Source organism: Rutidosis leptorrhynchoides, chromosome 9, assembly GCF_046630445.1.
Source record: "Rutidosis leptorrhynchoides isolate AG116_Rl617_1_P2 chromosome 9, CSIRO_AGI_Rlap_v1, whole genome shotgun sequence".
NCBI classification, from domain to species: Eukaryota; Viridiplantae; Streptophyta; class Magnoliopsida; order Asterales; family Asteraceae; genus Rutidosis; species Rutidosis leptorrhynchoides.
Window position 1 is genome coordinate 339,016,191 of NC_092341.1, and position 144,179 is coordinate 339,160,369.

A 144,179-nucleotide genomic window follows, 5' to 3' on the forward strand; every position below is an offset into this window, starting at 1 on the left:
CTGGGTTAATTATCCTTTGTCCTGGATTATTTGAAACCTATCTGGTTTTTGCCCATAATAGTCCATCGGTCATAATTATAAAATGCTCGTCAAATTAACCTTATTCCCGAAGTCAAATATTCCAACTAATTAGGGATTTAAACTGTAACAAGGTTTTAATACTTTGTTAATAATTACACTAGGTTATCGACTGCGTGTAATCCAAGGTTTTAATACTTTGTTAACAATTACATCAATTACCCTTGTATGTAATCCACCCCTGTTTTAATGAGATATGAACATTAATTTACCCACTTGATCAGTTTGAATAATCAATTACCCAACCCGAATAATTAATTAAATGATCGTAAAAGATGTCGTATAAACGTCACTAAATAGGACATGCATAATCATTTAATAATTATTAGATTAACTAATTTGAAGATAGGTTCGACAGATTCCAATGAGTTGTCATTCGATTAGACAATACCCCCCATCTATTAATAGTCCATAGTCCAATGTCCACAAGTGTCGGTCTTTTGTCCAAACCCGAATTATGGTACAAAATCCAATAACCCCGTCTTAATATTTAGTCCAACATCAAAATTACTTCAGCTCAAATAAGCATAATAATAACTTAGTTACGATACATTAATTGAAAAAGGAAGAACATAGCTTACAGTGATTATTTATCGCGTAGCGTTATCCGGATAGAGTTTCGACTTAAAACCCGTAAAACATTTCTGACAATAACTCAACTAAACCATAACTTTATTATTAAAATTAACTTAAATTAAAATTATAATATATATATATATATATATATATATATATATATATATATATATATATATATATATATATATATATATATATATATATATATATATATATATATATATATATATATATATATATTAAGTTTACAGAGGAAGAAATAAAAAATGGTGTACAATTCGGCTGAATTCGTTGCAATTTATAGGACTTGGCCAGGATTCCCGGCTCATGCGATCGCATGAGATTTGTGCTTCCAGGACATGCGATCGCATGGCCAGCTGGACAGATATTTTTGCTTTTCAAAACGTGGGCTGCTCGATTTTAATAATATATAATATAATATATATAATTTTATATAATTATATATATTATATTATATTCTTGTGCATAGTTGACTCGTAATTTTAGGTCCGTTGACTCGCGCGTTGATGCTCGGTTTATGTCTTGGTTCTGGATAATCGAACGTCCTTTGGTACGCTTAGATATCCTGTACTTTGCGTTTCGCGACTTGTACTCTGGTCATTTTTGGACGTTTCTCATCAATAAATTGAACCACTTGAATTATATCTGGTACATTTGAGCTTTTTGGTCATTTGCGTCTTCAAATCGTCGTTTTCTTCTTTTGTCTTCGCACTTATTTATTTAAATGATTATTACTTGAAAATAGAACAATATTAACTAAAAGCTTTACATATTGAAAGGATATTGAGCCTAAATATATGTTCATTTAGAGCACTATCAATGTTGTACAATCTCGCCCAAACTTCGTTACTATCATGCAAGTCACTCGAATGATCTGTTGTTACCGGGCGCCCATGATTCTTGACCAGAATCTAAGTCATGGCATTTAAAATCCACAAGTTGTTCCCATAAGGCAACAAGGACCACCCTAGGCCACAAGTAGCGGTGATGTTTGTAGACTTTGTACGTTATCTTTAATTATAACCTTCACGTTATAGGTATATACACATAATAAATTATTAATGTACTTATTAATTATATGTATAAGTGATAATATACTTAGTGTAATTAAAGTGTTACCATATAGATAAGTTCATAATATACTGCGTGTTTCCCTTTTTCTCCTGATGAAAATTAAACGCGAAACATTTATGCACTAAGAAGATGATGAAAAGAATAGAATATGCCTGAAGTTTTACAACTTGGTCTAGTAATATAGATGGCATTTTAACAAAAAGCAATTGGGACTAGTAACCTTCATGGCGGACATTTGTTTTTGCTGTTAAATCATTTCACTTTAGTGGTGGGACAAAGGAAAACCCACCCATTTGTTTTCCTTAAAACCGTGAGAATTGAAAACAATAATTACATACGCGTTATTTTTTTTATGAAATCACAAAAAGTTTTTATGGTGGAGATAATGAGTGGGTCTAGAGTGGTACCCATCTAGAGTGAATGGGTACCAGCTAATCAACGATTATTTAAAACTGATTTTTTTTGCTGGCAAAAATGTTTACGCATGCTACCTTATTCCATCACCTTTTCATTATTTGGTTGGGCCACCATACTTTCTTTTGAACCATGAGCACATTTCTTTTTCTGTTTCAATGGAGCAGATCACAACAAACCAACACAACCAACCTGCTGCCACGTATATTTTTTTTTCTCTTTGTTCGGTTCAGTTTTCACAGACACCACTTCACTTTTTTACACGTGTTCTTCTACTCCTGCTACTCGTGTTCTACTTCCTATTATTTTGCTTTATCTATTTTTTTTGTAGACAATAACCCACTTCCATCTTGTTTATTCTTTTAAACGAAAACACAACCTTTATTCAATATCTTATTGCTACTACTGCTTTTGCGAAACTATTTCCTCCTTTGTGGCTAACCAACGAGAACCCCACAGACCCTATTTAAATTGATATATGACCGAGTAAATGTTTATGGGATCATGACTTGATTAATGGGCATGACACAATGTTTGGTAAGACTGTAACAAGAATGATGAGCGATGTGCATGATAACAATAGAGGAGAGATATAAATATTGAGGACAACCTGATAATTTTCTTTTGCTCCGTGTTTTATGATTCCTTTAGTGGGATTGTCGACACTTTCAAGTGGTAGGGAAAAAAGGAATTCACTTTCTGCAATACAACATAGAATTAGTATTATTTTCTTTATTAGATGTAAGTACAATTGATGAAGAAAAGGAAGGATGATACGGAAATGATGACAACGATGATATGGTGATCAGGATACTATGATGATGATGTACGAAGATGTTCGAGGGTGATTAATATTATGGTTAATGGTAAAAACTTTGTTACAGTAATGAACCTATATCAGTTAAGGATTCATGGACTAACTAAATGTTGGGCTTATAAATCTATAAAGCATGATACATGATACTCTTTGTTGGGCCAAAATGAAACTGGGCCAGGAAATAAAAATAACGAGTTAAATAAATATTGGGTCGATTTAAATTCAGAAAAACTGAATTGGCCGAATGATTGGATGTGTTTGTGGGTTAGCGAGAAGTTGCGGGTTCGAGTCATGGCAGAAACAGTTTTATTTTTGGAGCTTATACTCTTAAGGTAGTAATTTATTATTATTATTATTTTTATTTTCATTATTAGTATTATTATTAGTAAAAGTATTATTATTATTAATATCATTAAACTTATTATTATTATCACAAGTATTATTAATATCAATTTTATTATTATTATTATTATTATTATTATTATTATTATTATTATTATTATTATTATTATTATTATTATTATTATTATTATTATTAACATTATAATTATTATTACTATTTTATTAGTATCATTATTATTGTATCATTTTTTTATTACAACTATCATATAACATTAATATTAAAGTTATTATCCTTATTAAAAACTATCATTTTAGAATTAACATTTTTATTATTACTATTTTTACTCTCACTATTATCATTATCCTTAAGCTAGTATTACTACAAATTATTAATTTTACAAATGAAAGATATTTATATAAAAATATATGAAGTATACTAATATTACATAAAATTTTGTTTTAACTAATATTATTGATGAAACATTAATTAAATATCAAATAAGTATCATAACGTCTTTTAAATATTATTGAAATTATATATAAGAATATTAATCTTAATACATAACAAAATATATATAAACTTAGTTGATTTATAATGTGTTAATATATATACATGATATAGGTTCGTGAATCCGAGGCCAACCTTGCATTGTTAGTTCCGTTATATGCATATTTTTACTACAAAATATCGTATTGTGAGTTCGTTTGATTCCATTTTACTCTTTATATTTTTGGGACTGAGAATACATTAGCTGTTTTTATAACTGCTTTATTAAATGCTTTTGAAATATATTTTGAACTTAGAATACATGAAATGCTTTTATAAATGTTTGACGAGATAGACACAAGCAAAACATTCCTCGAATGAATTATTATGCAGACAGAAGTTCTGTGGATTATTATTGAATTAGTTGGACGTTATAATTGTCACTAATTATTGTAAATATTTTCCCCTGATTATTTTTGCTTGGTAACCTAAGAATTAGAAACGGGTATGGCCCTAATTCACGCGAATCCTAAAGGTAGCTACCGGGTTTAATACCCCCACCCAGAATGTTCATTAGACGGAAGGGCTAGTGGGCGTGGTGTTTATTACTTTGAAGTTTATATATATATATATATATATATATATATATATATATATATATATATATATATATATATATATATATATATATATACAGACGAGATGTTCTGTTTTGGGGATATTATTGATGGGCATTATATGTTAAGGTCGGTTACCAAGCCAAGCATTGAATGCAAAGTGAATGTTATGTATAGAGAGAATGATTTTATACACAGGTTATGTGCATGTTATTTTTGTGCACGAGATATGTGTACGGTTATAAAAAAAATCGCGAGGCAACCTACGGGAGAGAAAAGGATACGAACCTACTCTGCCAAGCATTATGAAAAATGGTTTCGTACACGAGATAGGTGTACTGTATTTAAATCTTGTGGTCTATCAAAAATGATGAATTTTATTGTTTACGATAAACTTATGAACTCACCAACCTTTTGGTTGACACTTTTAAGCATGTTTATTCTCGGGTATGAAAGAAAACTTCCGCTGTGCATTTGCTCATTTTAGAGATTTTACATGGAGTCGTTCATGGCATATAGAGGTTTGTACCTCGCAATGGGACCAGCTATTGAAGACTTCATCCAGGTGGATTAGGACGAGTCACTACAGGTGGTATCAGAGCGGTAGTCTTAGCAAACCAGGTATTGCATTAGTGTGTCTAACTGGTAGTTGTTAAGATGCATTAGTAAGTCTGGACTTCGACCAAGTAGTTGTTAGGATACATTAATGAGTCTAGACTTGAACCTGGTCTGCATGTCAAAAGTTTTGCATATCATTCCTTGTCGAAAAATATCTACTTATCATTTTCAGTCTCGACACGTCTTATTGCAATTATTGCATAGATGGTGTACAGACTAATTCATATCCCATCACATTAAATCTTGTCTGACACGTTTCCTTAATTCCTTCCATAATTTACGGGATCTTCTGTACTATATATAGGTATTAGGTATTCTATGTAATTAGAATATCATCCGATATCCGAAAATCATTTCATATCGAAAATCCTTTATCTAACCGTGCAAGATGAATTCTGCAACCAGTTCAAGTCCCTCGGATTCTGACAGCTATTCCGATATGGATTTCAACTCAAGCTCCGAAAGCAGTGTAACCAGAATGGATCAACCAATCAGCCATCATCAATTCTGGATGAACTGAGGATGGGTTTGTAGTCAACTTAATCAATGGAGACGAGAAGAAGGTGATCCTTTCCACCAATCAAATTTACCTCTTGACGAAGAACCTGAAGCACTTACCAGCGAACTAGTCCGAAACACCATTTTCACTCTCATTTCCAGGATATCTCGCAACAATTATATAACATCTACAATTCTAAATCTTATTCATCCCCTCGTTTCAACCGACAATCATCCTGGAGTAATGGAAGAAGTCAACGAGCTTCGCGCTCGAGTAATCAATTTGGAAAACATGATGCAAAACCTATCAGCTTCAGCAACATCATCGGCACCAATAGTACCACCAACATTATCCCCGACAGCACCAGTACCACCAACATCAACATCCGCATTACAAGCCTCAACATCACACGCCTCAATATCACCATCTGTACTTCGAGTATGATTATCGTTCTACATATCGTTCTACATCGATTATCTTCGTTCTATGTATCGTTCTACATCATTTATCTTCATTCGACATGGAGATTATGTAATATCTAATGCTTTAAAGATTATGTACACTACTTCTAACTGTAAAACAGATGAGTTTAATATCATATTAACTCATTAAATCCATGATTACATCTAAAGAAAATATATATGTATATATATTTTCATAAAGATTGTAATTAAAAGTTCTTTTGTACAAACTGTTAATGGTAAAAATATTTTAACGGGTAGGTAATACCCGAGGAATATTTAGTTTTTACATTAATAAGTTACACCGTACGTTCTTCAATTCAGATTCAGCAGTCATTAACAATTCTGTTCAAATTCACACATATACGTATCTGTTCACTGAAGAACAACTATTTTTATTCAAATTTAGTTTCATATTCGGATTTTGACCGATCAGAATCCAAGTCAAGATTTAACAAGTGGCATAATGAAGAAAATAATGGACAAAATAAAATTGATTAGTAACCAATTAATTAACTACGTAAAATTTTAAATCTATATACTAACGATTGGACTACTAACATTGGACTACTAACCTTGGAAAATTTAAAAGTATTAAAAGAGTAGAAAATATTAATTACAACACATTTTGGTTTAAAAAATCGTTAATAAATTACATCTTCTATAGTTAAACATTTCCTCAAGTTTGCCACTTGATTTCATCTTAAGCATCATTTGTATCTTTACGATTACAATCTGCGTTCAAACCCTTCAAAATTCTTGAAAACACCTCAAATTGGTAACCAATGATTCAGATATTAGAATACTGATGAAGCAGTATAAACGGCTGAGAGTATTAGAAGACAAGAGTTTGATAACAAAAGAATGCTACGTTGGAAAAGATTGGAAAAATATCGAAATCTTCTTTCTTCATTATAATATTTTCAGTATTTCTATGATATCATTATATCTTCCTTAGTCGTAAATATCCTCAACATTTTTGAAGGTATCTTTATATCGTTTTCATTCGTAATTATCTTCGTTGTCATTCTATCCTTAGTACATCGTATCAAAAATTATTTTGATTTCTAAATTCTAGTGAAACCCTAGAAATTTTAAATCCTTGGATATTCTTGAGTAATATTGGAATGAAAACATGAGTTAATGTAATATAATGACACTTGATCAACGTGATTATATTATGGTAAGTCATGCGGAAGTTCTAATGGATTGTGATGATGGTAATATTTGATCAACATTACCATCACCACGAACCGTGTTACTTGACTTGTATTCATCATGAACCATGTTACTTGACTCTTATTCATCATGAAACCGAACTCGACATGAGATGGGATTCATAAAACTATCTGCGCATTAATCTCGAAGAAAATCTCTAATCTTATCATTTTCTTCCTCGATGAAACATTCTTAGACGATTAAAATCTTTCCTATTAAGAATCTGAGTTCAAATCTGGTACTAAAACATTATCAATTTCAATTCCAACTGTCACCACTCAAATTTCGGGACGAAATTTCTTTAACGGGTAGGTATTGTGACGACCCGGAAATTTTTGACTAATTTTAAACCAAAATCTCGATACGATTTAATATTATTGACACGATAAGAAAAGTCTGTTAGGTTGAGTCTCAAAAATTTTGAACTGTTTCATATATTCATTCATATATTCATTTGACCTTCGACTGTTCCCGACAATTCACGAACAATTACTTGTAAATAAATATATATAGATATATATGTACAAATATAAAAGTATATAATGATAAAAATACAATCTAATCATTCGAATTAAAATGAATCTATATATACATGTATATGATTTCTATATGTAGTTAATATTATATGTATATTGTAATATATATATATATATATATATATATATATATATATATATATATATATATATATATATATATAACATATATGAATATTAAATGTTCAGTATATGTTAATTATATAAATATCAACTATTACATAATTAATATTATGTAATATTATTATAATAAATTTAATTACAAGAAAAATATAATTGTTATACTTAGTACTTTCATTATTATTGTTAACATCAATATTATTAATATGATTATTATATTTAATATTATTATTATTAATAGACAATAATACAAATTATTATCATTATCATTAATAATATTATTATTACCATTATTTTTATTACTCTTATTATTCTTAGTATTATTTTGATATTATTATTATTATTATTATTATTATTTCTATTATTATTATTATTATTACTAAATTATTAACAGTATTTTATTTATAAACTAGTAGTAATACGGATCTATAAATACAGATATATATGCAAATATATATATATATATATATATATATATATATATATATATATATATATATATATATATATATATATATATATATATATATATATATTGATATATACAAATATATTGTATGAATCGGTATCATCATAGTAATAATATAATTATTAATTTAGATTAATAAATAAGGATTACAATATCAGCTTCAATTATACAGAATTAAAATCTGTTCCCTCTCAAAATCAAACTTTAGTGAATTACATTCCTGTTTGATCGAATCTTTTACTACATTCATTTAATTGTACAAATCAATTGAAATTAAACAATCTGTATCTGTTTTATTCTTCTTCTTTTGTTCTGTCCTTCTTTTTCTTCTGACACAAATTGATTCTCTGTCTACCACTTCTTCGCTGAAAAACAATCAAGATCAAAATTTGTTAGCTGTCAATAACAGTTAAAGTGTACGAATCCGTTGGAAGTCTCTATCTAATTCTGTTTCCTTATTTCCTTCCCCTGCTCAAGATTCTTGGAAGACTTCAATTAAACACTACAAAACAACTTCAATCGAATCTGTTAGCCATCACTTTCTACTTTCTACTTTCTACTTTCTATTTTCTTTTTTTTCTTGATTGATTCCTCTGGTCGACTGCTTCCAAGCTATATAACAAAATCTGTTAGAAATAAATATCAAATAAGTGTACGAATTTGTTACATGTCACTATCTGTTTTGTTTTTCTTTCCTGACTTCTTCTGCTGGAATATCATGTCGACGCCTTCTTGAATATAGAACAATCGATCGTACATTTTAGTTCTATTACAATCATTCAAATGCACAATATATATATCCGCTACTTGCAATTGTAAAAATAAAAGAGAGATATTAAGATACATATACATATATTACTTACACCTATATAAAAACCCGCATTGGGTATCACCACCCTACCAAAACCGCCACGTACCAATTAACAAACCTATTATTTAAGTAACTTCAAGACCATAAACTGCCATCTATCTTTCTCTTCTCTATATCCTATTAATCTTCGTAAACCATTACCACTCCACCATTAAACAACTATCACCATCCTTGGTTTATTAAAGGAACGAAATCCATCACCCTTCTTATCTGTTCCTTTCTTCAGTCTTGAATGACCTCATAAAGTGCTCTGCAACTGCTTGTTTCCCTTTTCTCCTGATGAAAATTAAACGCGAAACATTTATGCACTAAGAAGATGATGAAAAGAATAGAATATGCCTAAAGTTTTACAACTTGGTCGAGTAATATAGATGGCGTTTTAACAAAAAGCAATTGGGACTAGTAACCTTCATGGCGGACATTAGTTTTTGCTGTTTAATCATTTCACTTTAGTGGTGGGACAAAGGAAAACCCACCCATTTGTTTTCCTTAAAACCGTGAGAATTGAAAACAATAATTACATACGTGTTATTTTTTTTATGAAATCACAAAAAGTTTTTATGCTGGAGATAATGAGTGAGTCTAGAGTGGTACCCGTCTATAGTGAATGGGTACCAGCTAATTAACGATTATTTAAAACTGATTTTTTTATGGCCAAAATGTTTACGCATGCAACCTTATTCCATCACCTTTTCATTATTTGGTTGGGCCACCATACTTTCTTTTGAACCATGAGCACATTTCTTTTTCTGTTTCAATGGAGCAGATCACAACAATCCAACACAACCAACCTACTGCCACGTATATTTTTTTTTTCTCTTTGTTCGGTTCAGTTTTCACAGACACCACTTCACTTTTATACACGTGTTCTTCTACTCCTGCTACTCGTGTTTCTACTTCCTATTATTTCCTTTATCTATTTTTTTTTGTAGACAATAACCCACTTCCATCTTGTTTATTCTTTTAAATGAGAACACAACCTTTATTCAATATCTTATTGCTACTACTGCTTTTGCAAAACTATTTCCTCTTTTGTGGCCGACCAACGAGAACCCCACAGACCCAATTTAAATTGATATATGACCAAGTAAATGTTTATGGGATCATGACTTGATTAATGTGCATGACACAATGTTTGGTAAGACTGTAACAAGAATGATGAGCGATGTGCATGATAGCAATAAAGGAGAGATATAAATATTGAGGACAACCTGATAATTTCTTTTGCTCCGTGTTTTATGATTCCTTTAGTGGGATTGTCTACACTTACAAGTGGTAGGGAAAAAAGGAATTCACTTTCTGCAATACAACATAGAATTAGTATTATTTTCTTTATTAGATGTAAGTGCTATTGATGAAGAAACGGAAGGATGATACGAAAATGATGACAACGATGATATGGTGATCAGGATACTATCATGATGATGATGTACGAAGATGTTCGAGGGTGACTAATATTAGGGTTAATGGCGAAAACTTTGTTACAGTAATGAACCTAAATCAGTTAAGGATTCATGGACTAATTAAATGTTGGGCTTATAAATCCATAAAGCATGATACATGATACTCTTTGTTGGGCCAAAATGAAACTGGGCCAGGAAATAAAAATAACGAGTTAAATAAATATTGGGTCGGTTTAAATTCAGAAAAACTGAATTGGCCGAATGATTGGATGTGTTTGTCACAAGTATTATCATTAAACTTATTATTATTATCACAAGTATTATTAATATCATTATTATTATTATTATTATTATTATTATTATTATTATTATTATTATTATTATTATTATTATTATTATTATTATTATTATTATTATTATTATTATTATTAACATTGTAATTATTATTACTATTTTATTAGTATCATTATTATTGTATCATTTTTTTTTAAAACTATCATATAACATTAATATTAAAGTTATTAACCTTATTAAAAACTATCATTTTAGAATTAAGATTTTTATTATTACTATTATTACTATCACTATTATCATTATCCTTAACCTAGTATTACTACAAATTATTAATTTTGCAAACGAAAGATATTTATATAAAAATATATGAAGTATACTAATATTACATAAAATTTTGTTTTAACTAATATTATTGATGAAACATTAATTAAATATCAAATAAGTATCATAACGTCTTATAAATATTATTGAAATTATATATAAGAATATTAATCTTAATACATAACAAAATATATATAAACTTAGTTGATTTATAATGTGTTAATATATATACATGATATAGGTTCGTGAATCCAAGGCCAACCTTGCATTGTTCAGTTCCGTCATATGCATATTTTTACTACAAAATATCGTATTGTGAGTTCATTTGATTCCCTTTTACTCTTTATATTTTTGGGACTGAGAATACATGCGCTGTTTTTATAACTGCTTTATTAAATGCTTTTGAAATATATTTTGAACTGAGAATACATGAAATGCTTTTATAAATGTTTGACGAGATAGACACAAGCAAAACATTCCTCTAATGAATTATTATGCAGACATTGAATTAGTTGGACGTTACAATTGTCACTAATTGTTGTGAATATTTTTCCCTGATTATTATTGCTTGGTAACCTAAGAATTAGAAACGGGTATGGCCCTAATTCACGTGAATCCTAAAGCTAGCTACCGGGTTTAACACCCCACCTAGAATGTTCACTAAACGGAAGGGCTAGTGGGCGTGGTGTTTAGTACTTCGAAGTTTATATATTTATACAGACGAGATGTTCTGTTTTGGGGATATTATTGATGCGCATTATATGTTAAGTTCAGTTACCAAGCCAAGCAATGAATGCAAAGTGAATGTTATGTATCGAGAGAATGATTTTATACACAGGTTATGTGTATGTTATTTTTGTGCACGAGATATGTGTACGGTTATAAAAAAAATCGTGAGGCAACCTACGGGGGAGAAAATGATACGAACCTACTCTGCCAAGCATTATGAAAAATGGTTTCGTACACGAGATATGTGTACTGTATTTAAATCTTGTGGCCTATCAAAAATGATGAATTTTATTGTTTACGATAAACTTATGAACTCACCAACCTTTTGGTTGACACTTTTAAGCATGTTTATTCTCAGGTATGAAAGAAAACTTTCGCTGTGCATTTGCACATTTTAGAGATATTACATGGAGTCGTTCATGGCATATAGAGGTCTGTACCTCGCAATGGGACCAGCTGTTGAAGACTTCGTCCAGGTGGATTAGGACGGGTCACTACAAACGAACCCTCGACCCGTTTAATCACTCCCGCATATAAAATAATGGGATTTTTGACCATATGAGAGATTATTGATTAACCAACACCTACTCGGTGAGGGGGGGGGGGCAACATAAAATGAATGATTGATTAACCATTAATGTCATTCAATAGTTTTTTTTTTAGATCTTTTGGATATTCAACTAAAGCTTTGGGATTGGATCTCAGATAAAATTGTTGCGGGGATCCATTCTTTTTTGGAAAAGACTTTCAAATTTCTATATTTCCAAATTGTATAGCAAATGATCCATTTGGTTGCTTGCCACAGGGAGGATACAACGGTGTTGTGTGCGAATGATTGGTTTGTTGTGATGGCGTCTTCAATACATGAGATCGAGCAAGTATTTTGGTTCCACCAATCAAATACGAGTGCCCATATTTGCGATGCTTTTGGGCATTGTACAAGGATGTGCTCGATAGATTCGATAACCGATTACAAAGTGGACAAAATGTAGTGTCAAGATCAATTCCTCTTTTATCAAGTTCGACCCTAACCGGTATTTTCTTTTGAGCAACCCTCCATGCGAAAATATTAAATTTTTGTGGTGTGAATTTGTTGCGTGGGATGGAGATGTTAGATGCATTTGTGCCAAGTTTCAAGTTGTTTATACGAGTGCCTATATATATATATATATATATATATATATATATATATATATATATATATATATATATATATATATATATATATATATATATATATATATATATATATATAGTGGTATATATATATATATATATAGTGGTAGGATCAAGGGGGAAGTAATCAATCGGGAGGAAGCGGGGGGAAGCAAATTTTTTTTTTTTTCGTTTTTTTGAAAAAACTTTGTTCACGAACATTATAGATTGGATGAAAATATGAACATTTAATAAAGACACTTTGTGATAAATGTTTTTATTTTGGCGAGAAAACGCTAGAAGAAGTAATATATAACAATTATCGTGTTTTTCGGGCGTATTTTGAGGTTTTAGATATTAGGATTTACAGGGTTTAGATATTAGGGTTTAGAAATTTAGGGTTTAGGGTTTAGATTTGGGGTTTAGATTTAGGATTTAGATTGAGTTTTTAACAAGAACGGTTTAGCGTTTAGGGTTTAGGGTTTAGGGTTTGGTGTTTTGGGTTTATTCCATAAATCCAAAATGCCAAACCCTAAACCCTAAACTCTAAATCGGACTAAATTTTACTTCACAAAACATGAAGAAAAAAAAACGTTCACATTCTTCACGAACAATATTATCTTGAATGTTATTTTTGTCGATCGTTTTCCCGCCTAAGTAATAACATTCATCACGAAGTGTCTTTTCTAAATGTTCATATTTTCGTGTGATCTTGATGCCGGAAAAAAAGTTCAAAAAAAACGAAAAAAAAAGAATTTTTTTTTTGCTTGCTCCCGCTTCCCCCCGATTCGTTACTTCCCCATTGATCATGCCCATATATATATATATATATATATATATATATATATATATATATATATATATATATATATATATATATATATATATATATATATATATATATATATATATTGAGAGAGAGAGAGAGAGGATTCAGTGAGAACTCCATTGTTGTAGGAACTCTGAGAACTTCAAAATACACTAAAATTCGAGAGAAAAAAAATTCGAACAAAAAAAGGGCAGGCGAACAAATTTTTTTTGTTCGACTCTACATTTTTTGTTCGAATTTCAAACATGTAGAACACAAAATTGTTCGAATTTCATATTTTTTTGTTCGAATTTCACCTGTTCTACAATTTTTTGTTCGAATCTACAATTTTTTTTATTCGAATTTCAAAAATGTAGAACATAAATTGTTCGAATTTCACCATTTTTGTTCGAATTTCACATTTTTGTTCGTCCGCCCTTTTATTTTTGTTCGAATTTCAGTGTATTTTGGAGTTCTCAGGGTTAAAACTTCTCATATATATATATATATATATATATATATATATATATATATATATATGAATTTGGATGAACTACGACTTATTTTCAAATACGGGTGACCTATAAACACGAATAGTTAAACTTGGATGACCTAAAAAATTATTTTTAAATACGAGTGACCTATAAAAACAAAACAATAAATTTTAGTGAACTCTCACTATATAATCCCTAAAATTTAAATGGCATCTCCGATATGGCGATATGTAAATTCAATAAGGTGTCACGTAAATTACGGAGTATTAATCTCTCTTTTATTTAAGGGTCCAACTGCCCGAGCATCGTATTTCAAATTTAGCCCAACTTCACTCTCCTTCATTGAATCATCGTAAGCCCAAACCCATGAAATTTATTCAGAACTCAACCAACATATGTTACTCATAACGTAGAAATATAATCTTTTTGATAGTTTAAAGAATCATTTTCATATCATTTGAGATCAACTTAGAGAGAAAATGTATACGTGAGGAGTTAAGGTGTTTTTAACATCTACCAATTAGAGGTGAGTAAAACTATCTCACAATAATATAGTGGATGGTATATCTTCAAAAAAAAGTAAAATATTTTGGATTGTTAGGAAAATATTTGAGAACAATCACAGAAAACACGGTTGGAATGCGTATAATTGAGTAAAACACCTTTTTCTTCGGATAATCGTAAAAGGAGATACCCTTATCCGCTAATCCATTTTGCCCTAACGAGTGAAAAAACGGGCTCGCGCGTTGGTGGGAGAAATGAATTCGCTCTATACCTTAAACATTTCATTAATTGAGGTGAGCCGTGTTTTGTGACTAAAAATCGTTTGCAACAACACATGATTTTAGGAATACATTATTCTGTTATATAAATTGAACAATGTTTTAATAGTTTATAATTACAGTATTTATTTTGAGGATTGGTAAAAACTTTTATCAAATGAGAAGTAAGAAATATCAAAATAAATATAGACATTTTTTAATAAATTAAGAATGAAATTTGAGTGAGAATTAAATGAAAACAACTTCGGAGAAGAAAGTTAGATTTTTTACGCGATTTGTTTTACTGTTTGGTTATATCTTTATAGATGTATTTTTCTAGAGCTAAGCGTACTAACTTGCCATAGTCGCGAGCCTGTTTATAGTCACGAGTATTGTCATAATCAACAAGGTTAAAACTTTCAGAAAAAACTTCGAATTGGAAGGGTGACCTTTCCGGTGAACTTGTTATCCCATATCGACACAAGTGAACAAGTAGAGTAAACTAGGGCGCTTGAGAGAACCATGTCGAAGGAACTCGGCAAAATGACCCCGTAACTTCGGGAGAAGGGATGCTCTCCTATTTTTTTATTAGGAAAAAAGCATATACCAGGGGGGTAGCAAACTACGTCGTTGACCTTTGAAATAACATACTGGTTAACCAAAACGGCTAATGTTTAGGCTACATGTATATAGTATTTTAATTATTATTTTGTTTAAATACTCTGTGTGCTTTGGACATGTTACGCAAAGGGTGCCTCTTCTAAGGCTCTAACTAGCGCTTGTTATTAGTATTGATAATAAACTATCAATGTAATGGATCTGTACGTTTTTGATATGGAAGAATCAGAACAACATGGTGTTCCAAGCCAAAAACTGGAACACACCGGTGGCGATTAACGAGATTCAAACCATAACTTTCGAGTGGATCACTTCAAGAGCAAATGAAAGAAAGTTCGATTGGTTGACAAGTGTAACATCCTCAGATCGGGCATAGATGTAAGGTGACCTTTTTGCCCTTAGGCATAATTGTATGGCTAATTATGCTTTTATTTTAATTGAATATTTTATGTTATTTTATTATTTGGTTAAGACCAGTTTGTGACAAGGGTCACAGAACAAGTTTGTTTATTTAATTTGGACTTCGATAGGGTTGTCAAATTAACTACGAAAGTTATCAGATAACAGGTATATACCCGTGTGTGATAGGTATTGTGTTTAACACTAGTATATAAGCAGAATATCAGCTATTTCTCTCATTTTTCTTGAATCTTCTAATGAACACCGTACCTAAATTCTCACCACTTGAAACCCTAAATCTCAATCTTGTTTTTGAATTTGAAATTGTGTTATAAAGCTTGTTACTATTTATTTCGTGATCATTTCGAGGTAACAACTCGTGATTTTCAGTTCCAAATTGATGGATTTATGTGGTTTTAAGTTAGGTTTTTGTCAAAAGTGGATTTTGAGTCTAATATAGCTAAATTGGTGTTGTTAATGCTTGAAACTAGAGGCTTTAAGTTCCTAAATATTTTCCTAACATGTTGTGTGTGAATTTTGGGTCAAAAACATGTCTGGAAACGAGATTGAGTGATTTTGGTTCGAAACCCGTCAGTTTCTGCTGCTGTTGCTCGATGAACACAACCGTACGGTTGCAGCCTGCAATCGCATGGGTACATTGTGCAACCGTACGGGTACATATGCAACCGTACAGATGCAGCGGTGTTGGTGGAACTGGGCAGAGAGTGTGCGATCGTACGGATACATGATGTAACCGTACAGATGGGCTTATAACCGTACGGATGCATGTGCAACCATACAGATGTAGATTAGTAGTGCCTTGTTGTTTAATTTGGCTGTTTTCTAGCCGTTATGCTGCACGCGTGTCTTATGATTATCAGAATGTGAATTCTGAAAATGCATAAGTGTTAAGTGAACTTTTAGTGGCATTTTTGATACTGATTTGTTGTATTGCGCTGTCTCGTGTTAACGGACTGAAACTAACTTGAGTTGCCTTATGTTCAGGTAATAAGGATAAGGAAGCAGCTCAGTGATAGATTATCTAGAGCTAGTTGCTGGTATTCGGTGAGCAGGTCTTTCTCCGGATAGAGTATTAAGTAGCTGACACGCTACTTGTTCAAAATCTTTATTACTATGTTTATGCTCAGTATGAATACCATTTGTAGTTATATATTGTCATGCTAGTTAGGATGATTGCATGACTGATTATATGTGATCTTATGTGCGCACTGTTAGTTGGACACCAACCGAGGCGGCAAGGTTGGAAACCCACCGAGGCGGCAAGGTAGGGTTTGTGTGAGGTCGACCGTGGTAGCCTGGTCGGGTCATGATGTTACTAATTGTTCAGTATAGCATTGAAGGACGCATGTGTTGCGTCTGGACGGTTATGCAGTGGATTCAGTAAAGCGGACTATCGGTAGACAGTAGCCTGATCAGCTAAGTCGTGTGCTCGTACAAGCCACCGATCCTCATATTGTTAGTTGTTGTTATATGCTAGTTCAGGACGTTAGCATATTTGTGAGCCTTGCATATTCAGTTGCTTATGCTTGATCTGTTAGATAATATCCATTCACTTAGCAGTTGTGCTAATTCCCCCACATTTCCACCCATTGCAGGTTTAGGTACTGCTGGTTAGAAGGGTGTTACGGACGGCTTGAAGACATGTTTGACTATGAGCTGAACTCTGATGTTTTCATATTTTGTACTGTTTGTATGTAACACCGTTGTATAAAGTTGGATTGTAAACTATGATATCTAAACATTAACTACAGTTGATTTGGTAATTAAGTATTTACTTCCGCTGTGTTTAAAAAAAAAAAAAAAATCAAGGTGTTACACATGGTTATCTAATCTTCGTGTTTATTGTCACATCTCGTGATGTCATGATTTGTATAGCTTGATTTTGTGTTTGGTTCGTGTTTGTATAGCTCAGAGATGTTACCTTTACATCTCCTTAGCCATGTCCTATTTCGTGTTCTTGTATGGGTGATTCGATCATTTAAGAATCCCATTAATTGTGTAACTTTTTTGTTTTAATAATAACTAGTCCGGACCGGCCCGAGCGATGCGGCGGGTGCTTTCGGCCTACGTATTCATATTTAACGCAGTTTTATTTACAGAAGTGAAAACGGGTCATGTGTTATGCGTCGTTAGTGGTGTCGTCGTCTTTAGTGTTTTTAAAATCTTTCCGGTTCGAACGTAGTTAGTTTCATTTTGTTGATAAAATTATTTCGAGCCTAATTGTGCTGGCGAAAAAATTTAACTCGCGGCGAGCAGGAAGATACGGGCTGTCGTTGTGTTTAGCGTTTTTTTAAAAAGTGTCCGTTTCGAACGTAGTTAGTATCATTTTGTTCATAAAATTATTTCGAGTCTGACGCTGCCGTCGAAAAAATTTAACTCGTGCCGAGCGGAAAGATACGGGTTGTCGTTGTGTTTAGCATTTTTTGAGAAGTGTCCATTTCGCGTACAGTTAGTTCCGTTGGGTTCGTAAGATTTTTCCGAGTTGAATGGTGGTCTCTGAAAAATTTAACTCGCACCCAGCGATAAGATAGGTCCGTTATAAATTCGGGTGAAATTAGTTTCCTATTTTAATTAAGTTATATATTTACACTTGTTAAACTTGAGGGACCGTTGTCGAAATATAGATGAACTTGAGGGACCGTTTGTAATATGAATATAAACTCAAAACTACAATAAGCTAAAACTAAATCTACACAATTTCTCACCACTTCTATTATTTAAGGTTAATTAATTCTTGCCTTTAAAAAAATAAAAATAAAAAATCAGTCTACACATTAGTAAGAAGGACCAGCGTAACATGTGTAAACTATATGTAGTGTTCATATCAAGGTTGTAAAAGTCGCGAGACAGGGACGCATCGGTCGAGACCTAAAAAGGACGCGTCGGTCAAGTCGGGGGACGCGTCGTGGACGCATCGGTCGTTGACCAACGTTGACTTTATTAATAATTTCTTAAATATATTTTTATAAATATATTAAATAGTTGATTATGTACCATAACTTTTTAAAAAAGAATTTGAATTTAAAAACAATCAAACTTAAAACTCAATTAATGATACCGAGTACATAATCAGTAAGGACACAGAGAAACGAGCGGCTCAAAAAAATGAAAACAAACCCTAATTTTAAAATATATCAGATCTTGACGAAAATTTGATTGACTTTGACCGTTTTTGACCAATTTTGACCGTTTTTGACAGATTTTGACCGAACCTTTAGCTTTGACCATCTTTTGAGTCGTTTTCAGAAAAAACGGGACGGATAACCCAAAAAAAGGACGCATCGGCCGACGCATCGGTCAAGTCGGCCGACTTTTACAACACTGGTTCATATACATAAAAGTTTAGCGACGTAGCCAGTATTTTAGCACACACCAACACATGATCTCTGTAAATTTTCTATTCTAAACAATATTTCAAAAAAAATCTTTTTAAGACGTACTTTCAATGACTTTTTTAATTCAAAAAGCTTAGTTTTGTTATAGGGGGATGATTCTCACACACTGTTTTTTGATCCTCACACATCAATTTACTTGAACTCCTCCCTAATAATAGGGTAAAAGGGTGTGTGAGGATCAAAAAACAGTGTGTGAGAATCATCCCCCTTTGTTATATTATCAAACAAAACTTGTGGACTAGATTTCATACGAAACTTATGGACCGGATGTTACTATGTCAAAATGCCTAATCATGATTGTAGGCGGTTTTCTTTTTGTGGCCTAGTTAATTATGGCTTGTACTTGTATCTTTCATACCCTTCACCTGTTTAATAAACTCAAAACTTTTAAATACTTAGAATAACCTTTTGAACACGCCGTTAAGTTGAAACAAAACAAAGGAGCTTGTTTAATTAGCATCGGTTTCATATTAGTCGATTTCATATCCAACAATTTGAATTTATTTTTCAACAGTGCATTATTGGTTATATCATTCGGTTGAAAACATACAATTTTTCACAACACAAACGAATTTAATATTTGTTTTGATTACATTCCGGATTCAAAATCACAAGTCATAACACAAAAAATTGTTTTATAATTTACTTTCATCAAATGTTTCTTTCCTCTTCTTCCACTTATAGTCTTTTTTTTTTCCTTTTTCTTTTTTTATTTGGCTTGAGAACGTTGTTTTAAGGTAAACTTGTTTGAATCTTGAAAGTCAGTATATCATTCTAAAGTTGCAGTTTGATTCCTACAAACTTATGTAAGTAGTCAAAAGTTGAATTTTCAAGATCTATTGCATATGAACTATGAAAACACGAAGATGAATATGAATCTTAGGCATGTCTCAGTTGCATCCCTAAAAATGTACCACCATTGGTCCACTTTTTCAGTGATCTTTATTCTTGCTAATTCATTTGTGGATGTTTTATTAACCTAATAAATCACTTATAATTGTTTTAGTGAACACACCCTTAGAAGTATCGGTAACATTTATAAAATTGTTGTATACAGAAGTTGATTACAGAGTATTAATTTTGGAGTGACTGATTATCTAAGTGTACAATAGTTTTTGCCTGTTAATGGTAGCATTGCTGATTATATTAAGAAAATTAAAAAAAAAAAAAAAAAAACTCATTCATCGGTAATTAGATAAAATAGTACAATAACATCAGGAAAAAATGGGGGAGTGTGTGAGAGAGAAAGAGTGGAGAGAGAAAGTTAGGAGTGAGAAACAAGATTTTCAGGCGAGCACGAGGGAAAATAGGGATCGATACAAAGGTAGACTACAAGATCGTTTAACAAGATTATTCGAAATCAAATTGACTTCATTCATGTTCTTCAACTTCCCGGAAAGTTGGAATGTCAGTGATTTGTGGAGATCGTTCAAACCATATGGTGATATTCGAGATGTTTACTTGGCGAATAAAAGATTAAAAGGTGGTGAACGATTCGCTTTTGTCCGTTCGGTAACGTTAGGGATGCTTCTGCACTTTTTTCATCCTTGACAAAGATTAAGTTTGTCGAACAACCTATTCGTGTTTTCAAGGCACATGAGAGAAAAGAAGATGTTAACAACAAAGAAAAGAAAATTTCCAACTTTTCTGGGAAGGATTCTTTTAATCGTGGTGGTCACGGCAATGCATATAGAGACCGTCATTGCTATAGTGCGGTTGCCGGATATAAAACTGGAGCTGCAAATGGCTCCAATTCTGCTGATCTTAGGGAAAAACTGTCAAAGCCGGATCTTAGGGATATTCTTAATGAGAAGGCAGGAATAAGTAATCACTCCAATCAATTGAACCCAACATCCAAAAAGGTGTTCATTCATGATTCAGATTGTATTACTCACCTGTCTAAGAGATCTATTCTAGGTGTTCTAAAAGATTGGAGGTTTATCTCACAAATTCGTGACTTGAGTAGGGCAGAAGGGCTGTTGAATTGTGATATAAAGTATCTTGGTGGGTTGGAAGTTGTATGGGTCTTTTACTCTACTGTGGAGGCTGAGAGGATCTTGAGTAATAAGGAGCACACAATTCACAAATGGTGTAGCAAGACACAAATTTTAGGGAAGTATCATACCACCATGAATCGATTAGTGTGGTTAAAGATTACCGGGGTACCCATCACCAGCTGGAATGAATCGGTTTTCACTAGGGTTGCAATTGTTTGGGGCAAGGTCCTTGACCTGGTTAATTGCAAAATTGATCAGGACCATCAAAATCTTGTCTATGAAAGTGTTCTCATCCTGACTCGAGATATGTCCTTCATAGATGGAAAAATTAGTCTAATTCATGGTAGCAGTACAATCCTAACCCACGTAGTTGAGGATCGAACCAGGGTAGTTGCCATGGATTTAGATACTACCTCAAAAGTAGATACCGAATTTGAAGCAGCCTCTCATAAGTGTGAAGATGAAGATAACGATGACTTCATTGATGATACTTATGGTAGTTCAGAAGATGATAAGGAAGATGATAGCTTTGGGTCATATGAAACTGATAATGATGTCTGTAACGACCCGACTTTTTCGACTTGCTTTCGTGCCTTGTATTTTTGCGAAACTGCGTAATTGTGCGTACTGTGTTGCTTTATTACTCCGGAACCTTGGCACACATGTTTTATATTCATATATACTTTAAAATGTGCCTTGGTGTATGTAGAATGCTTAACTTGTCCACCGGATGCTTTATAACCGTTAGTGTTACTTGCCGTTACGAATAAACCGCGTACTGCGCGCACGTTTGACTTTTGTCGGAATCGGAATATTTCGACAGCGAAATATTAATTATTATTTTATAATAATAATTACTTGGGGCTTTGAATGCTAAATTTTATTTATTTAATTGCTAGAGCCCAATAATTAGTCTTGTTGGACTTTCTACCTTGATGAGCTCAAGCCCACCTACTCTAGCTAGTGACCCAATTAATTAGCCCAAGTATTATTACTAGTGACCCATAATAATAAATAAATAAATAAAAAAATTAATTAATGAGTCATACTAGCCATTTGAATAAGGATTATCCATATTGTCACTTAGGATTCTAGCATAAGTATACACTTTAGACAACCATTATCCATAAAGCAAAATGGTGTCCCCCCCCCCCCCCCCCCCCAATGAAAACCTACGGCCCTAGGGGCCTCCATGTCATCAATCCATGTCAATTTTTTCTTATAAATACTAGCCAATTTCCCTCATTCAAACACTAGCACTCATTTGGTTTTCACACACAATTATTCTTTCTTTCTTTTCTTTCTAGTATTACTTGTAAGTTTTCTCTTTTTCTTCTTCTTTTCCCTTCCAATTTCGTGAATCATCATCATTCTTTCATGGAGATCAAGTTCCTTTAACTTGATCTTGATTATATCTTGTTGATTCAAGCATGAATCCTTCAAGAACATGGAAGATTCAAGCTTTCTAGCTTTGAATCTTTACCAACTTTGTAGATCTACTTCTTTTATGCTTTAATCTTGTTATTTTATGATAAAGATTCAAACTTTTGTTTGTAATCTTCATGTATCTTCAAGATCCAAGCTTTATGCTTCAAGATCTTCAAGAACAACCAAGATGCAAGCTTTCTAGCTTGAATCTTCATATCTTATTAATGGATCTAAGTTTTCTAACTTATGATCTTGTTATTTTGTTAAAAAGATTCAAACTTATGTTTGTTATCTTCATATATCTTAAAGATCCAAGCTTTATGCTTCAAGATCTTCAAGAACAATAAAGGTTCAAGCTTTCTAGCTTTGCAACCTTGTAACTTGTGTGAATAGGATTCAAGCTCTCTAGCTTAGGGTTCCATCACCTCATTTGACTTAGATCATATTCATACTTGTTTGATTGATGTAAAGTTTGTAACTTTGTTGTAAATAGGACTTATAATTGTGTTAAGACTAAGGATATGATGTAACCTTGGTTCATCATCCATCTAAGACTCTTAAATGAGTTGAGTTACCACTTGGTCTTAACATATTGTGTATTGATGGTATAATCTTGGTCAAAAGTGATGCTAAACCATCAACGAGTTGTACACTTGAAGCTACAAGCATCAAGGACGAGAACCGTGATGAGCATCAAGCGCCAAGAACCCCACCGGAGCACTTTTCCACTGATTTTAGTATCTGATCAGGCCACCTGGGCTACTGGAAAGTTGATTTCCAGTTAGTTCGTTTCGAGTAGATGATTTTCCGTTTAGACCTCATCTTAAACCGAGTTACGGTTTAGGATTTATGGCCTTCCGAAAGTCAATACTCCTTTGTAACGTTGTGCTGAAAATTCGGACCTACTCGCACTTAGACCGCCGCCACGGTCAAACTAAGACGAGTCTGAGTCTAGAAAATGGTCAGCAACTAGAGGACTCCCATACGGAGCCATGGCCGCTGATTTTGTGTCTTTTCGATTTACGTAGACGTCGTAGCAGCTGATCCAAGTCAGCCAATTGTTTTGACCTCTATACTTGATTACCTTACTTAGCTTTTATGATGATGATGATGATACTTAAACTTATTTTATTCACTATTAGAATTTATAAAGACAACCTACTGAACTAGTAACCCTTGATTTAGGTTGACGACCTTTCGGACCGACTTACTACTTACGTACTTTCATTACCGACTTTACCGCTTCTATCACTGTGAGTTATAGCATCCCTTTTTTACTTTAACTATTTTGGGACTGAGAATACATGCGCTTTTTACGTTTTACATACTAGGCACGAGTACTTAAACTTTATATGTGTGTGGGTTATACAACGGCATAAACATTCCCCTTAGCACGGTAATGTTTAGTCATTGGTTTTTGAACCGGTGAACGCGAATCTTAGATATGGATCCATAGGGTTTGACATCCCCACTCGGGCTAGTCGCGCTAGCATTTAACGGGTGTTTAATACTTCGTGAACATACGCACTCACCAAGTGTACTTAAGGGGGTTATAAACGTTAAGTCTAGTTACCGGGTGCCCACGGTTATACATATACTTTTCATACTATTTTGTTATACGGAAATCTCGTGGCCTACCTTACGTTACTGTTACAACTTAAACTATAGCTCACCGACATTCGTGTTGACTTTTAAGCGTGTATTTCTCAGGTGCCTAGAGGTTTCTTGCTTCCGCTGTTAGATTTGCTGTCTTGCTGTTAAGGACCTGCTGTATTAGTTATCCGCTGCATTACTAGAGATGTCTCATTCATGGAACTTTTCTGTTGCATTCATAGTTTATGTTAATTTCAAACAATGGCTTTGTAACGACCTTAAGGTCAAGTACTTATGTTTATGCTCCTATTCGTAGGATGCACGTTATGTTTTGTAAAACGCTATCTTTTTATGAATGCAATCTGGTTTTCAAACAGCATGCAGTACTTGACCGTGTAAAGATCCTGTTGTTGACAAATAATACACGATGGTATTGTACGGGGCGTCACATTTGGTATCAGAGCATTGGTTGTAGGGAATTAGGTTGCATTAGTGAGTCTAGACTGGACCGAGTAGGATTCACTAATAGAACTAATCTACAACTTGCTGGTTTACTTGTTTCTGCGAAACTTACTGCATGCTTTTGTCTACTTTTTCAGCTGTATGATCTTACTGCATGCTATTGCTTATCTTCACTGCCATGCGAACTTGTCGTATGCTTATTTCCGCTATTGCATGATTACTATCTGCTTTCACATGTTATTTCTGTTTAGCACTGTTATTATTACTGCCATGCTAGGTTGTTGTAGTGCCTAATACGTGCTTGCTCTATGACTTACTGACACGGAAAATTTATTTTTCCTTGTTCAGATGTCGAATATTTCACCTGTCATCATTTTGGGCAGCGATTCAGACTCGTCAGCCACCTCACCTACTGCTGCTACTGACACACAGGTCCCGTTAACCAGTGACCCTGGCGCTTCATCCTCCAGAACCAGCAGCCATACACCTGCCCCAGTGGTTACCTCAGACGGAGCCCAGGACCCCCCGGAGATTCCAGCTCTACTTGCCCCAGGACCCTCGGAGCCACAACCTCGCTCCGGTGGTGTTGTAATTCTCGGGGAATACGGGGACGTTTTGTTCTGTAATGAGCATAACCATTGGTGCCGACGCCTTCCTGATGGACGTGTCATACCGATCCCACCTTTCAGATACCGGATCATGACTACCGGTCGCCGATCGCCGCCACCTCCAGCTGTTTTCGACGATTCATCATCTGACGACTCATCCACAGACGACTCTAGTGACGATGACTCCGACAGGAGGACCCTGATGATGCACCTGTACAGCCACCCTCCACCCCGCCGAAAAAGCGGTACCGTTTCGATGGCACCGTTATTCCGGGGATAAACGGAGGTCGAGCGTTCACTAACGCACATGGTCAGCGTCGTAGGGTTACCGCCCGTAAGCGGGTTGTGCCTTACCCTGCTGATCCTTTCGTGCGTAAGCCTTACCGCTTTGCAGCCTCTACTTCTGGAGCCGGATCATCTGCACCACCGGCACCACCTGCACCGACTGCACCGCCTGCCCCACCATCTCCCTCAGTCGAGGAACTGGCAAGGGAGGTGGAGATCCTCCATGCTCGGGTAACTGAGCTCGAGGAACAGATGTCCCACGTAATGGACATCCTTTACCCACCGTCACCATAGGGCATTTGTAGTAGATTTCATTATGTAATCTCATTTGTAGTTCATGTTTTACTTATGTATTGTACGAACCTATGCGAATGTATGCAACTTATTATTAATGAATGGAACTTTGTATTGTTTAATTCTTGCACAGTGTTCTATTTACGTTACTGTATGTTGGTTTTGCGATATTTATACCTGGTTGCGTTACTTAATTGGCATGCGTTGTGTTGTTCCCCTGTCTACTATATACTGTATGATTATATATTAAATGCTGGATTTTGACTTAAGTCAAAATTTCTGTCTAGAATAGCAATGGCAAACGGACGAGCAGCACCCACAGCAGCACAGATTGAGGAAATGATCGCCGAGAGAGTAGCCGCAGCCATGGAAAATGTCATTCCCCCAGCCCCACCGATTAACCAGAACGTTCAGAACGGTTGACCTTACAAAGAGTTCCAAAGCTGCAAGCCCCACAACTTTAGCGGCACTGAGGGGCCAGTTGGTTTGACTAGGTGGTTTGAGAAATTAGAAGCTGTGTTCCGCGTCAGCAACTGCTCAGAGGCGAACAAAACCAAGTATGCCTTATGTACGCTGTCAGACGGCGCCCTAACCTGGTGGAACACACTGGCTCAAGCTAAGGGTATTGATGAGGCTTATGCCATCCCGTCGGAAGAATTCAAGGGGGCCATGATCGAAGAATACTGCCCCAGGATGGAGATACAGAAAATGGAGGCTGAGTTCTGGGAGTTAAAGGTTGTGGGCAACGATCTTGATGGTTACAACCGTAGGTATCTGGAATTAGCAATGATGTGTCCCACGATGGTCACCCCGGAATTTAAGAGAATGGAACGCTACTTATGGGGACTTCCCAAGTCCATTCAAGGAAATGTCACCTCTTCTAATCCACCCAACGTCCCAGCAGCTATGCGCATGGCGCATACCCTTATGAACCAAATTATCAGCAAAGAACCGGAGAAGGGTAAATCCGAATCGGGAGCCAGTGGTGAGAAGCGTAAGTGGGACTACAACAACAAGGGGAGAACATATGATCAAACCCCCGCTAAGAGGCCTAACGATGGAAGGAACCCCAACTCGAATACCAGCTCGAACCCCAACTACAAGGGTACTCTACCGCAGTGCAAGAGGTGCTACAAGCACCATACCGGGTACTGTAATGTGGTCTGTGAAAAATGCAACAGAATCGGGCACGTTGGCAAGAACTGCAAGATTCCCATTCTAGCTGTGAGGACAAACCAAAATGGGCTAAGGAAATGCTATAAGTGTGGACAGCAGGGCCACTTTAGGAATGATTGCCCCAATAAAAAGAAGGACGGCGGACCACCACGTGGTAGAGCTTTCAACATTAATGCAAGGGATGCACGTGAGAACCCCGACTTGGTTACAGGTATATTCACTATCAACAATCTATTAGCCTCTGTCCTATTTGATACTGGTGCCGATAGAAGCTATGTCTGTAGAAACTTTTGCTCTAAGATAGATTGGTCATTAGTGCCTTTAGAAGAGAATATGCTAGTTGAGGTAGCCAATGGGAAATTGAGAAAGTTGATCAGATTGGCCGAGGAGCTATTATTAACATAGCTGGCGTGGATTTCGAAATTGACTTGATACCCATCAAATTGGGGAGTTTTGATGTGATTGTCGGTATGGACTGGTTGACTAAAGTAAGGGCCGATATTATCTGTGGAGATAAAGCTCTTTGTATACCACAAGGAGACGGTGAGCCACTGAATATTTACGGAGAAAGATGTAACTCGAAGCTGAACCTCATTAGCTGTATGAAAGCACAGAAGATCATGAAAAAAGGACGACTTGCTGTTTTAGCGCACGTGAAGGCTTTAGAATCAGAGGAGAAGAGTGTGAATGACGTGCGAATCGTGAATGAATTCCCTAACATCTTTCCAGAAGAGTTGCCTGGATTACCGCCACCAAGAGCAGTGGAATTCTAGATTGATCTAGTGCCGGGAGCTGCACCCGTAGCTCGCGCACCTTATCGACTAGCACCTTCCGAACTGCAAGAGTTGCAGAGTCAACTGCAGAAATTGCTCGACCGAGGGTTTATCCAACCAAGCTAGTCGACCTGGGGAGCGCCCATTTTATTCGTGAAGAAAAAGGACGGATCCTTCCGCATGTGTATCGACTACCGCGATCTCAACAAATTGACGATCAAGAATCGATATCCTCTTCCCCGAATTGGCGATCTTTTTGATCAACTACAAGGATCGAGCGTGTACTCTAAGATCGATTTGCGATCCGGTTATCACCAGTTGAGGGTAAAAGAGAGTGATGTGATGAAGACTGCGTTTAGAACCCGCTATGGTCATTACGAGTTTCTCGTGATGCCGTTCGGATTAACCAACGCACCAGCCGTGTTCATGGACCTCATGAATCATGTCTGCAAGCCTTATCTAGATAAATTCGTTATCGTCTTCATAGATGATATCCTTATCTACTCCAAGAGCGAAGAAGAACATGAGCAACATCTTCGGTTAGTGCTTGAACTCTTGAGATGAGAGCAGCTTTATGCCAAATTCTTCAAGTGTGAATTTTGGCTGAAGGAAGTCCAATTTCTGGGTCATATCGTGAGTGATCAAGGTATCAAAGTTGACCCGCCAAGATTGAAGCTATCAGTAAGTGGGAGACACCCACTACTCCGACTCACATCCGCCAATTTCTAGGTCTTGCCGGTTACTACAGAAGGTTTATTAAAGGTTTTTCGTTGATTTCGCGTCCTTTGACCGCACTGACTCACAAAGGAAAGAAGTTTGTTTGGGAAACCGAACAAGAAGCAATATTTCAAACCCTGAAGCAGAAGTTAACCACCGCACCTATCTTATCTCTTCCTGAAGGCAGTGACGACTTCGTTGTGTACTGTGATGCTTCAAAGAATGGTTTTGGTTGCGTATTGATGCAAAGAACGATGGTCATTGCTTATGCTTCTCGTCAACTGAAGATTCATGAGCAAAACTACACTACCCATGATCTCGAACTTGGAGCCGTTTTCTTCGCTTTGAAGTTGTGGAGACACTATCTTTATGGGACAAAGATTACCATATTCACCGACCACAAAAGCCCCCAGCACATCTTTGATCAGAAATAGCTGAATATGAGACAACGTCGATGGAACGAGATGCTGAACGACTATGATTGTGAACTGCGTTACCATCCTGGCAAAGCCAATGTTGTAGCCGACGCTTTAAGTCGAAAGGAGAGAACGGTACCTCTTCATGTTCGGGCTCTGAACATCACCATCCATTCGAACCTCCATAGCCAGATCAGAGTATCCCAAGAAGAGGCTCTCAAGGAGGAGAACATATCTCGTGAATACCTGAACATCCTGGTCTCTAAATTCGAGGTTAAGGAGTCTGGACTCCGATGTTATGCCGGAAGAATTTGTGTACCTCGTTATGGAGATTTACTAAGCCTTTTACTTGATGAGGCCCACAAGTCAAGATATTCGATTCATCCAGGAGCCGGCAAAATGTACCACGATCTCAAGGAACAGTATTGGTGGCCAAATCTTAAGAAGGATGTTGCAACTTATGTTGGGAGGTGTTTGACTTGTTCGAAGGTTAAAGCCGAACATCAGAGGCCATCTGGATTACTTCAACAACCAGAAATCCCACAATGGAAATGGGAAGAAATTACGATGGATTTCATCACGAAGCTACCAAAGACGGTGGGCGGATACGATACAATCTGGGTTATCGTTGACTGTCTTACCAAATCTGCTCATTTTCTAGCGATGAAAGAAACAGATACAATGGAGAGACTTGCTTAACTGTACATCAAAGAGGTTGTATCTCATCATGGCGTGCCACTATCAATTATCTCAGATTGCGAATCCCCGTTTTGCTTCCAGATTCTGGCGTTCCTTGCAAGAAGCCTTGGGAACTCGTCTCGACATGAGCACCGCTTATCACCCACAGACCGACGGTTAGAGTGAACGAATGATTCAGACATTGGAGGACATGTTGCGTGCTTGTGTTATTGACTTTGAAAAGTCTTGGGAAAGGCATCTGCCGCTAGCCGAATTCTCTTACACCAAGAGTTATCATTCGAGTATTAAAGCCGCGCCTTTTGAAGCGTTGTATGGTCGCAAGTGCCGTTCTCCTATTTGTTGGGCCGAGCTAGGTGAAGTGCAAATCATCGGACCCGAGATAGTCCATGAAACGACAGAGAAGATTTCTCAGATTCAAGCGAGACTTAAGACGGCCCGCGATCGCCAAAAGAGTTATGCTGATCTTAAACGTAAAGACTTCGAATTTAACGTAGGTGACCGTGTGATGTTGAAGGTCGCACCTTGGAAGGGTGTAATTCGCTTTGGAAAGCACGGAAAGTTAAACCCGCGATATATTGGTCCTTTTGAAATTTTGGAACGTGTTGGACCCGTTGCTTATCGGCTGAATCTTCTGACTCAGTTGAGTGCGGTTCATCCTACCTTCCATGTATCAAATTTGAAGAAATGCCTTGCTCCACCGGAACTTGTCATACCATTAGAAGAACTTACGATTGATGACAAACTCCACTTCGTGGAAGAGCCTGTCGAAATTATGGACCGTGAGGTTAAAACCTTGAAACGCAATAAAATTCCAATTGTCCGAGTTCGATGGAATGCCAAGCGTGGACCTGAGTTTACCTGGGAACGAGAGGATCAAATGATGCAGAAGTATCCTCACCTTTTCCAGACTCCATCACCATCAGCTTAAATTTCGGGACGAAATTTCCATTAACAGGTGGGTAATGTAACGACCCGACTTTTTCGACTTGCTTTCGTGCCTTGTATTTTTGTGAAACTGCGTATTTGTGCGTACTGTGTTACTTTATTACTCCGGAACCTTGGCACACGTGTTTTATATTCATATATACTTTAAAACGTGCCTTGGTGTATGTAGAATGCTTAACTTGTCCACCGGATGCTTTATAACCATTAGTGTTACTTGCCGTTACGAATAAACCGCGTACTGCGCGCACGTTTGACTTTTGTCGGAACCGGAATATTTGGACAGCGAAATATTAATTATTATTTTATAATAATAATTACTTGGGCCTTTGAATGCTTAATTTTGTTTATTTAATTGCTAGAGCCCAATAATTAGTCTTGTTGGACTTTCTACCTTGATGGGCTCAAGCCCACCTACTCTAGCTAGTGACCCAATTAATTAGTCCAAGTATTATTACTAGTGACCCATAATAATAAATAAATAAATAAAGAAATTAATTAATGAGTCATACTAGCCATTTGGATAAGGATTATCCATATTGTCACTTAGAATTCTAGCATAAGTACACACTTTAGACAACCATTATCCATAAAGCAAAATGGTGTCTCCCCTCACCCGCCCTCCCCCCCCCCCCCCCCCCCCCCCCCGGCCCCCCATGAAAACCTACGGCCCTAGGGGCCTCCATGTCATCAATCCATGTCAATTTTTGCTTATAAATACTAGCGAATTTCCCTCATTCAAACACTAGCTCTCATTTGGTTTTCACACACAATTGTTCTTTCTTTCTTTCCTTTCTAGTATTACTTGTAAGTTTTCTCTTTTTCTTCTTCTTTCCCTTCCAATTTCATGAATCATCATCATTCTTTCATGGAGATCAAGTTCCTTTAACTTGATCTTGATTATATCTTGTTAATTCAAGCATGAATCCTTCAAGAACATGGAAGATTCAAGCTTTCTAGCTTTGAATCTTCACCAACTTTGTAGATCTACTTCTTTTATGCTTTAATCTTGTTATATTATGATAAAGATTCAAACTTTTGTTTGTAATCTTCATGTATCTTCAAGATCCAAGCTTTATGCTTCAAGATCTTCAAGAACAACCAAGATGCAAGCTTTTTAGCTTGAATCTTCATATCTTATTAATGGATCTAAGTTTTCTAACTTATGATCTTGTTATTTTGTTAAAAAGATTCAAACTTGTGTTTGTTATCTTCATATATCTTAAAGATCCAAGCTTTATGCTTCAAGATCTTCAAGAACAATAAAGGTTCAAGCTTTCTAGCTTTGCAACCTTGTAACTTGTGTGAATAGGATCCAAGCTCTCTAGCTTAGGGTTCCATCACCTCATTTGACTTATATCATGTTCATACTTATTTGATTGATGTAAAGTTTGTAACTTTGTGTAATAACCCGACTTTTTTCGTTAACATTTTGTTGAAAACTTAACAACCGGTACTTAAAATCTACAATTTTGTATGTTTTTTTAAATATACAATTATTAATATTGATTAGATTTTAAAAAAAAAAAAACACTAAGGTTAGTGAAAACGAGAAAAATATATTTTAAGACAACAAAAAGTGTGATTATTAATTTTAATAATTATTATGTTATATAATAATTAAGTTTTAAAAAAATCGAATTATTTAATTGGGATATTTTTAAATTAAACCCGAGAAAATTAGTTTAAACATTCATGTTTCAATAAAGGACAAATATTTATTTAATGTAAAATATTATAAATAAGTATTTTATGAAAAACACAAACCAGGTATGACGTCAAGAGTTTAAAAGGTTTCAAACAATATGGATATATATAATTTTTTTAAATATAAAATTAACCAGTCATTGAATCATATTAAGATAAAATACATTGGATCTTAGCTACAGGATAAAAATTTAATTATAACATGTGACTTTACAGTAATACCCGTGTTTACCAAATTATTACACCCGTGATATATTCATACCCGTGACTACACTGTATTATCCGTGATGTCTATTATTAAGATAGATATATCCCGTGACTATACAGTTAACACCCGTATTTTATAGATGTGATATATATATATATATATATATATATATATATATATATATATATATATATATATATATATATATATATATATATATATATATATATATATATATATATATATATATATATATATATATATATTAATCTATAACCCTAATTTATTCATACCCGTTCATTTTTCTTCTTCTCCTCAAGAACACCCACATTCTTCTTCACTTCTAACCTCAAATTCTCCTTCAATATTTGCTTGATCACTAAATCGTTTACATATTCGGATTCCTCTCGAAGAGCTCTACTTATCCATACCAACAATTTCTTGATTTGAGTAAGTTTTAAAAACTCTAATTTTTGAGTTTTCATGTTTTTGTTACATTTTAGGGTAGATATAGTGTCTAGTGCTCAAGTCCTTGTATGTATGCATGATAGTATTCGTTAATTTGATTGTTTGATGACTTTTTGATGAATCACGAATTTGTTTTGTGTGAGGTCAGAAACTTGAACTTGTTAAATATATAATATTATGAGATAATCAGAATCCTCTTGAAAAACTAATAATTTTGTACTTTGGAATTTCGAATTTTCGTTACCGTATGCTCATGTTATGCTTAATTGAAGTTTTAACTCGTTTTTATGAATGATCACGTTTTTGATTAATATGCTACTGATATGAACATGATATTTTTAGTTTATGAAATAATTATAAATGAAATCCTTGTGAAAAATTTATAAGTTTGCTCTTTTGAATCGCATATTTTCGTTATGTATAGCTCAAGATATGATCAATTGAATTATCGTTGTATTTTATGCATTAATCTGAAAACTGGTATTGATTGGTGACGAATTGGTTTATGTATGTTACATGGTTGAAAAGACAAGTGAAAAACACTCGAGATAGACTCGTATATCATGTTAATTGGATTTTTAAAACTCCCGTTATGCTTAATTGATTATTAGACCCGACTTTTGTTGATCAACGTTTTAAACAGATGAAAAACGCCATTTAAATTGATTTTTGGATTATGAGCTGAGGATTTTTGAAAATTATATGATTAGTACTTCACTTTTTATGTAGATTATGCATGCTAATTGTTCCTAGATGTCCGGCTATATGCGTTCGAATATGACCTCCTGAAACGAATTGAATCTGTTCAAAAATTTGCAGCGAATGACATAATTTGATTTGTAGATGGACTTAGGACTTGTGCTTCTGGTATGTGGTTATTTACATATTGGTGCATATATGTCATTTGTATGTTAGCTTCTGAAACCGTTGTTTGCTATGCGTTATATGTGTTACAAAACAACATGTCTAAATTCTATCCAAATCAGGAAGTCCGTAGTATTTTGTAAAACTGTACGAATTGGCTATATGAATTGCTTAGATTTATTTACCAGTGATTATTTGAGATGTTTGTGGCCATCTTCAATTGGCCGTTCGTCGTTTTCATTCTTCTAGAATAAATGTCAGAATTTACAAAACTGGCGCGCGCTGAAAATTTTCTGAAAAATTGTCGGGCGCATTTGAGACTGCTGCGATTTTTCTATTAGGACTTAGAGTCTGAACTCCAGATATATTTTAGGACTTTGAGTTATGGAGATTTTGACACATATTTCAAGTCAAACGGACCTGTACTTATTTTTATAAAAATTCTGGAAGTTGACTACATTATTTAAGCTAAATATTATGTGCAATTGACTTTGTTTGACCAAATGAGTTTAATGGGTCAAAATGAGTAACGATCAGTGTAGAAAAGTCCCAAACGTCGATTTAAGTAAATTTAATGGTTGTGGTGTTTAAAAAAAATAAGTTGTGACATGTTTTGGTCAAAATGGGTGTTTATGACCCATTTGGGTCATACGAGCCTACTTTGACCCATATGCGAAATTTTGAGAACCAAAGGTATGTAACACATCCCGTATATTGATTTAAGTATGTTTGCAAGTTTTGGTGCTTTAAAAATGAGTTTGGGTCAAATTTGGTTTAAAGAAAGTTTTATGACTCATTCGGGTCAAACGTGCATAAATTGACCCATATGCATAATTTTGGAAAAAGAAAGTCACCAACACATCTAAAATGTCATTTTTGAGCTGTGATAAAAATTTGGTTAAGTCAGGTCAGCCGGATTCAAATTTGGATCGTCAACCGAAAATTTTAGTATTTTAACAAAATTGTCAAAATGACTCTCGGATCTACTTTGAGGACTCGCAAGTTGAAATCAGTTAAGTTTAGATAAAAAATATTATTTGGTATTGAAAGTATTTGCGACAAGCTTTAAAATGATATATTATTTGTATAATTTTGTTGAGTCTAAACAGGTATAAAACAAGCGAGAAAATGGGCAATCGTTGCTGATTTTGAACACAACAAATTTTATCAGCATTTTATGTTTCGGGAGACTGTTTTCGCGAGGTCATAACTTTAAAAGCGTAACTCTGTTTTTGTCAAATAAACTGTCTATAGAAAGGTGGGATGACATACTTTCCAATGGTCACGACCTAAGGTATTATATCAAATTTTGTGGGACCTGGAATCAGTTGCAAAATACTAAAAAATACATGTATGTAAATAATATAAATTTTTCTAAGTAAAAATGAATAACTTAAGTTTGACCTATGTTTGACTACTTGACCAACTTGTGTAATTTTATGCGGTTGTTGACTTGTGTTAACCATGTTGACTTGCGTTTGACTTGCGTTTGACTTACATTTGACTTACTTTGACTTGCGTTGACTTTTGCTAAATTTTGCTAAATTTATGAGTCGGACTTGAGCAATAGGACTATACGAACCCTATGACCTGACCTAGCTTGTTAGACATTTATTAACCAACATATATTCTTTAAGATGAGGTCTACGGTTACTTGCATTCTGAGTATTGGTTACATCTACGTGAATTGTTTATTGGGCTACAAAGGTGAGTTTCATTTACCCCTTTTTACTCATTACATTTTTGGGCTGAGAATACATGCAAATGCTTTATTAACTGTTTTACAATATTTATATGCGTGAGTTTCATTTGCTCCCTTTTTAAATGTTTTTGCAATATATATTTTTGGGACTGAGAATACATGCACTGCTTTTATAAATGCTTTACGAAATAGACACAAGTGATCGAAACTACATTCTATGGTTGAATTATTAAACCGAATATGCCCCTTTTTAGTCTGGTAATCTAAGAATTAGGGAACATACACCCTAATTGACGCGAATCCTAAAGATAGATCTATCGGGCCTGACAACCCCAACCGGACTGGACGACCAGTATTCAACGGTTGCACAGTACTTCGTTTCGGTAACTACACTTGGTACGGTGTAGTGAGATTTCATAATAAAGGGAATATGCGACGTTGATTAAATGTTAAGTATGGTTACCAAGTGCTCAACCACTTAGAATGCTTTACATACACTTGCGAGTGTATTATGTTTATGATTATGAAATCTTGTGGTCTATTGAAACTATTGATAACTGTTGTTATGATAAATCTATGAACTCACCAACCTTTTGGTTGACACTTTTAGCATGTTTATTCTCAGGTTTTTCAAAAGTGCTTCCGCTGTCTGCTTGCTATTTGCTCAAGGTGCTGCATGGAGTCTTTTATGCCATATTTTCAAAAAGACATTGCATTCAAATATTATTGTTATAATCTGTTATTAAATAAATTGATGATTTAGTCATTTTGTATAAGTTGTCATATATATTTGGGATATGTCTATATTTTGGTAAACTTTCTATGTATAGAAAGTATTTAAAAAAAAAAAAAATGAATGCAATGTTTTATCAAAACGTATCATATAGAGGTCGAAACCTCGCTGTGGGACCGTAGATAACGTACCGCGTCAATAGTGATTTTGGCGGGTCGTTAGAGATGGTATCAGAGCATTGGTTCTAGGGAATTAGGTGCATTAATGTGTCTGACATGGACCGTTAGGATACATTAGTGATCTAGTCTAGAACCTTGTCGTTACACTTATATGTGATTATGTGTATATTCTGATATTAATATAATATTATTATTACTATCGGTGAGAAAGTATTTCTCCCTTTGATTACAAGCCTTCTCATGCTCAAACGAGTTCATTTTCAACACCCCGGTCATTGAAAAACCAGGAAGCGTCATTCAGGACTTTCGAAATTCCCGACATTCCTACGTGAGTTATTACTTATATAAAATTTTTAGATATCATTTGTGTTATAACATGTGCTTATGTGCTTCGATTAAGAAATTCCGGACGTCTCAAATTGTGAATCGGAAGAAGTCTTTTCCGACTCACGAAGATTCTCAGTAGTTTCAAAGACATTCTTACGACATTCCCTTTCAATATTATTAATTATAATATTATATTCCCATACTATTTTTAGTACAACTCTTTTTGAAATCATTTTGATTCATAAATTTTGGAAAACGACACTTGTTTCATATCCAAAAATATTTTGGAGTAGTGTTGGAATGGAAGTATGACTTAGTGTAATATAATTACGCTTGATCAACGTGGTTATATTACGGTAAGTCATGCAGAAGTTCTAATGGAACGTGATGGTGGTAATGCTTGATCAACCTTATCTTCACCACGTACCATGTTACATGACTCTGTTTTCTGTGCTGATATCTGAATATACCAAGACTCTATATGTGACATCATTTGAGTCACGTGTGGTTCCTTCTCATCTTTGTCATATCACACTTGCACTCCGAGCAGTTTATTCAAAGGTATTCGTATCAAAGGACTATGATCTCGTTTTACCTAACTTTCATATTTAACTACAAGATGCTCGATCTTTCTACGTCAAGACGAACATTCTATCCTCACTTGTTTCTTAAACGCCGTTTAATTACACCAACCAAAATTTCGGGACGAAATTTTCTTTAAGGGGTAGGTAATGTAATAACCCGACTTTTTTCGTTAACATTTCGTTGAAAACTTAACAACCGGTACTTAAAATCTACAATTTTGTATGTTTTTTTAAATATACAATTATTAATATTGATTAGATTTTTTAAAAAAAAAAAAAACACTAAGGTTAGTGAAAACGAGAAAAATATATTTTAAGACAACAAAAAGTATGATTATTAATTTTAATAATTATTATGTTATATAATAATTAAGTTTTAAAAAAATCGAATTATTTAATTGGGATATTTTTAAATTAAACCCGAGAAAATTAGTTTAAACATTCATGTTTCAATAAAGGACAAATATTTATTTAATGTAAAATATTATAAATAAGTATTTTATGAAAAACACAAACCAGGTATGACGTCAAGAGTTTAAAAGGTTTCAAACAATATGGATATATATAATTTTTTTAAATATAAAATTAACCAGTCATTGAATCATATTAAGATAAAATACATTGGATCTTAGCTAAAGGATAAAAATTTAATTATAACATGTGACTTTACAGTAATACCCGTGTTTACCAAATTATTACACCCGTGATATATTCATACCCGTGACTACACTGTATTATCCGTGATGTCTATTATTAAGATAGATATATCCTGTGACTATACAGTTAACACCCGTGTTTTATAGATGTGATATATATATATATATATATATATATATATATATATATATATATATATATATATATATATATATATATATATATATAATCTATAACCCTAATTTATTCATACCCGTTCATTTTTCTTCTTCACCTCAAGAACACCCACATTCTTCTTCACTTCTAACCTCAAATTCTCCTTCAATATTTTCTTGATCACAAAATCGTTTACATATTCGGATTCCTCTCGAAGAGCTCTACTTATCCATACCAACAATTTCTTGATTTGAGTAAGTTTTAAAAACTCTAATTTTTGGGTTTTCATGTTTTTGTTACATTTTAGGGTAGATATAGTGTCTAGTGCTCAAGTCCTTGTATGTATGCATGATAGTATTCGTTAATTTGATTGTTTGATGACTTTTTGATGAATCACGAATTTGTTTTGTGTGAGGTCAGAAACTTGAACTTGTTAAATGTATAATATTATGAGATAATCAGAATCCTCTTGAAAAACTAATAATTTTGGACTTTGGAATTTCGAATTTTCGTTACCGTATGCTCATGTTATGCTTAATTGAAGTTTTAACTCGTTTTTATGAATGATCACGTTTTTGATTAATATGCTACTGATATGAACATGATATTTTCAGTTTATGAAATAATTATAAATGAAATCCTTGTGAAAAATTAATAAGTTTGCTCTTTTGAATCGCATATTTTCGTTATGTATAGCTCAAGATATGATCAATTGAATTATCGTTGTATTTTATGCATTAATCTGAAAACTGGTATTGATTGGTGACGAATTGGTTTATGTATGTTACATGGTTGGAAAGACAAGTGAAAAACACTCGAGATAGACTCGTATATCATGTTAATTGGATTTTTAAAACTCCCGTTATGCTTAATTGATTATTAGACCCGACTTTTGTTGATCAACGTTTTAAACAGATGAAAAACGCCATTTAAATTGATTTATGGATTATGAGCTGAGGATTTTTGAAAAGTATATGATTAGTACTTCACTTTTTATGTAGATTATGCATGCTAATTGTTCCTAGATGTCCGGCTATATGCGTTCGAATATGACCTCCTGAAACGAATTGAATCTGTTCAAAAATTTGCAGCGAATGACATAACTTGATTTGTAGATGGACTTAGGACTTGTGCTTCTGGTATGTGGTTATTTACATGTTGGCGCACATATGTCATTTGTATGTTAGCTTCTGAAACCGTTTTTTGCTATGCGTTATATGTGTTACAAAACAACATGTCTAAATTCTATCCAAATCAGGAAGTCCGTAGTATTTTGTAAAACTGTACGAATTGGCTATATGAATTGCTTAGATTTATTTACCAGTGATTATTTGAGATGTTTGTGGCCATCTTCAATTGGCCGTTCGTCGTTTTCATTCTTCTAGAATAAATGGCAGAATTTACAAAACTGGCGCGCGCTGAAAATTTTCTGAAAAACTGTCGGGCGCATTTGAGACTGCTGCGATTTTTCTATTAGGACTTAGAGTTTGAACTCCAGATATATTTTAGGACTTTGAGTTATGGAGATTTTGACGCGTATTTCAAGTCAAACGGACCTGTACTTATTTTTATAAAAATTCTGGAAGTTGACTACATTATTTAAGCTAAATATTATGTGCAATTGACTTTGTTTGACCAAATGGGTTTAATGGGTCAAAATGAGTAACGATCAGTGTAGAAAAGTCCCAAATGTCGATTTAAGTAAATTTAATGGTTTTGGTGTTTAAAAAAAAATAAGTTGTGACATGTTTTGGTCAAAATGGGTGTTTATGACCCATTTGGGTCATACGAGCCTACTTTGACCCATATGCGAAATTTTGAGAACCAAAGGTATGTAACACATCCCGTATATTGATTTAAGTATGTTTACAAGTTTTGGTGCTTTAAAAATGAGTTTGGGTCAAATTTGGTTTAAAGAAAGTTTTATGACTCATTCGGGTCAAACGTGCATAAATTGACCCATATGCATAATTTTGGAAAAACGAAAGTCACCAACACATCTAAAATGTCATTTTTGAGCTGTGATAAAAATTTGGTTAAGTCAGGTCAGCCGGATTCAAATTTGGATCGTCAACCGAAAATTTTAGTATTTTAACAAAATTGTCAAAATGACTCTCGGACCTACTTTGAGGACTCGCAAGTTGAAATCAGTTAAGTTTAGATAAAAAATATTATTTGGTAATGAAAGTATTTGCGACAAGCTTTAAAATGATATATTATTTGTATAATTTTGTTGAGTCTAAACAGGTATAAAACAAGCGAGAAAATGGGCAATCGTTGCTGATTTTGAACACAACAAATTTTATCAGCATTTTATATTTCGGGAGACTGTTTTCGCGAGGTCATAACTTTAAAACCGTAACTCCGTTTTTGTCAAATAAACTTTCTATAGGAAGGTGGGATGACATACTTTCCAATGGTCATGACCTAAGGTATTATATCAAATTTGGTGAGACCTGGAATCAGTTGCAAAATAGTAAAAAATACATATATGTAAATAATATAAATTTTTCTAAGTAAAAATGAATAACTTAAGTTTGACCTATGTTTGACTACTTGACCAACTTGTGTAATTTTATGCGGTTGTTGACTTGTGTTAACCATGTTGACTTGCGTTTGACTTGCGTTTGACTTACATTTGACTTACATTTGACTTACTTTGACTTGCGTTGACTTTTGTTGACTTTTGCTAAATTTTGCTAAATTTATGAGTCGGACTTGAGCAATAGGACTATACGAACCCTATGACCTGACCTAGCTTGTTAGACATTTATTAACCAACCTATATTCTTTAGGATGAAGTATACGGTTACTTGCATTCCGAGTATTGGTTACATCTACGTGAATTGTTTATTGGGCTACAAAGGTAAGTTTCATTTACCCCTTTTTACTCATTACATTTTTGGGCTGAGAATACATGCAAATGCTTTATTAACTGTTTTACAATATTTATATGCGTGAGTTTCATTTGCTCCCTTTTTAAATGTTTTTGCAATATATATTTTTGGGACTGAGAATACATGCACTGCTTTTATAAATGCTTTACGAAATAGATACAAGTGACCGAAACTACATTCTATGGTTGGATTATTAAACCGAATATGCCCCTTTTTAGTCTGGTAATCTAAGAATTAGGGAACAGACACCCTAATTGACGCGAATCCTAAAGATAGATCTATCGGGCCTGACAACCCCAACCGGACTGGACGACCAGTATTCAACGGTTGTACAGTACTTCGTTTCGGTAACTACACTTGGTACGGTGTAGTGAGATTTCATAATAAAGGGAATATGCGACGTTGATTAAATGTTAAGTATGGTTACCAAGTGCTCAACCACTTAGAATGCTTTACATACACTTGCGAGTGTATTATGTTTATGATTATGAAATCTTGTGGTCTATTGAAACTATTGATAACTGTTGTTATGATAAACCTATGAACTCACCAACCTTTTGGTTGACACTTTTAGCATGTTTATTCTCAGGTTTTTCAAAAGTGCTTCCGCTGTCTGCTTGCTATTTGCTCAAGGTGCTGCATGGAGTCTTTTATGCCATATTTTCAAAAAGACATTGCATTCAAATATTATTGTTATAATCTGTTATTAAATAAATTGATGATTTAGTCATTTTGTATAAGTTGTCATATATATTTGGGATATGTCTATATTTTGGTAAACTTTCTATGTATAGAAAGTATTTAAAAAAAAAAAAAATGAATGCAATGTTTTATCAAAACGTATCATATAGAGGTCGAAACCTCGCTGTGGGACCGTAGATAACGTACCGCGTCAATAGCGATTTTGGCGGGTCGTTAGACTTTGTTGTAAATAGGACTTGTAATTGTGTTAAGACTAAGGATATGATGTAACCTTGGTTCATCATCCATCTAAGACTCTTAAATGAGTTGAGTTACCACTTAGTCTTAACATATTGTGTATTGATGGTAGAATCTTGGTCGAAAGTGATGCTAAACCATCAACGAGTTGTACACTTGAAGCTACAAGCATCAAGGATGAGAACCGTGATGAGCATCAAGCGCCAAGAACCCCACCGGAGCACTTTTCCACTGATTTTAGTATCTGATCAGGCCACCTGGGCTACTGGAAATTTGATTTCCAGTTAGTTCGTTTCGAGTAGATGATTTTCCGTTTAGACCTCATCTTAAACCGAGTTACGTTTTAGGATTTATGGCCTTCCGAAAGTCAATACTCCTTTGTAACGTTGTGCTGAAAATTCGGACCTACTCGCACTTAGACCGTCGCCACAGTCAAACTAAGACGAGTTTGAGTTTAGAAATTGGTCAGCAACTAGAGGACTCCCATACGGAGCCATGGCCACTGATTTTGTGTCTTTTTGATTTACGTAGACATCGTAGCTGCTGATCCAAGTCAGCCAATTGTTTTGACCTCTATACTTGATTACCTTACTTAGCTTTTATGATGATGATGATGACACTTAAACTTATTTTATGCACTATTAGAATTTATAAAGACAACCTACTGACCTAGTAACCCTTGATTTAGGTTGACGACCTTTCGGACCGACTTACTACTTGCGTACTTTCATTACCGACTTTACCGCTTCTATCACTGTGAGTTATAGCATCCCTTTTTACTTTAACTATTTTGGGACTGAGAATACATGCGCTTTTTACGTTTTACATACTAGGCACGAGTACTTAAACTTTATATGTGTGTGGGTTATACAACGGCATAAACATTCCCCTTATCACGGTAACGTTTAGTCATTGGTTTTTGAACCGGTGAGCGCGAATCTTAGATATGGATCCATAGGGTTTGACATCCCCACTCGGGCTAGTCGCGCTTGCATTTAACGGGTGTTTAATACTTCGTGAATATACGCATTCGCCAAGTGTACTTTTAGGGGGTTATAAACGTTAAGTCTAGTTACCGGGTGCCCACGGTTATACATATACTTTTCATACTATTTTGTTATACGAAAATCTCGTGGCCTACCTTACGTTACTGTTACAACTTAAACTATAGCTCACCAACATTCGTGTTGACTTTTAAGCGTGTATTTCTCAGGTTCCTAGAGGTTTCTTGCTTCCACTGTTAGATTTGTTGTCTTGCTATTAAGGACCTGCTGTATTAGTTATCCGCTGCATTACTAGCGATGTCTCATTCATGGAACTTTTCTGTTGCATTCATAGTTTATGTTAATTTCAAACAATGGCTTTGTAACGACCTTAGGGTCAAGTACTTATGTTTATGCTCCTATTCGTAGGATGCACGTTATCTTTTGTAAAACGCTATCTTTTTATGAATGCAATCTGGTTTTCAAACAGCATGTAGTACTTGACCGTGTAAAGATCCTATTGTTGACAAATCGTACACGATGGTTTTGTACGGGGCGTCACAATGTCATCATTGGAGAAACCCAGATTATTGATGAAGATGAAGGGGATAATATTATCGAAGAGGAAAATAGTCCGGTGGCCAATGATTTTTCCGGAAACAAAAAAGCTCCGGCTGCAGTCGTGGAAGATGGTGAGTCAGGTTGTTTTGGGATCCATGATCTTTTTCAAGAAAAGAACATTAATGATTATGCAAAAGCAAGTGGCGACGGTTGTGTTCCCAATAACCCTAACCCTAATATTCACACGTCTCTATGTCCCACGCCTAATTCAAACAATAATGAGAGTCCAAATCACGAGGAAAATTTATTAGATAGCAGATCGAAAGGGTTTACAGAATAAATTGGGCCAGATAGTCCAATAAACAATGTTGTTGATACTGGGCCGGTTACTGATGAAAATAAAGTTGATGGGCCATTTCCAAATAGGCCCGATGGAACTACAAATCTTTCTAATTCTCCTGTCCATGGCCTGTCTATTAATACTTGCCATAATAACAACAATGGCCCAGCCCATGAGAATGTTGGTCTTGGACTAAACAATAAGTCCAAAAAGCAGTTAAAAAACCCAAAGGCCAATTATTGTGATACTACTTGTGAAAGAAGATCAAAAAAGCCTACTAAAGATTCAAAAAATAATAGCAGAAGATGCTGTTAGCTTTATCTCAGACGCTGGAATTCTTCATCAAGAGTTTTAAAGGTCAAAGAATCCGCAAGAAATAGCAATCCTAAGGAGCTTCTTCAATCGAAATGCTCCTCATGTGCTAATAAACAACCCCAAAACTCTTCTAAATCAGGTAACAAGTCAGATGATCCCTCTGTCAAAATGAATGACGAACCATCTACTAGTTCGTCTGGATCGACCAATGTGATGGGTTCGTGAATTTGGCACCAAATTAGGGTTGAAATGGAAGGAGAAAGACATCTCCATGTAAGTTTCAAATGTCCTTTTGTCGTATTAAATTGCTTTTAATTATGAAGATAATTTCTTTCAACATCAGAGGGTTTTGTATCAGGACTAAGCATGATAAAACGGGTTGGGTTAGGAATCTAATTTTGATAGAAAAGCCTTGTTTTCTAGCATTACAGGAGACGAGGTTAAATGATGTTGATGATAGTTGGGTCCAGTCGATTTGGGGGTCTTCTGAGTGTGATTTCATTCAAAAAGAAAAGGTCAGAAATTCGGGTGGTCAATTATTGATTTGGGATAAGGGTTGTTTTGATGCTAGTAGTGTCATTAGGTTTGATTGTGTAATAGGTATTAATGGGGTGTGGAAAGATAACTTGACAATAATAAACGTTCTCAATGTGTATGGATCCCATGACGATCAAGGAAAAGTCTGTTTATGGAATGCGTTAATGAATGTTATTGAACGAAGTGATGATGCGTTTGTCGTTTGTGGCGATTTCAATGAAGTTAGAGTTAAAGAGGATAGGTTCAACTGTGAGTTCGTAGAGTATAGGGCTAGAAGGTTTAACGATTTTATTGAAAGTAATAGTTTGATTGAAATACCGATGGGTGGCCAAAACTTTACTAGAGTAAGTGATGACGGGGTGAAATATAGCAAGCTAGATTGTTTTTTCGACAATGAAAAATTCTACCTTATGTGGAGTGATCTTACCGCATTGGCTTTGGAAAGAAAGAACTCGGATAAATGTCCAATCGTGTTGAAAGATGAAGAAATGAATTTTGGGGCAAAGCCATTTAAGATTTTTGATATGTGGCTAAACGAAGATGATGTTGAGCAAGTAATACATGATGCATGGTCTCTTCCGATTACACAGAATTGCCGAAAGCATTGTTGCTTCCGAAATAGATTAAAAAGTGTGAAACAAGCTTTAAAAGAGTGGAGTAACAAGAAGTTCAACAATATTGTTACTGAGATCGAAAGTTTAAAAGAAGCAGCCTTCGAGATTGAATTGAAAGCCGAGACTCAGACTTTGAATGATGAAGAATTGTTACTTTGAAAAAACCACTGAAAAATTGGCTCAAAAAAGAAAAATGCAAATGTGATATGCTTAGGCAAAAGGCGAGAATTAAATGGATTCTTGAGGGCGATGAGAATACAAGGTTCTTCCATTCTTTTATCTGAAGAAAAAATAATAAGAACAAAATTACAGGATTAAGAATCAATGATATTTGGATCGACTCACCAAAGGACATCAAAGAAGAAATTTTCAAACATTATCAAAGTATGTTCCAGGAACCGAATGTCAATAGGCAGAGCATGGAAGATTTGGTGTATCCACAGTTGACTGCCGAAAATGTGGTTGAACTAGAAGCACCTTTCGATGAGCATGAAATACGAGCTGCGGTTTTCGATTGCGGTAGCACAAAGGCACCCGGACCGGATGGTTTCAACATGAGATTCTACAAGAAATTTTGGGATGTTATCAAGGGGGATTTAATCGAAGCAATTAATTGGTTTTAGGGAAAAAATGAATTTTCAAAGGGTTGCAACGCCTCCTTTATTACTCTTATTCCTAAAAAAACCGACCCATGTGGACTTAGAGATTTTCACCCAATTAGTTTGATCGGAAGTTACTACAAAGTCATTGCAAAATTACTTTCAAACCGTCTTAGGAAGGTAATCCATAGTCTCATTGGTTCGGAACAAAGCGCCTTCATAAAAGGAAGGTTTATTTTAGACGGGGCATTGATAGTCAACGAATGTATAGACTATTTGAAAACAAATAAGAAAAAAGGTGTTCTCTTAAAAGTTGACTTTGAAAAGGCGTTCGATTTCCTCAATTGGAACTTCTTAATGAATGTTATGAAAAGTATGGGATTCAGGAACAAATGGAGGGATTGGATCTTATCGTGTTTAAAATCTGCAAGCATTTCGGTTCTTGTTAACGGGTCGCCTACAAAGGAATTTTCTCTTGAAAGAGGGATCTGGCAAGGTGACCCATTATCACCCTTCTTATTCATTCTTGCGGCGGAGGGCCTAAATATTCTCACCAAAGCGGCTACCGAAAGAGGCCTCTTCAAAGGAATCGAAGTAGGGTGTAACAAGGTGTTGGTTTCACATCTACAATATGCGGATGATACCATTTTTCTTGGTGAATGGAACCGTTCGAATATTCGTAACCTACAAAACCTCCTTAAGTGTTTTGAGTTAGCATCGGGCCTAAAAGTAAATTTCAATAAAAGCTTTCTCTATGGAATTGGGATTAACCATGGGGAGACTCAACTCATGTCTTCGATCTTGGGTTGTCAAGTTGGTGCGTTTCCATTTACATACTTATGGCTCCCTATTGGTGCAAAAATGAATAAACTATCTAGTTGGAGTCCGGTTATTGAAAAAATTAAAGAAAGATTATCGGGTTGGAGAATGCGTACGTTATCAAGTGGTGGAAGATTAACTCTTATTAAATCGATCTTGAGTATTCTACCTTTGTATTATTTCTCAATCTTTCGTGCCCCGCCTTGTGTGATTAAAATACTTGAGTGTGCGAGACGTGAGTTCTTTTGGGGCGGGGACTTGAGTGTGCGAGACGTGAGTTCTTTTGGGGCGGGGCGGGATCGGGGAAAAACATATCGTGGGTTAAATGGGAGAAAGTTATCTCTTCTTACGATAACGGGGGATTGAATATTGGGTTCTTAAAAAGTAAAAATTTAGCTCTCATTGGGAAATGGTGGTGGAGGTTAAAAACCGAAACCAACTCTCTTTGGGATAATGTCATTCGTAGTATTTACGGCCCATGTGGTGGTTTGGATTTAGGGTTTGAAGCAATTCATGCCTTAAAACCGACAACTTGGCGTGCAATTTTGTTAACATGTCATGACATCGAGGCACTGAGAGTCCAGTTTCTTGGCTCGTTTTTGAAGCAAATCAGCATCAACTCCTCAGCTATCTTCTGGGACGAAAGATGGGGCATCAGCAACAAACTAAAAGAGCAATTTGGTAGACTTTATCGACTTGAATAAAAAAAGGACGCAACGGTTAAAGACAGAGTGGAAGTCATCGATGGGAATCTGACTTGGAAGTGGGATTGGACGAGACAACCGACAGGAAGGACCGACGGCAAGTTTTCTAATCTTCGTGATTTCCTTGCCGGTTATACGTTTACTAATGGACCTTCGGATAAATGGCATTGTAACTTCACACATGATGGTATCTTTCCGGCCAGTATGTTAGCAGCAACAATCGAGGAAGATTCATCTGCAGGTATGTGTAGTGACCCGAACTTTTCCATGTTTATATATATTAAATGAAATTGATATTTACATGATTAAGTGTTTCCAACATGTTAAGCAATCAAAATTGTTAAGACTTGATTAATTGAAATAGGTTTCATATAGACAATTGACCACCCAAGTTGACCGGTGATTCACGAACGTTAAAACTTGTAAAAACTATATGATGACATATATATGATTATATATATAGTTAACATGATATTATGATAAGTAAGTATCTCATTAGGTATTTTAACAATGAGTTATATACATAAAATTGAGTTTATTGAATTAAGAAACTCGAAACGATATATATAACGATTATCGTTATAACAACGTCTTACTAAATACATATGAATCATATTAAGATATTGATACACTATGTTTAATCATGATAAATGATAAGTAAACATGTCATTATGTATATTAACAATGAACTACATATGTAAAAACATGACTACTAACTTAAGGATTTCGAAACGAGACATATATGTAACGATTATCGTTGTAACGACATTTAAATGTATATATATCATATTAATATATAGTAATATATCATAATATCATGATAATATAATAATTTAACATTTCATTAGATATAATAAACATTGGGTTAACAACATTTAACAAGATCGTTAAGGTTTCAAATCAACATTTACATGTAACGACTAACGATGACTTAACGACTCAGTTAAAATGTATATAAATGTAGTGTTTTAATATATATTCATACACTTTTGAAAGACTTCAAGACACTTATCAAAATAATTCTACTTAACAAAAATGCTTACAATTACATCCTCGTTCAGTTTCATCAACAATTCTACTCGTATGCACCCGTATTCGTACTCGTACAATACACAGCTTTTAGATGTATGTACTATTGGTATATACACTCCAATGATCAGCTCTTAGCAGCCCATGTGAGTCACCTAACACATGTGGGAACCATCATTTGGCAACTAGCATGAAATATCTCATAAAATTACAAAAATATGAGTAATCATTCATGACTTATTTACATGAAAACAAAATTACACATCCTTTATATCTAATCCATATACCAACGACCAAAAACACCTACAGACACTTTCATTCTTCAATTTTCTTCATCTAAGTGATCTCTCTCAAGTTCTATCTTCAAGTTCTAAGTGTTCTTCATAAATTCTATAAGTTCTAGTATCATAAAATAAAGAATACTTCCAAGTTTGCTAGCTTACTTCCAATATTGTAAAGTGATCATCCAACTTCAAGAAATCTTTCTTATTTACAGTAAGATATCTTTCTAATACAAGGTAATACTCATATTCAATCTTTAATTCAATTTCTATAACTATAACAATCTTATTTCGAGTGGAAATCTTACTTGAACTTGTTTTCGTGTCATGATTCTGCTTCAAGAACTTTCAAGCCATCCAAGGATCCTTTGAAGCTAGATCTATTTTTCTAATTTCCAGTAGGTCTATCCACAAAACCTGAGGTAGTAATGATGTTCATAACATCATTCGATTCATATATATAAAACTACCTTATTCGAAGGTTTAAACTTGAAATCACTAGAACCTAGTTTAGTTAATTCTAAACTTATTCGCAAACAAAAGTTAATCCTTCTAACTTGACTTTTAAAATCAACTAAACACATGTTCTATATCTATATTATATGCTAATTTAATGATTTAAAATCGGAAAACACCGTAAAACCGGATATACGCCGTTGTAGTAACACCGCGGGCTGTTTTGGGTTAGTTAAATAAAAACTATGATAAACTTTGATTTAAAAGTTGTTCTTCTGGGAAAATAATTTTTCTTATGAACATGAAACTATATCCAAAAATCATGGTTAAACTCAAAGTGAAAGTATGTTTTCCAAAATGGTCATCTAGACGTCGTTCTTTCGACTGAAATGACTACCTTTACAAAAATGACTTGTAACCTGTATTTATGACTATAAAATTATACTTTTTCTGTTTATATTCATAAACTTAAGTTCAATATGAAACCATAGCAACTTGAAACACTCAAAACGGATTTAAAATGAAGAAGTTATGGGTAAAACAAGATTGGATAATTTTTCTTGTTGTAGCTACGTGAAAATTTGTAACAAATCTATATTAATCATATCCTAGCTAACTTCTATTGTATTATACATGTATTCTAATATATTATGTAATCTTGGGATACCATAGACACGTATGCAAATGTTTTGACATATCATATCGACCCATCTATATATATTATTTGGAACAACCATATACACTCTATATGCAGTAATGTTGGAGTTAGCTATACAGGGTTGAGGTTGATTCCAAAAATATATATAGTTTGAGTTGTGATCTAGCCTGAGATGTGTATACACTGGGTCGTGGATTGATTCAAGATAATATATATCAATTTATTTCTGTACATCTAATTATGGACAACTAGTTGTAGGTTACTAACAAGGACAGCTGACTTAATAAACTTAAAACAGTAAAACGTATTAAAAATGTTGTAAATATATTTTGAACATACTTTGATATATATGTACATATTTGTTATAGGTTCGTGAATCGACCAGTGGCCAAGTCTTACTTCCCGACGAAGTAAAAATCTGTGAAAGTGAGTTATTGTCCCACTTTTAAAAATCTAATATTTTGGGATGAGAATACATGCAGTTTTATAAATGTTTTACGAAATAGACACAAGTAATTGAAACTACATTATATGGGTGAATGATCGAAGCCGAATATGCCCCTTTTGCTTGGTAACCTAAGAATTAGTAAACCGATCTACTAATTGACGCGAATCCTAAAGATAGATCTATTGGGCCTAACGAACCCCATCCAAAGTACCGGATGCTTTAGTACTTCGAATTCGTTTTTATCATGTCCGAAGGATTTCCCGGAATGATAGGGGATATTCTTATATGCATCTTGTTAATGTCGGTTACCAGGTGTTCACCATATGAATGATTTTTATCTCTATGTATGGGATGTATATTGAAATATGAAATCTTGTGGTCTATTATTATGATTTGATAATATATAGGTTAAACCTATAACTCACCAACATTTTTGTTGACGTTTTAAGCATGTTTATTCTCAGGTGATTATTAAGAGCTTCCGCTGTTGCATACTAAAATAAGGACAAGATTTGGAGTCCATGCTTGTATGATATTATGTAAAAACTGCATTCAAGAAACTTATTTTTGATGTAATATATTCTTATTGTAAACCATTATGTAATGGTCGTGTGTAAACGGTATATTTTAGATTATCATTATTTGATAATCTACGTAATGCTTTTTAAACCTTTATAGATAAAATAAAGGTTATGGTTGTTTTAAAAATGAATGCAGTCTTTGAAAAACGTCTCATATAGAGGTCAAAACCTCGCGACGAAATCAATTAATATGGAACGTTTATAATCAATATGAACGGGACATTTCAGTATGGGCATCAACACGCGTACTATGCGCAACTACCTCGTTCCAAAAAAAGTTGAAGTTTTCGTTTGGGGGGCTACTCAAAAACGTCTTCCAACGAGAACCGAACTCGATAAGCGAGGTATTGATTTGCATAGTATTAGGTGTCCGATTTGTGACGATGGTCTTGAATCCGTAGATCATACGCTTTTGTTTTGTAAATTTGCGTTTGATTTATGGGAGCAAGTATACTCATGGTGGGGCTTTCGGAATGTTACAAACTTAAGTCTAAATGAGATATTACGCGGTAATGGATCGGTCCCTATGTCATCCCTAGGAAAGATGGTTTGGCAAGCGGTCGAATGGATAGGCGCGTATCACAATTGGAAGAATAGAAACAACAAAGTCTTTCGTGGTTCGAGTTGGAATATCCCCTTTGCTTTGAACGAGATACAAATTCGATCCTTCGAGTGGATTTCCCATCGTTTAAAAAAGAAATGTAAATTAGATTGGCTTTCTTGGATCAATGCGATTGTATATCTTAGAATAGTATAGTCGTTTTGTAAAAGTCGTGTAAGTTTGCCTTCTTGCAAACTTTAGTTTGTTAGTGAGGGTTTCCCTCAAACTCTTGTATATGTTGTGGTTTGATCAATCATATATTTGCTTGCCTTTCAAAAAAAAAAAATATTAAGAAAATTCTAATTCTAATTCTAATTGATTCTAATGCAAGTTGTTATTGAATAGGTGATACCAATTATAGATACGGGGACCAAGTTAACATTGGTGTTTAACCTTACTATTTTATTTATTTAATGGATTGGTAAAGTTGACTCTTTTGCAAAAAGATTACAAGTTAAAATTCAACGTCTTGAGTTATTACCTTGTTTATTTCAAAACGTTTTATAATGGAGGACCAAAACTGATAGGCAATCGAAATAGTAACAGGTTCACAAATATTATGAAACCTCATAAGCCTACGGCTCATTTATTTTAATAAACCTAATCTCAAAATACACTGAATCAAAACAATCTTCACGGAAGGTTTAAGTACTAGCAACAAAATAAATTAAATAAGAAAATAAGATAATTAAAACTGTAAACAAAGTCTTGTAGCTTCCTTCACAAGTCATGGCTTGTTATCCCAGACCCAACCATTAACCTATTTCCATTCGTTCGGCCTACTCGAAGGTAGAAACTATTTCGGCCCTAGTTGTACCGATTGGACCTCTTGGATCAAACACATATGAATTACCAAACGCATATGCATCATCCTCCCCTTCTTCATAAAGACTCATACCCGAGTTTAAAACAACGCGCTTTTTTTTACCAGCAAAGTTGAATTTTATTAAAAACCCCTCTAGTAAGGCACTAGAGGGTAAAACAAACAAACGAAGCGATTACAATTACAATGTGTTTATAAGCCAATCATCCCAACGGATGTTACATTTTCCTCTACTACAAAGCCAATTATAAGAAAAATTACGGATGGAGTCAAATAAATGATCCTTATTTAACGAACGAGAACCGAACAAGATGTTGTTGCGATATCTCCATGAATGCCATGAATGCCATAGGAAGGATGCCATGATAGTATATAACCTGACTTTAGAATCCAAGTTTGTGTGCCAACCTTCGAACCAAACGAACCAGTCTTCTCAACTCACAAAATCAGGAACGTTACCAATATTAATCCAAGTCTTAATCTTCTGCCAAACTTGACGCGCCAATTCGCACCCGAAGAGAACATGAGATAATGATTCGACCCGATAATCGCATAAATTACACCCAATCTCGTTAATTTATAATCCCCGCGCCGATAGATTTAGATGAGTAGGAAGTCTATCCCACATGACTCTTCAAATAAAAATATTAATCTTCCGAGGCAATTGTTTGTACCATAACATATTTAGATCTGCACTAGGCAATATTGTATCATCGATGTAGTAACGTGTTTCGTTGACCCTGAATGAACCATCTGAAGCTATCGACCAAGACCAAGAATCTTCTTCAGTTGATGAAACAATTGGACTAATGTCCGAACATAGCTGCACCAGCATAGCTTCATTACCAGGCCCGATATGTTGTCTACACCAACTCCAATACCAATTACCAGCCACAAATCTATCACCTAGTGAGCAATCTGCATTAGTATCAAGGTGGAACAATCTATTATATTTCGAACATAAGGCACCATCACCTTTCCAATTGTCCTTCCAAAAGATAACTGACCTTCCATTACCCACCTTAGATTTAAGAACTGTTTCGCTTTCATGAACAATTTTACAATAGATGACCAGCAACTTGAATTAGAACCAAGAGATCCATCTAAACCTCCTTGGACTCCATGTATTGCACAAACAACAGTACACCACATTGCTTTGGGAGTATATACAAAACGCCATATCCACTTGAAAAGAAGAGTGTAATTAAAAGCCCGTAAACTACCGATACTTAAACCTCCATGATCGAATGATGATAACACTTGATCTCATCTAATCCAATGCATCTTTTTATTATCGGAAGTTTATCCCCAAAAAAACTAAAACGTAATCCTTCTAATTCTTTTAAAACATGCTTCGGACATTTAAATAACGAAAGGAAGTATATTCCTAAAGAACCCAATACCGAACGAATCAACGTTAGTCGATCACCTATCGATAAAAGATTCGCCTTCCATCCCGAAAGTTTCTTTTTAAAACGTTCAACCAAAACTTTCCAATAAGAGATCTTTTGCATCGAGACATATAACGACCCTCATTTTTTTCATTTTATATTTCTTCCAATATTAAATGCCCAAACAATATAATTAAATGATTAAAGTACACCACATTGCTTTGGGAGTATATACAAAACGCCATATCTACTTGAAAAGAAGAGCGTAATTAAAAGCCCGTAAACTACCGATATTTAAACCCCCATGATCGAATGATGCTAACACTTGATCCCATCTAATCCAATGCATCTTTTTATTATCAAAAGTTTATCCCAAAAAAAAAAAAAAAAACTAAAACGTAATCCTTCTGATTCATTTAAAACATGCTTCGGACATTTAAATAACGAAAGGAAGTATATTCCTAAAGAACCCAATACCGAACGAATCAACGTTAGTCGACCACCTATCGATAAAAGATTCGCCTTCCATCCCGAAAGTATCTTTTTAAAACGTTCAACCAAAACTTTCCAATAAGAGATCTTTTGCATCGAGTAATATAACGACCCTCATTTTTTCATTTTATATTTCTTCCAATATTAAATGCCCAAACAATATAATTAAATGATTAAACTTTAACCAATAATTGTTAAGTATTAAGAATTATAAAACATATTAATTAACCTTGTGCAATAATTGACAAGTTAATAAAAGATGAAAATAAAAGCTTATTAACTTCCGTGAATAAAATGTAATAACTCAAAACTTAAAGCTTTTAAACATGTAAACTGGAACTTATAAGGAACCATTTTAACCAAACCAAACTACAAAGTCAAAAAGGAAAAAGATCCACATCCTTCCTCCTAACCCTAGCCGTGATCTAGGAAGGGCAAAAAGACCCTTTTGCCCTTGGTAAAAATCGGCCAAAACAACCATCATAAACCTAACCCTAAAGCTTGACTTTTGCACCAAGTTTTCCCATTTTGTCCCTAGGTCTAGATCCTTCCAATTACAACTATAAAAGGAGGTGAAGGCTAGCTCATTTTCATCATTCATCACATCTACAATCATCTCTAAAACCCTCTCCCTCTCCTTTGTGGTTTTCGGCCAAGGAACACACCACACACACCACTTTGAAGTTTTGGTTAATTACTTCTTGTTTCCGGGCTTGTTCATCATGTTCATCAAGATCTTCAAGCGTGTTCTTCGTTATTCGAGTGCTTTAATCTTCATCTTCAAGTGATACTCATCTTTTCTTTGTTAATCTTCATCCATCTTCAAGGTATAAAAACTATAAACCTAACTATTTAATTTGTTCATTCAATTCTTGTTTTCATTCATGTTTTGTTCTTGATCCATATTAATCATGTTTAATTAACCTAAACATTATATATATACATATGCAATCGACATACATATATACATATATATATGTATCGACTAAAAAAAATATATAATATAATGTTTGATCTTTAAACCCTAATTAGTTGGAACACTATTATGTATGTAATCTTGTTAAAAATATACAATATATATATATATATATATATATATATATATATATATATATATATATATATATATATATACACACATATACCACGTATACATATACATATAAAAAAATAATATAAACATATACATACACATACATATACGGCTAAAAAAAATGTTTAGATCTTCAAAATCCTAAAACCTAATCATGTTTATGTTATTTCTCATGTTTATTAATTGTAAAAAAAAAAAATATAATACATATACATATACCTACGGCTACATATACATATATATATATATAAATAAAAAATAAAACACTATATATACATACATATATACACGACATATACATGCTACATATACATAAACATTAAATAATATAAAACCCTAATACTACTTAAACCCTAAACATTAATTATATAACCTTAATTATATAATAATCATTATTAAACCCTAATTTAACATAAATCATTACCTAATCATTTCTTAATTATTAATCATTAATTACTTAAACTCTAATCATATAATAATAATTACTAAATCTAATCATTTAATCATTAAATCTAATCATTACTTTACTAAACCCTAAACCTAATTGATAACGCCATTTTCATACATATATTTTGGGCGTTATCTTGGTCCATTTGTTGATATTTTAAAGACTTTGAGGGAGATATCGAGTTATTTAAGCTTAATATGAAGAAAGTGTCAAGTTATGGTTCGTTGGCTCATTAACGATGATTTTTATTGAAGATATAGCCAAAACGGAGTTAAAGTTGAAGATAAACGCGTCTCGGGTGAAAAAGTCAGTTTCCATCGCTTCAGGATGATGTTTATCGTGTTTTGGTCATCGTGATATGTGACAAAGTGCATTAGAACACGACATGGAAAAAAAGGGTGTTCTAACCAATCTATCGCGTTTAAAAAACCTTTGTCGCGTCATGGTCATCGCGGAACGCGATGAGGTGGTCGCGGATCGCGATGGTGTGTCGCGGAACGCGACCTGAGTCAGTTTCAGCTGTTTTCCAGATTCTATAAATAGACGAATTTTACCCCAATTTAGGGGATCCAGTTTTATTTTACGAATTTTCTTCCACAGCAATTTTAGTTACGAATTTCTTTGTCTTTCTTCATTGTTTTACAAGGGTTTAAGCTACAATATCATTCTTGGTTAGTTTAATCTTTGTATTAACTTCTATTACTTTTATTAATTTGTTCTTCATTCAATTCAATTATTATGTTTAATTCTTTTTCTTATTTATTTGTTCTTTGTTTTGCCATGAGTAGCTAAATATTTAGTATTCACTTAGATGCATGAACCTAGGTGATGGATTGCGATCTTTTGGTTAATAACAATTAATTAAAATTACACAAGTTTATGTCTAGCTAAGATCCACCGTTATTAAAGCTTATTGATTGTTAAATCACGGAAGTTATTGATTAACTAACGACAGTTAAATTGATTAATAGCTTTTACTAGATTATTGAACGTGAATAATTTAGGAATACGTGAGATTTTATGAGGGACACCGATAATAAAATTAATCGTATAGTGGTTGAACTTGAAATTAGTTGCAATAATTGTGAGGTTGTAAGGGACACCAAACCAACCTAAGTTAGATTATAATCTTGAGTAATATCATTGTGAATTGGTTAGTAACTCTAGGTTAACGACAGTTATACTTAGGTTATTAGTCTTAAACTGTAGGAATCGACAGATAAATACAGTGTCACATCTTTGTAATTGTTTACTTAACGAAGTTTAAACGAGCAATCCTAGCCTAGGGAATTGTAGCTAAGTGGATACCTTTGCATCTTATTGAATTAAGTTTAATTTACTTTCGCGTTTAATCAGTTTTACAACAAAACCCCCTTTTAAATCTTAGAATAATTAATAGTTCAAGTTTTCAATTACCTGCTCTCTGTGGAACGAATTGGTCAAATACTTGTTTAATTACTACACGAACTGGTTATAGTTGCCTGTATTGTGTGATAATCGATAGGTATTTAGCTAATAATTTAGAGTACGAAATTACACATCAACTTTTTGGCGCCGCTGCCGGGGAGCGGTGTATTTATTGGAAATTTGGTTAAGCTTTTGATTATTCGATCCTTTTGTGAGAAGCAATTCTTGCAAAAGTTATTTTTCTGTTTTATTATTTTTGTTTGGATTTACGCGCAGTTTTTGTTGTGGTGTGATCGCAGGTTAGGTACCAATAACTCTGGAACCGTCTAGAGTTTACTACACACGCAGCAAAGCTAAAGAAGAACAGGAAATCGCCGAGGATTTCGCTGAGTTACCTTTTTATATTCCAGATTTTGAGTATATTAAGGAAGAAGTTAACATGGCTGAAGGAGCAGCAGGACAGACTATGGAAGCGTTGATGAAAGTCACAAGGGCTGGTAACGGACACGCCATCAGGCAACCACCAGTCACTACAAATTTTGAAGTCAAGGGACAGATTCTTAATATGATAACTCATCAATGTCAGTTCAGGGGTACACCGAAAGAGGATGCATTCGAGCATCTTCGGAACTTTAAAAGCATTTGCAACTTGTTCAAGATTGCAAATATCGTGAAAACAGTTATCTATTTGAGGGTTTTTCCTTGGTCTTTGAAAGATGACGCCAAGGATTGGTTAGACTCATTGCCTGAAGGTGAAATTGATAGTTGGGCTACAATGGAAGATAAATTTTTGCAACGTTTCTTCCCAGCTGCAAAGGCCGCTCAACTGCAGAGCGAAATTAATCACTTTCTTCAGAAGCCACATGAGACACTTTATGATGCTTGGACACGATTCGGAAAAATGTTACGAAATTGTCCTCAACATGGGTTGAACAACTTCAATAAGGTCCAAATTTTCTACAAAGGTGTTAATGTGCCGACGAGGAAAGAACTTGATATTGCTGCAGGCGGTTCTTTGATGAAAAAGACTCCGGATGACGCTTACGAAATCATCTCAGATACTGCCACGCATTCGTATGATTGGCATCAAGAATTAGATGTTTCTCGCTCTTCTCATGTTGCTAGTACCGAAACTAGTGATGAGCTCGCATCGGTTAGAGCACAACTAGCAACTGTTAAAAGACAAATGGAATCGATGACTAAAGAGATGCATGCTATGAAGGTGGGTTGTGAATTATGCCAAGGACCGCATCTTACCAAAGATTGAGATCAAGCGTCAATGGAGGAACATGCTAATTATCTGGGTTATGTTAAGAAGGGTGATTTTGCCCTTGGTGAATTTCCGGGTGGAAGACAGTTTTTCAATCAGGCGAGCAATACGGGTGGTAACAATTATCAGAGTGGTAATCAAGTTTATCAAGGTAATCAGGGTTATCAGGGCAATCAGAAGGTATATCCGTACAGGCCGCCTGGGTTTAATAATAGAAATCCGCAAGCACCACCTAGGAATTTCCAGAAGCCTATGCCACCAGTTCAGCAGCTAGAAAATAAGATGCCTCCTTTGGAGGAATTGCTAAGGGGTTTTATTATGAAAACAGATGAGAGTATCACTGCTTTGAGGCAAGATGGGGAATCTGTGATGCCCCGTACAAAACCATCGTGTACGAATCATCAACAATAGGATCGTTACAAGGTTGTTGCATTCATTAATAAAGTGATGTCTAAACCAACATCGAATGTTTTACAATCCAAAAGCATGCTTCACTAAGTAGAAGCAAATAATAAGTGTATGTGACCACAATGGTCGTTACAAGTCATAGTTCAAAAGTACTAATGTTTGAATGCAAAATAAAGTAGTTCAGGCGATAGCAATTCTAAGCAGCGGGTGTCTACATCACGACTAGTACACAGCGGAAGCTAACCTCAAGCACCTGAGAAAAACATGCTTAAAAATGTCAACACAAAGGTTGGTGAGCTATAGTTTAAGTATAACAGTAAGTAAGGTAGTCCACGAGATTTCAGTGCTACAAAGAGCGTTTCAAAACAGTATGATAAAGTATATGTTAACCGTGGGCACTTGGTAACTAACTTAACGTTTATACCCCCTGAAAGTACACTTGGAAAGTGCGTATGTATACAAAGTATTAAACACTCATTAAATGCTAGTGCGACTAGCCCGAGTGGGGATGTTAAACCATATGGATCCATATCTAAGATTCGCGTTCACGGTTCAAAAACCAATGATTAAACGTTACCGAGCTAAAGGGAATGTTTATGCCGTTGTATAACCCACACATATATAAGTTTAAGTACTCGTGCCTAGTATGTAAAATATAAAATCCGCATGTATTCTCAGTTCTTAAAATAAGTTAAAGTAAAAAGGGAATGCTATAACTCACAATGATAATGTAGTCGTAAAGTCGGTTCGGAAAAGGTGTGCAAGTAATCGGTCCGAAGGTCCTCAACCTAAGTCAAATAGTACTAAGTCAGTAAATCGTCCGAAAAGGTTTAAAAGTATGTAAATAAGGTCTTAAGGGTCATCATCATTCATCATTTAACAAAAGGTGTAAAGTAGGTTTCGTTCATGAAAGTAGTTTAAAACAAAAGCTGACTTTGATTAGTAACCACGGCCTCTACCCTTACTGAATTAAGGTGAGACCAGTTACCATGGCTCCGTATATGAGTCCGTTAAGTGTGGTAAAATTTACAGAAGCAAACTCGTCTTCGTTTAACCGTGGTGACGGTTTAAGTGCGAGTAGGTCTGAAATTTCTGCACAACGTTAAAAGACATAGTGACGATCGGAGGGCCATAAATCCTATATGAAAAGTTATCTACTCGAAAAGTTATATCTAAAAATCATGGTCTCAGTAGCCCAGGTCTACTGGTCTGTTACAGAAATAGCAGGTCAGTAGGGTTTGGACAGAAACAGTAAGTTTAAGTGAGTTCCGGTGATCTTGGTGCTTGATGTTCATCATGGTTCTCATCCTTGATGCATATAGCTTCAAGTGTACAACTCATTGATGTGTTTACATCATATTTACCAAGTTTTGACCATCATAACCCTTGTGCAAGTCCAAGACATGTAGCACAACTCACTTAAGAGTTGTATGAAGTTTGATGAACCATAGTTACATCAAAGTCTTAGATCTAACACATACATGAATTTAAAGCTAATAACAAGTTACAAACTTGAAAGTAAACTAACTAATCAAGATCTTAAGATGTAGAACATAGTTCTTAGTTAGATCTTGAAGATCCAAGACTCAAAATTCTAGATCAAGCATAAGTATACAAAGTTATATTTAAAGAAAACTTATTTACATGTTCTTGAACTTTTAAGTTAACTTTAAGTTCAAGATTAATGAGATCAAAGTTAACTAGTAACATTTGACCGATAACAACCAACAAACATAAATTAAAGTGCATAACATGAAGTAAATAAACTAAGTAACAAGTAATTAGTTCATGGTTGTTCATACTTTAAAGATTCAAACCAAAGTTTGATCTTTAAGAAAGTAAACTTTAAAGTTTACTTCATGAATCACAAGTATGATTTTAATCAACACATGAACTTGCAATCTTTAAAGAAAGATATGTAGAACCTAAACTAGAGAGTTTAGTTCTTGAATGTTCTTGTTAATACAAGATAAAGTGATGAACAAACTAGTGAGTTTGATTCATAACAACATGTAAATAACTAACTAACAAAGACAAGTAACTAACAACAATGAACAACAAGTATCAAACAACAAATGATGATGATGATTAGAGGGTGAAAGGCCACGGTTTTAGCAAGAAAAAGAAAGGGAGAAATGCTTCAAGTTACTTACAAGAATGTAGAAGAATTGAGAGAGAAATGAAGCAAGTATGTGTGTGTGTTTTTGAGAGAGAATTCTAGTAAGTAAGTAATGAATAAATTGAAACCAAAACCTCCCTCTAATGGCTCTAAGGCCACGGTTTCTGCAGCAAATAGGGAGGGGGGGTTGTTTTTTGGTTATTAGTGTGTTAAAGCTTCAAAAGTTGGACAAAAGATGGGGTTTCATGGGGATAACAAGTTAACTAGATTCCAATTGATGTAACTAACTAGTTTCCATGTTCAAGTAATACTTACTAGTGGAAGAGTGGGCTAATTAGTCCACTTAAAGTGTAGGGTGGGCTTGTAAGCCCAAAGTTATAAGTCCATTTCACTACTAAAGCCCAAGTTCACTTAATTAACAAATTAATCCATTTAAAACCCAAGTAATTAACCAACAACCTTAGTTAATTAAAATGATTAATAAAACTAATCATGAATGTAAATAATACTTGAAAATATTATTCGTGCAAGTTTCATGTGTCACAAAGACGTTTCGGGCACTTAAAAGTCAAGTTCGGGCAATCATGGCAACATGTAAATGTAATGACATACATTCGTTTTATCACACGTATTAATAATAATAATTATTAATAAATAAACGTTGGAAATTCCAAGGTCGTTACATTACCCACCTGTTAAAGAAAATTTCGTCCCGAAATTTAAGCTGAGGTAGATGGAGGAGTCGGGAAAAGGTGAGGATACTTTCGCATCATTTGATCCTCTCGCTCCCAAGTAAACTCAGGTCCTCGTTTGGCATTCCATTATACTTGTACAATCAGAATCTTGTTGCATTTCAAAGTTTTGATCTCACGATCCATAATCTCAACTGGTTCTTCCACAAAGTAGAGTTTGTCGTCAATCGTAAGTTCCTCAAGTGGTATGATAAGTTCAGGTGCAGCAAGACACTTCTTCAAGTTCGACACGTGGAAGGTAGGATGAACTGAGCTCAATTGTGCTGGTAGATCCAAACGGTATGCAACGGGTCCAACACGTTCCAAGATTTCAAAAGGACCAATGTATCGTGGGTTTAACTTTCCACGTTTTCCAAAATGGATCACACCTTTCCAAGGTGCAACCTTCAACATTACACGATCACCAACATTGAATTCAAAGTCCTTACATTTGAGATCGGCATAACTCTTTTGGCGATCACGGGCAGTCTTAAGTCTAGCTTGAATCTGGGCAATCTTCTCCGTTGTTTCATGGACTACCTCGGGTCCAGTAATTTGCTTTTCGCCTACTACGGCCCAACAAATAGGAGATCAGCACTTACGGCCATACAATGCTTCAAAAGGTGCAGCATTAATGCTCGAGTGATAACTGTTGTTGTAAGAAAATTCGGCCAGTGGCAAATGTCTTTCCCAGGCCTTTCCGAAATCAATGACACATGCACGCAACATGTCTTCCAATGTCTGAATCGTTCGTTCACTTTGTCCGTCAGTCTGAGGGTGGTAAGCAGTACTCATGTCAAGACGAGTTCCCATGGCTTCTTGCAAAGAACGCCAAAATCTAGAGGCAAAACGGGGATCGCTATCTGAGATGATCGATAAAGGTACACCATGACGAGATATAACCTCCTTGATGTATAATTGAGCAAGTCTTTCCATTGTATCAGTTTCCTTCATTGCTAGGAAGTGCGCAGATTTGGTAAGGCGGTCGAAAATAACCCCAATGGTATCGTATCCGCCCACCGTCTTCGGCAGCTTAGTAATGAAATCTATTGTTATCCGTTCCCACTTCCATTGTGGGATTTCTGGTTGTTGAAGTAAACCAGAAGGTCTCTGATGCTCGGCTTTAACCTTCGAGCAAGTCAAACACTTACCAACATAAGTCGCAACGTCCTTCTTAAGATTCGGCCACCAATACTGTTCTTTAAGGTCGTGGTACATTTTGCCCGCTCCAGGATGAATCAAATATCTCGATTTGTGTGCTTCATCAAGTATAAGGTTCCGTAGATTTCCATAAAGAGGTACCCAAATTCTTCCGGCATAACATTGGAGTCCAGACTCCCTAACCTCGAATCGAGAGACAAGTATGTTTAAATGTTCGTGAGATATGTTCTCCTCCTTGAGAGCCTCATCTTGGGCTACTCTGATCTGGCTGTTGAGGTTCGAATGGATGGTGATGTTCAGAGCCCTAACACGAAGAGGTTCCGTCCTCTCCTTTCGGCTTAAAGCGTCAGCTACAACATTGGCCTTGCCAGGGTGATAACGGAGTTCACAATCGTAGTCGTTGAGTGTCTCGATCCATCGACGCTGTCTCATATTTAGTTGCTTCTGATCGAAGATGTGTTGGAGGCTTTTGTAATCGGTGAAGATAGTGCCCTTAGTTCCATACAAATAGTGTCTCCACAATTTAAGTGCAAAGACAACGGCTCCAAGTTCAAGATCGTGAGTAGTGTAGTTCCGCTCGTGAATCTTCAATTGGCGGGAGGCATAGGAAATAACTTTTTATCGTTGCATCAGTACACAACCAAAACCACTCTTCGATGCATCACAATAAACAACAAAGTCGTCACTGCCCTCAGGAAGTGATAGGATAGGTGTGGTGGTTAACTTCTTCTTCAAAGTTTGGAATGCTGATTCGTGTGCGGGTTCCTAAGTGAACTTCTTGCCCTTGTGAGTCAGCGCGGTCAAAGGACGCGCAATCAGAGAGAAACCTTCGATAAACCTTCAGTAATACCCGGCGAGACCTAGGAATTGGAGAATATGCGTTGGAGTAGTGGGGGTCTCCCACTTGCTGATCACTTCAATCTTGGCGGGATCAACTTTGATACCCTGGTCGCTCACAACATGACCCAGAAACTGGACTTCCTTCAACCAAAATTCACACTTGGGGAATTTGGCATAAAATTGCTCTTGTCTCAAGAGTTCAAGTACTAGTTGGAGGTGTTGCTCATGCTCTTCTTCGCTCTTAGAGTAGATGAGGATATCATTTATGAAGACGATAACAAACTTATCCAAGTACGGCTTGCAGACACGATTCATGAGATCCATGAACATGGCAGGTGCATTGATTAATCCGAATGGCATCACGAGAAACTCATAATGACCATAATGAGTTCTAAATGCAGTTTTCATCACGTCACTTTCCTTCACCCTCAAATGGTGATAACCAGATCGCAAATCGATCTTTGAGTAAACACTCGATCCTTGTAGTTGATCAAAAAGATCGTCAATTCTAGGAAGAGGATATCGATTCTTGATAGTCAATTTGTTGAGTTCACGGTAGTCGATACACATACGGAAGGATCCATCCTTCTTCTTCACAAAAAACACAGGTGCGCCCCAAGGCGAGAAGCTTGGTTGGATAAATCCTCGATCAAGTAGTTCTTGTAGTTGACTCTGTAATTCTTGCATCTTGGAAGGTGCAAGTCTATAAGGTGCGCAAGCTACAGGTGCAGCTCCTGGCACTAAATCAATCTGAAACTCGACTGCTCTCTGCGGCGGCAATCCATGCAATTCCTCTGGGAAGACATCGGAAAATTCGTTCACAATTCGAATGTCGTTCACGCTTTTCACCTCAGTTTATACCGCTTTCACATGTGCTAGGACAGCAAAACGTCCCTTCTTCATAATCTTTTGCGCTTTCACGCAACTAATGAGGTTCAACTTCGAGGTATATCTCTCTCCATAGATAACCAGTGGTTCGCCATCTCCTTGTGGTATACGCAGTGCTTTATCTCCACAGATAATATCGGCCTTTATCTTGCTCAACCAATCCATACCAACGATCACGTCAAAACTCCCCAATTTGATAGGTATCAAATCAATTTTGAAATCTGCACCAGCTATGTTGATAATAGCTCCTCGACTAATATGGTCAACTTTTTCAAGTTTACCGTTGGCGACCTCGACAAGCATACTCTCTTTTAACAGGACTAATGACCAATTAATCTTATCGCAAAAATGTCTACATACATAACTTCTATCCGCACCAGTATCAAACAAGACAGAAGCTAAAAGATTGTTGATTTTGAATATACCTGTCACCAAGTCGGGGTTTTCGCGTGCGTCCCTTACATTAATATTAAAATCTCTACCACGGGGTGGTCCTCCGTCTTTTCGCTTGTTTGGGCACGCATTTCTAAAATGGTCCGTCTGCCCGCATTCGTAGCACTTCTTCGGTCCATTGGTATTTGGCTTCCCATTCAAAGTGGTGACCTTGCAGTCTTTTCCGATATGCCCAGCCCGTTGACACTTCTCGCAGACAACATTGCAATACCCAGTGTGGTGTTTGTAACACCTCTTGCATTGTGGTAAGGTTCCCTTGTAGTTCGGGTTGGAGTTGGTGTTGTTGTTGGGGTTGGGGTTTCCACCGTTGTTGTTTCCTCTAAAACCCTCATGTCGTTTCGCCGGGTTCTGATCATAGTTTCTTCCCCTGTTGTTGTTGTTGTTGTTGTGGTTATCCCATTTGCGCTTTTCGCTACTACCAGCTTCAAACTTAGCCTTCTCCGGCTCATCAATGGTGATTTGATTCATCAAAGTATGTGCCATGCGCATCGCTTCGAGAACATTCGGTGGTTTGGATGAGGTGACGTTTCCTTTGATGGACTTAGGGAGTCCCCAGAAGTATCTCTCCATTCGTTTGAATTCCGAGGTGACCATTGTCGAACACATAAGAGCTAGTTCCAAAAATCTCCTGTTGTAACCATCAAGGTTGTTCCCAACGGCCTTTACCTGCATGAATTCCATCTCCATCTTTTGTATTTCGGTTCTCGGACAATACTCATCAATCAATGCTGCTTTGAATTCCTCCCATGGCGTAGCATACGCCTCATCAATGCCTTTCGCTTGAGCTAACGTGTTCCACCACGTTAGCGCGCCGTCAGATAGCGTGCACGAAGCAAACTTGGTCTTGTTGTCCTCCGAATAGTTGCTAACTCGGAATACTGATTCAAGTTTCTCGAACCATCTGGTGAGACCAACCGGTCCCTCGGTTCCACTGAAGTTATGCGGTTTGCAGCCCTGGAATTCCTTGTAAGTACACCCATTTCGAACGGGTGGGATAACCGGTGGTGGTGGCGGTGGAGCTTGGAGGTTTCTTTCTGCTAGGGCTGCGGCTACACGTTCTTGGATCATCTCTTCAATTTGAGCAGCAGTAGGTGTGGATCGACCGTTAGCCATGATGTTCTAAACAAAAATTTTGACTCAAGTCAAAACCCAGTATGCAAGTAGTAATAATACAGTATATAGTAACCAACATGGAATCAAAACATCACATGTTATTAAAGAACTCATCTAGGTACAAATACTACAGAATCATCGTACAGTAATGTAAATAGAACATTGTGCAAAAATTAAATAACGCAAAGTTCCATTCATTAATAATAATAAGTTTCATACATTCGCATAAGTTCTTACAATACATAAATAATACAAGAAGCTACTACTAGATTACATCATGAAATCTAATACAAAAGTCCTACGGTGAAGGTGGGTGTAGGATGTCTAAAACCTGAGCCAACTGCTCCTCGAGCTCAGTAACCTGAGCTCGGAGAATCTGTACCTCCCTTGTCAATTCCTCGACAGTGGGAGCTGGTGGGGCAGGCAGTGCCGGCGGTGCAGGTGGTGCCGGTGATGCAGGTGGTGCAGCCCTCACGAAACGAGGTGCAGATGTCCCGGCTCCAGAAATAGTCAGCATGTAACGAGGTGCCTTACGTATCTGTGGGTCGGCAGGGTACGGAACAAGCCGCTTACGGGCAGTAACCCTCCGACGCCGACCAAAAGCGTCAGTGAAATCACGACCTCCATTCACCCCTGGAATGGCGGTGCCGTCAGGACGGTTCCGCTTCTTCGGCGGGGTGGAGGGTGCCTGTATAGGTACGTCATCAAGGTTCTCTTCGTCGGAGTCACTGGAGTCATCTGTAGGGAAGTCATCGGATGAAGGATCATCAGAATCATGTGGTGGTGACACGGGTGGCTGAACTGGTAGTCCGAAGGCGGCCAACATCTCTCTGTGTCTGCCTGGCGGAATCGGCACTAAACGTCCGTCGGGAGTGCGTCGGCAAGGCGTGCGCATATAGTTACGAAATGGCCCTTCCCCGAACTCCACGGGAATCTCAATCCCACCGATGCGGGGCTGTGACCCCGAGGGTCCGGGAGCAGAAGGAGCTGGAATCTTCGTAGGGCCTACGTGTCCATCGGAAGCAGCCACTGGGGCAGGTGTACTACTACTGGCTCCGGAAGTAGAAGCGCCGGGATCACTAATGGGTAGCGGGACCGGTGTCTCGGCAGCAGCAGCAGGTGGGGCGACGGGGTCTGAGTCTGAACTGCCCAAAATGCTAGCAGGTGGTACATCCGACATCTGAACAAGGAAAAATAAATTTTCCATGTCAGTAAGTCAATAAGCAAGCACGTATTAGGCCAACAGTTTAAATCATGTATAACAATAAGTAGCATGGCAATAACAGCAAATCGTACGAAGGTAGCATGCAATCGAAAGCAAGTAATAGCATGCAGTAGTGAAATCATGTAGTAGCATACGACATATAGCAGTAACAGTAAGCAGCAGCATGCAGTAAGTTCAACGAAAACAAGTAAACTAGCAAGTTGTAGATTAGTCCTATTAGTGAATCCTACTCGGGTCGGTCTTAGACTCACTAATGCAACCTAATTCCCTACAACCAATGCTCTGATACCAAATGTGATGCCCCATACAAAACCATCGTGTACGAATCATCAACAACAGGATTGTTACAAGGTTAAGTACTATATGCATTTTTAAAAAGAGTTTGCATTCATTAATAAAGTGATGTCTAAACCAACATTGAATGTTTTACAATCCAAAAGCATGCTTCACTAAGTAGAAGCAAATAATAAGTGTATGTGACCACAATGGTCGTTACAAGTCATAGTTCAAAAGTACTAATGTTTGAATGCAAAATAAAGTAGTTCATGCGATAGCAACTCTAAGCAGCGGGTGTCTACAGCACGACTAGTACACAGCGGAAGCTAACTTCAAGCACCTGAGAAAAACATGCTTAAAAACATCAACACAAAGGTTGGTGAGCTATAGTGTAAGTATAACAGTAAGTAAGGTAGGCCACGAGATTTCAGTGCTACAAAGAGCGTTTCAAAACAGTATGATAAAGTATATGTTAACCGTGGGCACTTGGTAACTAACTTAATATTTATACCCCCTGAAAGTACACTTGGCAAGTGCGTATGTATACCAAGTATTAAACACTCATTAAATGCTAGTGCGACTAGCCCGAGTGGGGATGTCAAACCCTATGGATCCATATCTAAGATTCGCGTTCACGGTTCAAAAACCAATGATTAAACGTTACCGAGCTAAAGGGAATGTTTATGCCGTTGTATAACCCACACATATACAAGTTTAAGTACTCGTGCCTAGTATGTAAAACATAAAATCCGCATGTATTCTCAGTTCCCAAAATAAGTTAAAGTAAAAAGGGAATGCTATAACTCACAATGATAATGTAGTCTTAAAGTCGGTTCGGAAAAGGTGTGCAAGTAATCGGTCCGAAGGTGCTCAACCTAAGTAAAATAGTACTAAGTCAGTAAATCATCCGAAAAGGTTTAAAAGTATGTAAATAAGGTCTTAAGGGTCATCATCATTCATCATTTAACAAAAGGTGTAAAGTAGGTTTCGTTCATGAAAGTAGTTTAAAACAAAAGCTGACTTTGATCAGTCACCACGGCCTCTACCCTTACTGAATTAAGGTGAGACTAGTAGCCATGGCTCCGTATATGAGTCCCTTAAGTTTGGAAAATTTATAGAAGCAAACTCGTCTTCGTTTAACCGTGGTGACGGTTTAAGTGCGAGTAGGTCTGAAATTTCTGCACAACGTTAAAAGACATAGTGACGATCGGAGGGCCATAAATCCTAAACCGTAACTCGGATTAAGACGAGTCCTATATGAAAAGTTATCTACTCAAAAAGTTCTATCTAAAAATCATAGTCTCAGTAGCCCAGGTTGTAGTGACCCGAACTTTTCCATGTTTATATATATTAATTGAGATTGATATTTACATGATTAAATGTTTCCAACATGTTAAGCAATCAAACTTGTTAAGACTTGATTAATTGAAATATGTTTCATATAGACAATTGACCACCCAAGTTGACCGGTGATTCACGAACGTTAAAACTTGTAAAAACTATACGATGACATATATATGGTTATATATATAGTTAACATGTTTTTATTATAAGTATGTATCTCATTAGGTATTTTAACAATGAGTTATATACATAAAAATGAGACTATTAATTTAAGAAACTCGAAAACGATATATATAACGATTATCGTTATAACAACGTCTTACTAGGTACATATGAATCATATTAAGATATTGATACACTTGGTTAATTATGTTAAATGATAAGTAAATATATTATTAAGTGTATTAACAATGAAATACATATGTAAAAATAAGACTACTAACTTAATGATTTCGAAACGAGACATATATGTAACGATTATCGTTGTAACGACATTTAACTGTATATACATCATACTAAGATATATTATATATCATAATATCATGATAATATAATAATTTAACATCTCATTTGTTATAATAAACAATGGGTTAACAACATTCAACAAGATCGTTAACCTAAAGGTTTCAAAACAACATTTACATGTAACGACTAACGATGACTTAACGACTCAGTTAAAATGTATATACATGTAGTGTTTTAATATGTATTCATACACTTTTGAAAGACTTCAAGACACTTATCAAAATACTTCTACTTAACAAAAATGCTTACAATTACATCCTCGTTCAGTTTCATCAACAATTCTACTCGTATGCACCCGTATTCGTACTCGTACAATACACAGCTTTTAGATGTATGTACTATTGGTATATACACTCCAATGATCAGCTCTTAGCAGCCCATGTGAGTCACCTAACACATGTGGGAACCATCATTTGGCAACTAGCATGAAATATCTCATAAAATTATAAAAATATGAGTAATCATTCATGACTTATTTACATGAAAACAAAATTACATATCCTTTATATCTAATCCATACACCAATGACCAAAAACACCTACAAACACTTTCATTCTTCAATTTTCTTCATCTAATTGATCTCTCTCAAGTTCTATCTTCAAGTTCTAAGTGTTCTTCATATATTTTACAAATTCTAGTTACATAAAATCAAGAATACTTTCAAGTTTGCTAGCTCACTTCCAATCTTGTAAGGTGATCATCCAACCTCAAGAAATCTTTGTTTCTTACAGTAGGTTATCATTCTAATACAAGGTAATAATCATATTCAAACTTTGGTTCAATTTCTATAACTATAACAATCTTATTTCAAGTGATGATCTTACTTGAACTTGTTTTCGTGTCATGATTCTGCTTCAAGAACTTCGAGCCATCCAAGGATCCATTGAAGCTAGATCCATTTTTCTCTTTTCCAGTAGGTTTATCCAAGGAAATTAAGGTAGTAATGATGTTCATAACATCATTCGATTCATACATATAAAGCTATCTTATTCGAAGGTTTAAACTTGTAATCACTAGAACATAGTTTAGTTAATTCTAAACTTGTTCGCAAACAAAAGTTAATCCTTCTAACTTGACTTTTAAAATCAACTAAACACATGTTCTATATCTATATGATATGCTAACTTAATGATTTAAAACCCGGAAACACGAAAAACACCGTAAAACCGGATTTACGCCGTCGTAGTAACACCGCGGGCTGTTTTGGGTTAGTTAATTAAAAACTATGATAAACTTTGATTTAAAAGTTGTTATTCTGAGAAAATGATTTTTATTATGAACATGAAACTATATCCAAAAATTATGGTTAAACTCAAAGTGGAAGTATGTTTTCTAAAATGGTCATCTAGACGTCGTTCTTTCGACTGAAATGACTACCTTTACAAAAACGACTTGTAACTTATTTTTCTGACTATAAACCTATACTTTTTCTGTTTAGATTCATAAAATAGAGTTCAATATGAAACCATAGCAATCTGATTCACTCAAAACGGATTTAAAATGAAGAAGTTATGGGTAAAACAAGATTGGATAATTTTTCTCATTTTAGCTACGTGAAAATTGGTAACAAATCTATTCCAATCATAACTTAATCAACTTGTATTGTATATTATGTAATCTTGAGATACCATAGACACGTATACAATGTTTCGACCTATCATGTCGACACATCTATATATATTTCGGAACAACCATAGACACTCTATATGTGAATGTTGGAGTTAGCTATACAGGGTTGAGGTTGATTCCAAAATATATATAGTTTGAGTTGTGATCAATACTGAGATACGTATACACTGGGTCGTGGATTGATTCAAGATAATATTTATCGATTTATTTCTGTACATCTAACTGTGGACAACTAGTTATAGGTTACTAACGAGGACAGCTGACTTAATAAACTTAAAACATCAAAATATATTAAAAGTGTTGTAAATATATTTTGAACATACTTTAATATATATGTATATATTGTTATAGGTTCGTGAATCAACAGTGGCCAAGTCTTACTTCCCGACGAAGTAAAAATCTGTGAAAGTGAGTTATAGTCCCACTTTTAAAATCTAATATTTTTGGGATGAGAATACATGCAGGTTTTATAAATGATTTACAAAATAGACACAAGTACGTGAAACTACATTCTATGGTTGAATTATCGAAATCGAATATGCCCCTTTTTATTAAGTCTGGTAATCTAAGAATTAGGGAACAGACACCCTAATTGACGCGAATCCTAAAGATAGATCTATTGGGCCTAACAAACCCCATCCAAAGTACCGGATGCTTTAGTACTTCGAAATTTATATCATATCCGAAGGGTGTCCCGGAATGATGGGGATATTCTTATATATGCATCTTGTTATTGTCGGTTACCAGGTGTTCACCATATGAATGATTTTTATCTCTATGTATGGGATGTGTATTGAAATATGAAATCTTGTGGTCTATTGTTACGATTTGATATATATAGGTTAAACCTATAACTCACCAACATTTTTGTTGACGTTTAAAGCATGTTTATTCTCAGGTGAATATTAAGAGCTTCCGCTGTTGCATACTAAAATAAGGACAAGATTTGGAGTCCATGTTTGTATGATATTGTGTAAAAACTGCATTCAAGAAACTGATTTCGATGTAACATATTTGTATTGTAAACCATTATGTAATGGTCGTGTGTAAACAGGATATTTTAGATTATCATTATTTGATAATCTACGTAAAGCTTTTTAAACCTTTATTTATGAAATAAAGGTTATGGTTTGTTTTAAAAATGAATGCAGTCTTTGAAAAACGTCTCATATAGAGGTCAAAACCTCGCAACGAAATCAATTAATATGGAACGTTTTTAATCAATAAGAACGGGACATTTCAGTTGGTATCCGAGCGTTGGTCTTAGAGAACCAGAATTTTGCATTAGTGTGTCTTATCGAGTTTGTTAGGATGCATTAGTGAGTCTGGACTTCGATCGTGTTTACTTGAAAAATGATTGCTTAACAAATTTTGTTGGAAACTATATATTTTTAACATGTGAATATTATGTGATATATTAATCTCTTAACGCGTTTGATATTATGTGATAGATGTCTACCTCTAGAACAAGTCCCATTGACTCACCTAATAATAATGAAGAGTCAAATGTAAATTGGAATGATTCGTGAACTGATTCACAAGTTCCCGAAGAGGAACCGGAAGAAGAGTCGGAACCGGAAGAAGAATCGGAACCGGAAGAAGAATCGGAACCGGATGAAGAAATAGAACTGGTGGGGGAAATAATAAAACGGTTAAGTAAAAGAAAATCCTCAACCAACCGACCAAGGTTAATTATGGTCAATGGTGTTTCCGCCAAGGAAGCAAAATATTGGGAGGATTACCAATTCTCCGATGAATCGGATTCCGACGAGAATTCTGATGATGTTATAGAAATTACCCCAACTGAATTTAAAAAGGCAAAAGAAAATAATAAGGGAAAGGGCATAAAAATAGAGAAATCTAATTTCAACCCCGATGAACTTTATATGTATCGTCAACCCCCGAAGTCCTTAAGTTGTAACAATGACCCGGGAACCTCTAAACCACCAGGTTTTTCTAAACCAATGTGGATTACGACGGCTCGTATTAGGGGAACATCATATATCCCTAGAAACTTGGCAAAACGAACCAAAACCGAAGAAGAAGAACAAGCGAGTCGGAATAAGAAAGTTGTATTCGTGTGGTGTAATATATGTAATATAGTGTGCTTATGCTTTATGATATATGTAAAAATTGCTTGTATTAATAAATATTTTTTTTTATGAATCTAACTCTTGTCTATTTTACAGTATAAAAACACAAAATGGATAGACAACCCAATATTTTAAGAGACCTACCCGGAGACATGATTGATGAAATCTTGTCTAGAGTCGGTCAGAATTCTTCGGCACAACTATTTAAGGTGAGATCAGTTTGTAAGACATTCGAAGAACGTTCCAAGAATGCCTTGGTTTATAAAAGGCTTTCGTTCGAAAGATGGGGGATATCACATTGTTAAATCCATAAGTTACGATGTGTTTACTTTGACGCATATATTGCGGGGAACCCAAATGCTATTTTACGCAATGGGTTATGAAATTATTTTGACTCAATATATCCGAATATTGGACTTCGTGATTTAGAAAAAGCGACTAACATGCAACATAAAGAAGCATGTTATGCTTACGGATTAGTAATGTTCGCTTCTCACCAAAGTGAGAACAAGAACATCGGGCTACAACTATTAAACAAAACGTTTCCACAAGTGACGGAGTCAGTAATTGGGGTAAGAAATGAGGTTTTTAGATTGTTACGGGACTGTTGGACATTACGTAACCCTCGTCCCTTTGACGACGTTACAACACGCTGTCTTATCAACGGCCATAACGGTTATGTTGCACAAGACCAAGGATGGGAAGTAGTCCTAGTAAAACCAGAATGCATGACTTGTTTCTGGACGTATGAATTACGTGTCTTTATTGCCTTTGCTGAACGACTTGTGTACTAGCTAGAATTATCTTCACAACTATCTTGTATCAAAGTTATTATGTGCTATATTTCATGCTTTATGTAAAATAAGCGGTATTGTAAGTTTGTAAAATATTGTATAAAAGTTTGAACGCGAAATATTATTATAATCAGTTTTTCATATAGAATTGTAGTAGTTGAATTGTATATTAGCTACTAAGTATGAACTTAACGGGTAGGTACTACCCGAATTTAAACTTATAAAACGCTAATATGAAGAAAAAGCTTTTATAAATGAGTTCATATTATGCTACAAAATACTATTAACTACTCTTAATATTCTGTATGATTAACTTGTTCCATTTGACTATTTTGAAGGAAATGGCACCGACTACTCGACACACCGTGAATATGAATGAAGAGGAATTTCGTACTTTTCTAGCTTCAAACATAGCCGCAGTACAGGCTGCGCTACATACCAACAATAACCTTGGATCTAGCAGTACAGGAAATCGTGTAGGATGCACCTACAAAGAATTCACTGCCTGCAAACCTTTGGAATTTGATGGAACCGAAGGACCGATCGGATTGAAATGGTGGACCGAGAAGGTCGAATCGGTGTTTGCCATAAGTAAGTGTACTGAAGAGGACAAAGTGAAGTACGCTACGCATACCTTCACAGGTTCTGCGTTAACATGGTGGAATACCTATCTAGAGCAAGTGGGACAAGACGATGCGTACGCACTACCGTGGTCAGCATTCAAGCACTTGATGAACGAGAAGTACCGTCCCAGAACCGAGGTCAGTAAGCTCAAGACAGAACTTAGAGGGTTACGAACCCAAGGATTTGATATTACCACGTACAAAAGACGATTCACAGAATTGTGCCTATTGTGTCTGGGAGCATTCGAAGATGAGGAAGAGAAGATCGACGCGTTTGTGAAAGGATTACCGGAAAGAATCCAAGAAGATATAAGTTCACACGAGCCCGCCTCCATACAACAGGCATGTAGAATGGCTCACAAACTAGTGAACCAGATTGAAGAAAGAACTAAAGAACAGACTGCTGAAGAGGCCAATGTGAAGCAAGTCAAAAGAAAGTGGGAGGAAAACGGTGATAAGAATCACCAATACAACAACAACAGCAATTACAACAATAATCGCAACAATTATCCCAACAATCGCAACATCAATCGCAACTACAACAAACGGCCCAACAACAACAACAGCAACTACAACAATCATCCCAACAACAATAATAACCGCAACAACAACAACAATCAGAAGCAGCTATGCCAAAGGTGTGAAAAGAATCACTCGGGGTTCTGCACCAAATTTTGCAACAAGTGTAAAAGAAATGGTCATAGCGCGGCGAAGTGTGAGGTCTATGGACCAGGGGTTAATAGAACGAAAGGAACAAATGGTGTCGGAACGAGTAATGGCGGAGCAAGTAGTGTCGGAGCAAGTTATGCCAATGTAGTTTGTTATAAATGTGGAAAACCGGGCCACATTATTAGAAATTGCCCGAACCAGGAGAACACGAATGGACAAGGCCGCGGAAGAGTTTTCAATATTAATGCGGCAGAGGCACAGGAAGACCCGGAGCTTGTTACGGGTACGTTTCTTATTGACAATAAATCTGCTTACGTTTTATTTGATTCGGGTGCGGATAGAAGCTATATGAGTAGAGATTTTTGTGCTAAATTAAGTTGTCCATTGACGCCTTTGGATAGTAAATTTTTACTCGAATTAGCAAATGGTAAATTAATTTCAGCAGATAATATATGTCGGAATCGAGAAATTAAACTGGTTAGCGAAACATTTAAGATTGATTTGATACCAGTAGAGTTAGGGAGTTTTGATGTGATAATCGGTATGGACTGGTTGAAAGAAGTAAAAGCAGAGATTGTTTGTTACAAAAATGCAATTCGCATTATACGAGAAAAAGGAAAACCCTTAATGGTGTACGGAGAAAAGGGCAACACGAAGCTACATCTTATTAGTAATTTGAAGGCACAAAAACTAATAAGAAAAGGTTGCTATGCTGTTCTAGCACACGTCGAGAAAGTACAAACTGAAGAAAAGAGCATCAATGATGTTCCCATTGCAAAAAAATTTCCTGATGTATTTCCGAAAGAATTACCGGGATTACCCCCACATCGATCCGTTGAATTTCAAATAGATCTTGTACCAGGAGCTGCACCAATAGCTCGTGCTCCTTACAGACTCGCACCCAGTGAGATGAAAGAACTGCAAAGCCAATTACAAGAACTTTTAGAGCGTGGTTTCATTCGACCAAGCACATCACCGTGGGGAGCTCCTGTTTTGTTTGTCAAGAAGAAAGATGGTACATTCAGGTTGTGTATCGACTACCGAGAGTTGAACAAACTTACCATCAAGAACCGCTACCCACTACCGAGAATCGACGACTTATTTGATCAACTACAAGGCTCGTCTGTTTATTCAAAGATTGACTTACGTTCCGGGTATCATCAAATGCGGGTGAAAGAAGATGATATTCCAAAGACTGCTTTCAGAACACGTTACGGTCATTACGAGTTTATGGTCATGCCGTTTGGTTTAACTAATGCACCAGCTGTGTTCATGGACCTTATGAACCGAGTGTGTGGACCATACCTTGACAAGTTTGTCATTGTTTTCATTGATGACATACTTATTTACTCAAAGAATGACCAAGAACACGGTGAACATTTGAGAAAGGTTTTAGAAGTATTGAGGAAGGAAGAATTGTACGCTAAGTTTTCAAAGTGTGCATTTTGGTTGGAAGAAGTTCAATTCCTCGGTCACATAGTGAACAAAGAAGGTATTAAGGTGGATCCGGCAAAGATAGAAACTGTTGAAAAGTGGGAAACTCCGAAAACTCCGAAACACATACGCCAGTTTTTAGGACTAGCTGGTTACTATAAAAGGTTCATTCAAGACTTTTCCAAAATAGCAAAACCCTTGACTGCATTAACGCATAAAGGGAAGAAATTTGAATGGAATGATGAACAAGAGAAAGCGTTTCAGTTATTGAAGAAAAAGCTAACTACGGCACTATATTGTCATTGCCTGAAGGGAATGATGATTTTGTGATTTATTGTGATGCATCAAAGCAAGGTCTCGGTTGTGTATTAATGCAACGAACGAAGGTGATTGCTTATGCGTCTAGACAATTGAAGATTCACGAACAAAATTATACGACGCATGATTTGGAATTAGGCGCGGTTGTTTTTGCATTAAAGACTTGGAGGCACTACTTATATGGGGTCAAAAGTATGATATATACCGATCACAAAAGTCTTCAACACATATTTAATCAGAAACAACTGAATATGAGGCAGCGTAGGTGGATTGAATTATTGAATGATTACGACTTTGAGATTCGTTACCACCCGGGGAAGGCAAATGTGGTAGCCGATGCCTTGAGCAGGAAGGACAGAGAACCCATTCGAGTAAAATCTATGAATATAATGATTCATAATAACATTACTACTCAAATAAAGGAGGCGCAACAAGGAGTTTTAAAAGAGGGAAATTTAAAGGATGAAATACCCAATGGATCGGAGAAGCATCTTAATATTCGGGAAGACGGAACCCGGTATAGGGCTGAAAGAATTTGGGTACCAAAATTTGGAGATATGAGAGAAATGGTACTTAGAGAAGCTCATAAAACCAGATACTCAATACATCCTGGAACGGGGAAGATGTACAAGGATCTCAAGAAACATTTTTGGTGGCCGGGTATGAAAGCCGATGTTGCTAAATACGTAGGAGAATGTTTAACGTGTTCTAAGGTCAAAGCTGAGCATCAGAAATCATCAGGTCTACTTCAACAACCCGAAATCCCGGAATGGAAATGGGAAAACATTACCATGGATTTCATCACTAAATTGCCAAGGACTGCAAGTGGTTTTGATACTATTTGGGTAATAGTTGATCGTCTCACCAAATTAGCACACTTCCTGCCAATAAGGGAAGATGACAAGATGGAGAAGTTAGCACGACTGTATTTGAAGGAATTCGTCTCCAGACATGGAATACCAATCTCTATTATCTCTGATAGGGATGGCAGATTTATTTCAAGATTCTGGCAGACATTACAGCAAGCATTAGGAACTCGTCTAGACATGAGTACTGCCTATCATCCACAAACTGATGGGCAGAGCGAAAGGACGATACAAACGCTTGAAGACATGCTACGAGCATGTGTTATTGATTTCGGAAACAGTTGGGATCGACATCTACCGTTAGCAGAATTTTCCTACAACAACAGCTACCATTCAAGCATTGAGATGGCGCCGTTTGAAGCACTTTATGGTAGAAAGTGCAGGTCTCCGATTTGTTGGAGTGAAGTGGGGGATAGACAGATTACAGGTCCGGAGATTATACAAGAAACTACCGAGAAGATCATCCAAATTCAACAACGGTTGAAAACCGCCCAAAGTCGACAAAAGAGCTACGCTGACATTAAAAGAAAAGATATAGAATTTGAAATTGGAGAGATGGTCATGCTTAAAGATGCACCTTGGAAAGGCGTTGTTCGATTTGGTAAACGAGGGAAATTAAATCCAAGGTATATTGGATCATTCAAGATTATTGATCGTGTCGGACCAGTAGCTTACCGATTAGAGTTACCTCAACAACTCGCGGCTGTACATAACACTTTCCACGTCTTGAATTTGAAGAAATGTTTTGCTAAAGAATATCTCACTATTCTGTTAGATGAAATCCAAATCAACGAAAAACTTCAATTCATCGAAGAACCCGTCGAAATAATGGATCGTGAGGTTAAAAGACTTAAGCAAAACAAGATACCAATTGTTAAGGTTCGATGGAATGCTCGTAGAGGACCCGAGTTCACCTGGGAGCGTGAAGATCAGATGAAGAAGAAATACCCGCATCTATTTCCAGAAGATTCGTCAACACCTTCAACAGCTTAAAATTTCGGGACGAAATTTATTTAACGGGTAGGTACTGTAGTGACCCGAACTTTTCCATGTTTATATATATTAATTGAGATTGATATTTACATGATTAAATGTTTCCAACATGTTAAGCAATCAAACTTGTTAAGACTTGATTAATTGAAATATGTTTCATATAGACAATTGACCACCCAAGTTGACCGGTGATTCACGAACGTTAAAACTTGTAAAAACTATACGATGACATATATATGGTTATATATATAGTTAACATGTTTTTATTATAAGTATGTATCTCATTAGGTATTTTAACAATGAGTTATATACATAAAAATGAGACTATTAATTTAAGAAACTCGAAAACGATATATATAACGATTATCGTTATAACAACGTCTTACTAGGTACATATGAATCATATTAAGATATTGATACACTTGGTTAATTATGTTAAATGATAAGTAAATATATTATTAAGTGTATTAACAATGAAATACATATGTAAAAATAAGACTACTAACTTAATGATTTCGAAACGAGACATATATGTAACGATTATCGTTGTAACGACATTTAACTGTATATACATCATACTAAGATATATTATATATCATAATATCATGATAATATAATAATTTAACATCTCATTTGTTATAATAAACAATGGGTTAACAACATTCAACAAGATCGTTAACCTAAAGGTTTCAAAACAACATTTACATGTAACGACTAACGATGACTTAACGACTCAGTTAAAATGTATATACATGTAGTGTTTTAATATGTATTCATACACTTTTGAAAGACTTCAAGACACTTATCAAAATACTTCTACTTAACAAAAATGCTTACAATTACATCCTCGTTCAGTTTCATCAACAATTCTACTCGTATGCACCCGTATTCGTACTCGTACAATACACAGCTTTTAGATGTATGTACTATTGGTATATACACTCCAATGATCAGCTCTTAGCAGCCCATGTGAGTCACCTAACACATGTGGGAACCATCATTTGGCAACTAGCATGAAATATCTCATAAAATTATAAAAATATGAGTAATCATTCATGACTTATTTACATGAAAACAAAATTACATATCCTTTATATCTAATCCATACACCAATGACCAAAAACACCTACAAACACTTTCATTCTTCAATTTTCTTCATCTAATTGATCTCTCTCAAGTTCTATCTTCAAGTTCTAAGTGTTCTTCATATATTTTACAAATTCTAGTTACATAAAATCAAGAATACTTTCAAGTTTGCTAGCTCACTTCCAATCTTGTAAGGTGATCATCCAACCTCAAGAAATCTTTGTTTCTTACAGTAGGTTATCATTCTAATACAAGGTAATAATCATATTCAAACTTTGGTTCAATTTCTATAACTATAACAATCTTATTTCAAGTGATGATCTTACTTGAACTTGTTTTCGTGTCATGATTCTGCTTCAAGAACTTCGAGCCATCCAAGGATCCATTGAAGCTAGATCCATTTTTCTCTTTTCCAGTAGGTTTATCCAAGGAAATTAAGGTATTAATGATGTTCATAACATCATTCGATTCATACATATAAAGCTATCTTATTCGAAGGTTTAAACTTGTAATCACTAGAACATAGTTTAGTTAATTCTAAACTTCTTCGCAAACAAAAGTTAATCCTTCTAACTTGACTTTTAAAATCAACTAAACACATGTTCTATATCTATATGATATGCTAACTTAATGATTTAAAACCTGGAAACACGAAAAACACCGTAAAACCGGATTTACGCCGTCGTAGTAACACCGCGGGCTGTTTTGGGTTAGTTAATTAAAAACTATGATAAACTTTGATTTAAAAGTTGTTATTCTGAGAAAATGATTTTTATTATGAACATGAAACTATATCCAAAAATTATGGTTAAACTCAAAGTGGAAGTATGTTTTCTAAAATGGTCATCTAGACGTCGTTCTTTCGACTGAAATGACTACCTTTACAAAAACGACTTGTAACTTATTTTTCCGACTATAAACCTATACTTTTTCTGTTTAGATTCATAAAATAGAGTTCAATATGAAACCATAGCAATCTGATTCACTCAAAATGGATTTAAAATGAAGAAGTTATGGGTAAAACAAGATTGGATAATTTTTCTCATTTTAGCTACGTGAAAATTGGTAACAAATCTATTCCAACCATAACTTAATCAACTTGTATTGTATATTATGTAATCTTGAGATACCATAGACACGTATACAATGTTTCGACCTATCATGTCGACACATCTATATATATTTCGGAACAACCATAGACACTCTATATGTGAATGTTGGAGTTAGCTATACAGGGTTGAGGTTGATTCCAAAATATATATAGTTTGAGTTGTGATCAATACTGAGATACGTATACACTGGGTCGTGGATTGATTCAAGATAATATTTATCGATTTATTTCTGTACATCTAACTGTGGACAACTAGTTATAGGTTACTAACGAGGACAACTGACTTAATAAACTTAAAACATCAAAATATATTAAAAGTGTTGTAAATATATTTTGAACATACTTTAATATATATGTATATATTGTTATAGGTTCGTGAATCAACAGTGGCCAAGTCTTACTTCCCGACGAAGTAAAAATCTGTGAAAGTGAGTTATAGTCCCACTTTTAAAATCTAATATTTTTGGGATGAGAATACATGCAGGTTTTATAAATGATTTACAAAATAGACACAAGTACGTGAAACTACATTCTATGGTTGAATTATCGAAATCGAATATGCCCCTTTTTATTAAGTCTGGTAATCTAAGAATTAGGGAACAGACACCCTAATTGACGCGAATCCTAAAGATAGATCTATTGGGCCTAACAAACCCCATCCAAAGTACCGGATGCTTTAGTACTTCGAAATTTATATCATATCCGAAGGGTGTCCCGGAATGATGGGGATATTCTTATATATGCATCTTGTTATTGTCGGTTACCAGGTGTTCACCATATGAATGATTTTTATCTCTATGTATGGGATGTGTATTGAAATATGAAATCTTGTGGTCTATTGTTACGATTTGATATATATAGGTTAAACCTATAACTCACCAACATTTTTGTTGACGTTTAAAGCATGTTTATTCTCAGGTGAATATTAAGAGCTTCCGCTGTTGCATACTAAAATAAGGACAAGATTTGGAGTCCATGTTTGTATGATATTGTGTAAAAACTGCATTCAAGAAACTGATTTCGATGTAACATATTTGTATTGTAAACCATTATGTAATGGTCGTGTGTAAACAGGATATTTTAGATTATCATTATTTGATAATCTACGTAAAGCTTTTTAAACCTTTATTTATGAAATAAAGGTTATGGTTTGTTTTAAAAATGAATGCAGTCTTTGAAAAACGTCTCATATAGAGGTCAAAACCTCGCAACGAAATCAATTAATATGGAACGTTTTTAATCAATAAGAACGGGACATTTCACAGGTCTACTGGTCTGTTACAGAAACAGCAGGTCAGTAGGGTTTGGACAGAAACAGTAAGTTTAAGTGAGTTCCGGTGATCTTGGTGCTTGATGTTCATCATGGTTCTCATCCTTGATGCATATAGCTTCAAGTGTACAACTCATTGATGTGTTTAAATCATATTTACCAAGTTTTGACCATCATAACCCTTGTGCAAGTCCAAGACATGTAGCACAACTCACTTAAGAGTTGTATGAAGTTTGATGAACCATAGTTACATCAAAGTCTTAGATCTAACACATACATGAACATTAAAGCTAATAACAAGTTACAAACTTGAAAGTAAACTAACTAATCAAGATCTTAAGATGTAGAACATAGTTCTTAGTTAGATCTTGATGATCCAAGACTCAAAAGTCTAGATCAAGCATAAGTATACAAAGTTATATTTAAAGAAAACTTATTTACATGTTCTTGAACTTTTAAGTTAACTTTAAGTTCAAGATTAATGAGATCAAAGTTAACTAGTAACATTTGACCAATAACAACCAACAAACATAAATTAAAGTGCATAACATGAAGTAAATAAACTAAGTAACAAGTAATTAGTTCATGGTTGTTCATACTTTAAAGATTCAAACCAAAGTTTGATCTTTAAGAAAGTAAACTTTAAAGTTTACTTCATGAATCACAAGTATGATTTTAATCAACACATGAACTTGCAATCTTTAAAGAAAGTATATGTAGAACCTAAACCAGAGAGTTTAGTTCTTGAATGTTCTTGTTAATACAAGATAAAGTGATGAACAAACTAGTGAGTTTGATTCATAACAACATGTAAATAACTAACTAACAAAGACAAGTAACTAACAACAATGAACAACAAGTATCAAACAACAAATGATGATGATGATTAGAGGGTGAAAGGCCACGGTTTTAGCAAGAAAAAGAAAGGGAGAAATGCTTCAAGTTACTTACAAGAATGTAGAAGAATTGAGAGAGAAATGAAGCAAGTATGTGTGTGTGTTTTTGAGAGAGAATTCTAGTAAGTAAGTAATGAATAAATTGAAACCAAAACCTCCCTCTAATGGCTCTAAGGCCACGGTTTCTGCAACAAATAGGGAGGGGGGGAGTTGTTCTTTGGTTATTAGTGTGTTAAAGCTTCAAAAGTTGGACAAAAGATGGGGTTTCATGGGGATAACAAGTTAACTAGATTCCAATTGATGTAACTAACTAGTTTCCATGTTCAAGTAATACTTACTAGTGGAAGAGTGGGCTAATTAGTCCACTTAAAGTGTAGGGTGGGCTTGTAAGCCCAAAGTCATAAGTCCATTTCACTTCTAAAGCTCAAGTTCACTTAATTAACAAATTAATCTATTTAAAGCCCAAGTAATTAACCAACAACCTTAGTTAATTAAAATGATTAATAAAACTAATCATGAATGTAAATAATACTTGAAAATATTATTCGTGCAAGTTTCGTGTGTCACAAAGACGTTTCGGGCACTTAAAAGTCAAGTTCGGACAATCATGGCAACATGTAAATGTAATGACATACATTCATTTTATCACACGTATTAATAATAATAATTATTAATAAATAAACATTGGAAATTCCAAGGTCGTTACAGAATCTACAAAACAGCAAGTTAGAAATCAGCAGGCTTCTATTCAGAACTTGGAACGGGATGTGGGACGTATTGCTCAATCGTTATCGGAGAGACCACCGGGTGCTCTCCCAGCTAATACACAATCCAATCCCAACAACAAGGTGCCGGCTAGGAATGAGCACGTGAATGCTATAACCACTCGAAGTGGTTTGGTTACTAACAAGGAGACTCTGAAGTCTTCTCCTATTGTTTCTTCTAATGTTTTGCAGGTACCTATTAATGAGGAGAAAAAGGAGGAAGAGCCCAAGTTAGAAAAGTCGCTTGACGAAGAGAAAAAAGAAGATGATCCACCGGAGATCATAACTAAATCACCGCCGTTGAAGGAATATAAAGCACCAATTCCTTACCCGAAAGCGTTGAAAAAGGATAAGCTCACTAGTCAATATCAGAAATTTACAAACATGATTAAGAAGATTAGCGTGAACATGCCACTCGCAGAAGTGCTTCAAGGGATGCCTAACTATGGGAAGTTTCTCAAAGATCTTATCTCCAAGAAAGGTAAATACCATGAGGTATCCGCCGCATTCCTCCATAAGGAATGTTCGGCCATCTTGAAAAAGAGCAAGATGCCTCCAAAATTGGGCGACCCGGGTAGTTTTCTTATCCCTTGTGCTATGGGTAATTCGGAAGTGTATGATGCACTCACCGACTTAGGTGCTAGTGTTAACCTTATGCCATATTCGTTATATCTTAAACTCGGCTTAGGTGACTTGAAACCTACGAGGATGGGGATTCGCTTAGCGAACCACTCTTTTGATACCCCCATTGGAATAGCCAAGGACATATTGGTAAAGGTTGAGTCACTTGTATTTCCAGTTGATTTCGTGATCTTAGAGATGAGAGAGGACACTAAGGTGCCCATTATTCTAGGTCGACCATTCCTTAACACCACGGATGCTATCATCCACGTTCAAAAAGAACAACTTAGCTTAGGTGTTGGGAATGAGAGGGTGATTTGTCACATTAATAAAGCCATGAGACACCCTATTTCAACCGATGATGAATGTTTTGCTATTGATGTTATTGACGATTGTGTTGAGCATGATTTGCAGGAATTATTAAGTGTAGACACGTCGGATGTAATCATGATGGGTGAGGTCAACGGTGACTTCAACCCGGAAGTAGAGTTGGAGGAATTGCTTAAAGAGGATGAGCTTAAAGAATCGGAATCATTTGAAACAATCCGGTTGAAAAATGAATTCCGTATCAAAACATCTCTCGAAGAACCGCCCACCTTAGAGCTTAAGGAGCTTCCACCTCACATGGAATATGCTTATCTTCAAGGTACGTCCCAATTGCCGGTTATTATTTCTTCGACACTTACCAGCGACCAAAAGGGTCGGTTGGTTTCCATTCTCAAATCCCACAAAAGGGCAATAGCTTGGAAAACCTCGGACATACCAGGCATCAATCCGGCCTTTTGTACTCATCTAATCCTAATGGAAGATGATTTTAAACCAGTGGTACAAAGGCAACGTCGTCTAAACCCGAATATGAAAGAGGTGGTTAAAAAAGAGGTGGTTAAATTGCTCGATGCCGGGTTAATTTATCCCATCTCGGATAGCCCGTGAGTAAGCCCTGTTCAAGTTGTGCCCAAAAAGGTAGGCACGACTGTTGTTCTCAACGAGAAGGACGAACTTGTTCCTACTCGTACCGTCACTGGATGGAGAGTTTGTATCGATTATCATCGTTTGAACGACGCCACTAGGAAGGACCACTTCCCGCTTCCATTTATTGATTAAATGCTTGAGCGTTTAGCGGGAAGGGAGTTCTATTGTTTCCTAGATGGATTTTCAGGCTACTTCCAAATCTCCATTGATCCGAAGGACCAAGATAAAACCACATTTACTTGTCCTTTCGGTACCTTTGCTTATCGGCGAATGCCATTCGGGCTATGCAATGCCCCGAGCACCTTCTAAAGGTGTATGGTCGCCATATTTCATGACATGATCGAGGACTTCATGGAAGTTTTCATGGATGATTTTTCTGTCTTTGGAGACTCTTTCGATTCGTGTCTTGCTAATCTTGAAAAAGTGCTTAAAAGGTGCGAGGAATCAAACCTTATTCTTAATTGGGAAAATGCCACTTCATGGTGAAGGAAGGCATTGTCTTATGGCTCAAAATCTCTCGTGCAGGTATTGAGGTTGATAAGGCCAAAATTGATGTTATTTCGGGCCTTCCCAAACCTACAAACGTTAAAGCCATTCGTAGTTTTCTTGGTCATGCGGGATTCTATAGACGGTTCATTAAGGACTTCTCTAAGATTGCCCGACCATTGACCAAACTCCTTGAGAAGGACGTTCCTTTTGACTTTAATATCGAATGTGAGAACGCTTTCAACTTCTTAAAAGAGAAGCTCACACACGCTCCTATCATGGTATCTCCCGATTGGTCTCAACCTTTCGAACTCATGTGTGATGCTAGTGATTTCGCGCTAGGCGCGGTTTTAGGTCAATGCCACGTTAATCACTTTAAACCTATTTATTACGCGAGTAAGACACTTACGGGGGCTCAATTAAATTATACCACCACGGAAAAAGAGCTTCTTGCGGTTGTCTTTGCGTTTGATAAATTTAGGTCCTATTTGGTGTTGTCTAAAATGGTCGTCTACACCGATCATTCGGCCCTTAAGTACTTGTTCTCCAAACAAGATGCTAAGCCTAGACTCATTCGTTGGATTCTTCTTCTCCAAGAATTTGACATTGAGATCAAGGATAAAAAGGGTGCCGAAAATTTAGCCGCGGATCATTTATCTCGTCTTGAAAACCCAAACCTAGAGGAACTCAATGAATCAGACATTCATGATACATTCCCCGATGAGTCCCTTATGGGTATCGAAATTGAATCCGAAACTCCTTGGTTCGCCGATATTGCTAATTATCTAGCCGCGAGCATTCTTTCCAAAGGTTTAACTTACCAACAAAAGAAGAAATTCTTTGCGGATATTAAGTTCTACTTTTGGGATGCCCCACATCTTTTTCGAATTGGGGCGAATCAAGTGATTCGTCGTTGTGTTTATGGGAAGGAAGCTCGACAAATTCTAGAGCATTGTCACCAAGGACCCACAGGTGGGCATCTTGGAGCTAATTATACGGCTAAGAAAATCTTCGATTCGGGATTCTATTGGCCTACCATTTTCAAAGATGCTAGTGCCTTTATCAAAACTTGTGATGCTTGCCAAAGGGCGGGAAACATCTCCGAAAGAGATGAGATGCCCCAAACGAGTATTCAAGTTTGTGAGATATTTGACATTTGGGGGATAGACTTCATGGGACCCTTTCCCGCATCTAATAAATGCAAATACATCCTTGTGGCGGTTGACTACGTGTCAAAGTGGGCCGAGGCCAAAGCTTTGCCTACTAATGATGCAAGAGTGGTCGTTGACTTCCTTAAAAATCTCTTTTCACGTTTCGGGCTTCCAAAAGCCTTGATTAGTGATCGCGGTACGCACTTTGCAAATCAACTACTCGAGAAGGTGCTTAAGAAGTATGGAGTAACCCACCGTTTCTCTACGGCTTACCACCCTCAAACGAGTGGCCAAGTTGAGAATACTAACCGCGCACTAAAACGCATTCTTGAAAGAACGGTGAAAAACAATCCTAAGATTTGGAACCGAAAGTTGAATGACGCGCTATGGGCATTTCGAACTGCGTATAAAATGCCCATTGGTACTACACCATTCCATCTCATTTATGGAAAAGCATGTCATTTGCCGGTTGAGGTGGCGCATAAGGCGTATTGGGCACTTAAACGGTGTAATACGGACCTTAAGGAAGCGGGAGAACATCGGTTTTTGCAAATTCATGAACTTGAGGAATTGCGAAACCATGCTTATGAGAATTCGCGCATTTATAAGGAGAAGACGATGTTATGGCATGATGCGCGTTTGAAGATGAGAAAAGAATTTGAACCGGGTGATAAAGTTTTGTTATTTCAATCTAAGTTCAAATTCTCCGCCGGAAAGCTTAGGTCACGATGGTCCGGTCCATTCGTGGTGAAAAAGGCTTTTCCGGCCGGGCACGTGGAATTGATAGATAATGAGGGTGGAAGCTTTAAGGTGAATGGTCATAGGTTAAAATTATATCACGAGGCATTCGATAACTCCGAGAGGGAGGACCTCACCCTCTACCCGAGAGACACTTGGGCATGGGGTTGAGTCGAGAAAACGACTCGTTAAAAAATCAAATTGTGTAGAGTTTTGTATCTTTGTTAGGTAAATTGTGTGTATTTTTGCTTTAATTAGAAAACCTTGAAAAATCCAAAAACAATATAAAAGCTAAAAAAAAAAAAAAAGTCACCAAAACGCGACCAACCCAATCAAAACGCGACAGAATGGTCAGAATGGACCCCATAGGCTGTCGCGTTTGGGCCTCACTTATCGCGTTTGAATCCAGTTTGTCGCGTAACGCGACAGCTTGTCGCGAAACGCGACGCGTTCAGACAGACGGGTTGGTTTAAATGTTTCCAGCCTGTTTTTAACACCACCACTCCCATTCTCTTTATCCCTCTCGTTTTCTGCTCTCAACACCCTAATAACCCATCAACTAAATCTTCAATTTGCTCACGAATCTTCATTTAATCAACACTAACATCATGGCTAGGGTATGATTTAACCTCTTCTTGCTTGTTTTTCTTTCCTTCTCATGCTTAATTCGAATTACATTAGGGTTTAAGTGCAACAACAAGTGTGGGGGTGTGTTTATGTGTTATTGTTTGATTTTTATTGGAGATTATGTATGCTTAACATGTTATTACTTCGATTTCATGCCTTGTTCTATAATTTCATTCTTTGATTTCTAGGGTTCTTAGGTATGAATAATTGTGGGTTTTGAATTTGTGAGTTAAATTGATATGTTTTGCATGTTGTACGATTGTTAGTTGAGTATAAATACCATGAATGCATGTTTAAATTGTCTAGATTTTGATTTTGAGTTCTAGGGTTCATGTGTAATTTGGGTATTTTGACTTGGTTGACTGGGTTTGACTCAGTTTGACTTTTGGATTGTGTTTAACAAGTGCTGATGATATGTATGCTTTGATTACGTGTTTGGATTGTTGATTTACTTAGTTAAAGTTGCATATGTTACTAAGAGGACGATGTTAGTAGATTGATTTGTGTTGATTTAATTTGACATCCATGCTTTGTATTGTTTATAACTGTGAGGATTTGTATGATGATTAAGGATGATACTTGGGAATTTGTTATAAGTGCATGACAGTTGTTGGAGTCTTATATGATCTATGCTTTTGACATGTTTTTACGTGACCATTGAAATTGTGTGCCTTAAGTTTACTTTTGAAGGAATGCAGGGTATATCTAACGCTAACATGTCCTTTGGGATATATCTTTTTGGTTTGTTATTATGTTTGTTTTTCAGACAGGAGGACGTGCTAGTGCTAGGGGTGCTTCAAGTTCCGGTACTGCGGCCGGTGCAGCTCAGGAAGTTGAACCGCAACCTCCAATTGCTCAATCAGAGTTGCATGTTAACTTAAGGTTTAATGGTCGATCCGAGGTAATTAAACAGAGAAAGGCGGATGTGCAAGAATTGATTCGGAAAGAATTTGAACCACACCGGGTGGTTGATTGGAATGTTTTGCAAAGGGGAGGTTTACATGCTACGGTTATGGAGTATTTGCAGTTGGAATGGCACGGTAATGTGTATAATGATTGGGTTGTTTCTTTAGTATCTATGAAATAGTTTACCGAGAGTTGGTTATCGAGTTTTACGCTACATATGTGATGAATCTTCACCCTAAAAACGCTGATGATCCAACGTTTATGACTTTTTGATTGGGTGGGGTTAACCGCTCTATGTCATTATTTCAATTGGCTATTTGTTTGGGAATTTATACCGATGAAGAATGCACACGAGTTAGTTTTCGAGATTATCTTTGGAGTGCTGAAAGAGTTATTGATATGATTTATCCTCGTGAATTTGATGCAGCTAGAGTTTGGGGGGATATTTCTTCTGAGTCTGAATGGAACCCGAGTAACTGCCCTTGTGTTCATATCATGGATTTCGCTCTTCGTGCAATTCAACGAATGGTTGCGCATACTATTACACATAGAAGAAGTGGGAACGAGAAGGTCTCTTTACCGGACCTTTGGTATGTGAACCAATTCCGAACCAAAACACCTACTTCGGTTGCTTATGGAGTGGCTTATTTTCTTAAACATCAGGGTAGTGGACTTCGTTCTACGAGAAGTCCGATTCGAGGTGGTCATTTTATTACGAGGATTGCATCGGTTTTTGAGATTGATAGATCGGATATGGAGCGAATTATTACTGAGGCAGTTGTGTTAGGAGAAAATGTTTTTAGAGGAGCAAGAGTGATATCTATTGAGCACGGTCAGGTTATTCCGTATAGGGTTCGTCGTCGCCGTCCCCGAGATGCGCAAGGGGCACAGGAGGAGGATGAAGAGATGACCGAGGGTGGTCAAGATGCAGGTCATGGTGTCGGGGGTCAGCGGTTTACCAACCGAGATTTGATGGAACAGATGCGTACTATGCAGCTCTATAATGAGGAAACCCGAGCACGCTCGAAAAGTCAGATTGCATATGGCATTAGTGAGGTTACGTATCATCACGATTGGCATCGACACAACATGGAGCTTGTTTCTCCTAATACCATCTTTACTCCTTATGGCACTCGTGTTCCATGGACTCCGGAGTCGACGGGTCCTTATCGGGTTTATGATCGCACAGCAGCTCAGGAGGTTTGGGAGGATATGGTTCGACGAAGAGAAGCAGGTTCTAGTTCTCAGTATGATGAAGGTAACCAGGGAGGTCAGTCAGGTGGTGGAGGTCCTTATGGTGGGCAATATGATGGCTCTTATGGAGGGTATAACCCTTGGTGATTGGATGCGGTGGTGGCAAGCAAAACAAACATTTTTTAATATCGTTTATTTGTTTTTATTTTGGATGACTGTAATCTTAATTAGGATGATGGTAGTTGTAAGTATTTAAACTTAATACTTTGGATTTTTATATGGGGCGTTTCGGTACCGTGGTGGTACCACCCCATTAATTGTGGTTGTGGTATGTATGTTTTCGTTTCAGGTTTCACGGTGGTTGTGCTTTATTATTTTTCAAAGTCTGGCAGTAAGTTCAGCACCTTACTTGATTATGATGTTTTGGTGATCGAGTGGATGCCGATGTTCTTATACTGGCAGTAAGTTCAGCGCCATCGTGCACCGTCTTTCCGCGATCTACGGATCTAAAAATCCGGGTTTCTCTTTTCTTTTCTTTTCCCTTTTTCACTATTTTATCCACTCGAATTTATTTTTGATTTTCTGATTTCATGTAAATGAGGGCATTACATGATCTTAAGTGTGGGGGGAGAGATATAAATTCTCGCGGATGTAATACACTTGGCTTGAGTCTTATTTTTGATTAAATTATTGAAAAATTTGAGAAATTTTAAAATTTTTGACTCATTCAAAAAGCCAAGTGTAGTTGTTTTATGAAAGCAAATGTTATCACTTTTGTAAGTTAAAATTGTAGGATGATTCAAGTGCATCCATGAAGGAAGTCAAGTCTTCCGAATGCCCGTCTTACTTGGTGTAGGAGACTTCCTAATCTACATCATTTCATACTGACATTGGTTAATACTTCATTTCATGATGTGTTACACCGATGTATCGTACTGTGGGAAGAGGAGCCTTGAGCTTCAACCATGCCGTCTTTTTATGTAAGGGCAATGGCTTCGTGCTAGCGTTTGCTTAGACAACGCACACCATGGCCAAAAGCCATGGTAACCTTTAAAATACGGGAATGTAGTATCTGCTTCCTACATTTTCTTAAAATTAGCATAAAAGCTAAGATGCGTGGGAAGTGGGGTCCAAGGACCTTAAATAAAATTAACCAAGTGTTTAAACACTTCCGGGAGAATCGAGTCCTCCCATGTTGTTCTTAGGAAGTAAAGTCTTCCGAACTTATAAGTAAAGTCTTACAAGTAAAGTTTGTTTCAAAAGACCATTGCTTGAAAGTAAAGTCTTTCAGGTTTTGTGCAATAGACCCTCTGAAAAATTTACACCCAAGGTAGTTCGCTTCAGTGCAACTACCCGTGCGGCTGTCCCATAATTGGGAAGGCTTGTATGCACACCGGCTTTTAAGCCAAATCATGGAATTGATGGACCTCTTAATTAGCCACGTGGGGCACTAATTCCACGAACCTCCGTCAATGCTTGATGAGTGTAGGGGTAACCAGTCCCCTACGCTTTGGCGCACCCACCTTAACCTAATTTTTAGAATTGACGATTTTATATGGAATTGACGAATCATTGGTGTTTTGGGGGCATGGAGGTGAAAAAGGGATAGCCATAGCGGGTTGATGTAAGAAGCATGCTTTTTGAAGGTATATACTTTGTGCATGATAGATTCCTTGGTGAACGGTAATTTTTTGTGATATTTATAGCCTTGTTCATTTTGGGGGTTTACATTGTGATTTTCATGGTGATTGGAGCTTATGATTTATATCTTGTTGATAATTTTGAGTTAATTTTGGTAAATTGATGGCTATCCCTTGAATCCTACATAATTGGTCAAAGTCAAGGAGGTCAAAAGTTCGAGTTTGTGAAAAAATTGTATACTTGATGATTAATGATTGATGACTTTTTAGAAGATGGAGTTGACTTTGGCCGGGGAAATGGTAGTGATGGGTAGATTTAGGCTTGAATTGTGGTTAATTTGATGGTTGATTGAAGGCTTGAACCTTGCGATTGCTTGTTGAAGATCACCACACATTGGTTTTATTTGCTCATGAAGATAGTATTGGTGTATCTTGCTTCCTATTATCGTTGAAGACGCTTCGGGTATGTTTGCTCTTACATTGGATTTTACTATTTTGAAGATAAGCTTACTTGAGGACAAGCAAGGTTCAAGTGTGGGGGATTTTGATAACGCCATTTTCATACATATATTTTGGGCGTTATCTTGGTCCATTTGTTGATATTTTAAAGACTTTGATGGAGATATCGAGTTATTTAAGCTTAATATGAAGAAAGTGTCAAGTTATGGTTCGTTGGCTCATTAACGATGATTTTTATTGAAGATATAGCCAAAACGGAGTTAGAGTTGAAGATAAATGCGTCTCGGGTGAAAAAGTCAGTTTCCATCGCTTCAGGGTGATGTTTATCGCGTTTTGGTCATCGTGATATGTGACAAAGTGCATCAGAACACGACATGGAAAAAAGGTTGTTCTGACCAATCTATCGCGTTTAAACAACCTTTGTCGCGTCCTGGTCATTGCGGAACGCGATGAGGTGGTCGCGGATGGCGATGGTGTGTCGCGGAACGCGACCTGAGTCGGTTTCAGCTGTTTTCCAGATTCTATAAATAGACGAATTTTACCCCAATTTAGGGGATCCAGTTTTATTTTACGAATTTTCTTCCACAGCAATTTTAGTTACGAATTTCTTTGTCTTTCTTCATTGTTTTACAAGGGTTTAAGCTACAATATCATTCTTGGTTAGTTTAATCTTTGTATTAACTTCTATTACTTTTATTAATTTGTTCTTCATTCAATTCAATGATTATGTTTAATTCTTTTTCTTATTTATTTGTTCTTTGTTTTGCCATGAGTAGCTAAATATTTAGTATTCACTTAGATGCATGAACCTAGGTGATGGATTGCGATCTTTTGATTAATAACAATTAATTAAAATTACACAAGTTTATGTCTAGCTAAGATCCACCGTTATTAAAGCTTATTGATTGTTAAATCACGGAAGTTATTGATTAACTAACGACAGTTAAATTGATTAATAGCTTTTACTAGATTATTGAACGTGAATAATTTAGGAATACGTGAGATTTTATGAGGGACACCGATAATAAAATTAATCGTATAGTGGTTGAACTTGAAATTAGTTGCAATAATTGTGAGGTTGTAAGGGACACCAAACCAACCTAAGTTAGATTATAATCTTGAGTAATATCATTGTGAATTGGTTAGTAACTCTAGGTTAACGACAATTATACTTAGGTTATTAGTCTTAAACTGTAGGAATCGACAGATAAATTCAGTGTCACATCTTTGTAATTGTTTACTTAACGAGTTTAAACGAGCAATCCTAGCCTAGAGAATTGTAGCTAAGTGGATACCTTTGCATCTTATTGAATTAAGTTTAATTTACTTTCGCGTTTAATCAGTTTTACAACAAAACCCCCTTTTAAATCTTAGAATAATTAATAGTTCAAGTTTTCAATTACCTGCTCTCTGTGGAACGAATTGGTCAAATACTTGTTTAATTACTACACGAACTGGTTATAGTTGCCTGTATTGTATGATAATCGATAGGTATTTAGCTAATAATTTAGAGTACGAAATTACACATCACTAATACTACTTAAATACTATTTAAAACATTTAATACTACTAAACCCTAATACTACTACTTATATTACATACTACTACCTAACACTTATACACTTATACTACTACTAACACTTATAATGTACATATATTATAATGCTTATATTATAAGATTATAGCATACGATTACAATAGTTATTCACGATAACGTGAGATTACTTGAACGTCTACGCTACCTACGGCCTAGGTTGATCCTTGTTATCTGAAGGGAATAGCTTGTGGTTCACGAATGCCAAAATGGTCAAGTAACCTGGGTCCTGATAACAACAGACTTTCAGAGTGACTCGTCGGTGGCATAGATGTTTGGGTATGGTGCACCATATCAAACCTGACTATAGTGATCATACACTCACTAAGTGAACAACACTTAGTCACTTGCACACTAGTCACGAATGCCAAAGTGGTGGACTTATTAAGAACAACTCACTAGTGTTCAACACTAACTTACTAAAAATGGAAACTTACTAAAAATGAAAACTTACTAAAAATGGAAACTTACTAAAGATGGGAACTTAGTAAAACGAACTTAGACACTTGCATACGTAACTTAAACTTGGGCAAACATTTAATTACTCTTAAATGTCATTAGGTTGACTTTCTGCTCATATTCATCCAACTCTTCTTATCCGAGGAATAACAAATTCTTCTCCCACTTTCTAAGGTGAACTTCATAGCCCCAGTTACTATTGCGCAATTTATTTAAACTTACTGGGGTGAGACATGTAGTGACCCGAACTTTTTCATGATTATATATTAAATGAAATTGATATTTACACGATTAAATGTTTTCAACATGTTTACCAATCAAACTTGTTAAGACTTGATTATTTGAAATGAGTTTCATGTAGACAATTGACCACCCAGTTTGCCTGATGATTCACGAACGTCATAACTTGTGATAATTATATAATCGTTTTATTTTTTTATGATGTAAGTTTTTATTATATATATATATATATATAAGAAGAAATATAATTAAATCAAAGATGTACAAGTAAAACACTATTTACTACAGTAAATTTTCGCTTTGCTACAGTAAAATACTATTTGCTACAGTAAAAACTATTTGCTACCGTAAACTATTTGCTACAGTAAACACAATTTACTCGTATTCAATCCGTATTCGTACTGGTACAATACCCAGCCTCTAGATGTATATACTATTGGTATATACACTTCAATGATCAGCTCTTAGCAGCCTTAATGAGTCACCTAAACATGTGGGAACCATCATTTGGCAACTAGCATGAAATATCTAACAAAAATACAAACTAATGGAACCTTATATTCAAGGGTAGGATCACGTTTTTCTTCACCAACCATAACACTTTCATTTTTCAACTTTCATGCATCAAACTCATCTCTCTATTGTTCTCTCTTCATGTTCTAAGTGTTCTTCATCACCTTCATCAAAATCTAGCTCAATCTAGCTCATAAATCCTAACCTAGATTAACTTACAAAACAACTACTCAAGAACACACAAAAAACACTTTCATGTTTACTAGCTTACTTCCAATCTTGCAAATCCATTTCAAGTGATCATCTAATCTCAAGAAATCTTTCTTATTTACAGTAAGATATCTTTCTAATTCAAGGTAATACTCATATTCAAACTTTAATTCAATTTCTATAACTATAACAATCTTATTACTTGAACTTGTTTTCGTGTCATGATTCTGCTTCAAGAACTTTCAAGCCATCCAAGGATCCTTTGAAGCTAGATCTATATTTCTCATTTCCACTAGGTTTACCTACTAAAATTAAGGTAGTAATGATGTTCATAACATCATTCGATTCATACATATAAAACCATCTTATTCGAAGATTTAAACTTGTAATCACTAGAACATAGTTTAGTTAATTCTAAACTTGTTCGCAAATAAAGTTAATCCCTCTAACTTGACTTTTAAAATTAACTAAACACATGTTCTATATCTATATGATATGCTAACTTAATGATTTAAAATCTGGAAACACGATGAACACCGTAAAACCGGACATACGTCGTCGTAGTGAAACCGGAGGCTGTTTTGGGTTAGAAAAATAAAAACTATCTTAATCATTGAATTGGAAGTTTGTTTTCTAGAAAAATGATATTTCATATGAACACGATACTATATCCAAAAATCATGGTTAAACTCAAAGTGGAAGTATGTTTTTCAAAATGGTCATCAAGATGTCGTTCTTTCGACGGAAATGACTTCCTCTTTAGTAAATGACTTGTAACATGTATTTCTGACTATAAACTTATACTTTTTCTGTTTAGTTTCGTAAATTATAGTTTATTATGAAACCTTAGCAACTTGAATCACTCAAAACGGATTTAAAACGAAGAAATTATGGGTAAAACAAAATTGGAAAATTTTACTTGTTGTAGCTACAAAAATTTTACAACAAATCTACACTAATCATATCCTAGCTAACTTATATTGTATTATACATGTATTCTAACATATATTATGTAATCTTTGGATACCATAGACTCGTATATAATGTTTTGACATATCATATCGACCCATCTATATATATTATTTGGAACAACCATAGACACTCTATATGCTGTAATGTTCGAGTTCGCTATACAGGGTTGAGGTTGATTTCAAAAACATATATACTTTGAGTTGTGATCTAGCCTGAGACGTGTATACACTGGGTCGTGGATTGATTCAAGATAATATATATTGATTTATTTCTGTACATCTAACTGTGGATAACTAGTTGTAGGTTACTAACGAGGACTGCTAACTTAAATCATAAAAACGTAATAAAAAATGTTGTGAATATATTTCAATCATACTTTGATATATATGTTCACATTTGTTATAGGTTCGTGAATCTACCAGTGGCCAAGTCTTATTTCCAACAAAGGAAAAAATCTGTGAAAGTGAGTTATAGTCCCATTTTTTACTATCTAATATTTTGGGAATGAGAATACATGCAGTTTTATAAATGTTTTACAAAATAGACACAAGTACTTGAAACTACATTCTATGTTGGATTATGAATACCGAATATCGCCCTTTTTAGCTTGGTAACCTAAGAATTAGGGAACAGTACCCCTAATTGACGCGAATCCTAAAGATAGATCTATAGGCCTATCAAATCCCATCCGAGGTACGGATGCTTTAATACTTCTATTTTTATACAGACGAGAGGATCCTGTTATACAGACGAGAGGATTCTGTTTTGGAGATATTCTATATGCATCTTGTTAATGTTGGTTACCAGGTGTTCATCATATGAATGGTTTTACCTTAATGCAGACTAGAGAATTCTGCTTGAGGATTATGTTTATAAAATGAAATCTTGTGGTCTATTATTATTACAATTTGATATATATAAATTAAACCTATAACTCACCAACATTTAGTTGACGTTTTAAGCATGTTTATTCTCACGTGATTATTAAGAGCTTCCGCTGTTGCATGCTAAATTAAGGACAAGAATTGGAGTCAGCATGCTTGTATTATATTGTTTAAAAATTGCATTCGAAGACTTAAGTTATTATGTAATATTATTGTAAACCATTACGTAATGGTTGAGTGAAAACGCTATATTTTAGATTATCATTATTTGATAATCTTCGTAATGTTTTAAGCCTTTATCGATAAAATAAAGGTTATGGTTTGTTTTAAAAACGAATGCAGTCTTTGAAAAATGTCTCATATAGAGGTCAAAACCTCGCAACGAAACCAATTAATATGAAACGTTTATAATTGATATAAAGAGACATTTCAGTTGGTATCCGAGCATTGGTCTTAGAGAACCAGAAATTTGCATTAATGTGTCTTATCGAGTTCGTTAGGATGCATTAGTGAGTCTGGACTTCGACCGTGTTTACTTGAAAAACGATTGCTTAACATTTTTTTTTGTTGGAAACTATATATTGTTAACATGTAAATATTATGTGATATATTAATCTCTTAACGTGTTTGATATTGTGTGATAGATGTCTACCTCTAGTACAAATCCCATCGACTCACCTAATAATAATGAAGAGTCGAATATATATTGGGAAGATTCACAAATTCCCGAAGAGGAACCGGGAGAGGAGGAACCGGAAGAAGAGGAACCGGAAGAAGAGATTCCGGAGGGGGAAATATTAGGAACCACAGAAAAACAGATAAATAAAAGGAAATCCTCAACCAATGGACCAAAGTTAATAATAGTCAATGGTGTTTCCGCCAAGGAAGCAAAATATTGGGAAAATTACCAATTTTCCGATGAATCGGATTCCGATGAGGATTCTGATGATGTTATAGAAATTACCTCGACCCAATTTGAAAAAGCAAAAGAAAATAATAAGGGAAAGGGCATCAAAATAGAGAAACCTGATTCCAACCCCGATGAATTTTATATGTATCGTCAATACCCATATTTTTTAAGTTGTAACAATAACCCGGGAACCTCTAAGCCACAAAGTTTTTCTAAACCATTTGTGAAAACAACGGCTCGTATTAGAGGAACGTCATATATCCCTAGGAAATTAGCGAAACGAACCAAGTCCGAATAGGAAGAAACGAGTGAGTCGGAATAAAGAGTTGTAATTATGTTGTGTAATATATGTATTGTAGTGTGCTTGTATTTTCATGTTATATGTAAAAATTGCTTGTATTGTTTGTTAATTATCTTTTACGAATCTAATCCTCGTCTATTTTACAGTATAAAAACACACAATAGACGTTAAGGATAGACAACCGAATATTTTAGAAGACCTACCCGGGGACATGATTGATGAAATCTTGTCTAAAGTCGGTCAGAATTCTTCGGCACAATTATTTACGGCAAAATTAGTTTGTAGAACATTTGAAGAACGTTCCAGGCATGCCTTAGTTTATAAAAGGCTTTCATTTGAAAGATGGGGTATATCACATTGGGGACACCGTAAGTTACGCCGTGTTTTCTTTAAAGCATTAAATGCGGGGAACCCAAATGCAATTTTACGCTACGGGTTAAGAACCTATTTTGACTCAACATATCCCAACGTAGGACTTCGTGAGTTAGAAAGAGCTTCTTACATGCAACATAAAGAAGCATGTTATGCTTACGGGTTAGTGATGTTCGCTTCTCACCAAAGTGAGAAAAAGAACATCGGATTACAACTTTTAAATAAAACCTTCCCACAAGTGACGGATTTAGTAGTTGGGGTGAGAAACAAGGTTTTTAGATTATTACGGGGCTGTTAGACATTACGAAACCCTCGTCCCTTTGACGACGTTACAACATGCTGTCTTGTCAACGGCCACAACGGTTATGTTCCACAAGACCAAGGATGAGAAGTAGTCTTAGTAAAACCAGAATGCATGACTTGTTTCTGGACTTATGAATTACGTGTTTTTATTGCCTTTGCTGAACGACTTGCGTATTAACTAGGATTATGGTCAAAACTATTTTGTATCAAATTTATTATGTGCTATATTTCATGCTATATGTATAATAGCGGTATTGTAAGTTTGTAAAATATTGTATAAAAGTTTGAACGCGAAATATTATTATAATCAGTTTTTCATATATAATTGTAGTAGTTGAATTGTATGTTAGCTACTATGTATGAACTTAACGGGTAGGTACTACCTGAATTAAAAATTATAAAACACTAATATGAAGAAAAAGCTTTTATAAATAAGTTCATATTATGCTATGAAATAGTATTGACTACTCTTAAAATTCTATATGATTAACTCAATTCTTTTGGCTATTTTTAAAGGAAATGGCACCGACTACTCGTCAGAATTTGAATATGAGTGAGGAAGATTTCCGTGCATTCCTTGCCGCAAACATAGCCGCAGTTCAGGCTGTGATGCAAAACAACAACAATAACTCTGGGTCTATCAGTGGAGTTAACTCCACTGGAAACCGTGTAGGATGCTCCTACAAGGCTTTCACTGCCTATAAACCTCTAGAATTTGATGGAACTAAAGGACCAGTCGGACTGAAACGATGGACCGAGAAGGACGAATCTGTGTTTGCTATAAGCAAATGTGCCGAAGAAGACAGGGTTAAGTACGCCACGCATACTTTCACAGGTACTGCGTTAACATGGTGGAACACCTACCTCGAACAGGTGGGATAAGATGCTGCTTACGCACTATCGTGGCCATCATTCAAACACTTGATGAATGAGCAGTATCGTCTCAGAAACGAAGTCAATAAGCTCAAGACAGAGCTTAGAGAATTACGAGCGCAAGGATTCGATATTACCACATACAAACGACGATTCACAGAGTTGTGTTTATTGTGTACAAGAGTGTTCGAAGATGAAGAAGAGCAGATCGATGCGTTTGTAAAAGGGTTACCAGAGAGAATTCAGGAGGATGTGAGTGCGAGCGCGCCTATCTCAATGTAAAAGGCAAGTCGAATGGCTCACAAACTTATTAATCAGATCGAGGGGAGGATTAAAGAACAGGCAGCCGAGGAGGCTAAAATGAAACAAGTCAAGAGGAAGTGGGAAGAAAACAGTGACAAGGGTCACCAACACAACAACAGTAACTATTGCTTCAACAGTCAGCCCAACAATCACAACTACAATCGCACCATTTTTCGCAAAAACAAACGCAACAACAACCATCTCAACAACAACAACTACAACAACCGTTCCAACAACAATAACAACCACAACAACAACAATCTTAGCAATATCAACAAGGGGCAGAAACCGTGCCAGAGGTGTGAAGGATACCATCCGGATGGGTTCTGCATGACATTTTGCACCAAGTGTAAGAGAAATAATCATAGTGCGATGAAGTATGAAGTCTACGGACCAATGACCAACAGAATTAAAACAACAAATAATGTCGGAACAAATAATGCCGCCATTATTTGTTATGAATGTGGGAAACCGGGCCACTTCAGGACTAACTGCCCGAACTAAGGGAATACTAATGGGCAAGGCCACGGAAGAGTCTTCAATATTAATACGGGAGAAGTACAGGAAGACCCGGAGTTTGTTACGGGTACGTTTCTTATTGATGAAAAACCTGCTTATGTTTTATTTGATTCGGGTGCGGATAGAAACTATATGAGTAGAGATTTTTGTGCTAAATTGAATTGTCCATTAACGCCTTTGGATAATAAGTTTTTACTCGAATTAGCAAACGGTAAATTTATTGCAGCGGATAAAATATGTCAGAACCGAGAAATTAATTTAGTTGGCGAAACGTTTAAGATTAATTTGATACAAGTAGAGTTAGGGAGTTTCGATGTGATAATTGGCATGGATTGGTTGAAAAAGGAGAGAGCAGAGGTTGTATGTTACAAAAACACAATTCGCATTGTACGCGAAAAAGGAAAACCCATAATGGTGTACGGAAAAAAGAGCAACGCGAAGTTAAATCTTATTAGTAGCTTGAAGGCGCAAAAACTAATAAGAAAAGGTTGCTATGTCATTTTAGCACACATCGAGGAAGTCAAAACCGAAGAAAAGAACATCATTGATATTTCCGTCGCAAAAGAATTTCCCGATGTGTTTTCGAAAGAATTACCGGGACTACCTCCACATCGATCCGTTGAATTTCAAATAGATCTTGTACCCGGAGCTGCACCAATAGCTCGTGCTGAATAAAGACTCGTAAACAGTGAAATGAAGGAATTACAAAGACAATTATAATAACTTTTGGAACGTGGTTTCATTCGACCAAGCACATCACCATGTGGAGCTCCTGTTTTGTTTGCAAGAAGAAAGATAGTACATTTAGATTGTGTACCGACTACCGAGAGTTGAACAAAGTTACCATCAAGAATCGTTATCTACTACCAAGAATCGACGACATATTCGATCAACTGCAAGGTTCGTCAGTTTATTCGAAGATCGATTTACGTTCTGGGTATCATCAAATGCGTGTGAAGGAGGATGATATTCCAAAGATTGCATTTAGAACACGTTATGGTCATTATGAGTTTATGGTAATGCTGTTTGGTTTAACTAACGCACTAATCGTGTTCATGGACCTCATGAACCGAGTGTGTGGACCATACCTTGACAAGTTTGTCATTGTTTTCATCGATGACATACTCATTTACTCAAAGAATGATCAAGATCACGAAGAACATTTGAGAAAAGTGCTAGAGATGCTGAGGAAAAAAAAACTGTACGCTAAGTTTTCAAAGTGTGCATTTTGGTTGGAAGAAGTTCAATTCCTCGGTCACATAGTGAACAAAGAAGGTATTCAGGTGGATCCGGCAAAGATTAAAACCGTTGAAAAATGGGAAATCCCAAAAACTCCGAAGCATATACGTCAATTTTTAGGATTGGCTGGTTACTACAGAAGATTCATCCAAGATTTTTCTAAAATAGTAAAACCCTTGACTGCATTAACGCATAAAGGGAAGAAATTTGAATGGAAGGATGAGCAGGAGAAAGCGTTTCAATTGTTGAAGAAAAAGCTAACTACGGCACCTATATTGTCATTGCCTGAAGGGAATGATGATTTTGTGATATATTGTGATGCCTCAAAGCAAGGCCTCGGTTGTGTATTAATGCAACGAACAAAGGTAATTGCTTATGCATCTAGACAATTGAAGATTCACGAGCAGAATTATACGACGCATGATTTGGAATTAGGCGCGGTTGTTTTTGCATTAAAAACTTAGAGGCACTACTTATATGGGGTCAAAAGTATTATATATACCAATCACAAAAGTCTCCAACATATATTTAATCAGAAACAACTAAACATGAGGCAGCGTAGGTGGATTGATTTGTTAAATGATTACGATTTTGAGATTCATTACCACCCGGGAAAGGCGAATGTGGTAGCCGACGCTTTGAGTACAAAAGACAGAGAACCTATGCGGGTAAAAGCTATGAATATAATTATTCATACTAACGTTACTACTCAAATAAAGGAGGCGCAAAAGGGAGTTTTAAAAGAGGGAAATTTGAAGAATGAAATACCCAAATGATCGAAAAAACATCTTAATATTCGGGAAGACGGAACCCGGTATAGGGTTGAAAGAATTTGGGTACCAAAATTTGGAGATGTGAGAGAAATGGTACATAAGGAAGCACATAAAACCAGATATTCGATACATCCCGGAGCGGGGAAGATGTACAAAGATCTCAAGAAACACTTTTGGTGGCCGGGTATGAAAGCCGATATTGCTAAATACGTAGGAGAATTTTTGACGTGTTCTAAGGTCAAAGCTGAACATCAGAAACCATCAGGTCTACTTCAACAACCTGAAATCCCAGAATGGAAATGGGAAAACATTACCATGGATTTCATTACTAAATTACCAAGGATTGCAAGTGGTTATGATACTATTTGGGTAATAGTCGATCGTCTCACCAAGTCTGCACACTTTCTGCCAATGAGAGAAGATGATAAAATGGAGAAGTTAGCACGACTATACTTGAAGGAAGTTGTCTCTAGACATGGAATACCAATCTCTATTATCTCTGATAGGGATGGCAGATTTGTCTCAAAGTTTTGGCAAACGTTACAACAAGCATTGGGGACTCGTCTAGATATGAGTACTACCTATCATCCACAAACTGATGGGCAAAGTGAAAGGACGATACAGACTCTTGAAGACATGCTACGAGCATGTGTTATTGATTTTGAAAACAGTGGGGATCGACATCTACCATTAGAAGAATTTTCCTAGAACAACAGTTACCACTCGAGTATTGAGATGGCACCGTTTGAGAGACTTGATGGCAGAAAGTGCAGGTCTCCGATTTGTTGGAGTGAAGTGGGGGATAGACTAATTACGGGTCTAAAAATTATCCAAGAAACTACCGAGAAAATCATTCAAATTCAACAACGGTTGAAAACCGCTCAAAGTCGACAAAAGAGCTACGCGTGAAACGACCCGTCCTAATCCATCCGGACGAAGTCCATCTCGATTATAAACTATTCATAATAGTTGATTACATCGCGAGGTATTTGAACTCTATATGATATATTTTACAAACATTGCATTCATTTTTAAAAGACAAACTTGCTTTACATTGTAAGTTGACGACATGCATACCATTTCATAATATATCCAGCTATAATTGACTTAATAATAATCTTAATGAACTCAATGACTCGAATGCAACGTCTTTTGAAATATATCATGAACGACTCCAAGTAATATCTCTAAAATGAGCAAATGCACAGCGGAAGATTTCTTTCATACCTGAGAATAAACATGCTTTAAAGTGTCAACCAAAAGGTTGGTGAGTTCATTAGTTTATCACAAACGATCATTTTCATCATTTTAATAGACCACAAGATTTTCATTTCCATTTCTCATAAATATACGTCCCATGCATAGAGACAAAAATAATCATTCATATGGATTGAACACCTGGTAACCGACATTAACAAGATGCATATAAGAATATCCCCTATCATTCCGGGAAATCCTTCGAACATGATAAAAAAACTCGAAGTACTAAAGCATCCGCTACAACGGATGGGGTTTGTTGAGTCCAATAGATCTATCTTTAGGATTCGCGTCAATTAGTAGACTGGTTTACTAATTCTTAGGTTACCAAGTAAAAAGGGGCATATTCGGCTTCGATCATTCAACCATATAATGTAGTTTTGATTACTTGTGTCTATTTCATAAAACATTTATAAAAATTGCGCATGTTTTCTCAGCCCAAAAATATAATGGGTAAAAAGGCAAATGAAACTCACCATACTGCATTTCGTAGTAAAAATACATATAACATCATTGAACAAGTGTAAGGTTGACCTCGGATTCACGAACCTATTATTCAATCATGTATATTAATACATGTAATGGTAATCAAACAAATATATATTTTATTAGTGTTTTTATTTATTATTTTATATCATGTGTTTTATTAATAACTTAATTAGATATATTTATCTTTATATAGATAATTAACATTTATTACAAAAGTATTAATATGACTAGGTTTTATGTCATAAATGTATTTTTATATAGAAAATCTTCATTTGATATATTAATAGTAATAATCATAATGATAAAAATAATACTAATTATGATAAAAGTTATGATAATTCTAATAATAATAATAATGATAATTTTAATATTAATGATAAAGATAGTACTAATAATAAAAATTGTTTGTAATGATAATACTAATATCGTTTAATGATATTACTAATAAATAATAATAATAATAATAATAATAATAATAATAATAATAATAATAATAATAATAATAATATAATGAGTAATAAGTAAACTACCTTAATGAAGTAGCCCTAAAAAAAATGTCCAAGTCCGGGTTTGAACCCGCGACGTCCCGCTAACCCAAAAACAACCTTAACCATTTGATCTATCGCGCCTTTCTGTTTTATTTCCAAATAAAAATCTAAATAATCCATTTCTGTTTTCCTTCTTGCTTCTTCTTCATGTAATCTATCGAATAATTATCATCATTATTCTTATACTTTGTATACCGTATATCATGATCATTATCTATTCTAATCCCAATTAACATTATAATTATACGCCATCTATATCATAAAGTCAAGGTTTCATCATAAAATTATATCAACCTCATCATCCTTAACACCATCATTAACGTGATCATAATCATCATCGTACACATCCTATCGTCATCCTAATACCCATGACTGTCATCATTTTATGATTATCATCACAGAACCCATCGACTCATCATCATCCTTTCTATCGTTTCTGTTTAATGTCACCAACATATATCATGTATAATTTAACATCACCTCTCCTTTGTGTTTTAAACTTAATCAGGAAAACAAGCAGTGTAATACCTTCAGTCCAACAACAGAATTATGTGGCCCAACAACCCAAGTCAGGCACAAAAACAAATAGTCTATTACTTCGTTTAAGGAAGCCCAACACAACCCCGTACCCATTTTTCATTCGCTGTATATGTTTTCTAATTCCTCACAGCCTTATTAAATAGAAATCCCCTTCTGGCCCGAAAACCCTTCTACATAATTCGCTGGAAAGGGAACAAGGATCGTGTATACAATTCAATTATTTAACAAGTGGGATTAGGATGATTTAGGTGAGGTTATTCTAATTGAAAGTTTGTCGGCCAATAATAAGAAAAGAAATATGCTTATCATAACATTACCATTCTTTTATAAATAAAAGGTTTGTTTTTCTTTTTCGGTTTGGAGAGACGGAAAACAGAAATACTATAACCTCAGAAGTTTGGGTTCGATTGTTCATAAAAAAAAATGGAAAGAGAGAAGAGAGAGATATATAGAGAGAGGAAGAAGAGGAAAATGGTGATTGGTGACGGTTATTAATGAAACAGATACGAAAGCTGCTGCACTAGCAGCTGTTTTGATAGCTTGTAGGTTGGTCTTAAGATGATGATGAAGAAGAATAGAGAGAGAGACGTAGAGAGAAAGATTGAGGGTGGTGGTTTGGGTCTTGTGGTTGTATTCAGGATGTGTGATTTAGGATGGTGGTTGATCAATAATCGACCTTGATGTGTGATTATACAAAGGGTGATGGGTTGATTACGAAATAGCAACTATTCAGGAATTTGAGGTGATAAGGGTGTGCGTATCTTTCTTTTAACTCGTGTGTATATGTATATATAAATATATGATAGTAATAAGGATCGACATGTATTAATCATGCAATCAAGAACAGAAGAAAAGAAGTTGATTGCTAACAGAATTTGTGTTTACTCTATTGGCTTTTTGTAGTGAAGATTCGATGGATAACAAATTGCAGACAGGAAGTACCAACAATCTGTATCAGATGAATAAAAAATATAAAGCAGATAGCTATGTCCAACTAATTTTGGATGCTATCTGTGAATTCATTTGATGATTGTACTGGATTAGAGACATAAACAAATTTTAATACAGTAAGATGGTGATGCAAAACAGAATACATAATTATCTTGTATATATACGTGTATATTTATATTATATTTAAATATCTCTATAAGTATTGATATATAATCGTATTTTATAGATTTATATATGTATTCCTGTAAAATCTAATTTATATATATATCTATTTATATATCTGTTTTATTTAATTTAATCTGTATTCTGCATATTAAATAATCATACTATTATTAATAATACTACTTTAATATTTAACATTCTTATTAATATTAATAATAATAAAACTAATATTAACAATAATATAAATAATATTATTATCATAATAAAAATAATGATAATAATAACTTTAAATAGAATGGAAATCTTAGTAATCGAATTAATACTAATACTTTTAATAATCATAATAATAACTAGGATTACTAAGAATAATGATACTAATAATAATACTAATTATAATAATATTAGTAATTAATATTACAATATATATATATATATATATATATATATATATATATATATATATATATATATATATACATATTTATTTACACACAATTGTTCGTGAATCATTAGGCACAGTCAAAGGGTAAATGATTATATGAACACAGTTCAAAGTTTTTGAGATTTCAACAATACAGACTTTGCTTATCATGTCGGAATTATATAAAGATTAAGTTTAAATTTGATCGAAAATTTCCGGGTCACTACAGTACCTACCCGTTAAAGAAATTTCGTTCTGAAATTTGATCGAGGTCGTCATGGCTAACAATAAGAATGTTTTCATGACGAATATGAGTTGATAAATAGAGTTTTATCACCATTTAGTAATAAGGATAAAACAATTCGATTATTCGAAGAGTACGAATGAAGCTATCACCAAAAGGTGAAATGAGTAGGTATAGATTCGTCATATCTTTTGACGTAGATATGATTGATTTCTAAGTTCAAGAGATTTGGAGAAAATCTTCGTAATAAGATTTGATTCATCGGTAATCAAGGAGATTAGGATCCGCTTTAAATACGATCATCTGTTTTAATTGCTCTGTCGGATATTTTACTATAAATCCACCCCCGTCGTTTCCTTAAAACTCACACCTTCTATTCTTCCTCCCTCAACTCATACTTTAAATCATTCATTAATATGCTCCATCCAGTACTGATTCTTGATATACTCCTAACTTTCATATCTGTCATTCTTCTTTTTCATTTACCACCAGAGGATTTTATTTATTCTTACTATTACCTTGGGGTTATAATGTTTTTAATTCTCCCGTGTCTTTATGTTGCGATAAACATTGATATACACGGTTTGTAATTTATGTGTTATTATCGGGCTTTATATCCTCCCTTATATTTCGGAGCTCTTTGCCTTTTTATTCTCTTCTTGACTCTAAGTCAAGTGAATAATGGTCCAAAATTTGTAGATATGAAATTCGGAATGAACATAGTTAATGTTCTAAGAAGGAAATCGTAATGGCACGATCTTGATTTGTCAAATTACCAGAATATCCCGGAAAAGACCGAATTATCAAGAAAATATTTTCTTGCTATGTTTAGAGATTAATTAGAATGTAAGAGTCGTGTAACATGGCACATGGTGATGGTACTGTGAATCATCACATTCCATTAGAAACTCAACATGACATACTGTAATATAATCACGTTGATCAAATGTCATTATATTATACTAACTCATGCATCAGTTCCCAACACTACTTCAAAAACATTCATAATTTAAATTCAAAGATTTATAGAATATAGAAACTAAAACAGTTTCCTTTTATGAGATAACACAGATAGCGTGGAGATATAATTAATATCAGACGAGAATATTTATGAAGATATCTTCATAAATATTGAGGATATTTACAATGAAAGATACGATAATATCTTGGAAATTCTAATATCGATGGATGATGATGAAGATTGTCCGTAAAAGTGTAGAGTTAGGAACAAGGTATTCGTTAACGACTTCAGCAGATAGTGAATCATTTGGATTCTTTGAAGACAGATTTAGCGTTTGTGATTTCTCCACGGCTTCCTTCATGGTTTGCTCAATTCGTTTTTCAGTATCAAGTTTTCTATTGAGCATTTCCAACCCTCCATTCTTTATCATCAATTTTTGGTCATTATGACCATGTACAGTGTTTGCTGCTTCGTTCAGCTTTTTCAAAACTCAAAGAACTGATTCGTAGACTAGAGTGCTTTTCAGAATTTCAGAATGTAAGATCATAATTCTAAGAGATGAATGTTATACATATAACTGTTGATGTAGACATACTGTGAGTTTTCAAAGTATTGATTATTGATTCCCGGTAATTGGTATGGCAGTTCTCGTTACAAGATGCGGATGAGTATATGATAGGGTTTCAATGGATAAATATAGTGATTTATCGGAGAGGTTTAAGCCAAGGAACAATGAGGTTGCTAGTTATTTACTATTAATGTGGTGGAATATAAACAGTTCCCTGGTAACGATGATGAAAGGCAAACTTATATATCAAGGTTATAATAAGGCTAATTCGAATGAAAGTCGAAGTTGACTTGCTGGAGCTGTGACAAATTTGGCTAATTTGGAAAGAGGTTGCAAAGTTATTTTTGGTAATAACAATGCCAAGGAATTATAAGTTCATTTTAAATTTCTACTTAGCTTCCAAGAGTTTTTCAGGTGCATGCCCACATGCATAATTTCTTCCTTTTGTAAGTATCGTGTGGTTGGATCATCCTCTCGATTGAGGTGTTTTCAAGAGTCATGAAAGGTTTTGAACGCAGATTGTAATCGTCAAGATACAAATGAGGTTTAAGATGAAATCAAGTGGCAACCTTGAAGAAATGTTTAGTTTCATATGTTATAATCAATATTTTAATTCATTTTAATTATCCAATGTTATTAGTCCACAGTTAACAGTCCAATAATTCATATATAGTTTAATATTCGAATTAATTAATACATATCCTGACCCGTGTACATGTCTCAGACTCGATCACAACTCAAATTATATATATTATTGTAGAATCAACCTCAACCCTGTATAGAGAACTCGATCATTACTGCATATAGAGTGTCTATGGTGATTCCAAATAATATATATAAATGTGTCGATATGATATGTCAAAACCTTGTATATGTGTCCCGATATTTAAAGTGCGTAAAATAAATAACAGAACTTAAATGATGATAAATAAAATTGCGAGAATATAAATTGCGATAGTTAAATTGCTATAAATAAAATGTAATACGGAATTAACAGTTAGCTAGGAACAGTTAGCGTGGATTCTTAACAAAATTTTTCATAGTTAATTTATTTGTTTCTAACAAATTTTATTTTGTCCAATATGTTCTTCATTATGCCACTAGTTGGATTCGGATAGGTCAAAATCCAAATATGAAATTTAATGAAAAGGGTTATTCTGCGGTGAACGGATACGTATATCGGTGGTTGTAAATAGGATAGTAAATGACTGTTGAATTAGATTTGAAAGAATGCACAGTGTACTTATTAATGTGAAATCTAAATATTCATCGGGAATTACCTACCCGTTAAAATATTTTCACCATTAACAGTTTGTACGAAAGAATTTTTAATTACAATCTTTATGAAACAATATATATACATATATATTTTCTTCAGACGTAATCATGGATTTAATGAGTTAATGTGATATTAAACTCATTAGATTTACGGCTAGAACTAGAGTACATAATCTCTAAAACATTAGAGATTACATAATCGCCATGAAGGATGAAGATAGTTTATGTAGAATGATTCGTTGATTATGCTTGAGGTATAGATTGCGAGGTTGAGACGTGTGATGATGTTGTTGTTGTTGGTACTGGTTATGCTGCTGGTGCTGCTGATGGTGGTACTGTTGCTGTCGGTGCTACAAGTGTTGTTGGTACTGAGGTTGGTGATGATGTTGGTGTAGTAAGTATAGCTTGTAGATCACGCACCATTCTTGTCAGGTTTTCTATCCTACCCTCTATCATTTCTATCCATCCACTCATCTAATTTGATAGATCTTGATTATCAATTCGAAGTTCCCTAACTTCTTCTAATATTCCCCTTCGATTGGTATTCGGAAGTAGAGGTTGAATATTTTCTGAGATTGCAGTAATGCGACCTTCGAGGTGGAAAACTTTAGCAAGAAGGGTGAATACAGTGTTGCGCATAGGTTCACCGGTGAGTACATCATTTTCTCCGATGTTAGGAGGTAAGTTTGGTTCGCAGTAGGGCTCGCCTTCTTCATTTCTCCATCGAGTGAGTAAGTCTCGGACCCACCCCCATCTCCTCCAGAAAGAAAAATAACTAAATGGTTTAGGCACTTCTGGTTCATTGACTTCAGAGTCTGCTTCAATATACATCTCGAAATCGCTTCCGGAACTAATGGAATTCAAGCTAGGTGTAGGATCCATCTCGTTAAAGGGTTTTGATATGAAATGATTTTCAAATATCGAATGATATTCTAATTATATATAGAATATCTATACATACTTCCAAATCTCCCGTGAATTACGGAGAAAATTAAGGAAACGTGTCAGATAAAGTCTACAGTGACAGATACGCTAAGATATGGATTAGTAGATATGCTAAGATATGAATTTTGTCTATACACTATTCATGCAATAAATGCAGTAAGACGTGTCTAGACTAAGGATGATAATCAGGTAATTTTTGACACGAAATGATAAGCAAAACTTTTGACATACAGACACGGTCGAAGTCCAGACTCACTAATGCATCTTAACAACTATTAGCTAGACACACTAATGCAAGACCTAGTTCGCTAAGACCACCGCTTTGATACCAACTGAAACGACCCATCCTAATCCATCCAGATGAAGTCGATCTCGATTATAAACGATTCATAATAGTTGATTACATCGCGAGGTATTTGACCTCTATATGATACATTTTACAAACATTGCATTCATTTTTAAAAGACAAACTTGCTTTACATTGTAAGTTGACGACATGCATACCATTTCATAATATATCCAACTATAATTGACTTAATAATAATCTTGATGAACTCAATGACTCGAATACAACGTCTTTTGAAATATGTCATGAACGACTCCAAGTAATATCTCTAAAATGAACAAATGCACAGCGGAAGATTTCTTTCATACCTGAGAATAAACATGCTTTAAAGTGTCAACTAAAAGGTTGGTGAGTTCATTAGTTTATCATAAACGATCATTTTCATCATTTTAATAGACCACAAGATTTTCATTTCCATTTCTCATAAATATACGTCCCATGCATAGAGACAACAATAATCATTCATATGGATTGAACACCTGGTAACCGACATTAACAAGATGCATATAAGAATATCCCCTATCATTCTGGGAAATCCTTCGGACATGATAAAAAAACTCGAAGTAATAAAGCATCCGCTACAACGGATGGGTTTGTTGGGCCCAATAGATCTATCTTTAGGATTCGCGTCAATTAGTAGACTGGTTTACTAATTCTTAGGTTACCAAGTAAAAAGGGGCATATTCGGCTTCGATCATTCAACCATATAATGTAGTTTTGATTACTTGTGTCTATTTCGTAAAACATTATAAAAATTGCGCATGTATTCTCAACCCAAAAATATAAAGGGTAAAAAGGCAAATGAAACTCACCATACTGTATTTCGTAGTAAAAATACATATAACATCATTGAACAAGTGTAAGGTTGACCTCGGATTCACGAACCTATTATTCAATCATGTATATTAATACATGTAATGGTAATCGAACAAATATATATTTTATTAGTGTTTTTATTTATTATTTTATATCATGTGTTTTATTAATAACTTAATTAGATATATTTATCTTTATATAGATAATTAACATTTATTACAAAAGTATTAATATGACTAGGTTTTATGTCATAAATGTATTTTTATATAGAAAATCTTCATTTGATATATTAATAGTAATAATCATAATGATAAAAATAATACTAATTATGATAAAAGTTATGATAATTCTAATAATAATAATAATGATAATTTTAATATTAATGATAAAGATAGTACTAATAATAAAAATTGTTTGTAATGATAATACTAATATCGTTTAATGATATTACTAATAATTATGATATAATTTTGTTAATAATAATAATAATAAATAATCTAACAATACTAACAATAATAATAATAATAATAATAATAATAATAATAATAATAATAATAATAATAATAATAATAATAATAATAATAATAATAATAATAATAATAATAATAATAATAATAATAATAATAATAAAATAATGAGTAATAAGTAAACTACCTTAATGAAGTAGCCCTAAAAAAAATGCCCAAGTCCGGGTTTGAACCCGCGACGTCCCGCTAACCCGATAACAACCTTAACCATTTGATCTATCACGCCTTTCTGTTTTATTTCCAAATAAAAATCTAAATAATCCATTTCTGTTTTCCTTCTTGCTTCTTCTTCATGTAATCTATCGAATAATTATCATCATTATTCTTATACTTTGTATACCGTATATCATGATCATTATCTATTCTAATCCCAATTAACATTATAATTATACGCCATCTATATCATAAAGTCACGGTTTCATCATAAAATTATATCAACCTCATCATCCTTAACACCATCATTAACGTGATCATAATCATCATCGTACACATCCTATCGTCATCCTAATACCCATGACTGTCATCATTTTATGATTATCATCACAGAACCCATCGACTCATCATCATCCTTTCTATCGTTTCTGTTTAATGTCACTAACATATATCATGTATAATTTAACATCACCTCTCCTTTGTGTTTTAAACTTAATCAGGAAAACAAGCAGTGTAATACCTTCAGTCCAACAACAGAATTATGTGGCCCAACAACCCAAGTCAGGCCCAAAAACAAATAGTCTATTACTTCGTTTAAGGAAGCCCAACACAACCCCGTACCCGTTTTTCATTCGCTGTATATGTTTTCTAATTCCTCACAGCCTTATTAAATAGAAATCCCCTTCTGGCCCGAAAACCCTTCTACATAATTCGCTGGAAAGGGAACAAGGATCGTGTATACAATTCAATTATTTAACAAGTGGGATTAGGATGATTTAGGTGAGGTTATTCTAATTGAAAGTTTGTCGGCCAATAATAAGAAAAGAAATATGCTTATCATAACATTACCATTCTATTATAAATAAAAGGTTTGTTTTTCTTTTTCGGTTTGGAGAGACGGAAAACAGAAATACTATAACAGCAGAAGTTTGGGTTCGATTGTTCATAAAAAAAATGGAAAGAGAGAAGAGAGAGATATATAGAGAGAGGAAGAAGAGGAAAATGGTGATTGGTGACGGTTATTAATGAAACAGATACGAAAGCTGCTGCACTAGCAGCTGTTTTGATAGCTTGTGGGTTGGTCTTAAGATGATGATGAAGAAGAATAGAGAGAGAGACGTAGAGAGAAAGATTGAGGGTGGTGGTTTGGGTCTTGTGGTTGTATTCAGGGTGTGTGATTTAGGATGGTGGTTGATCAATAATCGACCTTGATGTGTGATTATACAAAGGGTGATGGGTTGATTACGAAATAGCAACTATTCAGGAATTTGAGGTGATAAGGGTGTGCGTATCTTTCTTTTAACTCGTGTGTATATGTATATATAAATATATGATAGTAATAAGGATCGACATGTATTAATCATGCAATCAAGAACAGAAGAAAAGAAGTTGATTGCTAACAGAATTTGTGTTTACTCTATTGGCTTTTTGTAGTGAAGATTCGATGGATAACAAATTGCAGACAGGAAGTACCAACAATCTGTATCAGATGAATAAAAAATATAAAGCAGATCGCTATGCCCAACTAATTTTGGATGCTATCTGTGAATTCATTCGATGATTGTACTGGATTAGAGACATAAACAAATTTTAATACAGTAAGATGGTGATGCAAAACAGAATACATAATTATCTTGTATATATACGTGTATATTTGTATTATATTTAAATATCTGTATAAGTGTTGATATATAACCGTATTTTATAGATTTATATATGTATTCCTGTAAAATCTAATTTTTATATATATCTATTTATATATCTGTTTTATTTAATTTAATCTGCATTCTGCATATTAAATAATCATACTATTATTAATAATACTACTTTAATATTTAACATTCTTATTAATATTAATAATAATAAAACTAATATTAACAATAATATAAATAATATTATTATCATAATAAAAATAATGATAATAATAACTTTAAATAGATTGGAAATCTTAGTAATCAAATTAATACTAATACTTTTAATAATCATAATAATAACTAGTATTACTAAGAATAATGATACTAATAATAATACTAATTATAATAATATTAGTAATTAATATTACAATATATATATATATATATATATATATATACATATTTATTTACGCACAATTGTTCGTGAATCGTTGGGCACAGTCAAAGGGTAAACGATTATATGAACACAGTTCAAAGTTTTTGAGATTTCAACAATACAGACTTTGCTTATCATGTCGGAATTATATAAAGATTAAGTTTAAATTTGATCAGAAATTTCCGGGTCACTACAACGCGGACAGTAAAAGAAAGGATATAGAATTTGAAATTGGTGACATGGTCATGCTTAAGGTTTCTCCATGGAAAGGCATTGTTTGATTTGGTAAACAGGGGAAATTAAATCCGAGGTACATTGGACCATTCAAGATTATTGATCGTGTCGGACCAGTAGCTTACCAACTTGAGTTACCTCAACAACTCGCAGGTGTACATAAAACCTTCCACGTCTCGAATTTGAAGAAATGCTTTGCTAAGGAAGATCTCACCATTCCATTAGACAAGATTACAATTAACGAATAACTACAATTCATTGAAGAACCCGTCGAAATAATGGATCGTGAGGTTAAAAGACTTAAACAAAATAAAATACCAATCATTAAGGTTCGATGGAATGCTCGTAGAGGACCCGAGTTCACCTGGGAGCGTGAAGATCAAATGAAGCTGAAATACCCACACCTATATCCAGAAGATGTGTCAACACCTTCAATAACTTAAAATTTCGTGACGAAATTTATTTAACGGGTAGGTACTGTAGTGACCCGAACTTTTCCATGATTATATATTAAATGAAATTGATATTTACATGATTAAATGTTTCCAACATGTTAAGCAATCAAACTTGTTAAGACTTGATTATTTGAAATGAGATTCATGTAGACTATTGACCACCCAGTTTGCTTGATGATTCACGAACGTCATAACTTGTGATAATTATATAATCGTTTTATTTTTTATGATGTAAGTTTTTATTTTATAAATATATATAAGAAGAAATACAATTAAATCAAAGATGTACAAGTAAACACTATTTGCTACAGTAAATTTTTGCTTTGCTACAGTAAAATACTATTTGCTAGAGTAAAATACTATTTGCTACAATAAAACTATTTGCTACAGTAAATACTATTTGCTACAGTAAATAATATTTGCTACAGTAAACACGATTTACTCATATTCAATCCGTATTCGTACTCGTACAATACCCAGCCTCTAGACTGAAATGTCCCGTTCTTATTGATTAAAAACGTTCCATATTAATTGATTTCGTTGCGAGGTTTTGACCTCTATATGAGACGTTTTTCAAAGACTGCATTCATTTTTAAAACAAACGATAACCTTTATTTCATAAATAAAGGTTTAAAAAACTTTACGTAGATTATCAAATAATAATAATCTAAAATATCCTGTTTACACACGACCATTACATAATGGTTTACAATACAATTATGTTACATCGAAATCAGTTTCTTGAATGCAGTTTTTACACAATATCATACAAACATGGACTCCAAATCTTGTCCTTATTTTAGTATGCAACAGCGGAAGCTCTTAGTATTCACCTGAGAATAAACATGCTTTAAACGTCAACAAAAATGTTGGTGAGTTATAGGTTTAACCTATATATATCAAATCGTAACAATAGACCACAAGATTTCATATTTCAATACACATCCCATACATAGAGATAAAAATCATTCATATGGTGAACACCTGGTAACCGAAATTAACAAGATGCATATATAAGAATATCCCCATCATTCCGGGACACCCTTCGGATATGATATAAATTTCGAAGTACTAAAGCATCCGGTACTTTGGATGGGGTTTGTTAGGCCCAATAGATCTATCTTTAGGATTCGCATCAATTAGGGTGTCTGTTCCCTAATTCTTAGATTACCAGACTTAATAAAAAGGGGCATATTCGATTTCGATAATTCAACCATATAATGTAGGTTCACGTACTTGTGTCTATTTTGTAAATCATTTATAAAACCTGCTTGTATTCTCATCCCAAAAATATTAGATTTTAAAAGTGGGACTATAACTCACTTTCACAGATTTTTACTTCGTCGGGAAGTAAGACTTGGCCACTGGTTGATTCACGAACCTATAACAATATATACATATATATCAAAGTATGTTCAAAATATATTTACAACACTTTTAATATATTTTGATGTTTTAAGTTTATTAAGTCAGCTGTCCTCGTTAGTAACCTACAACTAGTTGTCCACAGTTAGATGTACAGAAATAAATCGATAAATATTATCTTGAATCAATCCACGACCCAGTGTATACGTATCTCAGTATTGATCACAACTCAAACTATATATATTTTGGAATCAACCTCAACCCTGTATAGCTAACTCCAACATTCAAATATAGAGTGTCTATGGTTGTTCCGAAATATATATAGATGTGTCGACATGATAGGTCGAAACATTGTATACGTGTCTATGGTATCTCAAGATTACATAATATACAATACAAGTTGATTAATTTATGGTTGGAATAGATTTGTTACCAATTTTCACGTAGCTAAAATGAGAAAAATTATCCAATCTTGTTTTACCCATAACTTCTTCATTTTAAATCCGTTTTGAGTGAATCAAATTGCTATGGTTTCATATTGAACTCTATTTTATGAATCTAAACAGAAAAAGTATAGGTTTATAGTTGGAAAAATAAGTTACAAGTCATTTTTGTAAAGGTAGTCATTTCAGTCGAAAGAACGACGTCTAGATGACCATTTTAGAAAACATACTTCCACTTTGAGTTTAACCATAATTTTTGGATATAGTTTCATGTTCATAATAAAAATCATTTTCTCAGAATAACAACTTTTAAATCAAAGTTTATCATAGTTTTTAATTAACTAACCCAAAACAGCCCACGGTGTTACTACGACGGCGTAAATCCGGTTTTACGGTGTTTTTCGTGTTTCCAGGTTTTAAATCATTAAGTTAGCATATCATATAGATATAGAAAATGCGTTTAGTTGATTTTAAAAGTCAAGTTAGAAGGATTAACTTTTATTTGCGAACAAGTTTAGAATTAACTAAACTATGTTCTAGTGATTACAAGTTTAAAACTTCGAATAAGATAGCTTTATATGTATGAATTGAATGATGTTATGAACATCATTACTACCTCAAGTTCCTTGGATAAACCTACTGGAAATGAGAAAAATAGATCTAGCTTCAAAGGATCCTTGGATGGCTTGAAAGTTCTTGAAGCAGAATCATGACACGAAAACAATTTCAAGTAAGATTTTCACTCGAAATAAGATTGTTATATTTATAGAAATTGAATTAAAGTTTGAATATGATTATTATCTTGTCTTAGAAAGATAACCTACTGTAATTAACAAAGGTTTCTTGATCTTAGATGATTACTTGGAATGGATTTAGAAAACTTGGAAGTAAACTTGCAATCTTGGAAGTATTCTTGATTTTATTAAACTAGAACTTTTGGAATTTATGAAGAACACTTAGAACTTGAAGATAGAACTTGAGAGAGATCAATTAGAAGAATAAAATTGAAGAATGAAAGTGTTTGTAGGTGTTTTTGGTCGTTGGTGTATGGATTAGATATAAAGGATATGTAATTTTGTTTTCATGTAAATAAGTCATGAATGATTACTCATATTTTTTGTAATTTTATGAGATATTTCATGCTAGTTGCCAAATAATGGTTCCCACATGTGTTAGGTGACTCACATTGTGATGACCCAGAAATTTCGACTAAATTTAAACTTAATCTTTGTATGATTAACATTTCCGACACGATAAGCAAAGTCTGTAAAACTGAATCTCAAAATTTTTGAATTACTTTTATATATTTAAATACCCTTCGGTTGTTTTCGACGATTCGCGAACAATTATATGTAAATAGATACATATATACTATAACATGAAAAGGTAACAATGTATTAATTGTTTGATACCGTACATTAAACTTATTGGTTTAAATATCTATTTGAATGTATATGATAAGTTGAAATATTTATTATTAAAATTTATTTATAAATAACTTCCAATGTGTATTTAAAAAAAACTGATTTATATATATTAAAAAGATATATACATATATATAATTTCAAGTTATTTAGTAAACGATAGTAACATTTCAAATTGCTACAGTACCCAAAATGCTACAGTGTTTTTGAAAATCACTATTTGCTACAGTGAAATTGACTTTGCTACAGTGAATTGCTACAGTGGTATATTTTATGGATGATTTAAGACTATATTTTGACAAAGGTACGATTCACGAAACGTAAAGTACAAGTTTTCTCAGCGTACGAAAGGGCGTTCGAAAAACCGGAACCGGGACATAAGTCGAGTGACAACGTACGACTTATCGGAATAAAAATTACAAGTCAACTATGCACGTGAATTTAATATAATATATAATTAATTAATTTAAATTATATATATTATATTTATATTTTTATATTATGTCGACAAGCTAGGAGCCAAAACAATGTGAGCTGTCCCTGGTCCTCATGCGAGTCGCATGGCCAGAAGGCCATTTCCATGCGAGTCGCATGACTCCAGATTCCAGGCCAGGTACTATAAATTCAGGTGTTTTGCTCGAATAAAAAAAATCAAAACACACATACACAAATATATATTACTCCGTATAATATTTATTATTATTATTATTATTATTATTATTATTACTATTATTATTATTATTATTATTATTATTATTATTACTATTAAGATTATTATTAATCTTATTAATCTTATTATTAGTATTATTATTTTTGCAATACAAAAATAATAATGTACATAAAATATTACGACGGAGTACTGTCCAAGTAATTTTCAAAACGAGTTTCCGAGCGAGATAGAGCTAAGGAAAATATGGGTTATTGCCAAGGAGGTTATGGGTAATGTTCGGGGGTATTTTTGTGAATCAAACCTCGTGTTTATTATCTCCGATGCGTCTACATGCTTTCCTACAATATTGTATATCAATATTAAACAGTGAGTTATAGATCCCTTTTTAAATACTTTAAATATTTTTGGGCTGAGAATACATGCAATTTATTTTAAACGCAATAAGACACAAGTACATACAAAATTCTACACTGAGTTAAACCGAAAATCCCTTAGCTTTGGTAACTAGTAGCTGCCAGTACATAGGATATGGACTGGTGGGCGCGAATAATTGTATATGGATCCATAGGGCTTGACATCCCCGTCCGAGCTAGAGCGCTAGCCTTTTAACGGACGTATGCTATTTGAGAAGCGTACACGTTGGTTTGCGTGTATTATTAAGATGATTATACAGAGGGTACAAATTATATAAACGTTAAAGTTTAGTTACCAGGGTGCTCAATTTTGTAGAACCGATTGATAAACGTTTCGGATGAAACAACTGAAATCTTGTGGTCCACCTTTTATTTAAAACATAATGATAAACGTTTTGAATGAAACAACTGAACTTTTGTAATCCACATTGATATACGGATTATGTGTAATATTAAAACTATGAACTCACCAACCTTTGTGTTGACACTTGAAGCATGTTTATTCTCAGGTTTCTAGAAGTCTTCCACTGTTTGCTCATACGTGATACAAGTTATGTGCTTGGAGTCATACATGCTATATACAAGAAACTTGCATTCATCAAACCATTACCATGTATCTTATTTTGACTGTATTGTCAACAGATGTATTATTGTAAACCATTTAAATGGTGATTGTCTATACGTAGGAATCATCAGATGTAAAAAAAACCTGGAATTTATATATTCATTTTTGAAATACCTTTTCAAACGAATGCAATGTTACAAAACGTATCACATAGAGGTCAAATACCTCGCAATGAAATCAATGAATGACGTGTTCGTCCATATGGATTTGGAGCGATCGTCACACACATGGGCTGCTAAGAGCTGATCATTGGAGTGTATATATGAAACATCCGCGACTAATCCTCCCGAACGGAATCTTCAACAGTTGGTTCCATCGCGATGATCGACTCCAAGTAAGGTCCTTAATATGAGCTATTGCACAGCGGAAGACTTAATTCATACATGAGAATAACATGCTTTAAAAAGTCAACATAAAGTTGGTGAGATATATAGGTTTGATGCTAGCAGCGTTATAACAATGGACCACAAGATTTTAAGTTTATACATAATACACTCCTCGTGTATGGAAAAGTCGTTGAGCACTTGATAACCATACTTAACATTTAAATCACAGCAGCATATTCTTAAATAAACCCTACACCGTACCAAGTGTAGTAACGAAACGAAGTACTGTGCAACCGTTTAAAACTGGTCGTCCAGCCCGGTTGGGGTTGTCAGGCCCGATAGATCTATCAACAGGATTCGCGTTTACGCTCCTCACGTAAATATTAGATACCAAGTATAAAGAAATATGCCATGGTACAACTCAACGTAGAATTTATTTTTGATCACTTGTGTCCATAAAGTAAATCATTTATAAAAAAAAACAGCGCATGTATTCTCAGCCCAAAAATATTTAGAGTTTAAAAGGGAACTATATACTCACCTAATGTATTTTGTAGTAAAAATACATATGACATCATTGATCAAGTATAAGGTTGGCCTCGGATTCAAGAACCTATATTAAGTATATATATTAAAACCTATAATATAATTAAGCAAGTTTATATATAAATTTTTAGTTTTATACTTTATATTTTCATTTTCTATCTTGTTAACAAATAGTTAATATTTATTTGTTTTAACTCAATTAAGTTCATAAATATTAATATACTAATAATAATTGATAATCTTTTTAATAAAAATTTAAAAAAAAAAATATTTTCTAATAATAATGCTGGTTTTTGTTATTAATGATAATTTTAATGTTTCTTTTAATAATAATAATAATAATAATAATAATAATAACAAAAATAAAAATTAAAAGAATTTTACCCTTAAAAGCTTCAAGTTAAAAAAAAAAAATGCTCAAGACGGGACTCGAACTCAAGACCTCTCGTTTCATGACAACACCCCTAACCATTGATCTATCCGATTCTTTCCGAAGTACATCATACCCAATTATCTTTATTAGTTTCTATTTCGGCCCAACTGGATACCAATCAGTTCTCGGCCCAATATCACATCAAGAACCCATCCGAAAATAATTAACCTCGGCCCAATCGTTTAATCAATTCACGGCCCAAATCAGAATAGCAGATCCAATAACAGGAAAAAAATATGTATAGGACTGCAGCGAATGGGATTCGAACACAGGACCTTACGTTCCCATAGTATGCACCCAGACCACTCCTCTACTTATGTTTTCTCTGATTTCTGTTTCGATCTAACCCAGTTATCCCTTATTGTATCAATATCATACATCATAACATCGCCATCATAAAAAGAAAGCGTGTGGGGTTGTTTGCTTATTTATTTTTATTTTTTTTTCGGCCAAAAGGAAAGTAGAAGAAGAGCACTCTATCATTATCGATCGTTTCTTTTTCTTTTTATTATTATTATATATATTTTTTTATTTTTATTTTTTTTTATATGTCTTCTAAATCTAAAAGATTTTGCCGATTAAAACTGAAAAATGATAACATCTTCCTCTTCTCTTTATCATTTATCTTCAAACAAATAATATTATCATAATGATCATCATAACAACGGCATCATCATTCATCACGATCGAATAATCACTAATACTTTTCATAATCTTCATTATTGCCACGTTCATCATCATATTCGTAATAGCTTCATCAATAAATCGCCATCATCATCTTCATTTTTTTTTAACACGTGTTAACTTCCATATTAACACCGAATAGCAGTTGCAATAACTTGGGCTTGATCAAAACAGAAATGATAGTCTGTGTTGGTTGTTATGGTGGTTGTTTTGATCATAAGGAAGATGGTGGCGTTCGATGAGAATGGTGAAGATGGCCGGTGGTGGTGTTGCAGTGACGAGATGGGTTTCACGGTGGTAATTAGAAGAGAGAGAGTCGTAGATAGAGAGTGATAGATGGTAGGGTGGCAGTTTGATGGTGCTCCTGTGGTGGTTGCAGGTGGCAGACGGAGGAGAGTGGCCGGGTAAGGTGGTGGTTATGGGTGATGGCGGTGGAGCTCACGGTGGTAGAAGGCCTAGGGTGGTGATGCTAGGGTGGTGGCGATAAAAAGTGGTGGAAGGTTGTTATGGTGACATAGTTGAGGATTTTTGACAAAAGTGGTTGTGTTAATTCTCTGTAATTGATGTATATATATATTATATACAATGAAAGTGTGTCAAGTGGTAAGGAACAAACCAAAAGTGAAAGAAAAAAAAAACGTGGGGAAAAATACTTAGCAGCCTCTCACACTCTGCCGACACTTTTTTTTTTTTCCGGATGACTGTATCGTGTCCATTGCTTAAACAGTTAGCGTATAAAAGTGTCCCTAAAAATCCAAAATTTTTATATTAGGTAAATTTAATTATTTCACTCATTAACTGCTTGAAACCTGATCAAAAGGGTTCAATAATTATTTCTTTTATGTACCAATTATTATGTACGGAGTACTAATATTTAAACTAAAAAGGATAAAAATGTTTTTAACAAATCTAAAATCTTCGTAATTAATTTACACTCCAATTTTAGTTTAATCTTTCATAAACATGTATTATATTTATATTAAAACTAACGAAACGTCAACCGAGTGTCACTGACATTTACTAATTAGGTTCGAAATTATCTATTTTCCATATACCATATGTATATATAAATATATTTTAATATCAGATTTTATTATATAAGTATTTATATATATATTTTCAAATAAATATATTTGCAATTAACATTCATGTACATACACACACACACACACACATTTATAGATATATATCTATTTACAAATAACTGTTCGTGAATCGTCGGACACAGTTAAAGGTCAATTGAATATATAAATATAGATTTCAAACTTTCTAGACTCAATATTACAGATTTTGCTTATCGTGTCGGAAACATATAAAGATTAAGGTTTAAATTTGGTCGGAAATTTCCGGGTCGTTACAATATACCAATAGTACATACATCTAAAAGCTGTGTATTGTACGAGTACGAATACGGGTGCATACGAGTAGAATTGTTGATGAAACTGAACGAGGATGTAATTGTAAGCATTTTTGTTAAGTAGAAGTATTTTGATAAGTGTCTTGAAGTCTTTCAAAAGTGTATGAATACATATTAAAACACTACATCTATATACATTTTAACTGAGTCGTTAAGTCATCGTTAGTCATTACATGTAAATGTTGTTTTGAAACCTTTAGGTTAACGATCTTGTTGAATGTTGTTAACCCATTGTTTATTATAACAAATGAGATGTTAAATTGTTATATTATCATGATATTATGATATATAATATATCTTAGTATGATGTATATACAGTTAAATGTCGTAACAACGATAATCGTTACATATATGTCTCGTTTCGAAATCATTAAGTTAGTAGTCTTATTTTTACATATGTATTTCATTGTTAATACACTTAATAATATATTTACTTATCATTTAACATAATTAACCAAGTGTATCAATATCTTAATATGATTCATATGTACCTAGTAAGACGTTGTTATAACGATAATCGTTATATATGTCGTTTTCGAGTTTCTTAAATTAATAGTCTCATTTTTATGTATATAACTCATTGTTAAAATACCTAATGAGATACATACTTATAATAAAATCATGTTAACTATATATATAACCATATATATGTCATCGTATAGTTTTTACAAGTTTTAATGTTCGTGAATCACCGGTCAACTTGGGTGGTCAATTGTCTATATGAAACATATTTCAATTAATTAAGTCTTAACAAGTTTGATTGCTTAACATGTTGGAAACACTTAATCATGTAAATAACAATTTCATTTAAAATATATATAAACATGGAAAAGTTCGGGTCACTACATAGACATATATACTATTGGTATATACACTTCAATGATCAACTCTTAGCAGCCTTAATGAGCCACCTAAACATGTGGAAACCATCATTTGGCAACTAGCATGAAATATCTAACAAAAATATAAACTAATGGAACCTTATATTCAAGGGTAGGATCACATTTTTCTTCACCAACCATAACACTTTCATTTTTCAACTTTCATGCATCAAACTCATCTCTCTCTTGTTCTATCTTGATGTTCTAAGTGTTCTTCATCACCTTCATCAAAATCTAGTTCAATCTAGCTCATAAATCCTAACCTAGATCAACTTACAAAACAACTACTCAAGAACACACCAAAAATACTTTCAAGTTTACTAGCTTACTTCCAATCTTGCAAATCCATTTCAAGTGTGATGGAAAATCGTGTGTACTTTTGCTAAAACAGATTAACGCAGCGGATAGTTAAAATAATAATCTTTTATTATTTTATGAACAAAATTTAACAAGATTAAATTTTCACTTATTTAATGAAACATGCACACGATTAATCTTTCCCAATGATCCAGTTACACCATAATAATTTCGTTCCTTCATATTTCTATTTTTTTTTATATTGTGTAACCCAAAGCGCATTCCTTTAAGAATGTATCTGGTTCCATTTTTCTTTCGTTAGTTAAGCCACCTTTTTCTACAAGGGATTGTAGTAATTCTGTTTTTACACTCTTTAAAATGGCTCTCTCATATTGAGAAATTCTGTCTAGTGGCATTCGATCACAGAATCCATTGATAGCTGCATAAATGACTAAAATTTGTTTTTCAATTGGAAGTGGTGCATATTGTGGTTGTTTCGGTACTTTTGTAAGCCTTGCACCTCTATTGAGTAATGCCTGAGTCGCAGCATCCAGGTCTGACCCAAAATTGAGCAAGGGCGGCCACTTCGCGATATTGTGCCAATTCCAGTTTTGAACTACCACAGAATATAAAACAAAAGAGGAGTTGACGATATACCTTTCTTGGAGAAATTGATGAGACGGAGAGAAACTTACGATCAAAAGTATGACCGTCTCTTTGGATAGTCCACACTACACTTCAAACGACCGTCAATGGATGCTAGTCCAAACCCAAATAATATTAATCAACCTTTGGTTAATATTATGAAATCAAAATTTTTTAGTTCATCGAAAGAAGAATGAGAGATGAATTACTCCGTAATATGGTACAATATATATAGATATTTTATTTTAATATTTCACCCGTAAACCTACCCGTGAATTCAAATTACAAAATATATGTATCATAAAGTCGTATTTCTCAAATACTTCAGGGGTATGTTATGTAACTTATAATTAATAATTTCTATCATGTCGCTTTCATGTGAATAGTAAATTAATTAATTTCGATTTATTTACTATTCATATGAATAGTAAATGAATTAATTTCGATTTACTATTTTGTTACTTGAGTAATATATATACATCATATATATATTTTATTTGACGTCTCGGTGTATATGTGTATGACCCCAAAGGCTCAAATGATGTTGGCCATATAGTTATATGTTGTACCTTGCACATTAATCCTACAGACTCCCACTTGTGTATGACACAACATCAAGTAACTATACAAACAATGGTAAGCGTCTAGCAATATGTCATTGTCTCTAAATTCATGTGAGGGTAGTTTCTCGAAACTGTTTATAGTAAGTTTTAAATGTCATTCGTCCTTTTGTTTCAGATACTTTATTTAAACTTGAGATATGGATCATCGGTCATTCTCATTTGTTTAACAATTTTGTTTCTCGATCTTAGAACTGAATTAGATCACCAAATTAATTAAGTATCATCTTAATTACATCTGGGTGCGACCATACAAATATCTTATTCATTCATCGAGGAGCTCAAAAAGTATCTAACTCCAAACATTTTAGAGGAACAAATCCTATATTGCATACACGTGTCTATCACGAGCTTTACATTATACCCAATAATGGCCTTTATAACAGCCTTATTCAGGACAGCATTTAACCATATCAAAGTACAATGTTCCACACATCAAAACTGGCGTGCATCTCAAGTCTAAGGACATAAAGACATAATCACTAAAAGATTCACTACTCACAATGATCCATGTAGTGACATCTCGGATGGGTCATTCCAACATTCATCATCAATGAATACATATGAATTTTGTTCTCAACAAGTTAACTATTTATCATCAATAAATATAACCAAAACTTCATATTAATCTTAATTCATGTTATTCCCATAACATAACCGATTATGGAGATTTTGAATAATCAACAATTATTCATGGATTAAACATGCTAATATAGAACACAGTGATATAAATGAAGCTGATCATACCAACTATATATCAATTCATTAAGATAAAACTGCTTAATGTTCCAAAAATATCCAAATACTAAATTACAAATTAAAAAGATCAGCAGCATAACGAAGTCCAATACTATTAGCATGATCATCATGCTTGTTGTGTGTCATGGGCTTCGTGAACAGGTCAGCCACATTATCATCTGTATGAATCTTAAGAATACTAATATCATTCCTCTCAATGACTTCTTGAATGTAGTCAAACTTTTGAAGAATGTGTCTGCTACCTTTACGTACACGTGATTCTTTTGCAAGTATAATAGCACTTGAATTATCACAGTACATTTCCATAGGGGATTCAATGCTGGGAACTACTTCGAGTTCAGCAATAAACTTCCTAATCCAGACAGCTTCTTGAGCAGCTTCTGAGGCAGCAATGTATTCTGCTTCCGTTATAGACTGTGCAACTGTGCTCTGCTTTGAGCTTCTCCAATCAACTGCCCCGCCATTCATGACAAAGACATACCCTGACTGGGATCGAGAATCATCTCGATCAGTTTGGAAACTAGCATCTGTATAACATCTAATACTCAACTCTTCTTCCAAACCACCGTAAACCAAGAACATATCTTTAGTTCTCCGTAAATATTTAAGAATGCTCTTAACAGCAATCCAATGTTCTTCACCTGGATTCTGTTGATAACGACTCGTCAAACTCAAAGCTAACGAGACATCAGGTCTAGTACATAACATGACATACATAATGGATCCTATAGCCGAAGCATACGGAACACATTTCATTTGTCTTATCTCATCAGGTGTGATAGGACTTTGAGACTTGCTCAAGGTTATGCCCTTTTGCATGGGCAATGCTCCGCGCTTGGAATTTTGCATGTTAAATCTTCGCAAGATTTTGTCATTGTATGTACTTTGACTCAAACCAATAAGCCTTTTGGATCTATTTCTATAAATCCTGATTCCAAGAATATACTTAGCTTCTCCAAGATCTTTCATGGAAAAACATTTTCCAAGCCAAGATTTGACATCATGCAAAGTTGGAATGTCATTTCCAATAAGTAGTATGTCATCAACATACAAGATCAAGAAGACAACTTTGCTCCCACTAGCTCTAATGTAAACACAGGGCTCATCTTGGTTTTGAGAAAAACCAAACTCTTTGATTTTCTGATCAAACTTAAGATTCAAGCTCCTGGATGCTTGCTTTAATCCATAAATAGATTTTAGAAGGTTGCATACTTTAGTAGGATGTTTAGGATTCACAAACCCTTCCGGCTGAACCATATATACGTCCTCGCTTAGGTCGCCATTTAGAAAAGCAGTTTTGACATCCATTTGCCATATTTCATAATCATGAAAAGCAGCTATAGCAATAAGTATCCTAATTGATTTAATGCTCGCGACTGGTGAAAAAGTTTCCTCATAATCAATTCCTTGAGTTTGAGTATAACCTTTTGCCACCAATCGAGCCTTAAAAGTGTTTACATTACCATCCATGTCAGCCTTCTTCTTGAAGACCCATTTACTGCCCACTGTCTTGCAATTGGGTGGAAGATCTATCAAGTCCCATACTTGATTATCTTTCAGGGACTGCATCTCTGCCTTCATAGCATCTCCCCATTTGTCAGATTGTGGATCTGACATGGCTTCACCATTGCTAGAAGGTTCATCATAATCCCCTAGATGAGGTTCATCTGAATTAATCAGAAGATTTAACCTCTCAGGTTGATGAAGAGTTCTACTAGATCTACGAAGTATAGGTGCAACACATTCTGGCTCACCAACAGTGTGTCCAACTTCAACGTGCGGTTGGCTAGGGCCTTCAGAAGGTGTGTTACTTTGTGATTCTTGAATTTCCTCAAGATCTACTTTACTCCCATTGACTTCTTGTAAGAGAAGATCTCTTTCAAAGAATTCAGCAAACCGAACAGTAAACACTTTGTTTTCAGCTTGGTAGTAAAAATAGTAACCCATTGTTTCCTTTGGGTATCCCACAAAGTGACATTTGATACCTCTGGGTTCTAACTTATTTGAAGTGTCACGTTTCACATACGCATCACAACCCCAGACTTTCAAATAAGACAACTTAGGACTCTTTCCATACCATAATTCATATGGTGTCTTTTCTACCTTCTTGGTTGGAACCATATTGAGTATGCGTGCAGCAGACTCTAATGCATAACCCTAAAAAGACATCGGCAGAGTAGTTAGACTCATCATAGATCGAACCATATCAAGTAAAGTTCGATTCCTCCGTTCCAACACACCATTGTGCTGTGGTGGATAAGGTAGTGTGAACTGTGAGACAATCCCACAATTCTTCAGGTGGCCCAAAAACTCTTGACTCATATATTCCTCTCCCTGATCAGAGCGAAGGGCTTTAATGGTCTTTCCAAGTTGATTCTCTACTTCATTTTGGAAGATTTTGAATGTTTCAAAAAACTTCATGTTTATGTTTCAGCAAGTAAACATAACCATATCTACTATAATCATCAGTAAATGTAACGAAGTATGATTCACCATTTCTAGACATAGTTCTAAAAGGGCCACATACATCAGTATGTATTAGTCCTAAAAGATCTTTAGCTCTTTCACCTAAACCGGAGAAAGGAGCCTTTGTCATCTTTCCACATAAACATGACTCGCATACATCAAATGACTCAGAGCCAGTTGATTCCAAAAGCCCATCAGATTGGAGTTTTGAAATGCGTTGTTTGTTTATATGACCAAGACGACAATGCCATAGATAGGTATTATTCAAGTCTTTCTTGACTCGTTTGGCAGTACATGTATATACAGAATTATTATTTGAAATTACACCATGCATATCAATTTCAAAAATACCATCACGTGGAATAGTATTAAAATAAAATACATTATTCTTAGAAACTGAAATACCAAAGTGCATAAATGTAAGTTCAAAACCAACATTTTTCAAAAGAGAAACTGAAATTACATTGCTCGTAATACTAGGAGCATAATGACATTGTTCCAACAAAACAATAAGACCACTAGGTAGAGTAAGCTCATAGGTGCCAATAGCTTCGACAGCAGCTCGAGCCCCATTCCCCACTCTTAAGTCTAGTGTGTTGCTCTTCAGTCTCTTACTTCTTCTCATTCCCTGCATATTGTTACAGATGTGAGTACCACAACCAGTATCAAAAATCCAAGAATCACTAGAAAAAGTATATAACTGTATATGAAATATACCTGATTTGCTGGTCTGGCCAGCTTTGCCTTTTCTCAACTCAGATAGGTAGGAAGGACAGTTCCTCCTCCAGTGGCCAACTTTTCCACAGTGGAAACATTCGGCGTCTTTCGCTGGGTTTTCTTTCTTGGGAGGTGGTGGAATCTTTTTCTTAGAAATTGACTTGCCTTTTCCTTTTCCCCAAGTTTTTGGCTTATTCTTTCTCACCTTACCATCCCTAATCATCAAGACACCTGGATTGGAAACCTTATATGGAATATCCTGTTCAGCAGTTTTGAGCATCGAGTGCACCTCTGCCAGAGATTTCCCCCAACATTGCATATTGTAATTCATTACAAATTGGTGATATGATTTTGGTAGTGAAACCAAAACCGTGTTCACAGCCAAGTTAGGCGGCAAGGTAGTTCCAAGTTTTTCCAATCGGTCAATGTAGCTTTTCATTTTCAAGACATGAGAGCTCACTGATTGACCCTCCTCCATTTTACATGTTTGAAGAAGCTTATAAGTTTCATATAACTCTTGACTAGCCTGTTTCTGAAACATATTTTTTAGCTCATTCATCATATCATATGCTGTACGATCTTCCATTTCCTTTTGGAGGTCAGAAGTCATACTAGCAAGCATGATTAAAGCTATCTTCTCTTGCTCATCAAACAACTTCTGATAAGCATTCTTTTGAGCAGCAGTAGCTGTCTCAGGAGGAGCTTCGGGTAAGGGTTCTTCAATTTTGTTCAACTTCTCTTCATATTTGAGAACAATTCTCAGGTTGCGGTACCAATCGAGGAAGTTTGAACCATTGAGTTTCTCCTTCTCCAACAAAGAACGGAGGGTGTTTTGGTTTACGTTTTGATTGTTTGACATCAACAAAAGAACAAGGTTCAATTTTAGTATTTTCGATATAATACTTTAATAAATTAATTACCCAAGTTTTAATATATTTAAAAACAATTAATTTACGAAAGCCTAAGATCCACATAGAGGTTCCATAACTACATCTGTTGATCAGCTAGCAATTATAGAGTCTACCGGTAGGTAGCGAGTACCAATTGCATCACAGGTGCAACTCTTAGATCTTTATGGGACCTTGAGATATGTGTAGTCTAACAAACCACTATTATCTATTGGCATGTTTGTCCCATCCTTGCCTCGAACTCAGATCTCATCGTGAATACGATTAAGTCGTCTAATTTGGAAACAGTAGAAATTCAGCCTAGTCTCACTCGTAACTGAAAATCTACCTCGTGGCTATAATTCGATTAGGTCTCACCATAATCAAAAAATAACGAGGAGTGTTTGCAAGCTCATTGGATGGCATGACTTAAATTTGACGGGTATTTTAAAAATGTTTGTGTTAACGAATAATACATGCACACAAGATTCGCTACACTTTTTTGTTAAAAATCATTCTAACCAATTTTATATATGTCGATCGTGTTTATGCGTCTAGTTTGTTATTTTATTTTATATGAAAAATAACAAATACACATTGTGTATTATTTTAAAACATTTTTAAAAGATGTCGCTCATATATATTATTTGAGTTTCAAAAAAAATATTAAACTTTAAACTCGTTAGAGTTTAACTTTTTTTTAAAATCATCAATTTTAACCTTTGAAACTCGTTACTAGTTTTATTTGATGTTTTCATCAAAAACATTTAGCATATATTATAATCAACAATTAAATATAAATGCAGAAAAATAAAACATAACCATACCATGCATCACACACACATAGCCTAGCCCAAAAATTCTATGCTTGATCTCATGAGCCGACATAGGATCAAGAGGTCAAACTAAGGGTAATATCGTAGCTCCCAATTGATTCAAGAATCAAGTGAAAACTTGACAAACGCCATTGTTGTCAACTTGACCTGTTCGCCATCTTCTAAGCCAAAAGCATGTTGTATTTTATCTTCAATCTTCATCTTGTTACATTTATTTAAATTTAAAAATACAACTAAACTAGTACTTTTACAAATTGAAATAAACTTAAATACAATATTATGAAAATGAAAAATAAATATAATACAACTTTGGCTTCAAATGGCCTTTCTAATAATACAAATAATCAACATGACATAATATTGCCGTAATCAACAATCACAACAATCATACATAGGTCGGGGCATTATGGGCTATGTGTGCAATCACAATTTTAATAACTACATTATTAAAACTTAAATATGGCTTGTCCATGGTTACAATGCATGTGTATAACCATGGAATAAAACAATCAACAATTATAAAAAATATTCAAGCCATAAAAAATAAATTCAAAATTTATAACAGTGATTTTTTTTTCCCAGATCTTATTCGTGCGTTATGAGGTAATCAACAAAGTTGACTTTCAAAACCATAAAGGTTTTGACTGTTACCAATTCACCACAAAGTTAAATCTAAAAAAAAATCACGCGACAATTAAGATGGTGTAAAAGCGGCTCTGATACCACTGATGGAAAATCATGTGTACTTTTACCAAAACAGATTAACGCAGCGGATAGTTAAAATAATAATCTTTTATTATTTTATGAACAAAATTTAACAAGATTAAATTTTCACTTATTTAATGAAACATGCACACGATTAATCTTTCCCAATGATCCAGTTACACCATAATAATTGTCATGAATATAAAACAAAAGAGGAGTTGACGATATACCTTTCTTGGAGAAATTGATGAGACGGAGAGAAACTTACGATCAAAAGTATGACCGTCTCTTTGGATAGTCCACACTACACTTCAAACGACCGTCAATGGATGCTAGTCCAAACTCAAGTAATATTAATCAACCTTTGGTTAATATTATGAAATCAAAATTTTTTAGTTCATCGAAAGAAGAATGAGAGATGAATTACTCCGTAAAATGGTACAATATATATAGATATTTTATTTTAATATTTCACCCGTGAACCTACCCGTGAATTCAAATTACAAAATATATGTATCATAAAGTCGTATTTCTCAAATACTTCAGGGGTATGTTATGTGTAGTGACCCGAACTTTTACATGTTTATATATATATTAAATGAAATTGTTATTTACATGATTAAGTGTTTCTAACATGTTAAGCAATCAAACTTATTAAGACTTGATTAATTGAAATAGGTTTCATATAGACAATTGACCACCCAAGTTGATCGGTGATTCACGAACGTTAAAACTTGTAAAAACTATACGATGACATATATATGGTTATATATATAGTTAACATGATTTTATTATAAGTATGTATCTCATTAGGTATTTTAACAATGAGTTATATACATAAAAATGAGACTATTAATTTAAGAAACTCGAAAACGATATATATAACGATTATCGTTATAACAACGTCTTACTAGGTACATATGAATCATATTAAGATATTGATACACTTGCTTAATTATGTTAAATGATAAGTAAATATATTATTAAGTGTATTAACAATGAAATACATATGTAAAAATAAGACTACTAACTTAATGATTTCGAAACGAGACATATATGTAACGATTATCGTTGTAACGACATTTAACTGTATATACATCATACTAAGATATATTATATATCATAATATCATGATAATATAACAATTTAACATCTCATTTGTTATAATAAACAATGGGTTAACAACATTCAACAATATCGTTAACCTAAAGGTTTCAAAACAACATTTACATGTAATGACTAACGATGACTTAACGACTCAGTTAAAATGTATATACATGTAGTGTTTTAATATGTATTCATACACTTTTGAAAGACTTCAAGACACTTATCAAAATACTTCTACTTAACAAAAATGCTTACAATTACATCCTCGTTCAGTTTCATCAACAATTCTACTCGTATGCACCCGTATTCGTACTCGTACAATACACAGCTTTTAGATGTATGTACTATTGGTATATACACTCCAATGATCAGCTCTTAGCAGCCCATGTGAGTTACCTAACACATGTGGGAACCATCATTTGGCAACTAGCATGAAATATCTCATAAAATTACAAAAAATATGAGTAATCATTCATGACTTATTTACATGAAAACAAAATTACATATCCTTTATATCTAATCCATACACCAATGACCAAAAACACCTACAAACACTTTCATTCTTCAATTTTATTCTTCTAATTGATCTCTCTCAAGTTCTATCTTCAAGTTCTAAGTGTTCTTCATAAATTCCAAAAGTTCTAGTTTAATAAAATCAAGAATACTTCCAAGATTGCAAGTTTACTTCCAAGTTTTCTAAATCCATTCCAAGTAATCATCTAAGATCAAGAAACCTTTGTTACTTACAGTAGGTTATCTTTCTAATACAAGGTAATAATCATATTCAAACTTTAATTCAATTTCTATAACTATAACAATCTTATTTCGAGTGGAAATCTTACTTGAAATTGTTTTCGTGTCATGATTCTGCTTCAAGAACTTTCAAGCCATCCAAGGATCCTTTGAAGCTAGATCTATTTTTCTCATTTCCAGTAGGTTTATCCAAGGAACTTGAGGTAGTAATGATGTTCATAACATCATTCGATTCATACATATAAAGCTATCTTATTCGAAGGTTTAAACTTGTAATCACTAGAACATAGTTTAGTTAAATATAAACTTGTTCGCAAATAAAAGTTAATCCTTCTAACTTGACTTTTAAAATCAACTAAACACATGTTCTATATCTATATGATATGCTAACTTAATGATTTAAAACCTGGAAATACGAAAAACACCGTAAAACCGGATTTACGCCGTCGTAGTAACACCGCGGGCTGTTTTGGGTTAGTTAATTAAAAACTATGATAAACTTTGATTTAAAAGTTGTTATTCTGGGAAAATGATTTTTATTATGAACATGAAACTATATCCAAAAATTATGGTTAAACTCAAAGTGGAAGTATGTTTTCTAAAATGGTCATCTAGACGTCGTTCTTTCGACTGAAATGACTACCTTTACAAAAACGACTTGTAACTTATTTTTCTGACAATAAACCTATACTTTTTATGTTTATATTCATAAAATAGAGTTCAATATGAAATCATAGCAATTTGATTCACTCAAAACGGATTTAAAATGAAGAAGTTATGGATAAAACAAGATTGGATAATTTTTCTCATTTTAGCTACGTGAAAATTGGTAACAAATCTATTCCAACCATAACTTAATCAACTTGTATTGTATATTATGTAATCTTGAGATACCATAGACACGTATACAATGTTTCGACCTATCATGTCGACACATCTATATATATTTCGGAACAACCATAGACACTCTATATGTGAATGTTGGAGTTAGCTATACAGGGTTGAGGTTGATTCCAAAATATATATAGTTTGAGTTGTGATCAATACTGAGATACGTATACACTGGGTCGTGGATTGATTCAAGATAATATTTATCGATTTATTTCTGTACATCTAACTCTGGACAACTAGTTGTAGGTTACTAACGAGGACAGCTGACTTAATAAACTTAAAACATCATAATATATTAAAAGTGTTGTAAATATATTTTGAACATACTATGATATATATGTATATATTGTTATAGGTTCATGAATCAACCAGTGGTCAAGTTTTACTTCCCGACGAAGTAAAAATCTGTGAAAGTGAGTTATAGTCCCACTTTTAAAATCTAATATTTTTGGGATGAGAATACATGCAGGTTTTATAAATGATTTACAAAATAGACACAAGTACGTGAAACTACATTCTATGGTTGAATTATCAAAATCGAATATGCCCCTTTTTATTAAGTCTGGTAATCTAAGAATTAGGGAACAGACACCCTAATTGACGCGAATCCTAAAGATAGATCTATTGGGCCTAACAAACCCCATCCAAAGTACCGGATGCTTTAGTACTTCGAAATTTATATCATATCCGAAGGGTGTCTCGGAATGATGGGGATATTCTTATATATGCATCTTGTTAATGTCAGTTACCAGGTGTTCACCATATGAATGATTTTTATCTCTATGTATGGGATGTGTATTGAAATATGAAATCTTGTGGTCTATTGTTACGATTTGATATATATAGGTTAAACCTATAACTCACCAACATTTTTGTTGACGTTTAAAGCATGTTTATTCTCAGATGAATACTAAGAGCTTCCGCTGTTGCATACTAAAATAAGGACAAGATTTGGAGTCCATGTTTGTATGATATTGTGTAAAAACTGCATTCAAGAAACTGATTTTGATGTAACATATTTGTATTGTAAACCATTATGTAATGGTAGTGTGTAAACAGGATATTTTAGATTATCATTATTTGATAATCTACGTAAAGCTTTTTGAACCTTTATTTATGAAATAAAGGTTATGGTTTGTTTTAAAAATGAATGCAGTCTTTGAAAAACGTCTCATATAGAGGTCAAAACCTCGCAACGAAATCAATTAATATGGAACGTTTTTAATCAATAAGAACGGGACATTTCAGTTGGTATCCGAGCGTTGGTCTTAGAGAACCAGAAAATTTGCATTAGTGTGTCTTATCGAGTTTGTTAGGATGCATTAGTGAGTCTGGACTTTGACCGTGTTTTCTTTAAAAATGATTGCTTAACATTTTTGTTGGAAACTATATATTATTAACATGTATATATTATGTGATATATTAATCTTTTAACATGTTTGATATTGTGTGATAGATGTCTACCTCTAGCACAAATCCCATTGACTCACCTAATAATAACGAAGAGTCGAATATATATTGGACTGATTCACAAGTTCCCGAAGAAGAACCGGAAGAAGAATCAGAACCGGAAGAAGAATCAGAACCGGAAGAGGAGGAACCGGAGGAGGAAATAGAACCGGTGGGGGAAATAATAAAACGGTTAAGTAAAAGAAAATTCTCAACCAACCGATCAAGGTTAATTATGGTCAATGGTGTTTCCGCCAAGGAAGCAAAATATTGGGAGGATTACCAATTCTCCGATGAATCGGATTCCGACGAGAATTCCGATGATGTTATAGAAATTACCCCAACTGAATTTAAAAAGGCAAAAAAAAATAATAAGGGAAAGGGCATAAAAATAGAGAAATCTAATTCCAACCCCGATGAACTTTATATGTATCGTCAACCCTCGAAGCCCTTAAGTTGTAACAATGACCCGGGAACCTCTAAACCACCAGGTTTTTCTAAACCGTTGTGGAAAACGACAGCTCGTATTAGGGGAACATCATATATCCCTAGAAACTTGGCAAAACGAACCAAAACCGAATAAGAAGAAACGAGTGAGTCGGAATAAGATAGTTGTATTCGTGTGGTGTAATATATGTAATATAGTGTGCTTATGCTTTATGATATATGTAAAAATTGCTTGTATTAATAAGTATTTTTTTTATGAATCTAACTCTTGTCTATTTTACAGTATAAAAACACAAAATGGATAGACAACCCAATATTTTAAGAGACCTACCCGGAGACATGATTGATGAAATCTTGTTTAGAGTCGGTCAGAATTCTTCGGCACAACTATTTACGGCGAAATCAGTTTGTAAGACATTCGAAGAACGTTCCAAGAATGTCTTGGTTTATAAGAGACTTTCGTTTGAAAGATGGGGGATATCACATTGGGAAACCCATAAGTTACGATGTGTTTACTTTGACGCATATATTGCGGGGAACCCAAATGCTATTTTACGCAACGGGTTAAGAAATTATTTTGACTCAATGTATCCGAATATAGGACTTCAAAATTTAGAAAAAGTGGTTAACATGCAACATAAAGAATCATGCTATGCTTACGGGTTAGTAATGTTCGCTTCTCACCAAAGTGAGAAAAAGAACATCGGGCTACAACTATTAAACAAAACGTTCCCACAAGTGACGGAGTCGGTAATTGGGGTAAGAAATGAGGTTTTTAGGTTATTACGAGACTGTTGGTCATTACGTAACCCTCGTCCCTTTGACGACGTTACAACACGCTGTCTTATCAATGCCCATAACGGTTATGTTCCACAAGACCAAGGATGGGAAGTAGTCCTAGTAAATCCAGAATGCATGACTTGTTTCTGGACGTATGAATTACGTGTCTTTATTGCCTTTGCTGAACAACTTGTGTACTAGCTAGAATTATCTTCACAACTATCTTGTATCAAAGTTATTGTGTGCTATATTTCATGCTTTATGTAAAATAAGCGGTATTGTAAGTTTGTAAAATATTGTATAAAAGTTTGAACGCGAAATATTATTATAATCAGTTTTTCATATAGAATTGTAGTAGTTGAATTGTATATTAGCTACTAAGTATGAACTTAATGGGTAGGTACTACCCGAATTTAAACTTATAAAACGCTAATATGAAGAAAAAGCTTTTATAAATGAGTTCTTATTATGCTACGAAATACTATTAACTACTCTTAATATTTTGTATGATTAACTTGTTCCATTTGACTATTTTGAAGGAAATGGCACCGACTACTCGACACACCGTGAATATGAATGAAGAGGAATTCCGTACTTTTCTAGCTTCAAACATACCCGCAGTACTGGCTGCGCTACATACCAACAATAACCTTGGATCTAGCAGTACAGGAAATCATGTAGGATGCACCTACAAAGAATTCACTGCCTGCAAACCTTTGGAATTTGATGGAACCGAAGGACCGATTGGATTGAAACGGTGGACCGAGAAGGTCAAATCGGTGTTTGCCTTATGTAAGTGTACTGAAGAGGACAAAGTGAAGTACGCTACGCATACCTTCACAGGTTTTGCGTTAACATGGTGGAATACCTATCTAGAGCAAGTGGGACAAGATGATGCGTACACACTACCGTAGTCAGCATTCAAGCACTTGATGAACGAGAAGTGCCGTCCCAGAACCGAGGTCAATAAGCTCAAGACAGAACTTAGAGGGTTACGAACCCAAGGATTTGATATTACCACGTACGAAAGACGATTCACAAAATTGTGCCTATTGTGTCCGGGAGCGTTCGAAGATGAGGAAGAGAAGATCGACGCGTTTGTGAAAGGATTACCGGAAAGAATCCAAGAAGATATAAGTTCACGGGAGCCCGCCTCCATACAACAGGCATGTAGAATGGCTCATGAACTAGTGAACCAGATTGAGGAAAGAATTAAAGAATAGACGGCTGAAGAGGCCAATGTGAAGCAAGTCAAAAGAAAGTAGGAGGAAAACGGTGATAAGAATCACCAATACAACAACAACAGCAATTACAATAATAATCGCAACAATTATCCCAACAATCGCAACATCAATCGCAACTACAACAAACGGCCCAACAACAAAAACAACAACAAAAACAACAGCAGCAACTACAACAATCATCCCAACAACAATAACAACTGCAACAACAACAACAATCAGAAGCAGCTACGCCAAAGGTGTGAAAAGTATCACTCGGGGTTCTGCACCAAATTTTGCAACAAGTGTAAAAGAAATGGTCATAGTGCGGTGAAGTGTGAGGTCTACGGACCAGGGGTTAACAGAACGAAAGGAACAAATGGTTTCGGAACGAGTAATGGCGGAGCAAGTAGTGTCAGAGCAAGTTATGCCAATGTAGTTTGTTATAAATGTGGAAAATCGGGCCACATTATTAGAAATTGCCCGAACCAGGAGAACACGAATGGACAAGGCCACGGAAGAGTTTTCAATATTAATGCGGCAGAGGCACAGGAAGACCCGGAGCTTGTTACGGGTACGTTTCTCATTGACAATAAATCTGCTTACGTTTTATTTGATTCGGGTGTGGATAGAAGCTATATGAGTAGAGATTTTTGTGCTAAATTAAGTTGTCCATTGACGCCGTTGGATAGTAAATTTTTACTTTAATTAGCAAACGGTAAATTAATTTTAGCAGATAATATATGCCGGAATCGAGAAATTAAACTGGGTAGCGAAATATTTAAGATTGATTTGATACCAGTAGAGTTAGGGAGTTTTGATGTAATAGTTGGCATGGACTGGCTGAAGAAGGTGAAAGCAGAGATCGTATGTTATAAAAATGCAATTCGCATTGTTCGAGAAGAAGGAGAACCCTTAATGGTGTACGGAGAAAAGGGCAACATGAAGCTACATCTTATTAGTAATTTGAATTCACAAAAACTAATAAGAAAAGGTTGCTATGCTGTTCTAGCACACGTCGAGAAAGTACAAACTGAAGAAAAGAGCATCAATGATGTTCCCGTCACAAAAGAATTTCCCGATGTATTTCCGAAAGAATTACCGGGACTACCTCCACATCGATCTGTTGAATTTCAAATAGATCTTGTACCAGGAGCTGCACCAATAGCTCGTGCTCCTTATAGACTCGTACCCAGCAAGATGAAAGAACTACAAAGCCAACTACAAGAACTATTAGAATGTGGTTTCATTTGACCAAGCACATCACCATGGGGAGCTCCTGTTTTGTTTGTCAAGAAGAAGGATGGTACATTTAGGTTGTGTATTGACTACAGAGAGTTGAACAAACTTACCATCAAAAACCGTTATCCACTACCGAGAATTGACAACTTATTTGATCAACTACAAGGCTCGTCGATTTATTCGAAGATCGATTTACGTTCTGGATATCATCAAATGCGAGTAAAGGAGGATGATATTCCAAAAACTGCTTTTAGGACGCGTTATGGTCATTACGAGTTTATGGTTATGCCGTTTGGATTGACTAACGCACCAGCTGTGTTCATGGACCTTATGAACCGAGTGTGTGGGCCATATCTTGACAAGTTTGTCATTGTTTTCATCGATGACATACTTATTTACTCAAAGAATGATCAAGAGCACGAAGAACATTTGAGAAAAGTGCTAGAAGTATTGAGGAAAGAAAAACTGTACGCTAAGTTTTCAAAGTGTGCATTTTGGTTAGAAGAAGTTCAATTCCTTGGTCACATAGTGAACAAAGAAGGTATTCAGGTGGACCCGGCAAAGATCGAAATCGTTGAAAAGTGGAAAACCCCAAAAACTCCGAAGCATATACGTCAATTTTTAGGATTGGCTGGTTACTATAGAAGATTCATCCAAGATTTCTCCAAAATAGCAAAACCCTTGACTGCATTAACGCATAAAGGGAAGAAATTTGAATGGAAGGATGAACAAGAGAAGGCGTTTCAATTATTGAAGAAAAAGCTAACTACGGCACCTATATTGTCATTGCCTGAAGGGAATGATGATTTTGTGATTTATTGTGACGCATCAAAGCAAGGTCTCGGTTGTGTATTAATGCAACGGACGAAGGTGATTGCTTATGCGTCTAGAAAATTGAAGATTCACGAGCAAAATTATACAATGAATGATTTGGAATTAGGCGCGGTTGTTTTTGCATTAAAGACTTGGAGGCACTACTTATATGGGGTCAAAAGTATTATATATACCGACCACAAAAGTCTTCAACACATATTTAATCAGAAACAACTGAATATGAGGCAGCGTAGGTGGATTGAATTGTTGAATGATTATGACTTTGAGATTCGTTACCACCCGGGGAAGGCAAATGTGGTAGCCGACGCCTTGAGCAGAAAGGACAGAGAACCCATTCGAGTAAAATCTATGAATATAATGATTCACACTAACCTTACTACTCAAATAAAGGAGGCGCAACAAGGAGTTTTAAAAGAGGGAAATTTAAAGGATGAAATACCCAAAGGATCGGAGAAGCATCTTAATATTCGGGAAGACGGAACCCGGTATAGGGCTGAAAGGATTTGGGTACCAAAATTTGGAGATATGAGAGAAATGGTACTTAGAGAAGCTCATAAAACCAGATACTCAATACATCCTGGAACGGGGAAGATGTATAAGGATCTCAAGAAACATTTTTGATGGCCGGGTATGAAATACGATGTTGCTAAATACGTAGGAGAATGTTTGACGTGTTCTAAGGTCAAAGCTGAGCATCAGAAACCATCAGGTCTACTTCAACAACCCGAAATCCCGGAATGGAAATGGGAAAACATTACCATGGATTTCATTACTAAATTGCCAAGGACTGTAAGTGGTTATGATACTATTTGGGTAATAGTTGATCATCTCACCAAGTCAGCACACTTCCTTCCAATAAGAGAAGATGACAAGATGGAGAAGTTAGCACGACTGTATTTGAAGGAAGTCATCTCCAGACATGGAATACCAATCTCTATTATCTCTGATAGGGATGGCAGATTTATTTCAAGATTCTGGCAGACATTACAACAAGCATTGGGAACTCGTCTAGACATGAGTACTACCTATCATCCACAAACTGATGGGCAGAGCGAAAGGATGATACAAATGCTTGAAGACATGCTACGAGCTTGTGTTATTGATTTCGGAAACAGTTAGGATCGACATCTACCGTTAGCAGAATTTTCCTACAACAACAGCTATCATTCAAGCATTGAGATGGCGCCGTTTGAAGCACTTTATGGTAGAAAGTGCAGGTCTCCGATTTGTTGGAGTGAAGTGGGGGATAGACAGATTACGGGTCCGGAGATAATACAAGAAACTACCGAGAAAATCATCCAAATTCAACAAAGATTGAAAACCGCCCAGAGTCGACAAAAGAGCTACGCGGACAGTAAAAGAAAAGATATAGAGTTTGAAATTGGAGAAATGGTCATGCTTAAGATTTCACCTTGGAAAGACGTTGTTCGATTTGGTAAACGGGGGAAACTAAATCCAAGGTACATTGGACCATTTAAGATTATAGATCATGTCGGACCAGTAGCTTACCAACTGGAGCTACCTCAACAACTCGCGGCTGTACATAACACTTTCCACGTCTCAA

At 34.8% G+C, this 144,179-nt stretch overlaps 1 protein-coding gene across 1 annotated transcript; it reads left to right on the forward strand.

The window, feature by feature from the left end:
* The first annotated feature begins 51,584 nt into the window (after nucleotides 1-51,584).
* LOC139869106 (uncharacterized) lies at nucleotides 51,585-52,112 on the forward strand. Its single transcript, XM_071857431.1, has one exon. The coding sequence runs from the start codon at nucleotides 51,585-51,587 to the stop codon at nucleotides 52,110-52,112; it is 528 nt and encodes a 175-aa protein (XP_071713532.1).
* The last annotated feature ends 92,067 nt before the right edge of the window (nucleotides 52,113-144,179 follow it).

Excerpts from the sequence above, each read along its gene's own strand:
- LOC139869106 (XM_071857431.1), top strand. The coding sequence starts at position 51,585 with ATGGGCATCAACACGCGTACTATGCGCAACTACCTCGTTCCAAAAAAA.